Source organism: Cylas formicarius, unplaced genomic scaffold (assembly GCF_029955315.1).
Source record: "Cylas formicarius isolate icCylForm1 unplaced genomic scaffold, icCylForm1.1 PGA_scaffold_4__25_contigs__length_36172078, whole genome shotgun sequence".
NCBI lineage: Eukaryota > Metazoa > Arthropoda > Insecta > Coleoptera > Brentidae > Cylas > Cylas formicarius.
In genome coordinates, this window is record NW_026844334.1 from 4,153,945 (window position 1) to 4,298,123 (window position 144,179).

At 37.5% G+C, this 144,179-nt stretch overlaps 12 protein-coding genes across 15 annotated transcripts in view; 7 read left to right on the plus strand and 5 right to left on the minus strand.

The window, feature by feature from the left end:
• Positions 1-16,022: 16,022 nt before the first annotated feature.
• On the minus strand, positions 16,023-18,001 carry LOC132700363 (phospholipase A1 3-like). Of its 2 annotated transcripts, none has more exons than XM_060667616.1 (4): positions 17,405-18,001; positions 17,064-17,348; positions 16,605-16,991; positions 16,023-16,348 (listed from the first exon to the last, which is right to left on the minus strand). In XM_060667616.1, the coding sequence occupies exons 1-4, from the start codon at positions 17,454-17,456 to the stop codon at positions 16,122-16,124; spliced, it is 951 nt and encodes a 316-aa protein (XP_060523599.1). In that variant the 5' UTR covers positions 17,457-18,001; the 3' UTR covers positions 16,023-16,121. The 2 variants fall into 2 exon arrangements, with proteins under 2 accessions (XP_060523599.1, XP_060523598.1); XM_060667615.1 differs by having other exon boundaries at positions 16,482-16,991.
• A 141-nt stretch (positions 18,002-18,142) lies between these two features.
• LOC132700361 (phospholipase A1 3-like) lies at positions 18,143-37,315 on the minus strand. 2 transcript variants are annotated; one of them, XM_060667613.1, is made up of 6 exons: positions 36,950-37,315; positions 31,868-32,167; positions 25,579-25,878; positions 23,877-24,173; positions 20,901-21,113; positions 18,143-18,478 (listed from the first exon to the last, which is right to left on the minus strand). In XM_060667613.1, the coding sequence occupies exons 1-6, from the start codon at positions 37,014-37,016 to the stop codon at positions 18,231-18,233; spliced, it is 1,425 nt and encodes a 474-aa protein (XP_060523596.1). In that variant the 5' UTR covers positions 37,017-37,315; the 3' UTR covers positions 18,143-18,230. The 2 variants fall into 2 exon arrangements, with proteins under 2 accessions (XP_060523596.1, XP_060523597.1); XM_060667614.1 differs by lacking the exons at positions 31,868-32,167; positions 36,950-37,315 and adding an exon at positions 30,661-31,026.
• Positions 37,316-50,231: 12,916 nt separating this feature from the next.
• Positions 50,232-60,489, minus strand: LOC132700539 (dynamin-like). Its single transcript, XM_060667918.1, has 11 exons — positions 60,139-60,489; positions 56,450-56,523; positions 56,243-56,392; positions 55,768-55,971; positions 55,312-55,714; positions 54,905-55,112; positions 54,715-54,852; positions 51,744-51,901; positions 50,903-51,690; positions 50,617-50,848; positions 50,232-50,450 (listed from the first exon to the last, which is right to left on the minus strand). Exons 1-11 carry the CDS (start codon positions 60,300-60,302, stop codon positions 50,351-50,353), a joined length of 2,619 nt encoding a protein of 872 aa, XP_060523901.1. The 5' UTR covers positions 60,303-60,489; the 3' UTR covers positions 50,232-50,350.
• A 331-nt stretch (positions 60,490-60,820) lies between these two features.
• On the plus strand, positions 60,821-72,977 carry LOC132700542 (1-acyl-sn-glycerol-3-phosphate acyltransferase alpha). The gene is made up of 6 exons (XM_060667923.1): positions 60,821-60,974; positions 65,228-65,405; positions 65,471-65,604; positions 66,569-66,750; positions 69,706-69,868; positions 72,686-72,977. Exons 2-6 carry the CDS (start codon positions 65,230-65,232, stop codon positions 72,832-72,834), a joined length of 804 nt encoding a protein of 267 aa, XP_060523906.1. The 5' UTR covers positions 60,821-60,974; positions 65,228-65,229; the 3' UTR covers positions 72,835-72,977.
• Positions 72,978-77,829: 4,852 nt separating this feature from the next.
• On the minus strand, positions 77,830-91,446 carry LOC132700540 (zinc finger protein 260). The gene is made up of 6 exons (XM_060667921.1): positions 90,039-91,446; positions 89,194-89,409; positions 88,792-89,137; positions 87,197-87,380; positions 83,429-83,896; positions 77,830-78,385 (listed from the first exon to the last, which is right to left on the minus strand). The coding sequence occupies exons 1-6, from the start codon at positions 90,207-90,209 to the stop codon at positions 78,163-78,165; spliced, it is 1,608 nt and encodes a 535-aa protein (XP_060523904.1). The 5' UTR covers positions 90,210-91,446; the 3' UTR covers positions 77,830-78,162.
• On the plus strand, positions 89,403-96,559 carry LOC132700541 (uncharacterized). The gene is made up of 2 exons (XM_060667922.1): positions 89,403-89,962; positions 94,795-96,559. The coding sequence occupies exon 2, from the start codon at positions 94,798-94,800 to the stop codon at positions 96,361-96,363; it is 1,566 nt and encodes a 521-aa protein (XP_060523905.1). The 5' UTR covers positions 89,403-89,962; positions 94,795-94,797; the 3' UTR covers positions 96,364-96,559.
• A 3,639-nt stretch (positions 96,560-100,198) lies between these two features.
• LOC132700445 (mucin-12-like) lies at positions 100,199-115,485 on the plus strand. Its single transcript, XM_060667767.1, has 2 exons — positions 100,199-100,290; positions 102,792-115,485. The coding sequence occupies exons 1-2, from the start codon at positions 100,234-100,236 to the stop codon at positions 115,329-115,331; spliced, it is 12,597 nt and encodes a 4,198-aa protein (XP_060523750.1). The 5' UTR covers positions 100,199-100,233; the 3' UTR covers positions 115,332-115,485.
• Positions 115,486-115,762: 277 nt separating this feature from the next.
• Positions 115,763-118,161, plus strand: LOC132701268 (uncharacterized). The gene is made up of 2 exons (XM_060669065.1): positions 115,763-115,829; positions 117,650-118,161. The coding sequence occupies exons 1-2, from the start codon at positions 115,800-115,802 to the stop codon at positions 118,040-118,042; spliced, it is 423 nt and encodes a 140-aa protein (XP_060525048.1). The 5' UTR covers positions 115,763-115,799; the 3' UTR covers positions 118,043-118,161.
• Positions 118,162-125,316: 7,155 nt separating this feature from the next.
• Positions 125,317-129,532, plus strand: LOC132701270 (mucin-2-like). Its single transcript, XM_060669067.1, has 2 exons — positions 125,317-125,400; positions 126,778-129,532. The coding sequence occupies exons 1-2, from the start codon at positions 125,368-125,370 to the stop codon at positions 129,475-129,477; spliced, it is 2,733 nt and encodes a 910-aa protein (XP_060525050.1). The 5' UTR covers positions 125,317-125,367; the 3' UTR covers positions 129,478-129,532.
• Positions 129,533-133,121: 3,589 nt separating this feature from the next.
• LOC132701271 (uncharacterized) lies at positions 133,122-134,498 on the plus strand. Of its 2 annotated transcripts, XM_060669069.1 has the most exons (3): positions 133,122-133,242; positions 133,759-133,928; positions 133,987-134,498. In XM_060669069.1, the coding sequence occupies exons 1-3, from the start codon at positions 133,213-133,215 to the stop codon at positions 134,216-134,218; spliced, it is 432 nt and encodes a 143-aa protein (XP_060525052.1). In that variant the 5' UTR covers positions 133,122-133,212; the 3' UTR covers positions 134,219-134,498. The 2 variants fall into 2 exon arrangements, with proteins under 2 accessions (XP_060525052.1, XP_060525051.1); XM_060669068.1 differs by having other exon boundaries at positions 133,759-134,493.
• Positions 134,499-134,599: 101 nt separating this feature from the next.
• Positions 134,600-144,179, plus strand: part of LOC132701617 (tyrosine-protein phosphatase non-receptor type 13-like) — a 166,352-nt gene continuing 156,772 nt past the window's right edge. The window contains exon 1 of the mRNA XM_060669705.1: positions 134,600-135,113. The gene's annotated coding sequence lies outside the window, so the exon portion shown is untranslated. The remainder of the gene's footprint in view (positions 135,114-144,179) is intronic.
• Positions 135,103-139,578, minus strand: LOC132701620 (uncharacterized). Its single transcript, XM_060669713.1, has 3 exons — positions 139,457-139,578; positions 135,734-136,002; positions 135,103-135,681 (listed from the first exon to the last, which is right to left on the minus strand). The coding sequence occupies exons 2-3, from the start codon at positions 135,985-135,987 to the stop codon at positions 135,405-135,407; spliced, it is 531 nt and encodes a 176-aa protein (XP_060525696.1). The 5' UTR covers positions 135,988-136,002; positions 139,457-139,578; the 3' UTR covers positions 135,103-135,404.

Consider the following 144,179-nt stretch of genomic DNA (forward strand, 5'->3'; position numbering starts at 1 on the left):
ATGTATATGTCAATTGTTGATCTTACAGTCTGAAGTCCAGCTTGGTCTATATTCCGTGCCCCTGACGACAATCCGATACTAAATTTTAGCTCGCTAAATAGAGCCTAAAAGATTTAGTAACTGTACCAAATTTTACTTAAAAATATTTACGTGTTTCGAAAATATTTACAAAAAATCGTCATCACCTCTTCAAATTTAACGCCCTGTAAAAACTAAGACGTTTTGAACCCTAGTTTATATGAACTCCTATCCTTATTTTGGGTAATAGAATATGTAGTTAAAATATGGCGTCTAATTTCGTATAATTCTGTATAAGGGAAAAGCAATAAAATTAAATTTTTAATTTTAAAAATTACTCTGCGTAATCTTCGACAAAAGCGAAATTATTTAAATTCATTTAAATAAACATTAAATTAATTTTTTAACCGTTCCGAGCATTAAAGTTGCCCCTTTTCGTAAAAGTCCACCAAATCGCGTCGGAAAAAAAAGGGCCGGGGCGTTCCGCCCCCGTACCCCTCGCCGTGGGGGAAAAAATTTTCGCCTCAAACGGGCCGCTTCAGGTGGCGCGAAAACGCCGAGTTAATGAAACGGAAATAAATGAATGGCGGGGCGAGGGGGGGGGTGTTGCGGCGGCCCCCAAATTCGCGCAACGAAAACGGCAAATTACGGTTTAATTGCGAACGCGAATAATAAATGCGGAACAGCTGGTTCCAGCAACCCTCTCTCGCAACCCCCGACGCCGAAAGTAAAACGACGCGTCTGTCTCTATTTGCTTAATTGGTTTATATGGTTTCCCTTTCTGCGGTGTATTCTCGAAGATTAATGGTCGAGGGGCGGGGCGGAGGGGCGAGGTGTTTAAATTTGTTCGCCCACCCTCGCCGCTTCGAACAACAATAGAGATATTTAAAGTTTGAAAAATAGGAGAATCAAAAATCCCACTTCTGATGAGACGGTTACCTTTATTTTTTTAACGTCTTATTTCCTCTGTTACAGAACTTCTATAAATAAATTGTTTTGCTTCATGGCTATAAACATAATGTACATGACCGATGTATACAGAGTGCGCAGTATAAAATAATGTAGAGAGTTATTCATTATATTTTGACACCCATCTACAGGGCAAATTTTGAAAGATAGCAAAAAAGTGTAAATACAAAAGTTTGAAGATTATTGCTTTATGCAAATGTCAGAAAAAACAAACGACGATCGCAAGTTTCAGGTTCAAAATAATTACCATTCGATTTCTGGACAATAGCTATACCACAGATTTGCAGCGTAAGTTAAATAACTTATTTCAAATGGGTTATACTGAAGAAAAACGCCAAATAATAAAATTACATTATTCAAACGGACATAATGTTGCAGCGGTTTGAAGAATATCGACAAATATATCCGGGTAGAAGAGTTCCTTCAATAAATACAATTAAAAATGTAATTAAACAATTTGAGGACCGAAGTAGTGTCAACAAGAGCTCAATATATTACTTTACTTTCACGGTAAATTATTATATTATGCATAATAATATATTATATTATCGTAATACATCGGGTATTCCATTAAAAAAAAGATTTTGCTGTCATTTTGACAGCTTGCGCTAGTCCTTTGTTTTTTCTGACATTTGCATAGAATAATAGAGAAAAAATCTTCAAACTTTTGTATTTGCACTTTTCTTTCTATCTTTGAAAATTAACCCTGTAGGTAGATGTCCAAATATAATGAATAACTAAGTACATGGGGATATTATAAACTGTCAGAAATACAGCGTCGCTTAAATAGAAGAAAAGTAGATTATGCATATACTAGAAAATAATATACCTTTCTTTTATTTTAAATCAATACCAAGACGTAGATGCAAGGTGAAACAGGAAAATGTCCTTTTTTTGATGATAATAAAAATCACTTCAAAAAATATTTTAGGCTACTATGTTGCGTACTGCCGAAGTCAACTTTTGTCTTTCTCATGGGCACCATATTGAATTTCTACATTTTCCAAATTGTCTATAAATCTGCTTTTCGACCCTCGGCAACACCTTTATGTTGCGTCAAGATAAATCCGGAAATATTACAAAAATAAGATTTCAGGCTTTGATAAGGATTTATTTTCCATCAAGTTGGCCGTGCCAGCGTATCCTAGGTGATTTGTAATTATTGTATCCCTGTAATGGGTAAGATCGTCGAAATAATCTTAAAAGATCGTTTGCTGAAATATTTTGAAAAACACAAACTCTTGTGCAAAGAACAGTTCTGGTTTAGGGGCGGAAGGTCCACCACTCATGCTTTGCTAAGTCTTGTGGGGAGCATTGTATCGTTTCGAGTGCCGCAGGGCTCGGTGCTCGGGCCCCTGCTGTTCATAGTTTACATCAACGATTTGCGTTCCCACATACCATGTAAAACTACGCTCTACGCGGATGATACAATTCTTTTATCCCGAGCTAGGAACCCATATGAACTTAGTATTGATAGTGTGGCCAATAAGACTAGAGCGCGTGGATGGTTCGGGTCGAACTCCTTACAGTTAAACGAAAATAAAACAAACAATCTTATTTTCTCTTGTAGCAAGGTGCACAATTTAAACAATGCTCCGGTACTTGGAGTCTGGATCGATCGTACTCTTTCTTGGAAAGATCACGTTGAACACCTTTGCCACAAACTGTCAAGTCAATTGTTTCTAATTAGATACTTAAAGAAGTCACTCATTCCTATCATGTCAAGACTTGCTTATTTCGGATTCGTTCCATTCTCACTTAGCGTACGTTATTGTTTTGTGGGGTGGTTCCGTGCATGCCCGCAAGGCCTTCCTTATGCAAAAAAGAGCGATACGAATGCAAAACCTCGTGATCACTGCCGCCCGCTCTTCTCAAAGCTTAATATTTTGACCTAATTTATTTACTATACAGTCACTCGCATACATGAGCTAAAAAACGATATGCCTCAGCACTGTGATCGCCACAATCACTAGACCAGGGGACCTGAATTAATTGTCCAGGGTCATTCTTGGCTGCGCACATCCGAGTTAAATAAATTGTACATTAATTACTACAATGTTCTAAGAAACCGTTGTCAAGGATCTGCCATTCACTAAATTTTATAAGGTAATAAAACAATTTATATTGGAGAACGCATTCTATACTGCAGATGAGTACCTCCGTGTTGCTTCACGAGTGTCTCCATAATACTAACTGGGAATTTATTTATTTATTTATATAATTTTTGTTTCAATGTTCTATCTTATAATTATGTTGCTCTCTATGAATGTTATTAGAATGTGTTTGGTATTGTGTTAATTCATTTTCATTCACAGATGTGACTTGCAATTTGTTGTTCTTGTAATGTATTTAATGACCAATAAACTCTAAAGTCTATTATTATTATTATTCTGGTGGGTGTTCCGCCTTCCAGCCATTGCCGCCCAATATTCAAAAAATTGAAAATGCTTACGTTACCATGTATGTTTATTCTCCAAACTTGAGTTGAAATCCACTCAAATTTGTCTGTCGTTCCTCTAGCTGGCCATCACAGTTACATGACTCGAACACCTGACAATATCATAACATTAAGATCGAAGTTGTGTACTACACAAAAAAATAAACTTAATCTAGATTTGTATAATGCAAACACTCTTTTTCCATAAAAAAATTTAAACAATTCTCAAAAAAGTTTTTTGAAAAGCCTTGTTTTCATTCTATAAACTAATTTGTTACGCATCAGGCACAGTAGATCTAGTTTTGGTTAGTTACTTTCTGGTTACACTGCCTTAATTGTTTATAAGTAAAATGTTTATCTTGTTTGTACTCTTCCTGACTTCAAAAACACGTTTTTGTATTTATACGTCGTCAATAAACAATTATATTATTATTATTATTAGGAAAAGTGTGGTGGAAGAAAATCATTTTTCGGGTTTTCATTAGCGACCTACATCTTCATTTTGTAACGCTTCACACCCTGTAGAGGATGTTGTTTCGATGGCAAAGTTTCTCGTTTATTTCCGTCCTAGTAATTCTAAATTAACCGAAAAGTGCGCGGCGCCACTGTCAGATCTAACAGCGTTAATTAAACTTTGGAAAATAATAACAGACAGCCGGATTGAATTTCAAAAGTTTGTTCTTCCGACTTTGACGAGCTTGTAATTACAAAATCGAATCGGATTTTCTATACCTTTTTGTTTTTTTTTTTGCGCACGGGGAACTTTTTTTTCGCCATTTCCGCGCCAACTGAGACGCCGATGATAAACAAAAGAGGATCTCGTTTGACGTTTCCGAAGGAGGAGGTAAATGCCTGCTTCAATAACCAAATACGCTTTTTACAAATACGAGTTTAGTCAAAATTACTTATTTATAGCAAAGGATTTATTAGAATTGAAAATAATTTAAGAGAGAGGAGACAAAGCCACATTTTTTTTTAATTCATTTAGTAGTAAAAAGGTGGAGGCAAACGTAGTGACAGTTGTTAGTTAATGCTACACTTACTTCAAGTTTTAATTCTTTACAAATTTATTGTGAGTTATTTTTTTGTCATCTATTGACTTTAGATATATATTTATATAGTTACATTACGAGGTTAGCGCCAAAATTTCGAGGTTTTGACAAAAGAAGGGTTAGCACCTAAAATTATTAAAGAAAGGTTGGATGGTGTGTACAGCCAAAGTTCTCCGTCGTATTCTGTATTAAAAGAATAGGCAAAACGTTTTCGAATAGGGCAAGAGTCCCTTGAAGATGATTCAAGAACTGGTCGACCAGTGGAGATCATAACGGAAGACATTGTTGCGATTGTGGAAGAGGTGATATTGAGTGATCGACGTTTAAAGGTCAAGGAAATCTCAGAAATTACTAAGCTTTCTGATATAAGTGTTTGTCGAATCCTGCATGATCATTTAGGTATGCATAAGGTTAGTACAAGATGGGTTCCTAAAAACCTTTCGACTATTCAAAAATAACGCCATGTCGAGTGTGCGCGGTCTTTTTTGGAACTCTGTGGGTCGGAACCGAAGCCTTTGATAGAAACTATTGTGACGGGAGATGAAACTATGGTTCTCTATTATGATCCTCTGTCAAAAAAAGAATCAATGAAGTGGCGTCGTAAGGGTGAAGCACCTCCAAGAAAACTCAGAATCTGCCAGTCAACAGAAAAGGTGATGGCCACGACCTTTTGGGATTGTGAAGGAATTCTTTTGATAGATTTTAAAGAAACTAATACCACTGTCAATGGTAAATATTATGCAACATTATTATCTGTGCGGGCGCTGTAAAGACTTGCTTTACAGATTTAATTATGTTATCAAAAATTTAAATATATTAATAATAAAATTAATAAAAAAAAACAGTTTATCCACGTTATTGTTCGCTGGTGGAGAAAACGGGAGAATTCAACAATTATTTTCCCAAAAATGGGGGGGACGTTATTAATTATGACGGAAGCGTGCCTCCATTTTTGTTAGCCGATCACGTCGCCCGGAGTCGAAAGGCAACGCGGCTATTTATAAAAAAAAAAATAACCGAGATTTATGACGGCGTTTTTTGGGGGGCGCGGAAGGACGGGGGGTCCGCCACGTGTACGCTTTTTTTGCCGCTGCTATTTATTAGGCCCAAAATTTTGCGCAAAAAAAGATTGGGCGTCGGTGAGAAATGGATTGGGTGAATTTATCAATCGAAAGAAATCATTGCGAGAGAAATTCCTTAAGAGTAAACCACCTTATTTCAATAGAAAAATCTGGCATTATGGAATGTTTCAATCATCTATGGTATATTTTAATTGGAAGGTTTTATGTAAATTAGGATCTTCTAAAATGTGTAAGTATTTCAAGAATTTCGCTCCTTAAAATTTTAACAGTGTAATTAAAAAAATAGTAAAAACGTATCTCAAACGCCGTTGGATCAAGAAAACAACCATTTTTGTATTTTATTTACAATCTGCATTTTGAGGACAACAAAAACAACACCATCAATCCAATAAGTAGTAATATCAAGTGCAAACTCAACAACAAAACTCATATAATTTCTTTTGTAATACTTAAGGCAGATAAAATGACTAATCCATAAAAAATAACATCCTCCTCCTCCTCTTTCCATTATCCACAGGATGTAGTGACACCATTTCTATTTGATTCAGCAGGTGATTCCATGCTTCCCTATCTTGTGCAAGCCTGCCGGTATCATGCAGTTTTATTAAGGGTTTTGTTTGGGCTACCCATCTAGTTGGAGATCTGGCTCTTGGGCGTTTGCCTTCTACTTTCCCTTCTATGATTCGTTATTCCATTGTTCCTGATCTTCTAGCTATATTTTATTCTGGTAAGCAGCCTCGTACCACAGATACGTGGGTTCAATGCTCTGACCACGACACTTGTAAGAGTCGTCTATAAACCCACATTTCAAAAGGCTACATTCTACAACTAGGCGGGGTTCCGTTGTTTTGGTGATAGATTTGTTCTTCCATATTTTGTTTAGTAATTAAGGAACCAAGAAAGTTAAGCTTGTTTATCACTTCGTTGTTGTCTTCTCTACCAACAATCATTATTTTCTGTTATGGCTGCTATGGTTGACTATGATCAATCGTCATCGCCGTAGCGCAAATTGTTAATCTGCTTTCTGCCAATCTTGCCACTCATCTAGGACCTCTAAGTGCAGTCATTCTGAAGGTCCTAGAGTAAATCCCGTCGATTCTGGTTGCCGACCAGTTGAACAGAGTGTTTTGGCGTTTCTATTTGCTCCATTATGGTTCAAAGGTAGCTCCAGTTTGCTCTTTTGATAGTTTACAAAGCAGAGATACAGTATAATTTTAATTCTCCAGCCTTTCTAATAAGCTACCTAGTATTTAGTATTTGTCTCCCAGTACCTTTTCCTGCTACAAAACCTGCTTGCTCCTTTAGAACCTGGGATAAACGAAATAAATAAGACTGTTATGCGTGATAGGCAGGAAGATCTAGAGATATAAGAGGAACTATTCTGTAGTAGTTGCACTCCAAGGTGGAACCTTTTTTTAATATTGAAATAAACAGCGACTCTCCCCAGTCTTCCGGCCACTCTTTTTTTAAGGAGATATCCTACTTTGTTAAACAATTCCCGAGACTCAGCAATTTAACTAAATAATAATACAGTCTAACTGCCAAAATCTATCTCAGCCTCAAATGTGACCTTGAAAACCCATAACGGGCAAAATCTTTGTATTTCAATATCAAATTTTTTTAGTTATAAAAATATAAATGTTGTAGATAGGACCTAGACTAGGAAATGAGATTTTGTTATTTACAAATTTCGAAACTAATCCTACAAAAAAAGACACGCTCTATAACTCTGTTCATTTTATGTAAATAGTGGAAAAAATGCAAGCAAAGAATCCCAATATAAGAATATATGTATCGAAAAAAATGCACATATTCATTTTTATTAGATATTATTATAAATAAAGCCCGAACTATGTCTTTATAATTATAACCGTTTTTTAGATTTTTTTACCTATACCATAGACATAATTGAATAAATATAAATGAAATCTAAAAATATTGTAATTATTTTTTTTTATTCATGGATACACACATTAATACTTACAAAGCAAATTGCAAAACATAAAAATCATAGAATGACGAAATATTATTTGCGTTTATAAAAAAAAATATATTACAATTAATAATTCAATAATACCATTGATATATTCAGATAACAGCAACATACAACAACATGCAATTCTTAAACTAACCGAAACTGTTCTTTGCAGTTATAAAGACAATGAACGTTTTTCAAAATTGCCTATGAAAACTTTTAAAAAATATTTTTTTTCAATTACTTACAATTTATAACGGCAGCCCCAATAGTATCTGAAACTTTTTTGCAATCTAGCCCAAATTGATTTATTAAAGTCACTGAAACTGTCATAGAAACAGCGATAGCTTCCAAATGCCTTATATAAGTCCTCATTGAACAATGTTGTATTGTTTGCTGGTAGGGTTCCTGGTCGGGAATATATCGAGAAAAGTCAATTTTTATGGAATTGCAATAGATATTTATGGTTTCTAAAGAAATACATACGGTACACTCACAGGAAAGAGTTTCGACGAAAAAAAAGGATAGACGAGGATCAGAAAATCCACACTAAAACACCAATCGATGCTGTGAAAATATCTGACACATGAGTCATCAACCACGAGATAAAGAAAATCACCCACTTAAAAAGAAAACTAACCGAAAGTGAACAATAATAATAACAAAGAACTTTTGCATTTAAAATATCTTGATAACTATTACAGGTTTTGGGAAAAGAATATCAGTCACTTTACGTGAGGGGCCCGGTCACTAGACAGTAAATAAATGCCCAATGTGAGAAAACGATACACAAACATATATTTTAACTTTACTCTTCCACAGGCATATCAAGAAGTCAATTTTTATGGAATTGCACTTTTCCATTTGCAATACAATAGACTCTAGACAATACATATTACATATTTAAAAACTAATCTATCCATGTGCAACATATCTACAAGTTTCATCAACAGCAAGATAAAAAAAATCTCGCTTAAAAAAAAACTAAGCAAATATGAATAATAATAATAATAATAATAAAATAGAACTTTTGTATTTAAAATATCTTGACAGCTATTACAGGTTTTGAGAAAAGTGTATAAGTCACTTTATGTGAGACACCCGGTACAATGAACACGTCACTAGTCAGTAAATAAATTCCCAATGTCAAACTTTACTGTTTCACAGACATACCAAGAAAAGTCAATTTTTATGAAATTGCAAGTTTCCATTTAGATTGCAATAGACACTAGACAATAGATATTTATGACTTCTAAAGTGATACATACAACACACTCACAGCAAAGAATTTCGGCCAAAAAAAAAAAGAATACACGAAGAGGCAACACAATGATTATCCATAGATTATTGCTTTTACATTACTATTGGCAATGTGATGCTCGTGAACTGGGGCACATTACAATTTGCAATTATTGTTAGGTATTCAGGTTGCATACGCTCCATCAAAGTTACAGAGGTTGAGGTGCCTGGGAGTAGCAGGACGTAGCTGACAAATAAACTTTATGCACTTGAAGGATATGGACGGATTGAAAACCGAATGGTTGTCTGATTGACTACACTAAAACTAACCAAAGGGAGGTTAAAAACAATAACAATTCTCAGAAGTTTCGCGGGAATCTTGACAAAAGTTTTTCGAGTAAAAAGTTATCTCTCAAAGTACGAGAAACTTCATTTCGAAACTTTATTGCTTTTGATGGCCCTTGCGCGGTTGGTTTTCTGGTACACTTCGTCCGTTTCCGAATCAACGCACTATACGAGTCAGCGGCGTGCCAACTAAAAAAAAACGATCAGATACAGGTGCCACTTTTAGCGAAGCGACGGATAATGCAAATGCGTTTTTTAGGTTTCTACAAGTATGTGCAATCACAGGGCGTTTTGTCAATTTTTATGCTGTTTGTGTAATTTAGTCCGACGCGAATGACCTTCTGGTTGTTGCTAAGTATTTTTTATCGTCTAACCTTGGTATAGTCTTGATTATAACCTTTCTGACATGTATCCTAACCAACTAGCCCCATGTCTATATAGCGTAAAATGGAGCGAACAGATTTCGATCTTAAGAACGTTTTATGACGAATTTTGATTTCCGGCTAATAATTTAATTGCAAAAAGAACAATTTTCATAGACTTTTAGATTTTTGTCTATAATTGAAAAACCGTCTAGATAATCGAAAAAATGCCTGAAATAAAATTTTTAGTCCCAGATCTTCCCCGTTTCCCTATTCAAGAATTTTTCCGATTGGGTTAATCGTTTTGGAGAAAATAATATTTTTGTGGAAGCCAAAATAAAGCAAAAAATATTTTCAACATTTTTTAAGAAATACTTTGCGATGTTTGATTGCGCCCCACTTCTTAGGCTCGAGTGCGGGTATGGACTTCTACTTGCCTGCCAAATCTGAAGTCGATATTTAGGACACCTACCACATTTTTTAATGTAAAACAAAATACACCGAACACCCTGTGAAATTTGTGAAATATTAAATACAAAAATCACGACCAAAAAAATCGGCCCGAAAATCGATGGTTAATTTTGAAAGTTTTATATCTCGCCTATTTATAATTTTGAGAATTTAAAGTTTATATCTTATATACCTTGGCCCTTCCTCTATCCGACGATACCAAAAAGTCTCAAACAACTTGTAACGTTTATCGTGGGATATCTGTGGATAGACCTCATTGACCTCCATCTTCAGTAGAAATTTCAATCTTTTCGAAGCAACGTACTTATTTTGAAAAAATGAGAATTTTTGAGGAGTATCATAATACCCATGAAAATTAAAAATTGAGAATATTAACTAATGATGGAGAACGTTGGAGGCTTATTTTATAGTATTTGTGAATAGACCTCATTGACCTCTAACTTCGATACAAATTTTAATCTTTTCGGAGAAATGTAGATATTTTAAAAAATTAAAAATTTTAATTTATGAGGAAAAACATGATAATAATAAATCGAAAGTATTAACCGAAAATGGAGGTCTGGAAGACAATATAGTATATGCTGATGGATCACTTTGATGTGTGTAAATTTTAACCTTCTCGGATCAATATAAGTTGAGAAATAACTTTAACATCTCATTTTAAATGGAAAAACAGTTTCAAAAACAATGATCAATATTGAACGTATTATATATTGTCTATCGATAATTGTGGGAAATTCAAATTTATACGTTAAATACCCTGGTCCTTCCAGGGACGGTTTTTGTGTGAAGCTGTAAATTTATAAGAAGTAATTAATTATATTTAAATGGAGGGGGCTGGTGGGGAATGTAGAAAACTGGATAAGGAGCTATCGGGAGTTCCCTTGGGCTGGCGCAAATTTGTTTTGTACAGCTTGTTCGAAAATTGTAAGTATTTTCAATGTTTTTCTTTTCAGTATATAGTAAGAAAGTAAGACATGTGTTTCTTATTATACTAGGAAAATTGGGATATTATAAGTTACGTATTCAAGCACATTATTGGTAGATAACGTTAACAGTTGGTATAAGAAGATTGCTGGTGTTAATAAATGTTAATAAAATAATGAAAGTTTTCTACTCAAATATGTTAGAAATTGGAAAGATTTTTTAAATGTCGGTTTTTTAATGAATATACACCCAAATTAAATATTGATTTTTTGGATTTTACAGATTCATTCAGGAGAAAAACAAAAAACAGCGAAAAAGCTCACTTCAATGCGCACTAAAAAAACTGGGCAACCAGAATCCGACAACATTTTTGACAAAATATTGTAAATTTAACATACCGGACTAGTCAACTATTCAACCGGCTTCAAAATCCTAAAAAAAAATCAGAACTTATTTCGAATCCGTAAAAATTGGCAACACACTTAATTACAAAACTACAACGCTCTCCGATAACTTCTGAAGATTTTTCAATTTTCTTTTGGGCAATTTGGAAAAACATCTAGTTCTCAATTGTTGCATAGTTTACTAATAGTGTGTTGTGCAAGTTGCTATTATTTCAATGTGTCGATGGAATTGTTGAATTAAGAATTGTATTATAATTACTTTTTATAAAACTTCTGGGTTACTCTGCGTCGGTTTTTGGTGAGTCGAACTAGCTAACGTTTCGCCAATCATCCCCTTTGGCTTCTTCAGAGTTGTACCTGCTTTTACCTGATTCCCATATTGGTGGAGACCTGCAAGAATTTTAGTTTTAAATAAAATTTTATATCCGGTTTCGTGATTGTGTTCGGCAACTGCTGAAGAGTTTAGTTGATATTTTTCGTCCGGTCTCTCCAATGTATTCTTTGCCGCATATGCATGGAATGCTGTAAACTCCTGGCATCTCAAATGGAATGTTGTCTTTGACGGATCGAAGATGTTGAGAGATTTTTTGGACAAATGGTAAATCTGGTTTTGACATTATATTTCTTTAGAACATTTTTGATATGTGGTCAGTGATGTTTTGAATATAAGGAAGGACAACATTGCTATTGGAAGGTTGTGGTGAATTTTATTTTGTGATGGAACGCTTAATATCGTACATGTGGAAATTATTAGACAGAAGAGCAGTGGCAAGGTGTTTTAATTCTGGGCTCAATGACTCAGGCAGAGAAAATTTTATGGCTCTGTAAACAAGGGAGTGGATGACCGATGATTTTTGGGCCGGATGGTGATGTAACAATGCATTAAGGTATCGGTCTGTGTGCGTAGGTTTTCTGTAAACACAATGACCCAATGTTAGGTCTGATTTTCTATTGATAAGAATATCTAAGAATTCGAGGTTAAAACGTATGTTGGGGTGTATAGAGTTTAAATGTCTAAGAAAATCTACTAGGGATTCCTGACCATGATGCCAAATAACAAAAGTATCATCGACGTAGCCTTTCCATAATTCTAGTGTTAGATGGAAGGTGTCGAGAGCTTTCTTCCCAAATGTTTCCATAAATATATTCGCGATCACTGGTGATAGTGGAGAACCCATAGCTATTTCCCGACGTTTGTTCAAAAATTTCTAAAAGAGAGTAAAGAGAGATCCTACGTCGAAACTAACCAGAATATCTGGTGTATCTGGTGTAATGCTTTTTATTTGTTCAATGAAGTGAAAGGAATTAAGTACGAAACTGACAGAGAATATGTTGGAGAACCAATAGTGCTGACAATAGGTCGAAGGGGTAAGTCCGTCGAGACGAGGAATTTTAGAATCATGAGAGGTGGCAGATTTTTTCACGGAGTCTCATAGAGAAGAAGCCTTAATGACAGATTTAAGGTTGCGCTGCATAGATGACGAAGGATCTTTTTTAAGTTTACGATATGATCCGTCTGTAAGATTATCTTGAATATTTTTCTTTTGTGTCCATTTGTGTCCATGACCACCAAGCATTTCATTTCTCTGCTTTTAGAATTACGATGTCGGGATTAGATTTTAGATATTTTAGGGCAATTGCAGTCTTTGCAATGTGAGATTTCTTTTTTTAATAGAATTTCATTAGCTGTTTGAGATGGTTGTTTGTTTAGGATAGGCTCGACATTTGAAATGATTTCCTCTTTTGGGATAATCCGTGGGGTAACGACGAAGTTGGAACCTTTTAAAAGAACTAATTTCTCAGTGTTTGGTAGTTGCGAAGAGTTTGATGGTTTCCCTAGTGTTGACGTTAGTTTTTCAAATTTCTGAATGTGATTCTGGGTAGAAGATCGACTTGTGTATTGTAATTGTTTTTATAATCGCAAGTAACATTTTGTCGCTGTAAGATATTTATATTTAACATTTTAAGTTTTGCAATTTGCTATATATCTATGAATAAAACACTTTTGTTGCCATTTTTTTGTGTAATTTATATTTATTCAAATATAAGATAAAAGGTACAGATAGATCAAACATTGGACTGACTGTTTTTTAACAATTTTCCTATGTCATTTCCTTAATGGATGCTTAAAATACTGACGACCCTTGGTGGTGTTAATTTTTCACAAAAACTGGCACAGGTCACTGTCCAACTGTTGTTATCCTATTAGCTTCTTCGGAGATTACCTCAAACTGAATATTATTGATTTGGTCTATTTTTTACGGGTACGATGAAGTATTTCTCGCAGTAAAGCGAGGCTAGATTTAGGAAGAATTTTATAAGCAGATTAGCAAATGGGCATTTTCAATACACACATATTTTCCTTCTTCCGGGGAATGTTTTCTAACTGCAACTCGCTACCGCGGTCAAAGCTTGGCACCAAATGCCGCCTTTCGAAGGCGTTGTTAGAAAATACGGCACGCCACTGACTGCCAATCGAGAGACTGATATTCGCCGTATTTTGCCACTACGAAGGAGGGTTGGAACTTTCCCAAAGTCATCGAAGGGAATGGGTTGGTTACAGCAAATTATCGGCCCGCCTGTAGAGTAACGCCGAAATTACAAATTTTCGGGATTTATAACGCTCTGGCGATTTGTCCTCGTTTTTGGTAGTCCCGGTCGCGAATTGGTTTTTGTTTGTAGACGAGGATCGAACCAATTTAAACCAACCAAATCGGATTCCAGTTTATCGTTTGTTTGAAGCATGTAAAAGTTGTTGAGTTGTTAGTGCGGAAAGATCTGATTAGCTACGGGTACTCAAAACATCTCGTCATATGAATCAGGGAACAACACTGGTACAAGAGGAAGTTCTAGGAAGCAGTTTTTATCCACAGAGACAAAGAGGCCTTTAACAATCCACCAGCTATAGTAAACAGGCTACGGATACCACCAGTAGCAAGATTGCTTTCGAAAAATCGTCGCTGGGCGCTGCAAATTCGTCGCAAATAGTGCGAATCAGCTTCGCGGATGTAATTCGATTGTGAATACACCCTGTATAAAGTGTCCTTTACATCTCGTCGAACTTTAAAGTTACGGCAAAATTTTTACTTTTAATTGCAATTTCAAATGATATTTTTTCAAATATCTCGCGTCCCCTGTATTATAGACGAAGCCTTAAACTCTCTCTCGACACAGTTTACGATACTGTTTATATCAAATTGTCACATCTTTAAAAGTTTTTCATTTATCGCCAATAATTCACCCACAAAAGCGGAAATTTCTTGGATCTATTGGAATTTTTGGCCCACAAACGACGTACCCTATATATAATTCCAACAGTGCTCGATATGAGGCTATAGCCCTGGATGTTCTCAGTTTCCTGGTATCCGAATTTTTCCAATGGAGTAAATAGGTTTTCAGACACTACTTATTTTCTGAAACCATGCAGTAGGTGGTAATAGTAAATGACGTCATCGCGTCTAGTACCCTTTGATACAGCCTATAATACTGTTTAAACGGATTAGCTAGTTTTTGTACGAGTTTTGATTTAGGGTTAATAATTTACTCTCTAAAAGAAAAATTTTCAGGGTACTTTAGATTTTTGTCGATAACTAAAACACCTTGTATATAATGGAAAAAATGCGTAAAACAAAAGTTATAGCGCCGGGTCTCCCACGTATTACGGTTGTAAAATTTTTCCGATCGGATGAATGGTTTCGGATTAAAAGATGTTTTTATATATGGCAAAATAACCAAAAAAAAATCAAAAATAAAAAAAAAATACTTTGCGTTATTTTATTAAGCTCAATTTAAAGAGTCTAAATGCACAGGCGATTTTTAATTTTTTTTAGAATACTTGCCGACCCTCCAGCCCCCCCCCACCCCATTTTCAATAAGTTCCGTCACGAGACAAAACTACATATACCTGCCAAATATGAAGTCGATTGCTTCAAATTACTTATCATGTTTCATAGCAAAGTCCAAAAAACATTCAAAAATCACGAAAAAAGATTAATACCGGTGTCGGATCAGTGCCATTTCTTATAAGCTTATCTGCCTCGTGGAGGGTTAAAAAGGATGCAAATTTTAATTTTGTAGCTCCAACGGTTCGAAAGTTATTCAGGAAAAAGCAAAAGACGAAGACGGAGAACGGACAAACAGACAAACAAATATTTTTTTTTCGACGGTGATCATTTCTGTGGCAACGGCCATCCCATAGGACCCACCGTTATGAAAAATTATTACTGATTAATTTTTGTTGTTGAAATTTATGGCCGCAACTTGTATGTTTCCTCAAGATTTTGTATCAAAAGTTTCATGACTAAACTAAACCCTTAAAGATAGACAACCCAATGCAAGACGAAAAATAATAAAGAAAATGATTGAAGAAAACACTTCAGAATAAAGAGTCCTCCCACCTTACTTACAAGCAGATAAAACTTGCGTTTTGATATCAGCTCAAGTAAACAGCCATAAACGTGGTGGAAAGTGGCTTGTTTCAAAAGAAATGTTCTCAAAGTTGATATGGCCCTACGGATGACAGAAAGTTTCAAAACAGAAAAGAAAAGATCAGAAGAGTCGAGAACTAGTTCTAGAATTAAAAACTTGTTTTGCGGACAATTCGAATAAAAGTATATTAGGGTACCCCACAAGGCAAAAATCCATTGGGTTTTAATCCGGATCGTGCAGGTCATAAGTAAGGTCCAGCAACTTCCATATCTTAGTGTCAAAAATTTCAAACAAACGAACTTATATTTCCTTCTCTTTATTGAAAAATATACATCTACATTATAATTAGAATTATGATGCCACTGTACAAAAATGCCAAAGTGCGCAAGAACGCTTGTCCCCAAGCTGGCGCCTATTTCCCTTTCACGGGGAACTTAGGGTCGAGCTCGTCGTCAATGAGCACGAAAAATTGACCCTCGGCTTCTGTGGCATTACCATGCTCTCCCACGATCACCACTGGGTTCTTATTGCAGAGACCTATAAACGCCAATAGCGAACTGCTGCAAGCTCTTGCCAGGTACTGGTCGGAAGTGATGGTCCTGGTGTAAAACTCGTAGGCCTTTCCGTGGCTGCAAATAACTGCAACAAACGAGGCTTGAATTGACCCAGCAGGAACTAAGCACGAACCAGCTGGAATGGGTAGGAATAGGACTGGATTTTCAGTGATTGAAATGCAAAGTGTGAGAAGTTGATGGTTTGGTGAGTTACTTACAAGCGCCGATCAAGTCTATCCCTTCCAAACAACCCGGTTGGATGGGACCACCGAAAGACACGTAGTAATCGACGGTAGCGAATGGGCTCAAGAACCCGAGGAACCCCGCGTTGGTGTGGATACCTTCGACGTACTGGGCGTCGTCGGAAGTCAGTCTGTACACGCTCGGTATGGCCACGGGAATCTCGAATAGGGGCGCCGCCGCGTCGAGACCGCTGATTTTGGATATCTGGGTGCCGTTGGAGTAGCCCACGAGGTTCCTCCCGACGAAGCCCGCCACGTGAGCTCCCAAGGAATGCCCGATGACGTGCAAGTTATTGAAATAGTCAGTTTGAGCGGCGAAAATCTTTCCCCAAATTACCTCGGCGACGTGTTCGCCTACCTTCTTCGTGGCAGCAGCGGCCGATAGATAATTCTGTGCCGCCAGGCTCGACCAGTCGACAGCCAAAACGTTGGCGACCCCTATTTGCTGAAACGAGGTCGCCATGTCTCGTATCCACGAACTGTTACCTGCGAGAGGTATCCTATTCAATAAAACTTCTCGAGGAAGAAAACAATCTTTCCAGTGGAGTTTTACTTTACCTTGGGATCTCCAGCCGTGTATGATCACCTTAAGCTCCCCCGACAAGTCGGTGGGAATTTGATCGGAGTCAAGCGAGTAGTTCTTGTAAGAGCCGTCCTTTTCGTACCACAAGAGGTGGACGTATTTGGAGCAATCGTCATTAATGAAATCGAACGCTTTCGCAACCTTGTAGACGCTCTTGACGGTGACGTTCAGTAATTCCGAGAGGAAGCTTTCGGGGGTGGGCAGAGGGGGTAGGTTCTCACTTCTTACTTCTGTGAGGATTTCAGCGTTGGTTCGATCAACTGACGCGAGAAAATGTTTAGTTCCCAATTGCTTGAGTGATAACATTCCAGCTTACCAGGTTTAATCGATATCAAGACGACGGCGGCGATCAGGAGACGGGGCGCCATTTTGCTCGTTTAACCCCGGCGCCGATTGGCGATTGGGTATTTATACCAGCAAAATAAAAAAGGTTACTTTTTAATGCAAATGATAAACCGCTGGAAAGTAACATCGCTATATGCGGATTTTTTTTTTAAAGCTCGCGATTACAAACGGAAAATTTGTTTCAGCTACCGGGTGAAATTAACACATACTGAAAAGGGTTTCTAGTACGTTCGATGTTACTAATCAATTAGGATTTGTTTTGCGTGATCAACCTTGGGATGATCTATTGCTGAAGTATTCATTCCACCATCAGACTCAAACAAAAGTAGAAGGGAAGGAGGAAACTAGTTCTGGTCCTCAAGTATGAGAGTTTCGGCCCTCAGTTTTGAGTACCTGCCGTTTCCTCGTCTTCCAAGAACAACCAGCATTGATGATGCATCTGCTCCTTTCCTCCCTAGGAGTTTGACTTTTCTTTGCCAATATTACCTTCTTATGGTACCATAAGAGGGATGGATTTTTTGAACAAGCAGCATGCAGTAGATCTCCAGCGCATACACTTCAGCTTGGAATATGGTGTGCCATATACTAAGACCGAATGACAATTGAGTTGCATTCTGGCCCCCATAGTGATAGTTGCTATCCTGTTATAAAGAAATATTGCTGCCCCTTGCAGAAAAAAATTTTTTTTAAAAAGAAAAAAGAAAAGCTATTTAAATAATAGAGTTAAATGTATTTTTTCTCTTTAAAGTGTCTACAGGCTAATAACCATGCTAGGTGGGAATTAGGTAGATTACACATCATCCGAATATGTCGTCGAAAAGGTTCTTGGATTTGGGTTCGCCCGGTTCGTTGTCCTTGTCGACTAATAAAAAGTATTGCCCGTCGGACTCCGTGGAATTATTGTTTTCGCCCATGATCACCAACGGGTTCCTGTTGCACAGGTTGGCGAAAGCCAGTAGCGGACTGTCGCAGTACCTCGCCAGGTACTTATCCGAAGTGATGGTCTTGTTGAATATCTCGTGGGACCTGGAGTGACTGCACAGGACTGTAAGGGTAACAGAAAACGTCAACAAATGGAAAATAATATGTAAACGTTATACAAAAAAAAAAACAGTCTTCTTTGTATGACCATAGACCACTAAACAAAACACAATTGAAAGAAAGGCAGAGTTTGTGGATGGAATTGGGATCTTTCCAAGTAAACACGGTTGCTGGCTTTTTTTTTTTTCATTTTACACCCTTAATTAACTAAATAATAATTGTTTAGAAGAAATAAACTTGCGTATTCTACTGGCCTCGTCGGATCTCTGCTTGTTGAACTTCGAACAGCTGTTAACTCGACTATTTGACGTTAGATGGCGCAACTAGTCTCATGAAAGTGTAATACCCTACGGATTTATGAGATCAATGGGTTTTGCAATTAGCTATTAATTACATCTTGGGCTTTTTACTATTTTAATATATTGTTTATTTCTTGATAGTAGTGGACAATTTTTGCTAAATGTCTTGTGATTAGTGAATGGTCTGCAAAGTCGGTGGTTTTTCCGGCTGTGAAGCTAGACGTTGAATCAATAATGCATGCATCGTCAAATTGATTGGGTAAAAAAGCTTTATTACGCTTATCTGTGAAGAACAAATATGTTAAACGCTACAGTAACGAGATAAAACTTAATAAGCTGCGGGCGAAATTTCTAAATACACCAAATATAAGGACTTTGAATGAATACCAGAAAGATTTTCCTACCACTCGAGGATTAAATTGGACTGTATTAAATCAATTGAAAAACGCACTCGTGAGGAACGTCTTGTTAGCGTTTTATTCGACGAAATAAGTTTAGCTAGCGAAGTTCACTATGACATGTTCCACGGTTATGCTGATGATGGAGAAGACCGTACAAATGAAATAGCCCATTGTGCATTAGTTTGCAATGATAACTTGGATTAATAAACCAATGAAGCAAACGATTGGATATTGGTTGGTTCATCAGACGTGATCTCAAAAGGACTCATACTGTAACATCAAAAATAATAATCAACAGGAAATTGTCTAAATTCGCAAAACCAACTACTGAAAAAATACCAACGAAAAAAAGCAGAACAAAGTGGCAACCAAAGAGGAGAAATAGAGGACGAAGTACCATTAAAAAAAATCAAACCAAAGTGAGTACCAATAAAAAACAAATTAATGAAACAAATGAGTAAAATATATATATTTTAGTTATCTGCTGTAGTCATGTAAGCAAAAATATTTTTATATATATTATTTAATTATTAAACTCTTATATACGTTAAAGCATATATTCATATCTACATTTCATAATTAAAATATATTTTTTCATATTACTAAGTGCATTGGTAGATTTTTAGCTGTTTCAGCACTGATTAGTAAAGGAATACGTTTTTTGAACAATTTTATTATTATAACTAATAGGTGTCTTTTAAGAAAACTTTTATTATTATGAGATAACTTTATTTACACCACGTTTTATATTATCTTTTATTATTATGTTATGTTAAAATGAATTTTATAGTATTTACTAAAAAAACGCGTGAGTTTAGCTGATTTTTACAATATAATTATTGTTATTAACTTCATTAATTTAAGATTATCATAAATCATTTTTTTATTACAAAGTATTTCCAGATGTTTATTAATTTAATAAATTTCAATAATTTTCAACTATTTCGACATTTTTTTTTCACATTTTACCTTTTAAAATTTAAACTGAATTGAACCGTACGTCCCGCGCGTTTTCCGTTTTCATGACTGGACACAATCGCTAGAGGCGTGCGCTTTTTAACATTGCCACCAATGGGAGCCCTCCCCTGCAACTTAAACTCTTCGGTTATAACCAAGAAATACGTGCTACACTTCCACGCCCACTACCGGTGGCTTTCTGAGGCTGGCGTCTAAGTTTTCTGGATTAGATAATAGATGGCGCTATTCACAGCGTGCTTTATATGTCGCGTTTATGGAATGTAATTTAATAACAGTGGAGCGTGCAAAAACGTGGCCCGTAATTGGTCAATTAACAAAATGTTATAAACATAGAGGTATTTTTGAGCAAAATCACAAAAACGAATGCGGTCCCAATTAATTTATGTTAAACAAAATCCATTAATTTAACAGTTGCGTTTCCGTATCCAGACAACCTAAAAATGTTCACGCGGTAAGCCACCCAATTAATAGATCCTGATTATGATGAAATATTGGCCGAAAATAACAAATGAAAAGTGCTTTTGATGGAAATATATTTTTTAATTTCCAACAGCTCCAGCAAGGCTATCGTACGTGCGTATAAATATTGCCATAAAAATGACAGAAAATAAAAAAAATAGCAGCCACTTCTTTTTGTTTGTTTGGTCTCAACAGTCATTCTTCGAAGTTGCAGATCGTGTTTTTGAAAAAGGCAACTCAACTAGACGGTTTGGTGCAAACCCGCCTTTGGCTGACGAAAATCACTCACAAGCGTTAAAAATGTCGATCCCGTCCAAACAGCCGGGTTGCACGGGCCCCCCGAACGAGACGTAGTAGTCGTGGTTTGCGAAGGCGCTGAGAAAACCGAGGAATCCCGCATTCGTGTGGACGCTCTCCACAAATCGAGCATCCTCGGCACTTATCCTGTCCGTACTTGGCAAGTTTAAGGGATATTCGAAGAGAGGGGCAGCGGCGTCCAAAGCTGAAAAAAGAGGGTCGCTGGTGAAAAATTTAGGCAATGGGACGTCATTTCCCCGCATCGCAAAATCGATAACTCTCGCCCCCCTTAAAATTCCGGTGCTTATTAAAAAATCTGCTCTCCCTTCCCATCGCTTAATGAAGACAAACGGGGGGTTGTTTGTCTGGAAAGCCTGGAAAGGGAGGAGCGTCCGTCGGTCCCGTCTCTGACGCATCGCGGGTTGAATTTTTGGGTGAAATTATTAAGTTTCTAAGTGTATTGCTCCATGAAGTTGAAATAAAAGCTTTTTCTATTTTCTTTTATCTTAGCTAGACATTTTTCGAAACTGTCGTCAATATCACAGTAAATTTTAAATCATGTGCGCATTCTGTCAAATTTGGCGTTAGAGCTGATTGATTTAAATAGCTTTTGAAAAATTTATTTGCTCAAACAACTACATTTTCTTTTTTTCATCTTCTTCTTATGGTAGGACAGCGTCCTGTGTTTTCATCAAGAGTTTGCCAGGAGTATTGGCGATGTTGAGGACCAGTTTTCATACCATCTAATAGGAGGCCGGATTGTGTCTGATATCTTTTCCTTTGCAATTTTTGCTCATCGTTTATTTGTCATCCTGTCAACATGGTCTCTTCCTTCTCTTCTGCGACTCCTTACCCTTATTACATCTTCTTCTTCTTGTAGGTTGCTGATCATCACGAATACCTTCATTTTTGATAATGCTGATCTAAATAATTCAATTGACTATAGATCCAAGATTGTGCAACCAAGAGATTCTTCTGCTCCCTACACTTCGTCTACCTACAATTTTGCCCTCCATAATGAGTTTCAGCAGCTCATATCTTGTACCGCGTGATATATGTCCCAGGAACTCAAGTTGCGTTTTTTAATGGTAAAGGATATTTCGAGTTCTTTACCCATTCTTCCTAACGCTTCCTAGTTTGTAGTTCTACTCATCCAAGAAACTCTCAGCATGCGTCTATAAGTCCACATTTAAAAAGTTTCCAACCTCCTTGTGGTTTCTTTATTCAGCGTCCAGCCTTCCAAGCAATAAAGCAACACTTCATTAATTATGGTGCCAAGATAGTTATAGTGTCTTACTTGTTCAATTGTTTTCCCGTCTACGATAAGCTGACCTGCTGCTACTTTTTTGTTATCACCATCATTTTAATCTTGAGACCGAAATCTTTGATAGCTTTCACTACGCACACAAAACAGTGTCGTCAACGTACCTAATATTATAATGGATTTTCCTATTTATTACTATCCCAGCGGATTCGTCTTCCAATGCTTCTCTAAAAATATTCTCCGAGTATATGTTGAATAGTATTGGAGATAAGATACACCCCTGTCTTCGGTATGCTGACCTCTTCGGAGAGAGCGTTATCTATTCTGACCTTAGCGGCTTGACCCCAATACAGCTTTGATATAATCTGCATGTCGTGATAATCGATGTTCAGTTTTTGTAGGATTTCTATTAGTTTTTCATGCCTGACATTATCAAATGCTTTACTATAATCGACCAAGCACACATAAAGATCCTGATTGACGTCTAGGCATCTCTGGGCAAGAAGGCGAAAATGGCTTCCCGAGTTCCAAGCCCATTGCGGAATCTAAATTGCGTGTCAGAGGTTTCAGTCTCGCATATGTTGTGTATTCTAGCGTGCACGATTCTTAGGAGTATTTTCAGAATATGGCTCATTAGACTTATGAGTCGGTGGTCGCCACGTTTAGATGGTCCAGATTTTTGTGGGATTGGGACAAAAGTAGACAGAAGCCAATCATGGGGAATATTACCAGTCTTGTATACGTCGCTCAACAGATCTAAGAGTACCTGCATCGAATGTTCGTCAAGCAATTTCAAAAGCTCACAATGCACATCGTCTAGCTTATAGGGTGGCCAATTTCATCTCATGTTATTAGAAGTGGGTTCGCGGTTGTTGTTAGCTCGTAGTCAGTTGCTCGTTAGTAATTGAAAAGCTGCTTTATATAAGTTCTCCAAATCTCCAGTTTACTCTCCATGTCCAAACTTATTGAATTTTATTCGTTTCTTAAAACACCTGATTCTCTTTTCGATCCAATACCAACTATTTCCTTCATCTTTTGGGCATGTTAAAGCTATCGTATTTGCGTTTCAGGTCCTTTATTTCTCAGCACCCTTCCTTCATCGAGTTGTCCTTCGCTTCGCGGATTTTATTACCTACAGTTTTTTTAATGGACTTGTATTCTGCTTCATTATTGTTTTTATGTTTTCTTCTCTCTTCCATTAGTGATACAATTTCTTACACTTCTGTTTTGGCATCCTCCTGTCCTTAATTTTTTCCAATTTTGCGTTCTGATCCCAGGTAGTAAATCCTTCTTCATGTAACCTATGGAATTTTTCATTTAAAAAGTTGGTAGTAGCGTTTCTTATAATTGGCTCTTTTAAACTTTGAATATGTAGATGTTCTGTTTTGCTATTTTGTTTGACTCTTTTTAGTTTTTAGTTTTATGTTCATGTCCATAACTTTTATTTTTTATTCACCAAAATGTGGTCTATCTGGTTTCTAATTAAATGGTCTTTGTTATCTCCGGATGCTTTCCAGGTGTACAGCCTCCTTTCTCTCTACAGCTCATTTCTCTCTCCTAAACCGCATGCACCAACATAGTCTTCATATCTGCTAAAAAAAGTTTTTCCTCTATTATAAACGAAGAGGAAGATTATGCAGTGTTCAAAATTTGCACATCTTTTAGATTATTGTATCTTTTTTACTAAATAATGAGTTAATGCACCTGAAATCTTGTTAATCACTTCTCCCCCGGCCAAATTGCTGACGTGTTTCCCCAAGAATCCCGCAGTCTGCGCCCCCAGCGAGTGACCGATGACGTGGACGTTATTCAACTGAGACGTCTGGTTTTTCAGAATGCGATGCCAGATCATTTCGGCGACGTGCTGGCCGATTTTTCTCGTCGAAGACGCCGCCGTGACGTAATCTTTGCTGGCCAGACTCGACCATTCCACCGACAAAACTTGCCGCACGCCTATGTGGTGGTAGGCGAGCGCCATTTCCTTGATCCAAGTGCTGTTTCCTTGAAAACGGAAAGGTCGCAGTGCTTTGTTACGAGTTTGTAACGTAAAAATTACAGTAATTAATAGATAAGCGTTTGCCTATCCATTTGCCGTCGGATGCTTTTAGTTAAATGTATCTGGGTGTTAACACGATATTGTAGCACCACTTAAGAGTGGATAATGATATGCTATCGACTACTGTAACGACTCCTAAATGTTACATTTTATCTATTCGGAAGGCAAATGGTAATGGCGAAATAAGTAATAACAGTTTACAGACATTTTCCGACAGTTACTCCTCTACTCCTACCCCTTTAGCCTTATGCAGGGTAGCTCAGACAATTCAGTGAAATCAACAAATGCTCCCGTTTGATTGAGATTTACTCAAATCAAGAGTTTAACAGGTTTCGCCTCCCTTCTACAGCATTACTCACTCAACTAATTCAGTAGCTCTGTTTGGTGGGGAGAACACCCAACAGAAGCGATTGGTAAAAAACCTTCATGTTTCGTCATGGTACTCTTTGGTGTGAAGATCAGCAACAACAGGAAGTTGATACAAATGTTCAAGAGCTTTATTGCTACTAGAACCGGCTATTAGCGTTAAAGGAGAAACCACTAAGAATACCATATTTGGAGGGTATATAGATTTCATACTTCACACATTAAGGGTCTCTAAACAAGTCATGAAATGGACAACAGAAAGGGTTGCTGGAACATTTTTATTTTACCATGGTATTCTATGGCGTGAAGATCAGCAACAACATTCAGTTGATAAACAGGTGCAAGAACATTATCTAAAATCCGAACTAGCTACGGCTTGTAGAAGGACGATCGCTAAGAATGCCATTTCTTGGAAGATTTTTAAATTTCATATATCACCCAGGCAGGATACTACTTTAAGGTACTCCGGATTTAATAAGGCAAGCATGATATCTCAGCAGGGTCTGAGCACTATCATTGAGCCCAATAAATCTTAATATAGAAAGTATAGATCAACTTAGCAACTAAGGAATTCATTAACATGTTTTCGTAGGAAGCACACACAAAACAAAGGGTTGCTGAAACACATTTGATGTCGAAGAACTTTCATTGCGACCAGAAACACATATTAGCAAGAGAAACGAAAGCGCTAAGAATACCAGAATGTATTCTTTGGCGTGAAGTTCTCTAAAAAGATGGAGTCGCTAAACATACTCAAAAACTTTAATTAAGACTCGAACCAGTTACTAGCAGTAGAAGGAAGATCTCTAGGACTATCATTTCCTCACCTCGTCTCACTTCTACACTTTTGCTCTCTCAAGGAATTTTGTATGGAGCATATCCAACAGAACGGGTTAGTGAAACACCTTTGATTTGAAGATCCGACCCGAATCAGCTACTAGCAGTAGAAAGAAGGTCGCTAATAATACAATAGCAAACACCTACCTTCAGCGCGCCAACCATGAATAATGACTTTGAACGGCTCGGATGGATCGATGGGGATATCATTGCTGTCGCAGGAATAGTTGCGGTAGGCACCATCTTGCTGGTACTGCAGGATGCGTATTTTGTCGATCGAATTGGTGTCGATGAAGCCAAAAGTCTTAGCGGCGCTATAGACCCCGCTGACGGTCATGTTCAGCAGTTGGCACATGAAGTTGATGGGCGTCGGCAGGGGAGGCAGGTTGTTGAGGGAATTGGAGAACTTCGGGACCACGCTGGTTGGCGGAAACCCGCCGCACTGAGCTATAATTTAAATAATTAAATTAAATAACAAATTTAAATATTTGTTAAATGAGCCTTGAAAATTATGAAAATCCTGCGAACCACAACCAAAATTAAAATTATCGAAAGAGATGCTACGTCACCAAAGGAAAAGAAACTTCAATAAATGGGGATAAAAAGACTTCCTCGTTTTATTTTAAATAAAAAAAGAAAAACTTATCTTGGATGGAGTGTGTAGGTTTTAGAAACTGAAAACGGCATTTTCAAAAATCATCATCTTAATTTTGCGATATTACCTTTAATTTGGTAACACCGTTTAATAACATAACATATAAAATATCTAGCATAAAATGCATTAAGAAACAGAGTGATACTGTATATGAATTATGACGAAACTCCAAAAACCTGTGCATCACCAACCTTTGGGAAACTTTATTCACAATAGATGTCAAACATCACAAAATAAACAAGAGGCTGCCGAGGCTTTTTCCCAACGGCTAGTAAGTCCACATATTATTTGGGTATACAACAGAGGTAAGAAAATGCTGCTCTAAAAATCATCATCATCAAACCTGGTTTGACAATCATGACACTCAATCCACAGCATGGTCGGATTCTTTTTAACGGAGTAACAATTTTACATGCCAGATTAAAAAACCCTTTTTTTTTCAAAGTGCTTTGCAGCTTAGCTGTAAAAACATTAAGGTCTCATTCAACCCATAACCTTTTTGAGCAATGGTTCACGGTTCTCTTCTATCTATCATTCATCAGAATAGTGTTATAGTGATGGACAATGTGTCGTCAATTAATATCGTCTACTACTACCAATAGTTTCAGGAGCAAATAACACCAAGCTGCAAATTCAAAACTAATGAGGGGGAGCTTTTTGAAGTTTCAAAATAACATTGCTAAACCAATATCACAACAGTCACAGAATAATGTAAATCTGTACATCATAGCATATCAGTGTAGAATAGATACCAATTTGGCAAAAATAATATTTTGAAACGTGTTGTGCCAAGCTTTGGAATTTCTGAAGGGAAATCAGAAAGATGCTAGGAATTGTAAATTATTCTTTCGCCGCTGGTACTTTTCCTTCTTGTTTAAAAAAAGGCAACGATTCTTCCACTTCACAATAAGGGTGACATTAGGTTAGTTTCGAACTATAGCATTACTGTCACTATTTTGTAAACCTTTGAAAAAGTCTTTTTTCTACTCCCGTCTGAAAAATACCTAATTACCCACCGATCTAACGTGCGGGAAGCGTCACTTTACCACGTCAGTTTAGTTTATCATGAATCCGAGCCACTTCGGACATTTCCGGGATTTTACTGCACGGATTTGGGGCAATCGGATGTTTTCGGAGACATTTCCCACGCTTTGAATTTTGAAGTTTGTCAATTCTGACGGCCATGTCAGTAAATGTATTCGTGTATTGCGAAAATGTACACAAAAACTAACGGTCGTAGAAAAAGTATAGTATGCAACACGTTCGGTAAACTTTTTAACTCACTCGTTTATTAAAAACTCGCTCCGCTGCGTTCCGCTCGTGTCAAATAAACTCGTGAGTCAAATGCCGTTTGCCGCACTTGTTGCATAATATACTATTACAAGCGTCTTTTTCGAAGTAAATAATTATTGTTGAAATATGCATTTTCGGTGGTATGCCTGTGTATTTTTTGATTTTTATGGTGCATTCGACTTAATCAATATTAATATACTTCTCGATAAATGATTTGCTTATGATGTGAGTGAAAATGCAATTGAATGGTTAATATCTTTTTTGACTGTAAAGGCAAAGCATTTCACTTAGATATTTCGATTCCCATATAACCTGGACTAATCAAATGGCCATATTTCAAGAAACTTTCTACCTATTACTACGCAGTATGGAGAATAAAAATCTGGTTTCTATGGCTTTGTTACGTTTATCTTTCTAGGTTTAAATAACAATGTTATTTATACTTAGACTTTTTTAATTCGTGAAATGGGAATATCAGCTCTTGATGGTCTTTTTATAATTCTGCCTTAATTGTTTTACGTAATCCTAATAATTCTAGTAATTAATAAATTGGCAATAGTCCGGTTGTCTTGCCGATAAAACTTTTTAATCATTTTTCTATTTTAGAGAAACAAACACATAGCGCCGTTGAATTTAAATACGGGGTAAATCCAAATTTAGTTTGTCACTCCTTTTTTCGGGTCTATTGAAATAAATTTGGTTTAATTTGATATGTCAAAAAAGCTACTGAATTCAAGAAACATGTGCTTTTTTAGATCTGGCTAAAGCCTTTGACCGTGTCAGGCTGAGAGATGTGTTAAAACTGCCGAAAAAATAAACAAGTCAAGTTAAGTTAAAAAACCAAACATTTGAACATATAGAACAGAACCTTATTCTAAAGAAATAAAAACGAGAATTGAAAAGGGTAGAACATAATTCAGTAATATGAAAAAGCTTCTTACAAGTAGCCAATTCCAAAAAAAAAAAAAAACAAGGAACAAACACTTGAGGTTCATTCAAAATATTGTATATCACAATTACTGTTCAGCATAATAACGCATATTAATGTTCAGAATTTTATAAAAATAAAAAATACGGAACAGGCACACAACGCACCTGATAAAAATTGAATATTATGCAGAAGCCGCAAAGTTAATCTCAGAGTATGCGCTTATCCACAGCTAAAACCGAAGCGTTGTTTATCTCGGGGGAACCGAAAAGATGCAATATTGTAATAAACGAAGAAATAATTGAGTACGTGTCAAAGTTTGCTTATCTTGGGTTCTAAATTTTAAGTGGTTGTACGCAAACAATTCAGCTTATACTCGCATATCAAGAGCCGATGCGGCTGTAACGACGAGGATTTGAAAGACTGCAAAAACTTTAAGATCGATAGTAGGGAAAATATTGCTCGACAGAGTACCGAATGGTCAAGGGAGTTCTGTAAAACAGAGAAGAAAGGGCTGTAACCAGCATGGGCTCCCAAAAATTAGCCCGAATAGCGAGGGATTTAAAACAAACAGATAAAACACAATATATATAGGGTGGCCAAATATATCTCGTTAATATTAAATAGTAAAATTATAGATAAGAATAAAATAAACAGTTTCAAATTATTTTAAAATATACGAGATAGGTCTTCTATACTTAAAATCATAACGTAGGGTTGTTATGGTCTATACTGAGGGTTTCAGATTTAGGGCCATTTTTTCGTCAAAAATGCCCTTATACATTTGGCGCCGTTTTTGGCAGCTGTAATTTTATTATGCCGACAATTTTATAACGTGGTACAGTACACTTGGTAACTTGATGGATATATTTAGATTTGCATGGCTAATTTTCTAGTTCAATAATATTTTAGACCTTAAGAAAGGCAGAATTTCTAAATTAATGGGAGGAAAGCAGGCATTTTTCTTACAAAATAAAAAATTTATCTATTTATTTTTCTTTTTCTTTGCTTATTGCTGTATTTTCTCATAATTTGAAAAATTTCCGCGATACTGTTCGTAACGCTGTGTATTTCTCAAAAAAAGTTTAAGTGTAGGGAATGCTTAATAAAATATTCAGTTTTTCAAAAAAATGATTGAGAATAAACGGGAATATCTTTCAAAAAACATACGTTTGGTTTGGTAAAATAATTTTAAATTATCTATAACTTTCATATTAAACGTTTTATTCTAGGACAAATAGCAAAATGAGATACGAGGTGTGTTCAAAGAGTAAATATATATGTTTACAGATTCAGCCAGTGTGCAGGTTTTTTTTGTGAGAGAAGTGGCGCTGCACTCTTGCCTTTTCTTGTAATTTTTCTTGTCGAAATTACCTGAATAAAGTATATTATTATTATTATTATTATTATAGACAGACGCGTTAGATGTGTTTTGCGTGTTTTGCGTGCTGTCAAAAAGAAATGGATCAAAGAATTTGCATAAAATTTTGTATTTATACAGTGGTGCAAAACAGTTGAAATGTTGACAACGGCATATGGTGAATCTACCTTGAGCAAAAAAAATGTTTATAAGTGGTACAAGGTGTTCCAAGATGACCGAGAAGACGAACCTCGCTCTGGACGACCCAGCATGTCAATAAGCTTTGAAGAAGTGAAACAAATGGTGTTCAAAAATAGTCCAGCACTATTAGAGAAGTGGCTGAAGACGTCTGTATCTCTATTGGTTCTGTTATGCAGTTTAATTCCAAAGTTTTCTGTATGGAACGTGTAGCAACAAAATTTGTTCCGAAACTACTTAATTTTGAACACAAGGACCGTCCAAGAAGCATCGCTCGAGAGCTGGTAAACCACGTCAATGATGATCCTGGTCACAACTGGTGACGAATCATGAGTATATCATTATGACGACAAAACCAAAGCTCAGTCGTTCCAATGGAAGAACCCAGAATCGCCAATTTGCGAGAGGCAAACATCCGAAAATGTGGGAAAAAAATTCATGCTCCCTGCGCCCTGCTCACTCATCATTGCTCGTGTCTAACTTTTAGGACAAAAACAAAACCACAATCATGCCTAATGCCTACACCAGAAAGTGCTTCGAGGATTGGATTGGACAACATTCATTTTGATGAATAAACAAATATTTTTTGATAAAACTTAAATATCACCTTACTTTTTGAACACACCTCGAATTTAAATGCCCTGTATTAGAAGAACTATATCGTTTAATATTTCTCTACACAATTTGTGAAATCGCATTGCCAGGCAATTTCTTAAGTAACCTATTTTTAAAAGTTATTTTCCAAGTATAAATAAGCAAACGCGGCTTCTAGGAGCGCCCTTAATTCGTACTTACGCGCGTTGACGACGACAAATATGGCGGCGGCGGCACAAACCCCGCGTGCTACATCCCCGAGCGCCATTTTACTTCTTCGGCATTTTTCTTTGTTCCCGGGATATTGGACTTACCGATTACCGTTAATTGCCGGGCGATAAGGGCGTTTTAAAACTGTTAACCAATTTGCTCACATTTGTCGCGAATACGCTAGTCGGCAATTAAGCGCGAAACGTCGTCCCCTTCACCTCAAGACAAGTGCGCGATTTTTTCTTTACGCGGGGAAAAAAAATTGCGCCGTTATGGTGTGACCTTAACTAAGGAGTGCATAAACGCGTGTCGGCCAATTTACTTTAACCTTAATTAATTCTAATACGCAAAATCGAACTGCGAGTAGCGTTTTATAAGAAAAATGGATAAATATTATAAATATTTTTGGCACGTGCGCGGATTTTTATCGGCAACGAAAACCGCATTTTTGTGTGACGGCAATTTCCTATAAGGCTCCGGGAAAGATGAAAGGCACCGGAGTAAACAATAACCATTAATAATTTAAAAGCGGGGCGAGACAAAAACGACAGTTCTCGCCAACCTTTTTAGAGGCCACCTAAGCGGAGACTTTCATTTGATAGATTTGAATGATTTCGATCAACTTAGAAACATCTAGCTGGATCCAACCTCAAAACTGTGTAAGGAAACATGTTATGGTTTATAAAGAGAATATCAAAACACGACTTCCTAATGGGGGACCTTTGAAATACAGTACCCAATAAATCTTAATATAGAAAGTATAGATCAACTTAGCAACTAAGGAATTCATTAACATGTTTTCGTAGGAAGCACACACAAAACAAAGGGTTGCTGAAACACATTTGATGTCGAAGAACTTTCATTGCGACCAGAAACACATATTAGCAAGAGAAACGAAAGCGCTAAGAATACCAGAATGTATTCTTTGGCGTGAAGTTCTCTAAAAAGATGGAGTCGCTAAACATACTCAAAAACTTTAATTAAGACTCGAACCAGTTACTAGCAGTAGAAGGAAGATCTCTAGGACTATCATTTCCTCACCTCGTCTCACTTCTACACTTTTGCTCTCTCAAGGAATTTTGTATGGAGCATATCCAACAGAACGGGTTAGTGAAACACCTTTGATTTGAAGATCCGACCCGAATCAGCTACTAGCAGTAGAAAGAAGGTCGCTAATAATACAATAGCAAACACCTACCTTCAGCGCGCCAACCATGAATAATGACTTTGAACGGCTCGGATGGATCGATGGGGATATCATTGCTGTCGCAGGAATAGTTGCGGTAGGCACCATCTTGCTGGTACTGCAGGATGCGTATTTTGTCGATCGAATTGGTGTCGATGAAGCCAAAAGTCTTAGCGGCGCTATAGACCCCGCTGACGGTCATGTTCAGCAGTTGGCACATGAAGTTGATGGGCGTCGGCAGGGGAGGCAGGTTGTTGAGGGAATTGGAGAACTTCGGGACCACGCTGGTTGGCGGAAACCCGCCGCACTGAGCTATAATTTAAATAATTAAATTAAATAACAAATTTAAATATTTGTTAAATGAGCCTTGAAAATTATGAAAATCCTGCGAACCACAACCAAAATTAAAATTATCGAAAGAGATGCTACGTCACCAAAGGAAAAGAAACTTCAATAAATGGGGATAAAAAGACTTCCTCGTTTTATTTTAAATAAAAAAAGAAAAACTTATCTTGGATGGAGTGTGTAGGTTTTAGAAACTGAAAACGGCATTTTCAAAAATCATCATCTTAATTTTGCGATATTATCTTTAATTTGGTAACACCGTTTAATAACATAACATATAAAATATCTAGCATAAAATGCATTAAGAAACAGAGTGATACTGTATATGAATTATGACGAAACTCCAAAAACCTGTGCATCACCAACCTTTGGGAAACTTTATTCACAATAGATGTCAAACATCACAAAATAAACAAGAGGCTGCCGAGGCTTTTTCCCAACGGCTAGTAAGTCCACATATTATTTGGGTATACAACAGAGGTAAGAAAATGCTGCTCTAAAAATCATCATCATCAAACCTGGTTTGACAATCATGACACTCAATCCACAGCATGGTCGGATTCTTTTTAACGGAGTAACAATTTTACATGCCAGATTAAAAAACCCTTTTTTTTTCAAAGTGCTTTGCAGCTTAGCTGTAAAAACATTAAGGTCTCATTCAACCCATAACCTTTTTGAGCAATGGTTCACGGTTCTCTTCTATCTATCATTCATCAGAATAGTGTTATAGTGATGGACAATGTGTCGTCAATTAATATCGTCTACTACTACCAATAGTTTCAGGAGCAAATAACACCAAGCTGCAAATTCAAAACTAATGAGGGGGAGCTTTTTGAAGTTTCAAAATAACATTGCTAAACCAATATCACAACAGTCACAGAATAATGTAAATCTGTACATCATAGCATATCAGTGTAGAATAGATACCAAGTTGGCAAAAATAATATTTTGAAACGTGTTGTGCCAAGCTTTGGAATTTCTGAAGGGAAATCAGAAAGATGCTAGGAATTGTAAATTATTCTTTCGCCGCTGGTACTTTTCCTTCTTGTTTAAAAAAAGGCAACGATTCTTCCACTTCACAATAAGGGTGACATTAGGTTAGTTTCGAACTATAGCATTACTGTCACTATTTTGTAAACCTTTGAAAAAGTCTTTTTTCTACTCCCGTCTGAAAAATACCTAATTACCCACCGATCTAACGTGCGGGAAGCGTCACTTTACCACGTCAGTTTAGTTTATCATGAATCCGAGCCACTTCGGACATTTCCGGGATTTTACTGCACGGATTTGGGGCAATCGGATGTTTTCGGAGACATTTCCCACGCTTTGAATTTTGAAGTTTGTCAATTCTGACGGCCATGTCAGTAAATGTATTCGTGTATTGCGAAAATGTACACAAAAACTAACGGTCGTAGAAAAAGTATAGTATGCAACACGTTCGGTAAACTTTTTAACTCACTCGTTTATTAAAAACTCGCTCCGCTGCGTTCCGCTCGTGTCAAATAAACTCGTGAGTCAAATGCCGTTTGCCGCACTTGTTGCATAATATACTATTACAAGCGTCTTTTTCGAAGTAAATAATTATTGTTGAAATATGCATTTTCGGTGGTATGCCTGTGTATTTTTTGATTTTTATGGTGCATTCGACTTAATCAATATTAATATACTTCTCGATAAATGATTTGCTTATGATGTGAGTGAAAATGCAATTGAATGGTTAATATCTTTTTTGACTGTAAAGGCAAAGCATTTCACTTAGATATTTCGATTCCCATATAACCTGGACTAATCAAATGGCCATATTTCAAGAAACTTTCTACCTATTACTACGCAGTATGGAGAATAAAAATCTGGTTTCTATGGCTTTGTTACGTTTATCTTTCTAGGTTTAAATAACAATGTTATTTATACTTAGACTTTTTTAATTCGTGAAATGGGAATATCAGCTCTTGATGGTCTTTTTATAATTCTGCCTTAATTGTTTTACGTAATCCTAATAATTCTAGTAATTAATAAATTGGCAATAGTCCGGTTGTCTTGCCGATAAAACTTTTTAATCATTTTTCTATTTTAGAGAAACAAACACATAGCGCCGTTGAATTTAAATACGGGGTAAATCCAAATTTAGTTTGTCACTCCTTTTTTCGGGTCTATTGAAATAAATTTGGTTTAATTTGATATGTCAAAAAAGCTACTGAATTCAAGAAACATGTGCTTTTTTAGATCTGGCTAAAGCCTTTGACCGTGTCAGGCTGAGAGATGTGTTAAAACTGCCGAAAAAATAAACAAGTCAAGTTAAGTTAAAAAACCAAACATTTGAACATATAGAACAGAACCTTATTCTAAAGAAATAAAAACGAGAATTGAAAAGGGTAGAACATAATTCAGTAATATGAAAAAGCTTCTTACAAGTAGCCAATTCCAAAAAAAAAAAAAAACAAGGAACAAACACTTGAGGTTCATTCAAAATATTGTATATCACAATTACTGTTCAGCATAATAACGCATATTAATGTTCAGAATTTTATAAAAATAAAAAATACGGAACAGGCACACAACGCACCTGATAAAAATTGAATATTATGCAGAAGCCGCAAAGTTAATCTCAGAGTATGCGCTTATCCACAGCTAAAACCGAAGCGTTGTTTATCTCGGGGGAACCGAAAAGATGCAATATTGTAATAAACGAAGAAATAATTGAGTACGTGTCAAAGTTTGCTTATCTTGGGTTCTAAATTTTAAGTGGTTGTACGCAAACAATTCAGCTTATACTCGCATATCAAGAGCCGATGCGGCTGTAACGACGAGGATTTGAAAGACTGCAAAAACTTTAAGATCGATAGTAGGGAAAATATTGCTCGACAGAGTACCGAATGGTCAAGGGAGTTCTGTAAAACAGAGAAGAAAGGGCTGTAACCAGCATGGGCTCCCAAAAATTAGCCCGAATAGCGAGGGATTTAAAACAAACAGATAAAACACAATATATATAGGGTGGCCAAATATATCTCGTTAATATTAAATAGTAAAATTATAGATAAGAATAAAATAAACAGTTTCAAATTATTTTAAAATATACGAGATAGGTCTTCTATACTTAAAATCATAACGTAGGGTTGTTATGGTCTATACTGAGGGTTTCAGATTTAGGGCCATTTTTTCGTCAAAAATGCCCTTATACATTTGGCGCCGTTTTTGGCAGCTGTAATTTTATTATGCCGACAATTTTATAACGTGGTACAGTACACTTGGTAACTTGATGGATATATTTAGATTTGCATGGCTAATTTTCTAGTTCAATAATATTTTAGACCTTAAGAAAGGCAGAATTTCTAAATTAATGGGAGGAAAGCAGGCATTTTTCTTACAAAATAAAAAATTTATCTATTTATTTTTCTTTTTCTTTGCTTATTGCTGTATTTTCTCATAATTTGAAAAATTTCCGCGATACTGTTCGTAACGCTGTGTATTTCTCAAAAAAAGTTTAAGTGTAGGGAATGCTTAATAAAATATTCAGTTTTTCAAAAAAATGATTGAGAATAAACGGGAATATCTTTCAAAAAACATACGTTTGGTTTGGTAAAATAATTTTAAATTATCTATAACTTTCATATTAAACGTTTTATTCTAGGACAAATAGCAAAATGAGATACGAGGTGTGTTCAAAGAGTAAATATATATGTTTACAGATTCAGCCAGTGTGCAGGTTTTTTTTGTGAGAGAAGTGGCGCTGCACTCTTGCCTTTTCTTGTAATTTTTCTTGTCGAAATTACCTGAATAAAGTATATTATTATTATTATTATTATTATAGACAGACGCGTTAGATGTGTTTTGCGTGTTTTGCGTGCTGTCAAAAAGAAATGGATCAAAGAATTTGCATAAAATTTTGTATTTATACAGTGGTGCAAAACAGTTGAAATGTTGACAACGGCATATGGTGAATCTACCTTGAGCAAAAAAAATGTTTATAAGTGGTACAAGGTGTTCCAAGATGACCGAGAAGACGAACCTCGCTCTGGACGACCCAGCATGTCAATAAGCTTTGAAGAAGTGAAACAAATGGTGTTCAAAAATAGTCCAGCACTATTAGAGAAGTGGCTGAAGACGTCTGTATCTCTATTGGTTCTGTTATGCAGTTTAATTCCAAAGTTTTCTGTATGGAACGTGTAGCAACAAAATTTGTTCCGAAACTACTTAATTTTGAACACAAGGACCGTCCAAGAAGCATCGCTCGAGAGCTGGTAAACCACGTCAATGATGATCCTGGTCACAACTGGTGACGAATCATGAGTATATCATTATGACGACAAAACCAAAGCTCAGTCGTTCCAATGGAAGAACCCAGAATCGCCAATTTGCGAGAGGCAAACATCCGAAAATGTGGGAAAAAAATTCATGCTCCCTGCGCCCTGCTCACTCATCATTGCTCGTGTCTAACTTTTAGGACAAAAACAAAACCACAATCATGCCTAATGCCTACACCAGAAAGTGCTTCGAGGATTGGATTGGACAACATTCATTTTGATGAATAAACAAATATTTTTTGATAAAACTTAAATATCACCTTACTTTTTGAACACACCTCGAATTTAAATGCCCTGTATTAGAAGAACTATATCGTTTAATATTTCTCTACACAATTTGTGAAATCGCATTGCCAGGCAATTTCTTAAGTAACCTATTTTTAAAAGTTATTTTCCAAGTATAAATAAGCAAACGCGGCTTCTAGGAGCGCCCTTAATTCGTACTTACGCGCGTTGACGACGACAAATATGGCGGCGGCGGCACAAACCCCGCGTGCTACATCCCCGAGCGCCATTTTACTTCTTCGGCATTTTTCTTTGTTCCCGGGATATTGGACTTACCGATTACCGTTAATTGCCGGGCGATAAGGGCGTTTTAAAACTGTTAACCAATTTGCTCACATTTGTCGCGAATACGCTAGTCGGCAATTAAGCGCGAAACGTCGTCCCCTTCACCTCAAGACAAGTGCGCGATTTTTTCTTTACGCGGGGAAAAAAAATTGCGCCGTTATGGTGTGACCTTAACTAAGGAGTGCATAAACGCGTGTCGGCCAATTTACTTTAACCTTAATTAATTCTAATACGCAAAATCGAACTGCGAGTAGCGTTTTATAAGAAAAATGGATAAATATTATAAATATTTTTGGCACGTGCGCGGATTTTTATCGGCAACGAAAACCGCATTTTTGTGTGACGGCAATTTCCTATAAGGCTCCGGGAAAGATGAAAGGCACCGGAGTAAACAATAACCATTAATAATTTAAAAGCGGGGCGAGACAAAAACGACAGTTCTCGCCAACCTTTTTAGAGGCCACCTAAGCGGAGACTTTCATTTGATAGATTTGAATGATTTCGATCAACTTAGAAACATCTAGCTGGATCCAACCTCAAAACTGTGTAAGGAAACATGTTATGGTTTATAAAGAGAATATCAAAACACGACTTCCTAATGGGGGACCTTTGAAATACAGTACCACCTCAATAATCCGGATCTGCATTAAATCCGATTATTCGCATCGGGGTTTCAATTTGGTTGTGTACTACAAGCAGGCTTTGATAGTGCTCGATAATCCGAATCTGCGTTTTTAAAAGTCTACTTTATTCAAACTCCATGTTATACATATATACATATACATATATACAACTGAAAGTGGATTCCCCTTACTTCCTAAATTTAACTTTCCATTTCAAAATCTGCGTTTTTAAAAGTTTATTTTATTCAAACTCTGTGTTATACATATAGGAAAACTGAAATTTATAGCGAGGGATTCCCCTAACTTCCTAAACTTTACTTCCTTTCCATTCTAAAATCTACTTTTTTAAACGTTGACTTTATTCAAATCCTGTGTTATACATATAGGAAAACTGAAATTGATAGCGGGGGATTCCCCTAACTTCCTAAATTTTGCTTCCTTTCCTTCCTAAAATCTACGTTTTTAAACGTCTACTTTATTCAAACTGCGTTTTATACATATAGGAAAAATAAAATTGATAGCTAACTTCCTAAATTTTATTTCCTTTCCTTCCTAAAATCTGTGTTTTTAAATATCTGCCGTATTCAAACTCCGTGTTATACATTTAGGAAAACTGAAATTGATAGCAGGGGATTCCCCCAACTTCCTAAGTTTTACTTCCTTTCCTTCCTAAAATCTGCGTTTTTTAACGTCTACTTTATTTAAACTCCGTGTTATACATAAAATTGATTGCGGGGGATTCCCCTAACTTCCGAAATTTTCCTTCCTTTCCTTCCTAAAATCTACGTTTTTAAACGTCTACTTTATTCAAACTGCGTTTTATACATATAGGAAAAATAAAATTGATAGCTAACTTCCTAAATTTTATTTCCTTTCCTTCCTAAAATCTGTGTTTTTAAATATCTGCCGTATTCAAACTCCGTGTTATACATTTAGGAAAACTGAAATTGATAGCAGGGGATTCCCCCAACTTCCTAAGTTTTACTTCCTTTCCTTCCTAAAATCTGCGTTTTTTAACGTCTACTTTATTTAAACTCCGTGTTATACATAAAATTGATTGCGGGGGATTCCCCTTACTTCCGAAATTTTCCTTCCTTTCCTTCCTAAAATCTACGTTTTTAAACGTCTACTTTATTCAAACTCCGTTTCATACATATAGGAAAACTAAAATTGATCGCTAACTTCCTAAATTTTATTTCCTTTCCTTCCTAAAATCTGTGTTTTTAAATATCTGCCGTATTCAAACTCCGTGTTATACATTTAGGAAAACTGAAATTGATAGCAGGGGATTCCCCCAACTTCTCAAGTTTTACTTCCTTTCCTTCCTAAAATCTGCGTTTTTTAACGTCTACTTTATTTAAACTCCGTGTTATACATAAAATTGATTGTGGGGGATTCCCCTAACTTCCGAAATTTTCCTTCCTTTCCTTCCTAAAATCTACGTTTTTAAACGTCTACTTTATTCAAACTCCGTTTCATACATATAGGAAAACTAAAATTGATCGCTAACTTCCTAAATTTTATTTCCTTTCCTTCCTAAAATCTGTGTTTTTAAATATCTGCCGTATTCAAACTCCGTGTTATACATTTAGGAAAACTGAAATTGATAGCAGGGGATTCCCCCAACTTCTCAAGTTTTACTTCCTTTCCTTCCTAAAATCTGCGTTTTTTAACGTCTACTTTATTTAAACTCCGTGTTATACATAAAATTGATTGTGGGGGATTCCCCTAACTTCCGAAATTTTCCTTCCTTTCCTTCCTAAAATATACGTTTTTAAACGTCTACTTTATTGAAACTCGGTGTTGTACATATAGGAAAACTGAAATTGATAGCAGGGGATTCCTCTAATTTCCATAATTTTACTTCCCTGCCTTAATAAAGTTTTAAACGTTTGCTTTATTCATATTCATATATGTTATACATATAGGAAAACTAATATTGATAGCTAACTTCCTAAATTTTACTTCCTTTCTTTCCTAAAATCTGTGTCTTTAAACATCTGTTTTATTCAAACGCCCTGTTAGGAAAACTGAAGTTGATAGCACGGGATTCCCGTAATTTCCTAAATTTCTAAAATTTCTCAATTTTAAAAATCTATTTTGGGTCTAGCTTTAGGAAAAAACAGCTGCGACTATTCAAAAAAGCGGTAAAAATTCCACAGAATTACCGAACAACTTAAGAAAAGATAGTCCAGAATTTTAAATTAAAAAAAAAGGATCAGCTTAAAGAACAAGTCATTACTTTAGACTCCTCTAATTTTAAGAAAGGGTGAAATTTTCACTGCTCTTTTAAATGGAAGTAGCCAATTTTCTCCAAAGCTAGATACACAAAAAAATATTTGGCTTTTTTTTCAAACATGACAAAAGGACACTAGAAAGAAATGTAATCATGTTTTTAAATTTGACATTGGTTTTTGAATATTTTGTTAAAGCAAATTATTAACAGCAAAAATATTTGGTGGGCATGACTTTTGGCGGAGAGGAAGTTTGGGATGTTCCAGCTACATAACTACATACGTTTTCCATTCTTTCAGTTATATCCTTTCCCATTTGATTTTTATCAGTCTTTCTCTTTCGATTTTTTTTGCCAATTAGTACCCCCTTCTGTCACGATTTCCTTCCGAATATCCAAGAACACCAACTTCCACTTAAAATAAATTTTTTTCGTCTCCATTTTGCAAAAACGAACGTGTAAAAACCATTTTTGAATAAGCGATACAGTAAAATTTATTTAAATAATTGATAACAACCTTTAGAAACAATGAAAGGAGTCAAAATTTGTTTATAACAAATGAAGTTGTGGAAATTGGTGTTATTATTATTGCTTCTTCCGCTGAAATAAAATAATGTAAGGAAAATGGAGACTTAGTTCGCAACCACTCATAGCCATCTAGTTTCAAAAAGAAATTTGCTGCAAATTCGCCAATTCTTAATTTTAGGCTAATATTACATGATCCTTTTTTTGAATCTATCCCCGTTGACCGATTTTTTCTATCACGTCTACATTTTTCGATGTGATTTTTTTTTTTATATTTCAAAATTTTGTTTTTTTTTTCAATTTTTTCATTCGTCAACATTACAAAAAGTAAATATACATACAAAATGAGTTTCAGAGAGTTGTAAGAAAAAGGAGGGAAGTGCCGAAGGTGATTTTTATGGTAGTAAATAAATAATAAAATAGAAGATTGAAAGTTGTTTTAAAATTAATTTTATGTGATTTTAGGTTACAAAATGCCACGGACTTGTAAAAATTCCTCAGATTGTTTTTGCTACATTTGTGGGGAACATATACTAAAAACACAGCGTCATGACCGATCTGGTTAACACAGCTTATAAGCTATATTTTGGATTTTCTATCGATGAGCGAGATAAAAGTTGGTTGCCAAAAGTATGCTGCAATAGCTGCTCAACGTTGAAAGGTTGGCTTGAAGAAAGTCACAAATCCATGCCGTTTTCAATGCCAATGATTTGGAGTGAGTCTCAAAATCATGAGAATGATTGTTGTTTCTGCAGGACATCTATACGAGGATTCTCGAAAAAAAATTGAGATAAGATTCTTTATCCGAACGTCCTATCTGCAAAGAGACCAATTCCTCGTGATAAAGACACTCCACCTCCAGTTCCACCAGTTAATGAGGAGGCTGAAAATAAAAATATTTCAGGTCTACAATGTCAATCGAGTTTTGTTAATATAATTTAGGATTTTTTACTGTAAAACTCAAGCCGCCACATTTTTTTATTTCCTTATAATAATTTATACTTTAATAATATTGTTTTTTGATGAAATAAATATTAAATTAAAAACCTACGTGTGGTACTTATTTGTATATCAGATTCCTTGTTTAGAGCATAAAATAAGATAAATTCATGCATGAAAACAAGAAGGAGAGAAATTTTTTTTTTTGCAGACCAGTGTGATTTACAAATGTTAGACTGAAAATATACGAGGTGTTCCATTTAAACCGAGTACACTTTGTTCATCGTTTCGAAACCCCACGTTCATTTGTTTTTCTGTTTTCACCTTATTTAGCTTGGGTGTTGGTCGACTAATCAGGCTTGTATTCCATGTAACTTTCCTTAATATTATAAAATCAATTTTTTCAACCTAACCATCAGTGTCCAAACAATAAAAGATGGAAGATACCGTGATGTTTTTCGCCTTTAACAACCATTGATACGGCAGAGACGAAAAAAAGCTGAAACGAAACAAATGGTGTTGGAAATTTGGCGTGCTAGGTTGGTCGATCTACGCTCTACGAAAACAAAGACCTTATTTACCGGCAGTAGTCGGTCGGCCGCCCGATACCGGATTTATCCATTAATCATTTTTTTTCTCTCCCATTGAAAAAACGCCGCCGAAATTCATGAATAAATTTTCGCCAAACAAAACGATGTTCGGGGAGAATTCTTAGAAAGGGCCGTATAAATCTTAAACGTCCCGGTCTGTGTATAAACATTAATTATTCCTCGAACGGGGTTGTAGGAATACAATGGGTTTTCTGGGCGAATGCAGGCGTTTGTTATTTGATTTGTGCGTAATTGCTTCGGATAAGGCGCCGAAATACCCGAAAAATTTCAAATTTTTCCACCCTAAAAGATCGGATTATTAAAATCGGATTTTGTTCCCGACTTGTCTCTAGGAGGCTGAGGAAAAAATTGGAAACGAAACTTTTCTTTTATTTTGGAACTGGAGTTTTGTATTTATTTGAATTAAATAAGTTTGATTACATGAATTTCTGCATTTATTTTTTCCTGAAAATATTGTTAAAACGTAAAAAATTAAACTTTTGTTTCGTTTATTTTGAATTTTGGTTTCCTTCTGCAAATTAATAAAAGTTTAGAAAAAAAAACTTTTAAAACTGTGATTGTTTTGTATTACCGTTGAACCTGTTGGTAATGTGACGATTCTCTAATAAGAATTGTGTAGTGGAAGGTTGTGGCAGATAAAACTATTTTAAAAGCTTTTTTCTCTTTCGTTCTAGGGAAATTCTTTGATTGATTTTATTGCTTACCGCGTTCCCATCCTCGTTTACGTTCTCCAGGGAAATTAACAAACATCATAAATATATAATAATAATAATAATAATAATAATAAATAGCCTTTATTGAAATACAACAAAAAAAAGATACCACAATATAGTTGAACAAGTGGCGAGGTCTAACAGCCGTACTCCATCTAACCACCGATACTAATGTAGTAGAATAAAATATTAAAAGAAATTAAACAACCTAAATAGACACCGGAAAAATCAAGAGCAATATTCAAAAACGGCTAAAAGAAAGCAATAGGAAAACAATAAGCAAAAAATCAAAAAAAATGCGGCTCAGCTTCTCCTTATTCTTTTTAAATGTAGAAGTAGATGAAAAACTAATAATATGCAGTGGAAATGAATTGTAAGTTTTAATAGTGTAAGAGCTCTGAAACGCAGCCGTCCTATGCTTGGGAACATAGAACAGGTTACGGTGACGAATCGTCCTGTTATGTATATCACTACCCCTGACCAGTCTATCTATAGAGGTACCGAGTCTTTCCGTACCTAGTAATTTTATACACTAACGTAGACAGATGCACAATAGTAAATTATGCAACAAGTGCGGTAAACGGCATTTAACCCACGAGTTTTTTTGACACTAGCGGATCGAGTTTTTAATAAACGAGTGAGTTAAAAAGTTTACCGAACATGTTTACCGACCGTTAGTTTTTGGGTAAATTTTCGCAAAACAACAAGAATACAGTCACTGACATGACCGTCAGAATTGGCAAACGTCAAAATTCAAAGCGTGGGAAATATCACCGAAAACATCCGATCGCTCCCAAACCCGTGCAGTAAAATCCCGGAAATGTCCGAAGCGGCTCGGATTCATGGGAAGCGAAATTGACGTGGTAAAGTGACGAAATGTCTAACTGAAATGCCTTGGCTTTACAGTCAAAAAAGATATTAACCATTCAATTGCATTTCCACTCACATCATAAGCAAATCATTTATCGAGAAGTATATTAATATTGATTAAGTCGAATGCACCATAAAAATCAATAAATACACAGGCATACCACCGAAAATGCATATTTCAACAATAATTATTTACTTCGAAAAAGACGCTTGTAATAGTATATTATGCAACAAGTGCGGCAAACGGTATTTGACTCACGAGTTTATTTGACACGAGCGGAACGCAGCGGAGCGAGTTTTTAATAAACGACTGAGTTAAAAAGTTTACCGAACGTGTTGCATATTATACTTTTTCTACGACCGTTAGTTTTTGTGTACATTTTCGAAATACACGACTACATTTACTGACATGGCCGTCAGAATTGACAAACGTCAACATTTAAAGCGTGGGAAATATCTCCGAAAACATCCGATTGCTCCCAAATCCGTGCAGTAAAATCCCGGAAATGTCCGAAGTGGCTCGGATTCATTGGAAACTAAACTGACGTGGTAAAGAAAAAAATTTACGCAAACTATAGCTGTAATTCAGGCAGGCATATTGTAATTTTTGTAAGTTGTATTGGTCTTTCCGTCGTAGGGCCAGCGGGTATACAACGTCCTCATCCCAATAGAGAGAGTATAAGAGAGTCACACAAGTCTGATCTCTAATAAGTAGTCTTCATACATGTAAAGTGTTTTCAGTTTCCCTTAGGATTTCTGCAGTAAATAAGACAAGTGAGAATCAAAAAGCAGCTTACTATCAAGAAAGACTCCTAAGGTTTTACATTTGTCGACAAATTCAAGCGGAGTTCTATTCAAGGTCAAGTCGTTATACTGGTTCCTCTTTTTATTGTCAGAAAGAGCAACCTGGATCTGGGAATCATTTAATTTCAGACCATGGGCGTTAGAGATTCTAGAAATCACTTCAAGAGCCTCATTTACAACATTGAAAGATAAAGCTACATCTTTGACCGAGAATAATAAATATATCTGAATATCATCAGCATACTGATGAGAATAACATTTATTTAGGTGCCTGGAGAAGTCAGATGTGTAAATAGAGAACAATAAAGATCCTAAAATGCTGCCTCGCGGAACATCCCTTAAAATTGGCAGAAAGTCGGACACCGCTAATCCTAACGTCGGCGACCTCCTAAGTAACTTTTCACAAGTAATAGCGGTGTCGGCTAAATAAGAAGACTATAATCCAACAAAATCAAACAAGTATTTCTCGACACATCCTGAGGCCTAAAGAGATCATCACTGACATTAAGGAGTGCTGTACCCGTGCCTAAACGGAAATTGGGAGGCAGGCAAAATATTCGAATCAGCAACATTAATATTAAGTTGATCATATTTCCAATAGTTTAGAGATTACACAGAGCAAGCTAATAGAGTGAAAATGTGAGTTTTCAGATGGTGAAATTATCTTATGAACTTCTGCTTATGCTTCTACAATGAGCGAAATTTGCTGGTAATATATTGGTTAATAAGTAAAAGTTAAACCGATTAGCAATTTCGTCATACAACTCAGAAATCATATCCTTATTAGCCTGTTCTTTACCAGCAGGAGGCGAAACACTCTCTTAAAAAAACTAATTAAATGTGGGACAAATCATTGTTTTCCAGAAGCATTTGGAATCTGAGCGAAATTTATAACTTAGATATGCTTTTTTTTCATTTCTGAGAGCCATAGTAAATATGTTGCGCAAAGATCTACATTCGTTTTTTGCTGTCTCAGTCTTTAATTTTTTGTACTTAGACAAGGCCTTATTTCTCAGTCGCTTCATAAGTATCAAATTATTAGTAAACCAAGGTGCCGGAGCTTTGGTTATCTTTGATGTTTTCAGGGGACCATTTTCGTTAAAGAAAAAAAGCATCTCATCAACATCAGTCACACTATAAACATATAATAGTATATACATATATATAGTACAAGTGCGGTAAACGGCAGTTGACTCACGAATTATTTGAGACGAGCGGAGCGCAGCGGAGCCAGTTTTTAATAAACGAGTTTACCGAACGTGTTGCATACTATACTTTTTGTACGACCGTTAGTTTTTGGTACATTTTCGCAAAACAACAAGAATACATTCACTGACATGACCGTCAGAATTGACAAACGTCAAAATTCATAGCGTGGGAAATATATCCGAAAACATCCCGGAAATGTCCGAAGCGGCTCGGATTCATGGGAAACGAAACTGACTTCCCGCACGCTAGATCCATGGGTAATTAGGTATCTTACAGATGGAAGTAGAAAAACAATATTCCAAGGAACAACGAACAAATCAGAGAGAAACTGCTCGTAATTAAAATTAGTATAGTCTCGGTAAGTTCGATATGACGTTTGAGGCTTGCTCCTCACCAGCCCCAAATCACAGCCAACTAGCGAACGGTCAGACATGTTACTGATATCAATTACACGAACATTACCAGAAAGATCTCTAGAGGACGTTAACAACATATCGATTAAAGTTTGCGGCGTAGTAGTTATTCTGGTGGGCTGTGTTACTAATTGATGGAGGTTGCATTTCTCCGAAAAAAGGCTAAGACACATATCTATTACTAACCGTATTAATAAAATCAACATTAAAGTATTCCCCAAAACACAAACAATCAAACTGCGAATTTAAAATTGCCCAAATACTTCTGTCGTTCACCCTACCACCAATCCAAAGCTGCTCCAATTCGCTATTACTCTGCTGTACGTGTATCATTCTAATAAATCCTTAGATAAAATGCAAAATACACCCTCCCCTGCTCTCACGGTCTTTTCTAAGTAGAAGCTAGCCAGGAACAGTCACACTGCAATCAGTAGTATTTGTATTTAGCCACGTCTCAGATAGCCCCAGCACATCAATGTGTGCATCTATTCAAAAATCACTAAATGACACAAAGTCCGAACCATACGAACGAATATTAAGATGAGAGCAGCTGAACGGCCTAAATTGACTCTGCATTTTGTATATTTTAGAATAAAACAAAAATAACTCTTATATTAAGATGTGTATGTATGTATGTATGTGTGTATGCATTCAAACACCACAAGCATCGGATGCCGCTCCCAATGACCAAATCAAATAGTATTTACATTTAGATAGCTATAGTTGTTCATGTGCTTAAGGCTCAGTTCATTGTAATAGAAGATTAATATTGACAATGTAGAAATTATAGGTTAAAGTTGGCAAAAGGGCCGAAAATTGCATAACGCACTTGAAAATTGAAATGGGATTTCTTTTAGGGGCACCAATTCTGTCAATTGCGATTTTAAGTGGTACTTAATATAATAGCAAAAAAAATTTTAATTCCTTCCTTTGTATTTCTGCTATTTAACTAATTATTGTAATTCTTAAATTTTGTTAAAACGTATTTCCAAAAATTAATTAATATTTTAATTAATTTAAACCCCTGGCCCGCTAGGCACTGCGCGTCACATTCGCCACATTTATTTCGTCCTCAACAAACGTCAAATTTCCCTTTAACCGATTTTCGAAACAGTGACGGCCGTTAGGCCAAACTTTCGGAAGCGCCACGACAAAAACAATAAGCCCCCCGCCCCTCCCGCGGCGACTTTTCGTTTAGCAACCGGGGCGTTCGGTTTCCCTCCCAAAATTTGATCAAACTTCGGCCGTAGCCGTAAATTTGAGCCATTGTTGGCCCGCGCGCCAGAGATCCCAACTTTGGATTGATCGAAATGAGTTACAAATTGTTTTATGGAACCTCTCTGCCGAGTACGAGAACAGGCGTGTACTTCCCGTATTATGCTCTACCTGCCGGACAACTTTGGCCAACGCTAACTATAGCGGACAAACTTGCAACGTTCGCCGCTAATTTATTACGCGGCTGGATATGTCTTGAACTTCCTCCTCCCGCAAAACTCCCGAACTATCCCGATGTTGAAAGCGATGATTAGCTGCATCTACTGCAATACTGCGACTCTCGTTTAAGAAGACATTAAATAAAAATTAACATTAACCTCAAAAGCGTCGTCATTGTTTCTGGAAAAGTTTAGGGATCATTGGCCAGAGCCAGTGCATACATTTTTTACCGAAGTGTCTAAGGATCTCTTTAATAGTGTGGGGTGTGGTCTTCACTGTCCTAAAATGGATTTAAGAGTAGCATCGCGTCTTCTGAGAGACTTTTGTATTGCCCCGTCGGAAGTGTACGCCATTAAATTAGCTTTAGAGTTAATTAAATTTTATGATTGTCTCGATGTGGTTATTATGTCAATCTATTACGCGTTCTGGGTTGGACTTATGAAGGAGCCACCTTGAACTTGAGACTAGACAACGATTGTCATACATTTTGGTCATATCCCCAGTATCCCCAGTAACATGGTTTTCGACGACAATGTCCTTGATGATCCCTTTTCTATTGTGGAAGCGTTTGCTCCCTTTTTTGATAGTGTATTTCTCCCTTCTGGTCCTAAGCGCACTCTTTGTAACGTAGTGGATTTAAACTCAAGCATCTATGAATTACTATCCAATTTTTTTTCTTTTTTAGTAAAAGATTGTATTAGTGTCTTTTCCGAGCCTTTACTTAAAATATTTAACCTTGCCCTCTCCTCCAAAAATAACCGCAATGTTGGAAGAAATCCAGGGTCTGTCCAATTTTTAAAAGTGGCGAAAGGAATCACGTAACCAACTATATATATATATATATATATATATATATATATATATATATATATATATATATATATATATATATATATATATATATATATATATATATATATAGTTGGTTACGTGATTCCTTTCGCCACTTTTAAAAATTGGACAGACCCTGGATTTCTTCCAACATTGCGGTTATTTTTGGATATATATATATATATATATATATATATATATATATATATATATAGTTATATATATATATATATATATATATATATATATATATATATATATATATATATATATATATATATATATATATATATATATATATATATACATATATAGTGTTCGAAGTGTTTTCGGAGCGCGAGCATTGAAGATGCCAAGTGAGATTTTGGCGAAACGTCTGCAGGATTCCAGTCGGATGCAGGATTCCAGTCGGATGGAGTTCGGCGAGCGAACGGATGATGTCCCGGAATATAGTGTCATCATATATATATATATATATATATATATATATATATATATATACTATATACTATCACAATCTTATGCAATTTTGCTAAAATACTACTAATTTGTTACAGGTTACTGAGTATGCAGCAAGGGTGTTTGACAGTCAAGGACAAGTAGATGTTGTATATACCGATTTCGATATATACGCATTCGATAAAATCAGTCATGCTGGTTTGCTTCAGAAACTTAAGCGTTTGCCGATGGTGCGGTGATGTTTCTCAGAAACTACTTAAGTGACAGGACGCAGCGCATACCTCATAATGAGTATACATCTAAAAGATAATTTACAACATCAGGGCTGCCACAGGGTTGACAATTTTAATAAAGATAAAAACAATTATCTTGTCGGACTGGCAAGCAGACTATCAATTCATTCAAAGAAAAAGACTTGTAACTTAAATTAGTTAGCAGCCCATTAGTTCAGGGGGATTGTTTGGTGGTCTCCTATTAAAAAAAGAAAACCCTGATACTGTGGGATGCCAATATAACCTCCAAGTCTTTTTTCGCTTTTATCTTGAGCGGATCTGGAATGGACATTCTAACAGCTTATTAAAGGCAGCATTTTGAATATAATTTTATTATTATTTTATTGTTGTTTAGAATTTTTTTTTGTTTTTTCTGCTACTAATTTAAACTCGGAATACATCGAACAACTATGTTATAGACTATTGGCCCACACCTGAAGTTACATGAGTAAATGCGAATATTGAGGCATGACACTATGACCTACAAGTCTTTTTTTCCACTATAATTGAGCAGATTTTAAACAGACATCAAATGCCCTCTTATTTGCTTTAACAAGCGTTTCCACAATTAATCGTTTTTCTCTTTCATTTATGATTAAAGGAACGTAATTTTGATATATTTTTATTATCATGGTTGTTCATTAGTTTTTATGTTTTCATGTTTTCTGCTAATAACTAAAAGTCAGAAAATGCGGGCACAAATGTCAGATATTTAGGCTGGCTTAAAAAAACTATAACCTACAAGTCTATATTCCTGTGTACCTAAGCTGATTTTAAACAGACATCCCAACGGCTCATTAAATGCAGCATTTTGAATATATTTTTGTTATTGTTATTATTGATATTGTCATTGTATAGAATTTTTGTTTTTGTCCTTGCCTTTTTATTGTCTCTGCTATCTGGTGTGTTTGTCTGTTTTGTTGTTTTTAAATGCTTGATAATTTTATTTTTATTAATCGTTTTTAACAATAACTAGTTTTGTTTGTGAGTCTGTTCTTTTCTGTATTTTATTAGGAAAGGTGTCGAAAGAGAGAGAATAAAGTATAGGAAAAAAAAGACAAAAGCTCATTATTATTATTTGATGTATTCAATATATATTTATTTATTTCCAAATATTCTTATTATTTTATTATTGTAATTATTGATTGCATATATTTATAAATAGCATGTTTATGAGTAACACAAATAATTGAGACACGCCTGTAAAATTAAATAGTGAATTGGGGGGTAAAGAAATAAACCAATCACACTTCAGTTATTTTTAATGTATTACAAAATAATTTACACGTTGACGATCGAAGAAAACTAAACTGCGGCGCCCTCTTCGGGCGTATCAGCGAGTATTACGTACACAATTTACTCCCACGGGACGGCGTCGCGACACCGGCCGCCAGATGGCGTCTCCGCGTCGAAATCGATATCGCTAACCGGCGCTGTAGCTCTCTGTAAACCGTTATTGCCGCAAAAATTAAACACAAATCGCGCGATATACAGGGTGTTTTCGAAATAACGAAAACGAAATATGTCGCTGCGACTAATACGAAAACACCCTGTATTTCGAGGACGACTCATCGAAACACCACCCCCGACGAACACGACAGACGCTTACCCCCTCTCTAAGGAATCGACAAAATAAAAAAATCTGGCACTAAGTGTTTCATACTTTGAAACTTTCGTTGACCTAAAAACGAAAAATATACCGGACGATCCGAAGAACTCACCCACCCTCCCCCTTCTCCTGCTAAAGTGAAATAACAGACCCTTACCTTCGGTCGACGCCCCCGGCGGAGGAGGTGGAGCCGGTCTCGACGCAATCGGCGGCGGCGTCGACATCCTGTAAGCTGAAACGTCGCCAAACTGTAACCCAATTCCGACCCACAACTCACCAGGTATACCTCGCTTCAATTCTGAAGACGCGAAATGCGGGTTGGAGTCTTTCCTCAGCAGCGGCACGCTGGCAAAGTTCATCGAACACTCTCCTATGATGTTCAGCGCTTCCTTGCACGCCTGGTACATCTGCATCTTCTCTTCCCGCCTCTGAACTTCCTCGACCGATTCCTCCATCAGCGAGCCCTGATTCTCCGACGAGTACACGTGTATGAGCAACTCCTCGCAAATGAACCTCTTGGTCGCGTTCAGCACCATGTGCGTGATGGTCTTCGGCACGAGGTCCTTGGTACTCTTGTTCACGATACCCATGTAACTGTCCACCAGGTTCCTGATCACTTCCACCTGCCTCTTGAGCTGGGGATCCGTTTCCGGAATCTCCTCCTCGTCGGACTCCTGGTCGTGCTTGTGCTTCTCCGGGTAGACACCCGCGCGTAGCAGCGACGCCTTCCACGAATCCTCCTCGTCCAACGAGTCGCAGCTGAGCTCCAGCTGCTTGTAGTCCTTGTAGATGTTCCGGCCGCTGGGGTAGAACAGGCCGAACGTGTGCCGCCTCGATATGAACTTGGACTCCAGATCCTTGACCTTGACGCCGTTCAAGGGCAAGATGTACTGGACCTCGCGTTCCGTCTCGTCCTTGTACCAAGACAGGTTCTCCGACGCCAACACGAACCAGAAGTCCTTCGAGCCCTTGATGAAGCTCGGGTTGTGGATGCACATGTAACCTTTGCGGATCACCTGGTTCCCCGGAGTGTTCCGGGACCTTGAACTCGACTTTTCCGCCTGGTTTTCGGCGCTGAAATGAAGCCCGTTCAAGCGAGTGTCGCGCGAAAGAAGACCGTCACTAACTTCGCGAACCCTATGAAGTCCTCGTGGTTCGTGTTCATGTAAGACAGCTGACACTCGATGTAAAGCAGCAACTGTTCCTTGCAGGCGTGTTCCTGGGTCCTGATTTGGCGCGAGATCACCCGCTCCACAACGTCTCTGAGACGCGGATAACGCGACATCTGTTGCCAAGAAGAGAGCACTGATCATATTCGGTTACTCTGATGTAGTAGTGGTTCTAGTGTGGTTCAGTGGCGCTATTTTGTAGCTACTGTGCTTATCTAACAGTGGGCGGCCCTGTTTGGACGGCATGGCAACGTAATGATAAAGTAAAACAGCTAGGCGGGCGTATTCATATCTGGAAGAAAATGCCTGAAGGACACGAAGGTTCCGTGGTGGGTTCTATTGCTGAATACAATAAGGGCAAATGAGGCAAGAGCGTTTGGAGCAATATTTAGAAGCTAAGGAACATGATTTTGGTTGGTAAAAATGCCCACAAAAGATTTTAAAGCTTCGAAGAAGATTCAAGACGTCGATGGTTTATACGAATTGGGAACAAGGCAAGCACTTGCAGATCTGGAAATAACTTGATGAAATTTGGAAGAACAGGTTTGTGTTTATGTGGCCATAAATAATAAATAAAGAAGCAGCAGCTGAATCAACAACTTGCAGAAAAGATTGTTCTAGAAAAATTTATTAAGATGGGGGAGTGAGTAATGCCAAGAGAAACGCACAGAACAAGACAGGTAACAAGTTGCGTCAAGGTTGTATGAGGGACCAGTTAAAACGCAGGCAAAACGTGTCCTAATTTTGTGATTGTGAAGTAGTCGACCTCTGAGTCAGGTCAGAGTCTGACAGTTCAGAAGAGAGTTTCAATTTCATTGTTGTGTATACGTTGAAAAGTAAGCAAGATATTGTATCTGCATCACGAGTTAATGTGACCACTTATGACCAACTTTTAATAATAGAAAACAAAAATTTAATTGTTATTTGGGAAAAACCTCAGTTAGGCTTGGATGGTAGTATTATTAAACCTCATTATTGGGGAGGGATTTGATAAAATTGATTTTTCCAAACATGTAAATGCACTGCAAAATCATCCAATGGATTCTTTAGACTTGGGAAATATCTTAAAAAATTTATTTACTTACGAACTAGGTTGCTATAGATATGGAAAAAGTGAATTAAAATTAAAGCCTTATCTGTTTATTGAAAAAATGAATACTGAATTGGATAAATTGGAAATTCAAAGTAGATAGCTCAGAGTGGGGTACTCTATTGGTATCTGTTTTGAAAGAGGGAGTAGATATAAGATTATGTTTGGGCGATATATAATCCCTTCTAACGCATATAAAAAAAATCTTAAAGCTTGGAGTGCTCATCTCGGAATTTATAAAATAAATAGACTGCCACATGATACTGAGCTCGCTTGTTCTATTTTTCAAAAAATAGTGGAAATAGTTTTACATTGAGCAATATAGACTATATTGTAGCAAGCAGCAAAAATCGACAGTTCAGATAGATTGAACTTTTCTAAGTGAAAATTCTTTAAATCAAGGGACCTATAATTAAAAAAGGAAATCTATATACAGATCTCGACAAAATAAAAACAATTACAAATGCACCGCGTCCGGCTGATGAAACTGAAATGAAAGCTTGAACTGAGGTCATCATTTGATAAAGACACGGTGTTGTCGAAACAATTGTCATGTCATAATATATAATTTCGTAAAAATCTGAACTTTTAGTTCTTATTTAGTTTGTGAAATGAAAGCTTTCATCGGTGTGATAGATTATTGTGGCAAGTCATTTATCATCAATGTTAGATCCACTCTACGAATTATTATGGTCAAATTCTTGTAACGCTGCATTTAGTATATTTCGATCCTAAGCTACCTTTAAAATTAGCTTGTGATGCTTCCAAAACCAGATTAGGGACAGTACGTTTACACATAATGTCCTGATCACTAAGCTCTTGTTGACCCTGATATTTGAACCCTTTCTGATCTTTTCTCGCAAAGTAGACCATTTTAGAGATTTTCGGCTAGATGTAGCTTTTACCCCGTCAGCTTTCGCTATCCAATGTCATCTGTTTTAACCAACACCGCTTACGTTATTTTGGAATTGTTTTAAAATATCCATTTCTTGTTCAATATTTAAAGTTTACTGACGAATTGGTCAACAATGGCGAGACCTTTAACTCTCGTCGTCGTCGGAAACGTGAATTGCGTGCACAGACGATCAATTTATCACGTATCAATCGTTTTAATGTATTTTTTATTTTCTGAATAAATGCCGGAAACTTTTTGACCAAGGTGGTACAGCGCGTTCAACTTTTTTGTTTTTAGAGATATCAAGGTAAACAATGGTAATGGAACATTACCTTGTCTCTTAACTGATTGATTGCCTCTGAAGTCCTTCGCCGAAGTTCCGCAACATTATTACAAGAAGTTCTGTGTACGTCAATTTTTTACGTGTCCCCAAAAAAACCATTAAACTTAAGTCGGGGCTGTTCGCCGGCCAATCTATAATTTCGCCGTTGCCTATCCAACCTCTGAGATATTCCATGTTCCATAGGGAACGGCGAAACTATGGATTGGCCGGCGAACAGCCCTGACCTAACTTTAATGGATTTTTTCTTTTGGGGACACGTAAAAAATCCAAAGAACTCCTTGTAATAATGTCGTGGAACTTCGGCAAAGGATTTCAGAGGCAATCAATCAGTTAATAGACAATGCTATATCAAAATTTTCATATTTTTGCCTAGTGGACTAAAATAAAAAGTTTGTTACATCATTGCGATCTGAATAAGATATTGTATTAAACACGTATATAATATACATGGTGTTCCATTAAAAAAAAAAGGTAGTGTTTTGTTTTATACGTCAAAAAACTTGGCTATTAACCCTACATTTTGTTTTTTGTTTACCTTGATATCTGTAAAAACAAAAAAGTTACAGTCAATTAAAATGTTATCAACATAAATTGAACGCACCCTCTCGGTGCAAAAGTGAACCACGTGGAGGAGTTCGGCGACGACGAGGTCGACGCACTTGAGGCACGGCTCCTTCAGCCTATCGATTTGCTTCTTGACGATCGCGTCGAACGCCAGATCAGGCGTGAAGAGGCCGATCTGAAAGCAACCGATGGCCACCAGTTTCACTACCGCAGGTTCCCGGACGTACCCTGATACCGTGGATGTTGCAGATAGCGATGGCGATTTCCTTGCGCAGTTCCGCCTCGTCGAACTCCATCTTGACGATTTCGAAGGGGAACCGCTCGTGGAACAGCGAATTGATCTTGGCGCCGCCGCACAGCTCGCTGGTGTTAATCTCGCTCGACCGGGAACCCTCGAGGGCTTTCTCGAATTCCAGCGAAAAGTTCTGCACCAGCCTGCAACAAAACCGACGTGAGGATCACGAATCGGCGACCACCAGCGAGGCCGGACGATCATGTTCACCGAACCACCATTTTCACGTCCTCGCTGCTGTGGCGGTCACTCCGCGACATTTTTTTACATCTCCAAATGACATCGACTGACAACTGAACGTCAAAAGTCTCGCTCAGCAGAGTCAAAACCGTTCCAACTCACTGCAAGAGCGCCTTGGTCTTCCGCGTCGGATCGTCCCGTTTGAAATTCTTGAAATCCCCCAGCTCCTTCTCCAACGACCACAGCTGCTTCTGGAGGTTGTCCCTCAACGAGGGCAACGTGTTCCTGATGTGGTTGGTCAGTTGAATGTTCAACGTTTTCTGCAAGTACGGGGTGCCCATCCTATCGGCCATCCCCCTGTAAGCGGGATGGCTCATGAAGAACTTGCGTTCATCGGCAATGGCGAGTTTGATGTCCTTCCGACCATCCAGGTCCCTTTGGGATCTGTTGATGACGCCCACGTAGCCCCGTCTCAAAGGCAGCAGTCTGTTTTCCAAGATGTCTTTGGCGTTGGTGCCTACGTCCATGAGGTCCAGCTTCGTGATCACGCCGATCGTTCGGAAGCCTACGTTAAAGGCGAAAGTCACTCCAGGCCTATCGAAATGCGGTAACGGTCACCTTGGGGGTCGACTTCCCTGGCAATTTGGAGAGCGTCGGAATTGGCGAGGTCGGTGTTCGCCGGGGTGACGGCCAGAATGAGGCAAGAGCCTCTCTTAATGTATTCCAAGATCATGTTCCTTATCTGGAGCTCAATGTCCATCGGCTGGTCTCCTATCGGGATCTTGGTCATGCCCGGCAGGTCTATGAGGGTCAGGTTCAGCACTAAAACCAAGCAGATTCTACTCCAACCGCATTCTTAGGCACGTCAATGGGTTGGAATTTTATTTTTAAGAAGTTGTTATTATAGTCGCGTAAATATTTGGGCAATTACCGCGTTCCCAACAATTATTTTCGGTAATTGGTCGTTAAATTGGCAAACTAATTAAATTTGACAAACAAGCGCGGATTTGGCGATACCGACAAAACAGGAAGCGTCTGTAAACAAATGCGACGGGAAAATCTAAAGCGTCAGGAGTGGGATTTTTTTACTTGCCGTTGGGGGAATACACCCTTAGGTTGATGGGTAGACTGGAGATGCCCTTGTTGGTGCCGGTGACCCTATTGGTTTCGGCCTCGATTTCTTTCCGTACCTCGTCGAAATCGGAAAACTTTTCGCCCTTTCTGTGAAGAAATTCCGCATATTCTGGAACGGGGCGTCAATGAGCGACTAGGATCTCGTTAGGGATACGCAAGTGTTTACCGTATTCGAAGTTCACTAGTTGTAAGATCAATGGTCGTCTGGTGACGATGCCGGTGCCTCTGGGTAGAAAATCTCTAGAATTAAGAAAGGGACATGGGAAGTTTTAAATATAAAGTGCTTTCACAAATAAATAGTTTTGGCCTAGTGCTAGAGGTACGGGCGAAAATTTACATTGCCCCTGGTGCAGATTAAAATAATTATTTGAAAAGGTATTGAGGATGATTTTGCGCGAAGTGAAGAACAACAGCCAAGTGGTATTTAAAAACTTAAAAAAGCGATATACATGTAATCTTATCAGACAAATTTAAAAACAGCTGTGAACAATGCCTATTTTGTGTATTATTCGGTGGTTGACACCATGGAATATGATTGATTGCTTTGGTGGGATGTTGTTTTTAAAGGTGTCTTTTTTATTGTTGACGATTATTAACATATTAATTTAATTGGATGCCTACACCGACGGCGAAAATTTAACCAAAAATGTATTTCCCGAATATAGTAATAATACTAAAAGAAATTCATCCTGGATTACGTTAATCTCGATATTTACAGGCGCATCTGGGTATAATTTCGGTACACTGGAATAAAGTTTTTTTAAACCAATACTTTATTGGCATTTTTTATCGTAATATTGGAGAGAAGACCACTACACTTGGGATGAAGAACTGAGCAGTTTATCTACGAAAAGGCTCAATTGCTGTGAATCACGCTGCTTTTTTCACTTAAAGAACAATACCTACTTAATATTAAAATGATCTAATAAACCATTCAATTTTTTGCGTGATTATTGTAATTTTATCCCTCCCTCGCCCCAGTTGCTTCAGTCCATTTAGATCTTTCCTATGATATTTTATAGTATACCATAGTAATGAAAAGGTGAAACTTAAACAGGGTGGACAACTTAAAGGTTGTATCGTAAAGGTCAGATAAATTGCAAAACCTGCACACCTTGAATCGCTGTTAAATTAGAAAAACAAATTTGGCGAATTAAAGTATAATGTGACAGTCCCGTTACTACAGGTAATTTTATACCTTTCCTCCTATAAATTATATATTGCCTCTTTTCTGTCTTCACTTCCACCAATTCGTTAAGCCATAACAATTTGGTCATCTGAGAAGAAAATGGTGTGTATTTAGCAGCATTGTGCTGTACTTTCTACTTCTCTGCTTCCTGTTGAAAGGGTTCATAGCTCTGGTCTACGATTTTTACTATCGTCCTGGTTTTCTCTGTAGAACGTCTTAATTTCATTTATATATGATTTGTTAACGTCTGCCTCTTGCAGGGTAATTCATAACACGTGAATATGTTATCTGTGCATGATCATTCCAGTCTTAAACCTCTTTGTTCCTCAATCTCCTCAATTTCTCTTTCCATTCGGACTTTTAGCTTCTTCATGCTGACGTCGTTATGCTACTAATTTCTCTATAATTTCCACATTTACGTATCTTCCAATTTGTTGGTATGTTTTCTCCGTCTAAGCATTTATTAAATATAATGTTGTTGTTCCCAGCCTCTCTCTCGACCTAGATCCTCCTATCAATGAGTTGATCTGTCCCATACCCAGTTTTTCGCCTTTTCTATTTTATTTTGACGGTGTATCTAAAACGGTTATACGGTTGGAAGAAATCATTTAATATTTTCAATGAATGCTATTCGTAGAGTTCAATTCATCTTGCTTGTTTCTTGCCTATATATATTCCCATATATTTCATATATCTCTTTATTTTGGTGTTAGTTTTGGTTAGTCAACATTCTTCTTCTTTTGTCTTCTTTTGAGTTGAATTATTTATATTTTTTACCAGATTTTTCTTTATTGCTACAATCACACCAGATTTTGCTCTTCTTGCTTTGTCCTCTCTCCCTATCCGTTCTTTTCGGTTTTGCTGAGTACTGCAATATATATTTAGTGTTTGTGGAGTTCTTTGAAAACTAGTTCTTTTTTGGTACTTAAGCCCTCAGCAATGTTTTTTGTATATGTAGATTAGAGAGCAAGTATATTCTTCATTTACCCAAGTTTCATCCAGATAATAGATATTCGTGTTTTTAGTTCCTAACAAAGTAATATCTTATTTTACGTTATTTTAAACACTTAGGCAGAGGTAGGTCAACTACCTGTCTGTCTATATAATACGACCAAAAATATAGCGCATTTATTGCTTTGAAGTTTTAAGTTTTTTGCAGTACCTTAACCGCAGAACTTCGCAGGACCGTGGTAAAACCCATCCCAACAGATGTTTATTCTGCATTAAGTAGGTCTTGCCTGAGATGGACCGTAACGAATATATGTAGAAATTTCAAATTTTTATTGATTGATTGTTGCTGCGAGGTATTTTCGAATAAGAAGAAACGTTTATTTCAACATCAGGTGATATGTATCCTTCTGAAGAGTTTAATTTAAATTGGTTCGTACATATTACGCAGGTATTTGACTGCGACCCTTTCAGTATGTACGAATTTATGTACCTGATTCTCGAGCTCTGACCCTGTGAGGCTGTTTTCACTGGATAGTTCAAAGGGTAATGGTGAGTACCTCTACTCTATTTATCTTAAAGGCAAGTTTGAAAATAATCATTTTTGTCTTGTGTGCCTGTCGATTAACAAAATTCTTCTTCTTGTATTCTTGAGTCTTCTACATAGTTCTTCGATTTGTAAACAACAGTCTTTTTTATTCGCGGGAAAAACTTCAAAAATAAAAAAAAATACCCTGCGGTACTTAATTGCGCTCAACTAAGAGGTCACATGTGGCTCTGAACTTCTACTTCTCTGCCAAATCTGAAGTGGGTAGCTGCAAATTTAGGGCACCTATTACTGTTATTAATATGGCACGGAATATCGCGAACACCTTGTAATATAGGTGAAAACCTTAAATACAAAAGTTTTAGTTATGTAGCTTTGTTGCCATGTAAAAGACACTGATATCAGTTATCGCCGATTTTCAATAATAGGGGGACCTATTTTTCAGTATTTTTTGTAATTTGCGGCGCACCCTGTACACTTTTGAAAAATTGTCAAGAATAGAAGTTTATGCAGCCAAATCTTCTGCGTCATTGAATTCCAGAATTTTTTCGGTAGCGTACACCGTTTTCGCTAAATGATTTATTCCTTAGACCCTTGCATTCGCGATTGTTAATTATTTTAAAATACTTCCCGACCCCCCAGCCCCTCCCCCCCCCAATTTCAATAGGTTCCGTCAGGAGACCAAATGCTATGCTTCAACTTTGGGACACTTATCGTGTTTCATAGCGATGCCAAAAAAACCGGCGTGTTATTGCGGCCATTTTTAATAGGCCTCTATGCCTCGCCAAGGGTTAAATTCGAAATTCTCCAGTCAATTCAACAAAATTAATTTAAAAATTAAGACGCGTTTTGACGTAAACGCCGCGATAAACGGCTCACACCATATCAATTGCAATATTCTACGTTTTCCGGGAAAAAAACGACCGATGACTTTTATAATTCGCAAAGCACCTTCACCTTGGCGGAACACGCGCTCTCAATTTGCGAAAACGATTTCCTGAACAAATCAAAAACGCAATAATACCGACTGACATTGACGATTTCCCCACGGCTATTTCCCAAGAGCCGCGAAACCAAATTTCCTACGATTTCTATTTCGCAAGCGCGCGCGCGCTGTTATCAAATATACCGACGACAAAAATATCCGATTTCAAATCGCTGTGATCCTTACCTGCCCACGAAATTCTCCAAAACGGAACTTTTGCCCGCCGATTGGCCGCCCACCACAGCGATTTGCGGCAAATCGAGGGTGAGCTGAACTCCCAACCGCGTGAACGCGTCTTGCAACTGATTCACCACCGATATCAACTGTTCCATGCCTAAGTTGCCCGACATTTCCACTCACCAAACCGACCAACGAACTCCGCTGCTTTCGACTGTTTTTTGTTTCGCGCAAATCGAACAAAAACATCCGCGGGCTGGGCGTTTGTTAGTAATAAACGAAGCTCACTATGATTCAGTGCCGGTTTTAATTATTTGTTCATAAACATACGCTGGCGGCGACGGCTGCGTTTCGAAATCGACACCGAAGAATCTCGAGATAAGCAATCCGCGGCGATAATCAAATCGCTATTTGCTTTTAGGAAATGCATTATCGTAATGTGAGCACAGCTTACGCGAATTAGGTTAATTGTAAGGACAATTCGTTAGCGATAGATACGCGTCGTCGCGCGTCGTGTTGGTTGCCTACCCTTCCGCTGGGCCCGCTCTGCCGTTTCGCGATAGATGGCGGCAGGGCGTTTGACGTTTGATGAGTTTTAGACCGTTAAAAAATCCTTTCAGTTTCGGTACGATGTCCGCGAGTGGTTTGCGCTTTATCTTTGAATTTATTCACGTGCTCTCGACGCCGGCGATTAGATATAACGCTATGGGCGGACGAAGCGCGAATTCAAATTCAGTCGCCAGGGGTTCCGCGTTGTAGCGACAAGTGATGCAATCACTATTACGATCGGTGATTCCGGTGAAACTCGCGATATCTGTGGTTTCGAACTGAAACATTCGTAACAGGTACGTTTATTTTTTATACCGTGTCAATTAAGTTTGTGACAAAAAGTTTCGACAATCGTTTTTGTTTTATTTTTGTGAAAAAAGAATCTGATATTTTGTTTTTTTTTTAAATTTTAGTACCACTATATTTTGTAGAGGGCGTCATTGGTACTCTATTGAGGACTCCTACGGCCATTTGATATTTCTATTTAGAAAAAGTAGATTTTTCCATTTGTTGCTTACATGAATGTGGATTTTGGTTCGTTTAAATAAAACTAAAACCAAATTCTAAAACACATCGTATGAGATAAGTCGTCTTAACAGACTTCCATTAAATTTTGACTTTGCTTATTCGAGTCTATGCTCTTCTATTCCATAGTTTAAAGAAAAAAAAAAGGGAAAAATTAAAGAATATTTAATAATATTGCTCAATTACTCATATATAACGCGCATAAAAGTTCATATTCTTTGCGATTAATTTAATCCATGGTTGGAGTGTCCGATGGAACTGGAACTCAATTTGCTGATTTTAACCAAATGCAGCGATAAGATAAGCGCGACGAGAGTGCAGCCGGTCTCGTGGAAAGCGTCCTCAGCGAGATTGCGTCGTCGCTTAACCCCTTGGTCCCATGGTGACCTTTCCGCGAGTCGCGTTATTAAAATGTGTTTGACATTGAAAATCGTCTAAGATTGCGCTTACGCACCATCTTTTCGGAGTCGATAACAAAGGAAATATTTAATTACGCATTTTTTAGGCTCGACTTATTATTTAACTTCCAAGTAGCGCGTATCAAATCGCGCGATCGAAATAAATTTTACTCGTTTCGAAACGAAGGAAATAAAACCGCAAGAATTATGGCATTGAAGCCTTTAAGCAAGTTCGAGTGATCGATGACCAATCCAATCCCCAGAACGTCTTTTACTGGAAAATCATGTCAAACAGCACCTTCGGGTAGTACCCAATTGAAAAATCTCAAGTACTTTCATCTTAAGAAGTCGCTCGCTATCTGAATCTGCTTAAGTTTTATTCTATTTACTATTTTTCGTTTTCCTTATAATAACATTCCTCCAAAACACCCAATAATGTTATAAAACACTTTGGATTCCTCTTTTGCAGAATAATATTCCGAAATTCAATGCAATTTCCCCAAAATTAACATTGAATTGAAATGAATTGCTTTCGTACGACGTTTATTATTAAATAATATTAAATAACTGTAAACAAAAGACGACAAACAATACCCTCCCAGAAAAAAATAAATTAGAGCAACTGCTGGAAATGATTAGGGACTGGCGAACTCTTTCTAAAATACACTTTGGGCTGGTGTTGTGTATACTAAGGTTTTTACGTGTCCCCAGAGAAAGAAATCTATTGGATTTAAATCAGGTGACCTGGATGGCCCAAAATGTGGTCCAGTACGCCCAATCCAGCGATCATTATAATTTTCATCTAAACTGAAGTGCGGCGGAGCTCCATCATGCATAAACCACATAGAACGTCTTTGCTCTGGCTTAGATTTTTTGCCTATGAACGACACACCCTGTACATGATTCAAACAATGTTCGAAGTACAGGTTATAGCCCCTGATATTCCACGTTTCCTAGTCCAAGAATTTTTTGAAAATAGAAAATAGTTTTCGAGAAAATAAGTTTTTTCTGAAACCATGCAGTGCGCCATAATAATCAATGACGTGATCGTATCTTGGCAGCACCCGAAATGACGATTTCAATATGGATTTTTTCAAATATCTCGAGCAGCTTATGTGATTGACGAAAACCGCAAATACAAAAATTGTAGCTCTTGATGCGGCCTGTTCGAACCGATTAGCCATAATTTACTCTGTAGAAGCACAATTTGCTAAGTCTTTTGGATTTTTGCCTATTATTTTGAAAACCCTCTATATAATCCAAAAAATGCCTGAAATAAATGTTATTGCACTGGATCTTCCGCGTCTGCTGGTTTTCTAGAAGCTAAAATTACCAAAAAAAAAAGAATTTCTAAATTTTTTTAAAAATACTTGGTAAAATTTGATTGCACCCAATTTCTACCGTTTAAATGTGGACACGGACTTTTACTTCTCTGGCAAATTTGAAGTTGATATCTTCAAATTTAGAACACATTTCTCATTTAGCACGGACTCTCGGGAACACCCTGTACAATAGGTGAAAAACTTAAAAACAAAAGTGAGATCTGAATCATAGTCTTTCAGTTATAACCAATAATAGGGAGACCCATTTTTCAGTTTTTTTGAATTTGCGACGCACCCTGTATATTATTGCAAAATTGTCAAGAATAAAAGTTTATGCAGCCGTATCTTCTGCGTCTTCTGGTTCAAGAATTTTTTTGGTCTCTTAAACGGTTTTTGAAAAATGATGTTTTTTGTAGACCCTTGCACACGCAATTTTTATTTTTTTATTATACTTCCAGACCCCCCAGTCCCCCCATTTGCAATAGGTTCCGTCACGGGGTAAAGCTGCATATATGTGCCAAATATGAAGTCGATTGCTTCAAATTTTGGACACTTATCGTGTTACCGGCGTCGGATCAGGGCCATTTCTTATAAGCTTATGTGCCTCGTGGAGGGTTAAAAAGGACGCAAATTTTAATTTTGTAGCTTCAAGGGTTCGAAACTTATTCAGGGAAAAACCAAAAGACGAGAACGGAGAACGGACAAACACACAAAAAAAATATTTTTCGACGGTGATCTTTTCTGTACCAATGGTGATCCCATAGGATTTACCGTTACCGAGATATACAATTTTTATACTAACGTAGATACTTTAGAAAAATTCGATTTCATCGATTTTTGAAAGTAACAAGAGTGGCGAGAGAATACATCCTTGCCTCACCCCCTGACTTATTTTTACTCCCTCTGATCTTTCTTGTCCAATTTTTAATTCTGCTAATTGGTTCCAGTATAGATTTTTGGTTATGGTAGGTCTCTTTTATCTATGTTAGTTGATTTGAGGATTTCCATTAATTTATTATGTCTTGGGTTATAGTAGATGCGTTTAAATGGTTATTTTAAGTGAAAACCGTGCGTCGTACGAAAGCAAGTTCATGCACCGAATTGAATGCAGATTTTTGTTCTCAGAAAAAGCAGTGGCGTGCCATTTTTTTCTTTAAAAATATTCAGTCCAAACCCCGCACGGACGCCACTGGTAAAAAGAAAAATAAAGCTTTTGTGTCAAAAACCGCCGCTCAATGATTAAAAGATGTTCACCAAATTTGATAAAAATATTGAAAGTGATATAAAAGTTATAAAATAAATACAAATTTTTTAGAAAATATGCATTTTTGGACCTATGTTTATATGAACTTTTCGTCTTAAAGTCACTCAAGGAATCGTTTCTTAATGTTTGGCAGCGTACTTTCTTAACACCCTGTAAATGTCTAAATCTGTTCTATTTCACTATCAGAGTCGTCATTGAGATAAATTATAATTTATGTTGTTTTGTATCGAAATGTAAGAGTGCCCAATTTTTATCATCTGCTGTACTGAATTTTTTCAGTTCTCAATTGGTATGTTATTAATTACATATTTTGTCAAATTTATAACACTCGGACCTAAAGTAGGAATAACATTTTTTGCTCTGATCCTTGATTTTACTTGGTTCGACAAATGCTCTATGGGGTTAAACATGCAATCATATGGAGGAAGACGTTAATCAGTATGGCCAGCCTATCCAGCCAAATTATCGCATACCCAAAAGATGCGCCTTTTTGTAACTGAATTCAAAATAAATTCGCGCAAATATTTCTGTTCTATATTCTATATTCTATATTCTATATTCCAGTTCTACAGAATTTTAGCAATTAAAGATAAAAAATGGTCCATTATAGAGCAATGTTACAAAATAGGCATACGATGTGTTTGTATTGAAATATTAATAAAACATAACCGAAATATAGAGTGGATTAATATATAAGCAATAATATTTATTTCTAAATTGTTTAAAACAAGTTCAAGAAGCATGATTTTGATGGAATTTTATAAAATTTGTGTTCTAATTGAGATACTAATAAAATGCATTATCAGATCGCCTTATTTTATCAAAAGGAACCGTCAAGCCAAGTCGAAACCAAAATTTGCTTCTTTGAAATTCAATTTTCAATGAAATTCAAATTTGCGTAGGCACAAACAAAGTCCCAAAATTTCAGACATTGACAACTCACGTCAGTCGTACTCCAAATAACTTCGTAATTCGCGCCATTTTTTTTGAGTATAAACGTCTAATTTGAGGTTAAGTCGCATTCACGATCTGGCTTCCAGGAATGGCGGTATTAGTGTGGCCGCTGGCCGTGGTAGCGTTCCTGGCGCTGCTGTGGACGGTCAGTTCCGTAGCGAGATGTCTGATAAAATGGACGGTATTCGTGGTGGTATCATTGATATCCGCATGCGTGCCAATTCCCTTGATGCTGCTGAGACCTAGGGACAGTAGGAATGCCCTGTGAGTAGCCGAATCTCGTCGCAGGGAGCTTGGTGCTTACGCAGGGGCCTGAAATATTGTTGCAGGATACCGTCGGCGGGATTCAGAGCTTGCAGCAGGATTTTGGGGATATCGCTGAAGGTAGAAGGGAAGGAGAACGTCGTAAAAGGTTCGGGAACAGTGGTTGTGATCAATCATCAGAGCTTCTTGGATCTGATAGGTAATAACCAACGGTTTGATGGACGTTAACGTTTAATGTTCATTTGACTTTGTTCCGTTGGTGCCGTTTCTATTTATACACTGATTTTCCCTTTTTTTAAAAAAATCCTCGAAATTTCTCAGATTTTTTGAAATAATCCCATACATACCACTAATTTTTCAAACTAATTCCCTAAATTCCCCTGCGTATAACCGAAATTCCTTGAAATTCCCCGAAACACCTTATAATCTAATAAAATACCTTGGAATTCTATTTTTGGAAAATAATATGTCTTAGAATTAACCAGACACTTTAAAATACCATTGATTTTCCTATAAATTTGCTCGCAGATCACTCCTCATGGATTTTTAAGCACGCCAATGGATTATACGAACTGATTTCGCATATTATTTTTTACATATAATATATTTATCTATAAAAACATGAAACATATCTCGAGATATTGGCTTTGTAGTTCGTTTTAAGGAAAAATTAGTTTCTTTTTTTTTAATTTTATGTAGGTACCACGAGAACGAAACAAGAGAAAGATTGCTGTAATAAAACAACGAAGAGTGATCATAAATAAGTACTAATATTTCGTGTGGTTGTTTTAAACAAATAATCATTAACAAAGCAGTAGGTACCGACGCACACTCTTAGCAAATGTGTAAACAAAGATGGCACATAAAGATAAGCATCGTATATCGCTAATTGCGATTGCAAAATTTATCAAAGGTGATTTGAGGGCAGAGTCCTGTTTGATATAGAATGTCAAAATAAACTTAACCAAACTTAACGTGTGTCTATCTCATAGCTAACATCTCCATTCGACAGATCAAAACAATTAACAAAAAAGAAAAGTGTAAAGGTAACAATGGCAACACCGTAAATAGCTGCGATAGGTTCGGGAACAGTGGCGTATCGTCTACGTCAAACGCGACGTTGCCAAATATTGCTAATAGGTAAAGGTGTTTCCGTTTCGCAGTCTTGGCGTGCGTTTGGCCCGTTATGGACAACTGCACGGTCATTTCCAAGAAGGAAATCTTCTATCTTCAACCGTTCGGATTGGCGTCGTGGCTGTGGGGCACCATTTTTATCGACAGAGTGAACGCGAAGGACGCCCAAGGACGCGTCAACCAAACCGCAGAAATAATCAGGAAGCGAAAGGTCGGTGGCCATTAGAAAAAATGTCTAAATCTAATGCTTATCTCATTTTGATTTGATCATATTTCAGGCTTAGTTTTAACCAAAAAAATATTATATATACTTATTTTACTCGAAGATCACATCAGTTAATACTCGTCATAAGGCAACTTTACCTATAACGCCTCGTTAACTACTTTTAAGCCAAAACTTAGGCAACTCATGTTTGACAACAAGGGCTGAACTCTACCGAAATAGGAACACTTATTCTATTTAGAATTTTTCTTTTCAAATTTGCTTGTTTGTACATATTTCTTTATATAGGGTGTTTTCTAATTGAATGTCGAATTCAATGTCAAAAAGGACGTTTCACATGAACACATGTCCAAACTTTTGAGATACAGGGTGGTAAAGTTTTTAAAAATAAAATGTATTTCTTTCAGATCTGCAATACCACTTTAAGAGGCATTGTTTAGTCTACCACGTTTTTTTTAAACATGCACCAGAGGCGGACGTACAGAATTAATAATAATAATAATAATATTTATTTAAATCAAAACTTATTGTAATGTAAACATTAAATAAATATTAATACAAAAAAAAACACTTATATTCAAGGTATACTAAGTTAAATATTTGCCAGCCATCCTTGAACATAACGCAGATTAATTGAACTATCTATTTTATAATATGAAAAGAAAAAAAAAACATAATATTATACCAAAAAAAAGGGAAACGATTTTATATAATTACAATATATTATTGAATCTGCGAATTTCACTTAGAATAAATATACACTTAGAAACTTAGACCAGTACAAAAGTAATTTTTTTTTCCAACAGATAAATGCGTTTTTTGTAAAGTTAAATTTTCTCCGAGTTTGTTTCATACTTTTTGAACCAGTAAGTTATTTTTTATTAAGAACCAAAGGGATGATTTATAATATGATTTTTTTATGTGAAGTATTTGAAATTAAGTAAAAATTAACTCGCAGATTCAAATGAAATATAATTTTCAAAATTCTTTTCTGCATTACGTAAAGAGACTGAAGAGTTGTGTGATAGGCAGCACCCCAACCAATTATTCCGTAAGATATAAGTGATTATACCAGTGAAAAATGAGTAGAAATAAGTAATTTCCAAGAAGTAATTTCCACCTGTCTATTTTGGCAGAAATTATTATTATATTATATTATATTATTATATTATTCTTAAAATCGGCAATCGTTCCTAAAGAAATTTAACTTCTTGATTTTTTTCAAGGTTTTCGCTTGAAAAAATAAAAACCTCCCCTTTAATGACAACATGCAGAGAAATTAGTTTTTATTTTTAAGCGACCGAACAAAAAAAAATAAAAGATCAAATCTGCTCACTGGTTAAATCGGGAACTTTTTTTTGTAAGACGAGATATCTAGTTTCCAGTTACCAACTAGTATCCTCCACGAAAAAAAACTATTAGTTTTCTTTTACTAGTTCTTTTTCCTTTACGATTCTTATTTAAAAAAAAAAAAAACACTACCTACTATTAATAATTTTGAACAAAATTGTCTGTTAATCAATTAATAAGTATTAAGTATTAAGTATACCTTCAGTGTTTCTTATTAAATCGCAGGAAGCTCTTATAGAATCATTCAGCTCTACCGCGATGTTAATTGGGGTGCAATAAACCAAACTTTTACGATGCCATCATAAGAAGAAGTCCAAAATATTTAAACATTCTCTTCCTGCAACACTAAAGTGAGCAGGTACTTCCTCTAGCAATATTGGCAAATCTTCATCTAAAAAAAAAGTAATTTCCAATAATTCCAGCCCAAACATTTACGAAAAACTGTTCTTGATGTTTAAATTCTACAACTGCATGGCGGTTTTCATCGGCCCAAATATGGTTATTGTACACACCGGTCTAGCGGGCGTGAAGCGTCACTTCACCACGTCAGATTTTACCGCACGGGTTTGGGATCAATCGGATGTTTTCGGAGATAGTTCCCACGTTTTGAGTTTTGACGTTTGTCAATTCTGACGGTTGTGTCAGTGAATGTATTCCTGATGTTTTGCGAAAATCTACCCAAAAACTAACGGTCGTGGAAAAAGTGTAGTGTGCAACTCGTGAGTCAAATGCCGTTTTCCGCACTTGTTGCATAATATACTTTTTTCTACTCTCGCTTGTAAAATACCTAATTACGCACGGATCAAGTGTGCGGGAAGCGTCACTTTACCACGTCAGTTACGTTTCTCACGAATCCTAGCCACTTCGGACATTTCCGGGATTTTACCGCTCGGGCTTGGGAGCAGTCGGATGTTTTCGGAGATATTTCCCACGCTTTGAATTTTGACGTTTGTCAATTTTGACAATCATGTCAGTGAATGTATTCGTGTTGTTTTGCGAAAATGGACTAATGGTCGTAGAGAATACTATATTATGCAACAATTGCGGTAAACGACATTTGACTCACGAGTTTATTTGGCACTAGCGGAACGCAGCGGAGCGAGTGTTCAATAAATGAGTGATTTAAAAAGTTTACCCAACGTGTTGCATACTATACTTTTTCTAGTACCGTTAGTTTTTGGGTACATTTTCGCAAATCAAGACGAATACATACCACTGACATGGCCGTCAGAATTCAAAGCGTGAGAAGCGTGGGAAATAGCTCCGAAAACCCTTTTAGACACTCACAATCTAGGTATTAATAAGAACAACCGATTAACTCTATTATTTCGGAATCCCTAATATTTAGGTCTAGGAATATGACATACAATTTGAATGGGGTTTTAACGTTCTTTCGGAATAGTTTGCAAAATATTGAAAAAAGTTTTTTTTTTTTACTTTTGTTGCCACCGGCATAATAGGACATTTTGAGCGCCACTGTATATTACGGCACGAAACCTTCGTAAACCACAGCCAAAATTCCAGCGCCCTATATTAATCAATATATATTTTAAATTTGAAAACGCCCAAAGTCAAATCCGATTCGTTCCATAGGCGCGCGTCCTGATGTTTCCCGAAGGGACAAGGAACTTGGGCAACAAAAAGCTGTTGCCCTTCAAGAAGGGCGCTTTTCATTTGGCCGTGAGCAGCGGGTGCCCCATTCAGCCGGTCGCGGTGTCCAGGTACCGGTTTTTGGGCCCCCTGAGATTCGACAGCGGTGAGTTTTTTCGAAAACGTCCATTTATTTTTCCCCACTTTTTCCTATACTTACTATGCGAGAAAATTATTTTCATAATTCGATGATTATCGGTCGTATAGGAAAATTAGCGCTGGGCAATTTAGTGTTGTTTATGAATATTTTGCAGACATTTTTTTACTGCGTTATTAATTAATCAGTCAATTATCAAAGTTGCGAAATTACAAACAGAAACATATTACTTACTATTGCGTTACTATTTTTTTAGCCACCAAAAGTTACGTAGTTTTACACTGACAATAAATTAATTATTGATTAATTTCGACATTTTATCATACATTTTTTCAGTTCGGTCAACTCGGTATTTCGAGGTTATGTTTGACTCTTTTTAACGGCTTTTATTCAAAGTAGTATTTGGTTTAAACCCCAGTCACTCATCATCGAAAGACGGTAAGGAAAATAGAGATAAAGGGGGGTTAAAATTGATAAAAAGGGAGTTTAGGAAGTGCTCTGAACGGTTTCAACTGTTTTTATAAGGATGTCGAAAGAAAGTTTTGATAAAATAATATATATATATATATATATATATATATATATATATATATATATATATATATATATATATATATATATATATATATGTATATTGGGACAGACTATATGAAGAAAAAGTGCTCTGTCCATTTTTCCGTGTTTACTTTTTGGTGGCGATAAAGCTTGGATTAAAATAGAGGTCGCCGATCTGGAGCATTTAAGTCTGGATATGAAAAGACATAAAATTTCATAAATATACTGAAACAACGAAAGCGTGTCAAAGATATATTTTATCAAAAATTATTAATTGTATTAAATTTTGGGGAGCTTTTGAACTGGCTCTTCGGGGACGTAATGAGAGCGAAACTCTGAGTGAGTACCTACACAATTCTTCTAGTTCAGAATAATCTGTTACAGTGCATGCTTTAAGTTTGTCATAAATAAATAGTTGAGTTGAGTTCAGTTGATTTTATTTGTTTTGCTTTGATTATTTTCAATTAATTTACCCAAAGAGTTATTAGTTTTAAAAGCTATTTCTAAATTTTATTTCACTTGGAAGTTGGACGGACACTTTTTCACTGGAGTTTCAAAAATATATATTTAGGGAACAGTTTTTTGATTATTAAGAAGATTATTTTTAAAAAAGGTCTTCTTCTTTTTTCCTCCAATATAAAGGAAAATGTTGCCCCAAGTTGCATTCCAAGAACTAATGCTAAACAGTTGTGTACCCTTTTGTTCTTTTTCTTGCAATTTGTAGTTCTAAACTGCATTGAATATCTCGCTTTGTTGTGGAAGTCTTTTATATAAAAACCACACTTTTAAGACTCATAAAAAATAAAGTTTAATTTTCAAGTTTTAAAATCCTAGCAGGTAAAATAGAGCTACTATGAAAATTACCTGTGATTTTTTATGTGTTGTATTGTTTGTTCCCACTGCTGATTCATTATTATTAATCTAATGATGACATGTTTGTATCCATTAGAAGATCATCATATTTTTTATATAAAAACTTAATTTACCTCATAAATTCTCATTTATATAATCAAATTAAACAAAATCGACACTTCTTTGGTTAATGTTTTAATTTGAATTTATATGACTCGAGCGCCATCTACCTCAAGATTTATGAAATATGTGGTGACGCATTTTGAAAGTGTCTCATCTGTGAGCACTGTTTACAAACGTGGAGTTGATGAAATAGCGCAAAAAGTTTATGTGATTTTAGAACTCAAATTTATCTTATGTTAGTACCATGGACAAATGAGTCACTACCGTGGAACGGAAAATTTGAAATTTGTTTCTCGTTCTTGACGCTTTGAAGCCGTTTTAAAATTCATTCAAGCTTTTATTTTTACAGTAAAATAGATGAGGAGTAGGCATAAATAAATATAAATGTAAAATGTATTTTATAATGTAACTACTGTATGTTTAACCCCATAGGGCATTTGTGGAACCAAGTAAAATAAAAGGCAGGGTTATAAAATTGATAAAAAAATATAATTAATAACATACCAATTGAGAATTGCAATAATTCAGTATAGCCTATTAAAAATATTGAGGACGTTTACATTTCGGTGCAAAACAACATAAATCGTATTGTAATTAATCTCAATGATTTAATTTATTAATTTAATAAGATTATATCCATTTATATAAGGAAAAAAATATATATTATTACCAAAGCCTTCGAGAGCCCGTCGCTAATGTTCTGTCCTTTAAGACCTACCGGACTCTAACTTCCATAATTGCGGACAAAAGCCAGCACGATGAAAACGGAGACAGACTATACTTTCTTTCTCATTTGGCGACATTTTGCCATAAAATAGTAAGTTAAGGTTATGAACTTTCTTGGTCAACGTCGACTTATACAACAAAATGGAATCCTACGACTCGTTTCTACGCACACAAAATTTTCGTACAAACAAAAAGGTCAATTCGTTTGACCCCGCGGAATTTGGTCCATAGAGATAAAGCGAGATATCGCGGACAAAGGTTAAGTGGGCTTAATAGATTCCGGCTATATCTTTTTGATCGACTTGCGCGTATCGTGATTTAATTTACGAGTGATGTTTCCGAAGTTCTGGAGCTATAATTTTTATTATTTTTTAAAATTTTAGTCAATAATTTGGTTCTACACAGTCTCCATTTTTGTAAGACGTCGCCAAAAAACTTTTTCGGTTCAGTTAAACTTTAAACTGCATCTTCCATGCCACGAAAACGCTTCTTTATCAGTCAAACTCCTAGATTAGACAATTACGAGAACTTTTGAAACATCCCTCGTAATTCGGTTGTTGTTTGATGCAGGATCTATTAAAATCAAGATTCTGCCGTCCATCGACACCAAAGGCCTTACCAAAGACGACATTCCCAAGTTGATAGATGAAACGTACGCTGCACTGTCCGAAAGCGTTGATCTATTGTCCGCCGATGACGCTGCGAGCGCTACCACTTAAAACGGGACAAAGATTGACTAGTTTCAGACTGATCGGTTAAATTATTGTTACCCCTATATATTATTTATTCTTTATTTCTAAATAATAAACGCTTTTTGTTTTTTTTTTTTTCACATTTTCTTACTTAAAAAAATATTCTACGCAACTTATCTTGTTTTAGCTCTTTCTGAAATAAACTCTGAAGAAATCATTAACAAATAATGATTGAATAATTGATTTCTACATTGATATTTCAATACATTAAACTAAATAAGGTAAGTATTAAAATATGAACTTTAGAGGATAGAAAAAGAATTTATTGGTGTATTCAATACACTCAGATTTTTATTTATACATTTATGTCCACTTAATATTAAATTCGATGTAATATGGACGTCCAACTAACAAAATGGACATCTAAAAAGAACTCGTATTAAGTCCAGAAAAGATCCTTAATCAGCATATTCCGCACACATGCATGTATACAAGTACATAGAGGATAGAAGGTTTTCAATTTCTTAATGTAATATGATATTAATATTATTAATAATTTATTTTGTTTTAGCTCTTTTTGAAATAACCTGCAGAAATCATTAACAAATATTGATTGAACATTTGATATCTCTATTGAAATTTAAATTTATTAAACTAATTGAAGGTTTTGTTTTTTTTATATGGAAAGTTATTTTTTTTCTTTTTTTTTCTGTTCATTTGCTTAACTCTAAAGTACCTCTTTCTCATTCATATAAGTAGTGAAAGATTAACTTTATAGGATAGAAAAGGAACTTCTTGGTGTATTCAATACACTCAGATTTTTATTTATACATTTATGTTCACTTAAAATTAAATTTAACATAATATGGTTGTCCAACTAACAAGATGGACATCAAAAAAGCGTCCATATTAAGTCCGCAGATAATTGATAGCAATCAAGGTACGTTTCTTCTCTTGCCATATGCCGCCATAATATGGACGTCCACCTAACAAAATGGACATCCAAAAAACGTCCGTGTTAAGTCCACGGATGTCCACATCCATAGCGTATTCCGTACACAATCATGGACATACATATGCGCAGGTACAATACATACCATGTATATGTTGAATCTCTATGAATGGCCAAGGATCAATACTATATGCTGTGTTAATGAACAAATGTCGATGTAATTGTACAGTAATAAAAGTTAATTTAATTTTTTTAATTTGTATCACTTATTTCATATGTTTACATCTGGAAAATTAGTTAAATGGTTTGTTTTTATCGTCAGTGGCATTGGTTGCGGATTGGACGTTGGAAGTTGGTACGCGTAAGAAGCTTATATAAAAACATTAATTTCTTCTGTAATGCTAATGCTGTAATGGCTCTGAAGAAGCCAACAGGATGATTGGCGAAAAGTCAGCAAATTCGACTCAGCAAAAACCGACGCAGGGGGAATCCAGAAGTTTGATAAAAATATATTGCTTATTAAATCAACAATAGAAATAAAAAAAAAAAACACATTGTACTTTGGGTATCGGGGATATAGCAACGAATATAAAGATTAGATAAGGGCGAATTATCAAGCCGACCTCTGATGGCGTGAGTGTAATTTTTGTGGCATATAAGCTTCAATTTGGACTATATGAACTTATCAAATTAAGAATGTTACTATGAGCTGTTTTAACCCAGTTTTCAACCCTGTCAACCAAATAGGCTGAAAGTTTATCGGCATTTAGTCATCTACGAACCGCCATGTTTTCCATAACCTCACTAAAAATAACTAAATATTGAAGTGTCAAAACGGCAAGTTACCGGAGAAAATTAGGCAATGTTAAATAAGCCAAAACTACTACTCTCAAAACAATTGTTTCTAAAGTTTCATAAACTCTTATAATTTTATAAGACAGTTCGAAATAAAAACACTTTTAATTGGATTGGAGGGTTTATAAAACTCCAGGGAATCCTTCAAAGAAATGCAAATTTTGATACTCACAAGAGTAATAAACATAAGTTTATACCGCCGTCTAAAAAGGTGTCAAAATATTCCCGAGTAGTCAATAAAACTTTTTAAAGTTCTTCCGGAAGATATTAAAACCTTGGAAGTTCAACAATTTAAACAAACTCTAAAAATGCTCATAACTGATAAAACAGTTTACAGCATTAATGAATTTTTGCAGTGTGATTTCTAATGTTTGTTATTAAAATTGTAAAGGTACGTATTCTAATGTAATGTAAACTCCAATTGATTATTACCTTTTTCTCATTGACGTATGTAAATGCTTTTCTATACCATGACATGAATAAATCGATTGATTGAACTAGGTGGGAGCTACACATTTGACATTTTTAAATAAGTGGGATCGAGTGGGCGGCGTCTCAGCACATTGCCGTTGACAGACGATTACGTCACTGAAGTTTTCGCTTACGCTTTGTTTTCTTTTTAGGGAAATTTTAAACGGGTGCCACAAAGGTCTTAAATCTTACATAGCATAAGCAGAACATTTAAGTGGCGCAGCCGGAACGGATTTGCGGTAGCGGTGGTCAATTAGCTGAAGTTTCTATAAAATCGGCAATTGTAGAAAATTGTTTTTTGGAAACATCGACACGTGGATTGTCAAATCCTTATTCAGCACACAGAACCATCAAAAGAAGAAACTCCACAATGAAAGTTTCGATCTCTTTTAAAAGTCAATTTCAACGAAATCTATCAATGAAGGGACTTAAGAGGAATTATAGGTCCATGGTACTAGGTAATGAAGAAACGAACACATTCCGGATAATTGTTGTTTTTTAAAAAATCACTTTTCTAATTTTAGTTTTCATTAAAAAGGGAGAAGCTCTTCTTTATATAAAAAAAGACGAAAATCGATAGATAACTTAAGACGCTCTTAATTATTCCAACATTTGTGTCAGCTAGTTGAATAAAAACTTAATTCCGCTTTGCTTTGAAAATAAGTGTGTTTAAACTCGCTTTTCTTCAATCGGAACGTTGAAGTGGCGCAGTCGGAATGGATTTCTAATTGCGGGAGCGGTGGTACAATTAATGAATCGTCAATTCACGGGAGTTTCAAATCTTTTGGACACTTCTCTACGTTGATTTTCAGATGCTTATTTAGCATACAGAACTCTAAGCAATTTACTTTTGCAAAGAAGCAGCTTATACCCGCGATTTGTTGCGTACAAAACATATTCGACCACATTGGGATAGAAAATGTTCCAATCACAAAGGTAATTGAGTAGAAGTAACGAAGATAATATTTATTAACATAAAAAAAATAAGTTCAACGCAAATGGAAAACTAATACCAGCATAAATTGATGTATCTAGTAAAACAAAATTGAAAATAAAAATTATAAAAAGAAACGGGGTAAGTGCCTTTGAATATATCAACAATATGTTTTAACAAAATGATGTTAAAAATTATGTATTTTAGAGCTTGTTAACAATAAAAATTAGGCTTACCACAAACGTGAAACAAAATACACGATATAGCTTTGGAAAATTACATGTTTAAAAATAATTACCTATATTTAAAAAAAAATCTCTTTATAACCTTTGCTTGTAGCCGATTCTTGTTACAGATATTTTGTTTTCTGATTGAAGTGTAAGTGGTTCAGCATTCAGCAAATCTCTTACAGTTTTATCCTTCTTCAGAGCATTGCTTTCAGATCATTTTTGCGATTCTGAAATTACAGTTTTTTTTTTCACATTTGTAGGATTATGATTATGACTATTCTGCTAATTTTAAACTTTGTAGTTTTTAGAACTAGGCGGTCTTATATCCAAAAATTCAAAATTGGCCATAGTGATCACGAATGGTGGGTTGTACCTTGCTGATTGAATGATGATGGTCAGATCATCTGGTATAAAGAATGTCATGACTCTTTTGCGTTTTTCTATTAACGCAAAAGCTATTAATTAAATGCGAATCGAATAACCAGTATTGATCGAGATATGAGAAAACTGCGAAACATAAATGAACGAAGAATTTTTCAAAAGATCAATCTGGACAACCCCAGTTAAGGGACGCACATCTAGCCCTTCAAGAATCAATTTCAACGAAATCTACCAGGGATTTAAGGGGAAAGAATAGTTCCTATGGTACCAGTGTAACAATCACTGTCCCAATTTTAGTTTTCATTCTCTTTGTGATGAAAATCCAAAAAAAAAAAAAACGCCACCGAACCAGAGGAAAACCGCCCAGTAGACGAGTCTGAAGTTACGTTCTTAATTTTATTATTCCACACCATAAAGAAAATAAAAAAAGGGAGCTGTCAAACCTCATTCATATAGGACCGGTACAGGTTTCTGGATTATCGACAGTTCAGTGGGGGCAATTTTGAATATAAAATTTGCAGATGCAAAGCTGCATTATTGTACATATCATTTTTCTATTGCAAAATGGAAAGTAGCAACAAAGGTAAATAAGCTTTGGAATATTTAGAATTTTTATATTAAAAATTCCACAATTATGTAAAAAAACAAAATATACTTATAAACAAAAATTCTTATGCAACTTGTATATTTTCCGGATATGGAAGTAGGAAAGAAATGTGACCGCCAACTTGAAGTTAAATCCCTCTGGTTTGCTTGTTTTATCTAAAATTATTTTTAATTATGACTAAGTATATAGAAACACGTAATTAAACTATCACGCTATAACATATTCTAGTATTTTTATTTGAACCTTTCCTCGTTCTTCTTGTTAATTTCTTGATAGGAAAACAATGTTTAATCCAGGTTATTCATAGTTGTTTTAATTTGCTACAACTGCCAACGATGCGATATAAGACATAAAACTTGAATATAATGCAAAATTCAATATTATATGTGCTTGTGCTTGGAAATATCAATAAAAACTAAATATAGCATTCTCTAATAGAGTATTGTTTTGATAGTTTTTATTTTGGATTAGTTTCTTCAGCTTGACACTGTGTGGCGCCAACAATCAATTTTTCTAATCTTCTCTATGTTCCACGCCATTTTTTGGGATTTAAAAAACAAACAAAAAATTTCAAAATATACTTTATTGTGTATTAAAGGACTCCGCGTCATACTCAATAAATACTATTAAATCCATACGAAACTTAATCATATAAGGCAACGTTACAAAACGATAAATACTACAGATAAACCGGTGTGGATAACAAACTATTAAAAAACCCTCTACGTTAACAACTAAGCGAATATTATTACAATCCGGACCGGAATTTAAGAAAAACAAAAAGTGGTCGCTGGTCCTATCGCCCCCCCACCCCCCGTACCCTAAAAAACTTATTTTCCCGGCCGCTAGGGGCGCCAGGGATTCCATCATTCTTTGGTTAAAAATTTGACCCCGAAATACAAGAAATTCGTTTTTCACCATCGCGCTACTTTGACGCGAACGTCTTCCTCGCGGTGAAGCTGTCGCCACGTCTGTCGTGTATTCTCGCGTGTCTCACCAGCTTGTCCTTACGTCCGAAACTCTTGTGACACTTCGGACACTTGAAAGGCTTCACGCCGGTATGGGTCGCGACGTGTCTGTCCAACTCGCGTTTCCGTATGAACGACTTGTTGCATATGTGACAGCCGAAAGGACGGACGCCGGTGTGCCTTCATTGAAACAAATTCGTTTTTGGGGAACTCGTACTATACCAGATATCAAAACCGACAATCGGTTTGAGGGCAACAATAGGATGCCACTTGGTGCATCCAATGTTTCGTTTTGAACCTTGGGCGACAATTAAGAGATTGTCGGACTTCCATTGCCTTTAATTTATTGTGAAACAGATAACGTTTCGTGTAGGATCTGCCTGCCTGCAGCTTTGCATCTGCTTATTAGTAAATCTAAAGTCTGCCAATAGTCGTTCTTGTCGTGTCCAAATAATGGGTAGGATATCTCATTTATTCTTTCGAGCATTTTAAGCATATTTTCATTTTAAGATAAGATAATTTAGATTTTAAAAAAATCCTAAGATCAGGACTTCCACCAACGATTAAAAGGGAAGAGAAGGAGTTTCTGTGGGTGGCTTTGCTCGTGACAGGTCGATTCTTGTATGCTGCCCACAGAATCCGGGTTTTTCGATATTTAAATTATGTTTTCGGCCGACTTCGGTGGATGGTGTCTCGATATTATCCTCTAATCATCCCGGGGTGTCACTATTTTCCCCACACACGCCGGTAACTACTCCGGAGTTCCGTGAGGAACGTGAAATTGGTCAGTTGGTGACCAACACGAATCATTAACCTTATTTGCATCAAAGTTTTAACATGGTTGCAAGCTGACTGATTTGCCTTATGTGGCAGTGCAAATGAAGATAGTTATAGAAAAAAACACAGCATTAGTTATGAGTTAAAAACTGTTGTTCAACTTTCGAAACCATACATTTTACGAGTTTAGCGCCAAAATTTCCCGGCCTGACATAGATGCAGCTCCAGTATGTATCACGATAAAACTTTCTCTTGTTTTAAACATATATCTTAGTAGGCTGCGAAAAAAAAATGAAGTCTTGCGTCAAATAGTTTTTTATTGACAGCATTTTAAACAAGACGTGTCCGAAAAAATGTCGCAAATAACGCAAATTGAGTATAGGGCAGTCATAAAGTTTTTGACAAAAGAAGGGTTAGCACCTAAAATAATTAAAGAAAGGCTGAATGCTGTGTACGGCCAAAGTTCTCCTTCGTATTCTCTGGTGAAAGAATGAGCAAAACGTTTTCGAATGGGGCAGGAGTCCCTTGAAGATGATTCAAAAACTGATCGACCAGTGGAGGTCACAACGGAAGATATTGTTGCGATTGCGGAAGAGGTGGTATTGAGTAATCGACGTTTAAAGGTCAAGGAAATCTCAGAAACTACTCGAATTACGGCGAATCCTGCAGGATCATTTAGGAATGCATAAGGTTAGTGCAAGATGGGTTCCTAAAAACCTTTCGGCTATTCAAAAACAACGCAGTGTCGAGTGCGCGCGGTCTTTTTTGGAACTCTGTGGGTCGGAACTGAAGCCTGTGATAGAGACTATTGTGACGGGAGATGATACTATGGTTCTCTATTATGCCCCTTTATCGAAAAAATAATCAATTAAGTGGCGTCGTAAGGTTGAAGCACCTCCAAGAAAATTCAGAGTCTGCCAGTCGACAAAAAAGGTAATGGCCACGACCTTTTGGGATTGTGAAGGAATTCTTTTGATAAATTTTAAAGAAACTGATACCACTGTCAATGGTAAATATTATGCAACATTATTACATAAATTGCGAGACTGCATACGTGTAAAACGTCGAGGAAACTGACCAGAGGTGTGCGTCTTTTGCACGGTAGTTGGTGTTGCACAAGCTGCCACTTTAGAGTGTGGGTTCCAACAGATAGATCATCTTCCCTATAGTCCAGATATGGCCCCCAACGACTATTATTTGTTTGGATATTTGAAAAAGGACTTACGTGGACGGCGGTTTAACGACGAAGTTGAGTTAAAAGAGGCTGTTTTAGCTCATTTTGCAGACCAACCGAAAGAATATTTTTTTAAAGGGATTGAGTTGTTAATAAAGAGATGTAATAAGCGTATTGGTGTTAAGGGGGATTATATTGAAAATTATAATAAAAAATTGTTACTCTACTTTGTTTCTTTCATATTCAGGCCCGGAAATTTTGACGCTGCCCTCGTATACCGATTCGTTCTTACCGTTGTGTTGCCCTCAAACCTGAACGTTCACATTATGTCATGAAATTGTTTTTGCACATAAAACGCAGAACACTTTTTAATTCAACACCGAAGAATTAATTTTTTTATTAAACTTTAACTGTTGTACTTCTTGGTTTTCTTATAAAGCTCTAAAAGGTATGGCTTCTTATAAACCCCTGATAACTATCCGTTACCTTGTCCAGTCAGAGCAATGGTGTAGCTACGTCATAGCAAAATGCTTAATTTAACGGATAAAAAATTCCAGGAACACGCTTTTAACCTTAAACGCCGTACACAAGTATTTACTCTCTTCATACTGGAAACCATCTCAATTTTATGAACAAGCAATTATGTATAAGTATTCATCGAATGAATTTCATTTAAAATATGGTTTAAGCAACAAGGAAGCTTCAAGGATCGACTATAAATTTGACCGACAAGTCTTTAATTATAACAAAACTACGGCTACAAAACTTGGCTATAAAGAAACATTATTAAAAAAAAAACATTTTTAGAGTTGCTTAGTTGATAGTGTGAAATCATGTCATGTGACCTAGGTGGCCAAAGGCCAAATATTCGTGAAGGAAGTATGTTTTCAATTATTCTTTTTTTTCTATTTTTCAATTGTAATTTTTGTTTGTACCACCATTATTATTATTATTATTTGTTACAGTACCCCAAATTGTCTACCCTCAATTGTACCCCAATGGGTTTCACTTTGTTATATACAATTGAGGAAAAAAAAATCACCCCCACGGAAAATATAAGTAAATAATAATTTCTTATTGTGTGATTCAATGATATTTTTCTTGTATTATTAGACGAAAAAAAAAAGGTTTCAATTTTATATAATCAGTTCTTCTAAAAGCGAAAAATCCGAGAGTCTATAGAAATCTATAAACAACCTAACAATCTTAACCGCGACTCAGGTCTCTACCTGTCACCAATTTGGGAATCAGTCACCCGAGACGGTGTTTACAGAGCAAAATACGAGCCAGTTTCAGTCAAGCTCTGAAGAAGCCAACTGAATGATTGGCGAAACGTCTGCAATTTCGACTCAGCAAAAACTGACGCAGGAGGAACCCAGAAGTTTTGTAAAACGTGAGCAGAGGCTTCTTGGGCATTGAGAGGTATTGGCTCTTTTTGCTCATACAACGCTTTCTTTATTTTTGTTGCTCTTTCAGGACACTTTGTGGATTCCTTTAATACTACGGAGAGATCTTTTTTACCCGTACGTTTTGCAGCAATACCAGCTGCATGAATAATTAGCTTGGAGTGGTGTTTGTTCGATTTAGCTAAGTTTAGAGCATCTCTTCTTAGGTTTTATTCAAAAGGTAAATACTTTCGACCGGATGAAGAATTTGGAAAAATATTATTGAACTTTTAGAAGTCTGCGGCTTTTCAAATTGTGTACATTTTTCAATCCAATTCTTGTATTGAACAGAAAAGATTGTTTTGCATCTGGACGAAAATACTAGTACTTTTTTTCTCAAGTACGATTTTGACACATCAGGAAAGTCAAATTTACTTTAAAAAAAAATTCATAATTTTAGTAGGTTTCGCTAAAATACTTTTTTTTTTCGGAGAACCATACTTCAAAAATTTGTTCATTTTGCAGTCGATACTCGACTAAAACAAACCACGTTTTATTAGCAAAGTCGAGGCAGATTTGGAACTCTTGATTTTTCACAAGGTTTGTCCTTTTAAAAATGACTTAATTTAACTGACCTGTGAAGCTTAGTAAATAAACGGTTCATGCTTTATACTACGTGATACTGGAGCTAAAGGTGAGAATTTCAAAGTCGGCCGCCATCTTAAGGTCTTAAATCGCGGCTACTTTTTAAACTTGTTTCGCCACTATTCACCGGCCTTGATTTATTTTTATTATAAAATTTAAAAGAATTTAATTTGCACCAACAAATTCGTGGAACTGGATCGAAAAACGGTATCTCAATAAATTGAAATATATTTACTAAATACTGCGTTGGACTTGTTAAGAACCGTGGTTTATTAAAATTTACAAATAACCTGACATTTTTCTTAAAAGCATAAACATTACCACCACCGACGCCATCTTGAAATTCATAATGGCGTTCGTTTTTTTTTTACCAAGTGGGGGGGCTTAGTCATTCAGTGTTTGATTTATAAAAATCGGTCAAAAAATAAAAGTTATTAAAAAAAATATTTTTTTGGTTTTTATGGTCCACTCGGCATCGGTAGTAAAAATACGCCTAAAACGTGTTTATGCAAGTTTAAGCAAAAATATACTGCATGCTGTTTAGGGTCATGCTCCAATTCACCGTAAAATGTTACTTAAATATCAATGAATTGCAATCATTTTTTTATAGTTCTAACTGAAAAGAAATATCGAAGATTTTAAACCCTGTTTAGTTTTTTTAGCTATAAATGGGTAGATACCTAATTATTTTGAACGATGTGTGGCATATTTTGTGTAACTTACCCTGAGTATTGTTATCCATTGCAAAAAGGCTTCACTTCAAAAAGTATTTAATCACGCCGCTTAATTAAAATGACGCTAAATTGTCACGAAAAACAAGTGTTTTCTTTGACAGGCAAAGTTGAGTTTAGGCCAATGCCACGCATGGCCTGCTGGATTATTTCGTCTGTTTTAAAAACTAAACGATTAAATGGGTACTTGACAATGTGTATGTATTGTTTTAATGGCCAAAATACCACCTTGAAAATTTCCTTTAATGGCCAAAATTAATTAAATCCATCCTAAAGTGCGCTGATTTACATGATGACTTACGGCCTTGCAAAACAGACTTATTTTGCATACCCGATCGTATCTACTTCAAAACTAATGAATTAATTAAAATCGGAAGGTAGCAATATAGCTAAGACATACGAATCAATATTGATTGCGTCGCTGTATGTGACGTCACTGCACGACTGCTCCGACTAGAGTTTAATAGAACCTTCACGTCGGTCGGGTTAAAGCCTAACTCGGCTGGCTTACCTCGCCTGGTGGTACTTCAGGTTGTCCGGCGTAGAAAACTTTTTCGGGCACTGCGCGCATTTGTACGGCCTGGGGTCCCGGTTGACGTGCGCGCCATCTTCGGGGTTCTCCTCGCCGGTTACGTGACGTCTCTCGCCCTCCTCGAAACTCGACTCCTCGACGGACAGCTCGTCCTTGACGTAGTCGTCGATGATGTGCTTGGGCTCGTGCTCGATGGACCGGTGCTCGGCGCCGTAGTCGTTGTGGTGGAACGGGTCCAGATCGATCACCATGTTCTCCTCGGTTTTGCGGTCGTCGTCGCCGTTGTTGGCCGGCGTAGCGGCGTAGTTATACTCTCCGAGGTCGAGGTTTTCGCGCATCATCTGGAGTTCGCGCGACTTGTCCTCCGCGTTCTGCTGCGGCCAGTGGCGTTTCTCGTGACGCAGCAGTTTGTCTTTGCGACCGAACGACAGGTGGCAGTAGTTGCACCTTGATTACAAAAATGTTGTTTTGCACAGCGGTTCATAATTTTGCGCGAAAAAAAAAAATACGACACCGATCGAACACAAAACGCACTTGCTTCGCCGTCGTGTCACTTTCGAAAAACCGATGAAGTCGAATTTTTCGAAAGTATACGCGCTTGGCAACGAAACATATCTTGGCAACAGGAGGTCCTAGGGGACGGAAATGATCAGCGTCGAAAAAAAAACTTGTTTTTTGTCTGTTGTCTGGGGTCGTAAAGTATTAAAAAAAAAATAAAAATCGCGCTTGCAAGGGTTTAAGAAAAAAATTATTTCTCGAAAACGGTTAACGCGACGGAAAAAATTCTGGAATTCAAAGACGCAGAAGATTTGGATGCATAAACTTTTATTCTTGACAATTTTTCAAAAATGTACAATGCAAATTGTAAATTAAAAAAAAAACTGGTCCCCCTATTATTGAAAATTGTTTATAACTAAAGGACTGTCTTTCAAATATCAGCTAAAAAACAGCTAAAACTTTTGAATTTAAGGTTTTCACCTATTGTACAGGGTGTTCGCAATATTAAGAAACGTAATAGGTGCCCTAAACTTGCAGCTAACGACTTCAGATTTGGCAGAGAAGTAGAAGTTCAGTCCCATATTAAAAAAAAAAATTGTTTTTTTTTTGTTATTTTGGCTTTCAGAAAAACATGTTTTTCTCCATAACCATTCACCCGATCGGCAAAATTCTTCAACTGGCAGACGCGGAGGATCCAGTGCTATAACATTTATTTGAAGCATTTTTTCGATTATATACAGGGTTTTTCAATTATAGGCAAAAATTGAAAAGACTTTGAAAATTGTAAATTATTAATCGCAAATCAAAAATCATAAAAAAATATGGCTAATCAGTTCAAACAGTGTTATAGGCCGCATCGCGCTGCTCAAGAAAATTGAAAAAATCCATATAAAAATCCCTATTTCGAAGGCTGTCAAGACGATCCAGGGCTATAATCTCCATTTCCGGATTTTTTAAAATTATGTTCAGGATGTGCCCATTATGGGTAAAAATATCTAAAAGACCCTGAAAATTGCCATCTTCGTTTGTAAATTACTATAAAATTTGTAAAAATTTGGTAGAAACAGTTTCGTAAATTGTGAGGAGAGAGAGTTTCAGGTTTCGTCTATCATACAGGGTGCGCGAGATACTTGGAATATTATAATTGGAAATCGTTATTTCTTGTACAATCTTTTATATTTATCAAAGTTTGTCGTTATTTTGAAATTCAGCGATAAGTAAAAGACGCTTTATACAGGGTGTGTAATGCACGACAGAGACAGACCACGGAAAAGGAATTGTTATAATTATTCTATTGTATTAAGTTACGACATCGATCGGTAGATTTGCTTATACCTTGAATTGAGTATTGAATGAAATATCTCGCATTCAAATCAAATTTATGTATTACTCGTACAACCCGATATGTAGCACCTATAGCTAAATATTATACTAACTAAAACAAAAAACAGAACATATTATAGACACAACAAAAATTCCGTTTATGGTTTACGACTTGCAATTGGCAACAAAAAGCATTGAAATGATTCGGTCCTTTTCGAAATCGGTCACTGATTGATTCGGTTCTCGTAAAATGAACGATTGACACAATACTAGTTCCGAGCTTCCGACCAATCGGAATGGACCGTTCCGTCTGACAGTTCGACGAATCAGAACGATTCACACATACAGCGTACATTGTAAAAAAGTGAAATGTGCATCAGTTACCTTTTTTAATTTTGAAATTTTATTGAACAATAATAATAATGGCTTTATTCAGCTAAGAGATCAGCGGTATTCAACATAGTTGCTTATGCAACTACCCGATACATCGGAGTTATGAGAAAAAAAAACGAACAAAAATATGTATACATATTACAGGGCTGAAAATTGTCACATACCTTACTATAGATAACTTTTTTATTTCAAAAATAACTGTCAGCCTTTTATATGGCGCTTATCAACATGGAAAAGGCGCAAAAAATTCTATCCAATACATGTTATAAAATGATAATGATATAAGAATATTTCATAAAAAACAGTTTTTTAATAGAGCTGTAAATTGGGTCACGGTTCTTTGACAATACCATAAGATAATTTTATAACAGCATTGAATACGTTTCATTTAAAAACAATCTGTGATGTATGGGACTTTAAAAACTTAGCAATGACATTTTCATTTTGTAAGAATAACGAAAAAAAGTATTTGTATTTCAATACGATAATGATGTCGACAAAAATGATTTGCTAAATGCTCTTGTGATGCTTCCCTGAGTGACTTGCTTGAGGAAGTTCACAGGCTTTTGCTTAATTATACGCATATATTTGTAACTTAAACTTTAATGCCCTTTGAATTTTGCCTATTTTTACAAAATTTGAAAATAAATGTATACTATTTAAAAAAAAAATGTTTCTAATAAAATTAAAAAATATCAAATCCAATGTTAAACACTCGAGACTTTTAATAGACTTCATTGATATTGTGATTTTTCCCATTTATGACAATACGGTTGCCTCAAATCTGACGTTCATTTCGATTTCAACAATTATTTTAATACAGTCATGATACTTTTATTAAAGTGGTCTTGAACGCCAAAAAGTCGCAATATGCAAATTGTTTTAAAGGTAAATCTCCAGAACAACTATAAAATTTTGTTATAAAGCTCATACAAAAAATGAATTTTTATTTTTATAAATTCATTTTAAGACAATTATAAAATAAGTTTAGCTCAAGCATAAATAGTTTTATTCATCTACCACCATCTTTAAACACATTTGATTTTAACTTGAATTTCGAATTCATTTCAATTTCAGTATTTTGATTAGATTTTTCTTTTGTTGAACTGAGGTGGCTTTATTTTATCAAAATAAATAAGAATTAAAAGTTCAGATTTTCACGAAATTATATATTATGACATTTGATAAAGACACGGTGTTGTCGAAACAATTGTCATGTCATAATATATAATTTCGTGAAAATCTGAACGTTTAGTTCTTATTTATTTTGATTTTTCTTTTGGTTTACTTTGAGTTAGATTTTTGTTGAAATATTGATTCAGCTAGCAGTGAATAAAAGGATTAAAGATTTTCTAAAATATTTTCATTGACTACCAAAATCAATCTATCAATAAAAAAAACTAACCAGAAAATAACCAATCAAAAGTCAAGCAAGCCTATATACAAATCTAGTGCACAGACAAATCACGCGAAGGGGATAGTTGCGTTGTTTTTATTCAATGGTTGTGACAATTAGCTGATTGGCAAACTCACCTAAAAGGTTTCTGCCCTGTGTGGATCATAGCGTGCCGATTGAGGTCACCCTTTGACGTAAAAGTCCTCGGACATTTTTGACAGACGAATGGTTTGGTTCCTGAATGAATCCGCATGTGCTTGGACAGATTCGTGTTTCGCGAAAACGATTTGAAACATACTGAACACGTGTAAGGTTTGACACCTGAAACGAAGTGTTATTTACAAAATTTCTCGAAATAAACTACCTGAAAATTATATCTAAAATGTCGGGGAAAAGTTTAATTAATACCAAAATTGTTGGGTTTATTGTGCAGATATAATATTGCATATTTAGTGACCAGGCAAAAAGGAATAGTACATCAAACGTCCTCTCATGCTAAAAAAAACAACACATTATAGTTGTTTTTTTTTACATTAAAATCAGAATAAGCCATAGATTAAATTGTCACTTAGTTGGCCATGCATCATCATGGAGTCACGTCAACGCCACTTCTTTAATTGAATATTATTGTTCAAAATTCGATGTTTTCACTGGACCGAATATACAGAGAAATAACCAAAATAACTTTCAAGAGCATTTATACATTATTTTTAAGAAACATAACTTTGCGGAGACAAGCTAGGCGGTGCGTTTTAAATCCTGATGAAGAAATAAATACTTTTATATTACTTACGTAGGTTTGTTAAACAGCTTGTATAGGCGAATGGAAATAAGTCGGCGTTTATATCTTTCTATATTTATCTTTTTTTTTTAATACAAGGATCTCGGACCTTATAGCAGATATGAAAAAGTGTAAATGGAATGGCGGGTTTGTAAGTTTTACTCAAAACAAGTTTAAGTTTTTCAAAAAAAATTGTCAACAGTGAGTTGATATTAGAAAAAATGATCATACACCCTTGTAAAATATGGCAATGACGGCTGACGACGGTCTTATTTTCGGCTACAATTAACATTTGAGCAGCAAAATTACAATTCTTTGTCCATTTAAAGTCTTTCATGTATTATAGTTTCCAAGATCCCACAACATAACAAAAAGAATTCACCCTGTATACAAGGTTAATATTTTCAACATTTCGTAAAGTGAAATTTTTACACAACTGTCATAATTGAACACAAGATATGGTCTTGGCCAGAATGATTCATGGTCAACTAAGTAATGAGTTTATTTGTGGCTATACTGTCCAAGATTCCAGGACTAGACATAACAAAAAGAAATCACTCTGTATACAAGGTTACTATTTCGTCAAGTGAAAATGTTATTCTTGTATGGAATTTTGAACAATAATATTCAAGATAGGCCACAACTGTCACAATTAAACAAAAGACATGGCCTTTACCTAGATAATGACTTTATTTGTGGCTATACTTTCCAAGATCCCTGGACTAAACATAACAAAAAAATTCACCTTGTATGCAAGGATAATAGTTGGAATATTTCGTCCAGTAACATTCAAAACAACTGGTCATAATGACACATGGCAAGCAAAGTGACGAGTTTATTTGTGGCTAATTCTAGCCTTAACGTAAAAAATTGGAGCTGTGAATTTAAGAAAATATAACTTTATAAATATAAAGGTTAAATAAGCAATTTGGAGGAGGTAGCACTACTAACCGGTATGTACGATGGTATGTTTTCTCAAATCCGACCTCCTGGCGAATGTCCTGTCGCACTGAGGGCAATTATAAGGCTTGTCGTTCTTGTGGACGCTCTTCATGTGGGCAGAATACAGCAAACGGTCAGCGAAATCCATGCTGCAGCTTGAGCAATTGTACGGTTGGTCCGAATTGTGGGCGTTGCTCTCGTGCTCCATGCACTCCAGCTTATCCGTAAAGGCGTGATCGCAAAACTTGCACATGCACACGTTCTTGCCATCGAGTTCGTTCGTTTCGTTATCACTTTGCCTGTCGTTATCCGATTCATAATCCGATTCGTAATCCAAAGTATTGGGATCCACCACCTAAAAACACCAGTATAATAATAACCGAAACGCATAGCGCAAATAATGCCAGGGACCATAATAACATTGTCGTCAGCTCCGTTAGAGAGATGTTCGTAAAGCGGCAAATGTGGCTGCGGCGGCGTCTCAGATCCGTTGTCTTTGTCGATACCGTTGAGCTGACGCAACGTGGCGTCCGATATGAAACACAGCTGACGAAACTCCAAGCAAAACTCGATTTTGAACAGGCATCTGTGGCATATAACGTTAGGAAGCCCGTCGCCCTGATGGACCTACAAACGTTTAGATTTCGAATTTAGCGCCGCGCATTGACAAACGTCACATGTCGTTCAATTGTTACGAGTCGGTTCCCAACCGTTTAAAGGGTCCCGAAATTTCCCTGCACTTATTTTCGTTCGGCTGCGTTTTTTCGATTTTTCTTTTACGCGAAATTAATTGCTGCAGCTAATATGCGGATTAAAATTAGAGCGGCCGCGATCACATGGCTAATTTCGCTGTGACAGCGTGCGGCGTTGTCGCGCGCGCGATGAAATGCGATTTTTTACAAACGACTTCGGCGTGTGGCCATCGCCAAAACATCTGGCGAATTTGTAGTTTGATAAGCAAAATTATCGTGGTCGAAACAGCGACCACATGGTTTGAACGTCGAAGAAATTCGAGACCCGACCCAGCCGACTCGGCAACGTCGCGGCACCACGGCGGACGAAAATATCAAACATGGCCGCCCAGGCCGCGAATCCAAATAAAAATAAGCAGAAAATATTATGTGTTGTCGCGACAAAGTGGCAGTAAAACGAACATGGGCTACTAAACCGAAATACCGAAGTAAGTCCATAACATCCCGTTTTAGCGTACGTCGCGGCTGCCCGTGTAAATTAACAAACGTCAAAATACGTCTTACCGACAAAGCCGTGCAGTCTATAATTTTCTTCGAAATGCTCTTGTCCTTTCCCTGGATATTGTTGAAAATGCCGAGCATGAAGCCATCTTTCTGCAGGCACAGTCGGCACGTGGTTGCGTAACTCCTCCAGGCGTCGTTAATAACCGATCCTCCGTCGTTTGCTGCTTCCATATTTTTATATTATTTATTCCCAAACGGATCACTAAATAGGCGCGTCTGATCACGTACAAGTTATCCGCTCCCCGGCAACGTGTGCTAGAAGCGTGTGTTTGTGTGTGGGGCGCCGTCTCGATGGCGTAAATGGGACTGAGGCCGGACGAAGGGCGGTTATTTAGACTTGCGCGTGGCCCCCTTCAGTTGGAGGCTCCCGACCGAACGACACCAACGTGTACAGCTGTCGATTTGGCGGTCCGTTTAAATTTCTACCTGCGGGGCCATAAGCTCGCCGGCGTTTAATGACAACGAGCGTTGACATTGTTGTCCCGTTTTAATTCGATCTACCATTTTGATTTCAATGTACAATCGCATATGGCTGATGCGGCTTTTAATTCGCGGTGTAATACGTTTGTGAGGGTCGTCGATTTCGCATCAGATTCGTGCGATTTTACCGTTGAAAGTTGCTTTTAAAATTTACCATTCCGTCGGAACGTCGAAATAGTAGCCTTAAGAATGCGTATCGCGATCTTTTTCGCAATTAAAACGTTTCGAACACCATTAAAATTCCATAGGCGTAGAGAGCTTTTTTTCGGAACCCCGAGTTTTCGGAGTTTTTTTTTTTTTTGGTTCGATTCCCAAAACGTAATTTGCTTGGAAATATGGGGACTTTCGTAACGCAGCTAAAATACAGTGCGTCTGACTTTATTTAAAACATAATGTTTTTATTTATAACTATGTTGTGTAGTTTTGATGCGCATTGTAGTAAATATTGTACATTTAATGTATGTAAATTAAAAGAAAAACAAGTAAATTACATATTTTTCCTTTTAATTGACAGTAATAAAAAATTGTAAGTATACAGATTAGATACTGTACTAGTAATTTAACAAAAAATTTGTTTATTCACGTAGACGCCCTCTTAATAGATAAAAAAAAATGTAGGGCACCAATGACCAGCATGTTCACCGGACTTTAGTCATCTGGATTTCTTTTTTTTGGAGTTTATGAAAGATTTGGTTTATGCGGTTCCTTGCGAATCATTTGAGATAGCGTATTTGGGACGCTTGTGTAGAATTTAAATAAAAATCCAATATTTTTCAAAAATTTCTTATTTCAGTTATTAAAATTGAAGAAGGCGCCTGGACATTTCATGTAAATTTGTTACGTATTATTAAAGTACCTAATTTTTATATTTACGGATTTCTTTGTTGTTTTCAATTAAAATAAAAAATGTACTATTTGCGAGTGGCCATTTTTTATTTAGGAATTAATTAATGCACATAATATCTCAATAAATAGAATTGTCATCAGAAATGCACCTTAGAAAAAAAAAAAACGATTATTAAACGAAATAAGTTTTAAATCATAGGCGCACGTCTATAAAATTTTAGGTACAAAACTGCCCATTTTTCTGCTAGTGTGCAGTTTTTCTCTACAAAATTATAACCCAAAATACGTGCAAGATTTGTACCCAAAAATATTGTTTTTTAAATAAACTTCAACGTCCTGAAACCGGTCGGGTTAGTGAATATTTTCACGCCTTAGCGGGTTGACCCATCTTTTCGATTCGCCCTGTATTATAAAGGAAATTTTATTTAATTCTTTACTGTGATGTGCCCCACCAGATGAGTTACAACTGGTTACATTTTGAGCGTAGAGCTGTGTTTTCATCTGACATCTAACTGGGATTTAAGTAAGTTTGGGGGAACACTGTTGTACGTATCAAAATAATTAATTAGTTGTGTCTAAAATTCTAGAAGTAGTCCATCTCCCAAAGTAGAGTACGGGTTGTTTCTTTTGCCTTTCGTTATGCCCGCATATGTCTCAATAATTTATTATTTGAAGATATTAATAATTAGCCGATCATTTTAAGTAACTTAAATCGTTTTGTTTGGCGGCGAGAACAAATACGAAATTGTTGGATTGCATTACTTGCGTCGAAAATAATCCTTTCCCGCGAGAGCGGTCTAAAAAATAAAGCACCAAAACATAGATAACCTCTGACGCAGATACAGACGAGCTGGTCAGATTGTTTGCTCGAAAACAGGGCGGGTTTGGAGAAACGCGAGAAAAGAAACAATCCGTTTAGTGGAACTGCATCGTAAAAGCATTAGGCGTATTAAAGACGGCGATAAAAATATTTGCCGATCCTATTGTTTTACCGTAACTTTGTATGCGTTGGTACCGCATTTTATTTTATATTTATATCCCCCGCAACACCGAATCGACGCGTGCCTCTATTGAAACGTTTTGAAGAATCGCTTATTATTTTGTGCGAGAATGACAAAAGTTTTATTTTGTCTTTTGCTATTCTCATTCTGCTGGAATTAAAACTGTTTCATAAGCTGTCCTTTTAACTTGTTCACCACCACAGATATCGTCGATCAAGTTTCGCTTCTTCTGTTACTCGTTATCCATCACCCAGAAATATGTATTTTTACATTCAAAAGTTCGCCACCAATGTAGCGAATAATTCTTCTACTATAGTCTGCAGCTCTGTAGTTTTTGCTGGTCCTTACACCATTTTTGCTCTTGGAGTTGACCCTTAGGTCGTCCTGTCCTGTCGGCACCACCACAGATATCGGCGGTCTCTTTCTATGCTTTTATTACAGGTTGTGTATTGCCCAGAAATATTGTGATCTCTTTTACTAGAGTCTAAAGCTTTGTGTTTGAAATTCATTAAAACTTTTTTGTTTTTCGGACGATAAAAAAAAATTGACTCATAGGTTGCCCTTTCAGGTGGTTCGCCACCACAGATCAGATTCCCGTCTTCAGTTACCAGAAATATATACTGTTTGCGTGATAAAGACTGGCTCGTTGTTCTACTATAGGCTACAATTCTATATTTGCAAGTCGATTCTCTGGTATTGCTCATTTACTCTGCCAATTTTATTATACTGGATAACGTAATTGCCCTAGGGGATAGAGTTTTTATGGGCAGTTTTGAAGTTATCACTAATATTAAACAAACGAACTAACTGCTGGCGTTAAAATTGACTTACTGACTTCCGCTTTATGTGGTTCATCACCACAGATATAAACTTGCGTGCATAGAAATCGGCCCACTGTAAATTTTTGACTTTTTTTTTTCTAGAAACTGTTCATCTGGCCCAAAAAATAAACATGCTAATTGGAAGACAATTTCTAAGAGTTTAAATTTGTCAAGAGTGCTGATCTTTTATATGCGCAGCTGCGGTTAAAGAAATGAAACATGTTCATACAGTAGTTACAGTGATAGTAACAAACTTGTTATAGACTTAAATTAATTGCCTTTGCAACTGAAATTTTCATATTATTCGTTCTTCGCTTTAATCTAAAGTGGACTTCGCCAGCGAGCTGTTGTTCGACAACTGGATGTGACACTCGCAGCAGTTCGGTGAGTGTACCACCGGTATGACTAGACTGGATTCTTTGCTAGGCGCTAGGCGAATTACCATGGCTCGTCACCTTAACACGGTTCAAGTTCAACAACAGCTCCATGAAGTTCGAAGAGTGGCTATTAGTCACTGGACAGTGAGAAGAAGACTGAAGGAAAATAACCTGTCCCCAAAAACAACTGAAATTGGTACAAAACTTACTCCAGCTCATCGACGCTTTGCATGGGATCATCTGAATTGCAAATTGAACCAGTGGGGGTCTGTTCTGTTCTCAGATGAGACCACAATATGCCTTTTTGGTAGTGATCGACGAAAAGAAGTATACCGAAGACCAGGAAGATTTGCAGAATGCCACAATGAAGAGCAGAGCCCTTATGGAGGTGGATCCTGCATGATATGGGGTGCAATTTCTATGGACGCACGAACCGACCCTGTTTTCATCCGTAGGGGCGGCCGTGGTCAAGGGACAGGAGGTTTAACAGGTTGCTAGGTACATCGAGGATATTTTATGAGATCATGCGGTACCATATGTCTACTACATTGGAGAAGCATTCATTTTTCGAGTTATGGAGTGACCAGCATGCAGTCCTGACCTCCATCCGATCGAACATTTATGGGATGAACTACAACCGGGAATTCGAGTTAGACTTCGTACCCCAACCTCCATCACAGAGCTAATTGTTGCAGTAGAGGAAGAGTGACTTAACATTCCACAAGAAACAATAGCGAACTTGATTAGATCTATGCCTAATCGAGTAAGAGATGTTATAACCCTAATTGTTTTTAGTAATAAAAAGAAGCCAATTTGACTCCTGCAGTTATTTTACTATGCTAAACTTGAAAAGCATAAATAAATTTAAATTAATTTAAACTCGTATTAAAGCATATTAAATTGTCTTTCAAACAACATCTTTTTTTGATCTGATCAGTAGTTTCTAAAAAAGAAAATGAAATCGAAGTCAAAAGTTCACAATTGGCCGATTTCTATGCACGCAACTTTATGTATTCTGTGCATCCGAAGACTTAAGTAGCGAACTCTTCTACTACAGTCTGCAGGAGGGACGGAAATGATCATGCTCACATGTTGCTCTAGTTAAAATTGACTCATAGGCCGTCTTATAATATAGTTCATCACCACAGGTCGATCTCTTCCCTTAGCTAGTTCCAGATGATGATTACGATATGATATTTCAATTTATGTCTGACGGCACGTTTCTTTGCAGGTGATGCCGAAATACCGAGATGTCCAATCGTTGAAGAGTCTATCGCTGAAGGGCGTCGGCTCTTTGGTGGTCTTCATGGCGCCGCGTATCGTCGCGAAACTGAAACAGCACAGCGACGCCGCCCTTATCAAATCCGACCTGCAACGAATCATAGACTCGCTCAAACGCGAACTAGTCTCGTACGTTCCCGACTATTTGTACGACTCGATGGCTGTGGAAGTGTTAAAGTCCGTCAAAGCTCTGATCGAAAAAACGAAAAAGACGTACTACCCGCACATATCGATGTCTCATTTCCTGACCGAAATGAACGTCGTGGTCAGCTTGGCGGAAGTAGTGCTCGACGCCCAGCTGCGCAACATCGATTTCTCCGAATGGCCGAAAATCATGCGCTACGTCCTCTACAAAAACCTAGACAAGCTCACGGGGTTGGAGAACCTCAACCTCGGCTCGTGCACGGCGAGTTGGAAAACCAGCGAGCACGACAACAACATCCTGAGCGGGATAAGGGTGATGAAACACCTGCGCTCTCTATGTCTCTGTTTCGATTGTACGGACCTGGTGATCCAGGCGGTCGGCGAGAATTGCCCACATATCAAATTCCTCGACGTCACTTGCTCCAGGTCGGTGACCGATAGGAGTATACCGCATCTGCTCAAATGCAGGGAGCTGACGGTACTCCAGCTCCATCAGACGTCGGTCACGAAGACAGGGATCGCTCAGCTCATCGCCGGCCTGCCTAAACTCGAAGACGTCGGCCGTTGCGATGAACTGGGACATATCATCAAACACCTGTATCAGAATTTCGGCAGCTGCGGCCCTTTCACGCTGCGCAAGATCCAAACCAGGGACTTGTCGACCGAGAACCTGCGGCTCGCGGTCGACATGTTCCCGAACGTCGAACAGGTGTCGCTGTTTCACGACGAGCAAATCTCCGATCTGACCGTGCTCATTTCTTTGGATCGCCTGCGCGACTTGAAGCTCCTCTCTTGCGCGTTCTACTCCGACTATCTGAAGCAGCTGCTCGAGATACGTGGCTCCAATTTGACTAGCCTCCATTTGGAGCACGCGGAAGAGATGAACTTCAACGCGCTGCTCGACATCAGCCAGTGTTGTCCGCAGATCAAGAGTTTGGTGTTTTACAATTGCGACTTTACGTTCAGCTCGAACCAGACGCCGCGAAAGCTGAAAGTGGCGCCGTTCCAGAAGCTCGAGAAGTTGTTTTGGGTGGTGGACAGCGCCACCAATAACTTGGAGTTTATTTTATCCCAGGCGGTAAACATCAAGAGGATCCATCTGGGCTCGTCCACGGGGATAACGCATTCGAGCATCGTGAGCATCTTGAACGTGAACCCCATGAAGCAGCTCGAGGAGTTTAGGGTGTTGTACAGCAGCGACATGAACATGAGGACGGTCGAGTTGTTGCTGGCGAGCTGTACCAACCTGAGGGTGCTCTCGGAGCTGGAAAGCTGGCAGGGTATCAGCGTCGAGGAGCTAAAGCAATTTAAGAAGTGCGTCTGCGCAAGTAATTTCGATCTGGACGTCAGACCTACGTTGTCGTTCTCGAACTGACGTCGTTGTGATATTAATCCGTTTCCTTTTTAGGCGTGTTTGGTTTGTTTTTTTTATTATTGTCGTTATATTTAGGCCCCACTACTTGTTTGTTCATAGTGATACTAGTTTTTACGGCCGGTCGATATTCCTGGAGGATCTGTATGGCGTGTACACGCGAAATATATTTTTACCGAAGATGTCTGGTTAGTTTCAATTGTTTTTAACGTCTCTGGGTATTTCAGAGGCTTTTTATGATCTTTGGGTGAAAGACGTTACTTTTATTGCCCTTTATTGATAAAGAGTGAAGATATAAAATAAGTATAAAAGTGCCCTAGAGACACACTCGAAACTAAACCTGTAGTATAATATCAATCATTAAGTTTTCTCTGCATTCCATTCAAAACATTGTTAAGACCTAGGTTCACTAGCGAATTTTAATCTGGCAAATAGTCAAAAGTGGACGTGTTTCCCTGAAATGTTAAATTCTAAATTTATATTAAAAACGGAAAATTGGTATTCTCCAGGGCGTGACTATTGATGGAATGGTGAAAAAGGCGTGATGAGGAGATAAAGGTTTGATTTTTTTTTTGGTAATATCTAACCAATAATTATGGAGGACATTAACCAACTAATTGCGAATATTATTAAAGCTGATAGTTGGTAATATATATCTTTCAACTAATTGAAATCAATAGTCTGTCTCCATCTTCATCGAGCTGACTTTTACCCACATAAATAAAATAAAACTCGGGTCCGGTAGGTAGCAAAGGGCAGAACATCAGGGACGGACTCTCATGTTTTGGTAGTAATACAATTTTGTCCATTTGTTTAGGTGAGTTTAACCTTATTAAGTTATTTAAAACAGTATGCCCAGCCTGATCAGTCAAATTATCGTATACATACTGTTTTTTAATTGCATATGAATTTAGAACTTCCATAAGTTCCGCTTGTTGTAACTAAATTCAAAATAAATATCACTTTCTAACAAATATTCCTGGATTTCAGTTTTTGAACTTGAATATTGAATATCCTTGTATCCTCACGATAATCGAAGCTGGAACCTTTAATATTCTTTGCAGACAACAGCAAACAGTTTGGGACAAATCAGTCTTCTGACCCAGCTTGTATTATGTTTATGCGTTTTTTCTTCATTTGAAGGTGATTTTTCGTCTGACAGTTTTGAGTGGAATCAACCCATCCATCATTTCATATCTTTTAATTTCTTGAAGATAATTAAATCTCCAAATGCCTAATGTGTGTGATTCCATGACTACTTGTCTTTTACATATTTTGCGGTACTTAAATCCCATTTTACAAAAAACTCTATGGAGGGTGATTTCATCTTCTAGCTTCTTTTCCATTTTTTCCAGATTTTTCTTATATTTTTGTCAAGATTGTCAAGATCGAGAGAGACTATGATGATGAGCAAATAGGTCATTAGCAAGACCTATATTTTTTCTGCGCAGTTATTCTATTCTCCACTTCCTTGTAAGTTGTAAGTTAAATTCTGGGCTTTAGTAGTGCCCAGCTCGCATTACTAGACGTCTGAATTTGAGAGCTCTTTGATGCTTATAACTAACATTGATTTGATTTATTTTTATATCTTTCTCAGCATGTATTTTTATGTAAATGCTATAAGCAATAAATTTAATATTATTTTATATTTTCGAGGTTAAATGTTTGATGTTTTCAAGGATAAGTTGGAAAAGTATTTTGTACAGTAACAGTAAAAAGTTTATATATACCTAAACACGTTTCCGAATATGTGATATATGTGATTTTTAGGTCTAGTTTCAATAGTAAAATAGGAGAATCAATTACGTAATCAATAATCAATTTATGGAGCAGCTGAAACATGTTGAATAATTATTGTAGTGTAATATATATATATATATATATATATATATATATATATATATATATATATATATATATATATATATATATATATATATATATATATATATATATATATATATATATATATATATATATATATATATATATATATATATATATTCTCACGTATTGATTCACGGATGGAAAAATGTGATGACACTATATTCCGGGATATCATCCGTTCGCTCGTTGAACTCCGACTGGAATCCTGCATCCGACTGGAATCCTGCAGACGTTTCGCCAAAATCTCACTTGGCATCTTCAATGCTCGCGCTCCGAAAACACTTCGAGTGTTCGGATGCAGGATTCCAGTCGGAGTTCAACGAGCGAACGGATGATATCCCGGAATATAGTGTCATATATATATATATATATATATATATATATATATATATATATATATATATATATATATATATATATATATATATATATATATATATATATATATATATATATATATATATATATATATATATATATATATTCACGTATTGATTCACGGATGGAAAAATGTGATGACACTATATTCTGGGATATCATCCGTTCGCTTGTTGAACTCTGGCTGGAATCCTGCAGACGTTTCGCCAAAATCTCACTTGGCATCTTCAATGCTCGCGCTCCGAACACTGGTCGGATGCAGGATTCCAGTCGGAGTTCAACAAGCGAACGGATGATATCCCGGAATATAGTGTCATCATATATATATATATATATATATATATATATATATATATATATATATATATATATATATATATATATATATATATATATATATATATATATATATGTATATATATATATATATATATATATATATATATATATATATATATATATATATATATATATATATATATATATATATATATATATAAAAGTTGTAGGGCCAATAAGAATTTAAAAATACATAGAAAAATTTCCAAGGAGTGAATTTCGGAAATCTGGTAAGTATATTATGGCAATGGTGAACAAAATAAATGATAAGCAATATAGTCTTGAAAACTGACAGCAAAGAAAACAAAAGTTCAAGTGATAATGGTAATTAAAAATTTTAAAAATATTGCTGAAATCAAGAAAACTAATACAGTTTTGAAAAGTGACTAGAACGAACAAAATAAATTACTTCATATAAAAAAATGATCAATCAATGACGTTCACCAAAGGATTGAAATGAGAAAAGCCATGTTTACCTCACTTATTGGACATTTCTGAAAGTTTAACATGAAAACACTATTTTCCTTTTAATAAGTATATATTAATAAAATATATAAATAAACAAAAAAAATTACAGTTCTTGTTATTTCTAGAATAGATCAGAATCTATTAAGATATAAAAATATTAAAACAGTATTAGCGACTCACAAAAATATAAAATATATTTTTGTATTGTTTAAAATTGTAGACGTACATAAAATCGTTCTTATTACAATAACAATTGAAATTCGCCCGACAGATGTATTTTGTTCGTTTACTTTAAACTCATAAGTTGAAAAATCAAGTAGGATATGCAAGGAAAGGACAAATTTAATTATTGTGACAAAATAGTCGATAAAAATAAAATTTCAACACTCTGTCTAAATATTGAAGAAGCTTCCTAAAATATTGTTACCGAAATTTTCCTATTAACGATGGTATAATTGTCAGACTTATCACGTGTTTCATCCCACAACAATATGTGTTCGACTCTTTTGCCTTTCTGCGCCATGTTACTCGTACTGCGCAGCTTAACGTTCCACGAACGTGCACGTACTGAATTTCCCAAATAGCTAGCTTAAAGACGGATAGTGTTCGGCAGTCGAACAATAGTGGTTCAACAACAATTTCTGCGATCTTATCTCGGACGCCTTTTTGAGAATCGCTGATTATTTCGTATGTTTAAGTTTTTATTAACGAAACAATGAAAATGAACCCGCGTGGGTAAATATATTTTGTCCGCTACCTTCGTCGATCAGTATCAAGTGAGATGTGCCATCCGAAGGCGACATGCGTTTGATGCTTTTGAGTGCTTGTATACTGGTACTCCTCGTGCCCGTGACTAAGGTAAATCGACCACGGTGACCCCCAACTAACCAATACTAAACCCACATTAAAGGAAAACTATAATACGACTAAAGGGTAGGCTTTAAAATTTTTGAAAAATGTGACATATACGTATATAATCTATAATTTCTAATAAGTAAGCAAATTTGAATTTCGCAAAAATACGATTGACATTTTACATTCGCAATCAATGATCGTTGAATACCAAGTAAATATTGTTGCGAAGTAGCAAAAGATTCCTGCAATGCAGTTCCGATGCTAAAGGCATCATTATTAAATTACAATTACAGTTTAAAGATATTGTGAAAATGCTATATGCATTCGTAGTAATACTATATTCGTTAGTTGTTGCTGCGAGACTTCTATTTGTTCAATAATTACAGTTTGAATTTATTAAAATTAATGAAATTAATTAAAAAATAAGTATATTACAGCAAATGTGGTGAGATTATAAGAGACATAAATATTGCTGTTTGATTTCGCAATATTTCAAATTAAAATTTAAATTCGCAATCGCAATTGCTATAGATGATTTTTAAATTATTAAAAAAATGCTTTATGAACAGTCAATTTTTAATTGTATCTGTAGTAATAACTCACAATGATCGTTGGATATTTAGTAAAATGTCTTTGCGCACTGGAAAAACCACCAGCATGATATGCAATGCAGTTCTCGCTGCTGGAAACATTATTTGCTCAATAATGCCGAATACAGAAAAATCTTCTATCCTGTCGTCTGTCTTTCCAGAGAAGTATATTCATTAAAATATAACAATATTATTGCATGTTTGGTGATTAATGTTCTTATGCAATTTCTGTTAAATTAAGAGAATACAATAAGTAATAAAATTACATTTTACGGTCGCAATGAAACTCGCAATCGTTCATGTCGCAAAAAATTTCATTCAATTTTTAATTGGATTTGTAATAATATTTTTGCTTATCATCTGCAAAATGGTGCTACGCATAGCTTTTGCATTCAGTTTCCGCTGCTGCGAACATTCGTCTTGAGAACTAAATTTAATTGAAGAAATATAATTTTCAATTTGATACAACCGAACTATGATTACATGCGGAGATTCTTATTTAGGGGCTCTTATCAGAAGGAACATTATGCACTCGAAATTTTGATAAACAGGCCGATAGGAATTTTCTTCGAAATCCAAAATTAAGTTAAAAGTGCAGATATTGACTTAAGTTATAGCGCCATTGTTTTCTACGTAATCGGGGCCGACCTGATCCTCGAGTCAACAAACTATTTGTGGTGGTTTAATGGAAAACAATGGGCCCACATGGGGGATTTTATTAAAACGTGACGATCCGCTACCGATCTTGGTTCGTTCTGGTATTGTTTTAATTATAGTGCTCATTCCCATCAAGCCCATAATTGGTATATAATTTTGCTTGGTTTTTACACCGAACTATTTGGGAACCATATTAATTTTCAGTTAATACTTCAACGAATAAAATTAGTAGCTGAAGAGCCTTGCGAGTGACTGAAATAGTATAACAACTGAAAAGCCTTGCGAATGAAATCATTTATTAACTGAAAAACCTTGCGAATGAAATAATTTACCTAAAAAGTCTTCCAAATTTTTTCATTACTTGATTGCTAAGTGATAATTGAATTTTCCTAATAATCTGACAATCAATTGCGAGTGCATGATTAATTTAATAACTGACAGGACTTAAAACCGATCTATGAACTGAATATGCTGCCGACTGAATGAACTCTTCAATAACTGAAAAGCATTAGGAATGAATGAAATGGTGGAATGAAAAGCCTTTGAAATAAAGTAATGTGTTGATTGCTTATTTTACCTAATTATTCGTGGCGAGTGAACAATTTATTTAATAAATGAAAAGCATTTCAAATAAATGAATTCGCTGCTTGCATACTTAAAAGAGTTCCCAATAAATTGAAATATTTAAAAATTAAATTTGAATAATATCTGAGACTCCATTGGGAGTGAATGATTTATTCAATACCTGATAGATCTGACAATTCACAAAGTTACTTAATAAATGAAAAAAGAATAAATTAATTGATCTATCCAATATGTAAATTCAATAAATTGAACTGTTTCAAAACTGAAATACCTTGCGACCGAACAGAATCATTTAATAAATGAAAAGCCTTTCAAATAAATGAATTTGCTGCTTGCATACTTTACCTAATATCTTAAAAGAGTTGCGACTAAGTTTAGTTAAATTCTTAATAATTAAATTTGCCTAATAGTTGAGAATCCATGGCGAGTTAATTTATTTAATAATACACATGCCTTGCGAATTCGCTATTTAATTTAATAAATAAAATATGAATTTGACTTAGCCGAAAATGCTTGCAGCCGTTTCAGTCTCGACAGTTAGTTGCATATTCCAGATCTAAGTTTCAGTTTTGCGAATCACTTGGTGAAAGTAAGCAACCTTGGCGGCGTGGAGAATTAAAAACTCGGTATTTATTCTTTATATTAATTTATCGGATTTATTTTGTGTTTCAGGCATGTGGACAGTGTGAAAGGAGCACATACAGAATCATCGACTGCTACGGAAAGTACTTTCACTGTATCAACGAAACGTTCTTTTACCAATGCGCAAATTATGGTCCGGTAACTTTGGCGATAACTAACCAGCAACAACAGGAATGCCCTCCCGGTTTGGTGTGCAGCGACGGCAACGATTTCGAATGCGTCGAACCGGACGAGGTCATCCCGACCACGGAATGTCCGACAACCGCACCTCAGGGCGGAATTTCATCCCGCTCGACGGATATACCGATAGAAACGACCCAACCTTCGGGCGCGGCGACAAGAAACAACTCGGCATCTGCTCAAACTACCCCCGAAACTACGACGCGAAACATAGATACGACAACCAGTGTGGTCGTCATTACGACTGGAAGCAGTTTTGGCACGGAAACCACAATCGAAATAACTACACCCGGTACGACTCCAGGACCCGTTTCCGGTGAAACGACCATCGGAGTTCAATCTACGACCGGCGCTGCTCCGATAACAACCACCGAAGAAGCAAGACCAACAACCCCCGAAGAGTCGCTTCCAAATGAAACCACTTCACCTGCGGAACCGACAACCACTGAAGGATCGTCCTCCAGCGAAATTACTATTGGTGAAACCACCCACACCGTGGAAAAGATATCTACACAAGAATCTTCAAAGCAAACTACTTCTGGTGGTGAAACAACGACAAATGCGACACCAGCAAAAACAACTCACGACGAAGAACCAACAACAATCGAAGCCAGTTCAGAACTCATCACTACCGAAGGGTCCGCTTCAAGTGATACAACTCCTACTAGTGAAATCACGACAACCGCCGCACCCACAAAAACAACCCAGAGCGAACAACCAACAACAACCGAAGCGGGCTCAGAGGCTACAACTATCGAAGGGTCCGCTTCAAGTGATACCACTCCAACTCAAAGCGAAGAATCAACAACAATCGAAGCTAACTCAGAAGCTACAACTACCGAAGAATCCGCTTCAAGTGATACCACTCCAGCTAGGGAAGTCACGTCAACTGCGGCACCAACACAAACAACACAAGGCGAAGAATCAACAACAACCGAAACGGGCTCAGAGGCTACAACTACCGAAGGGTCCGCTTCAAGTGGTACCACTCCAGCTGGTGAAGTCACGTCAACGACGGTACCAACACAATCAACCCGGGGCGAAGAATCAACAACAACTGAAGCCAGTTCAGAAGCGACAACCACTGATTGGTCTGCTTCAAGTGATACCACTACGGCTAGTGCAGTCACGACAACCGCAGTACCAACAAAAACAACTCAGGGTGAAGAATCAACAACAACCGAAGCCAACTCCGAAGCTACAGCTACTGAAGGATCAGCTTCAAGTGATACCACTGCTGCTAGTGAAGTCACGTCAACTGCGACACAAACAACCCAAGGCGAAAAATCAACAACAACTGAAGTCAACTCAGAAGCTACAACTACCGAAAGCCCCACTTCAAGTGGTACCACTCCAGCCAGTGAAGTTACGTCAACTGCGGAACCAACACAAACAACCCAAGGCGAAGAATCAACAACAACCGAAACGGGCTCAGAGGCTACAACTAGCGAAGGGGCCGCTTCAAGTGATACAACTCCAGCTGGAGAAGTCACGTCAACTGCGGCACCAACACAAACAACCCAAGGCGAAGAATCAACAACTGAAGTCAACTCAGAAGCTACAACTATCGAAGGGTCAACTTCAAATGGTACCACTCTAGCCAGTGAAGTCACGTCAACTGCGGCACCAACACAAACAACCCAAGGCGAAGAAACAACAACAACCGAAACGGGCTCAGAGGCTACAACTAGAGAAGGGGCCGCTTCAAGTGGTACCACTCCAGCTGGTGAAGTCACGTCAACGACGGTACCAACACAGACAACCCAGGGCCAAGAATCAACAACAACTGAAGCCAGTTCAGAAGCGACAACCACTGATTGGTCCGCTTCAAGTGATACCACTACGGCTAGTGCAGTCACGACAACCGCAGTACCAACAAAAACAACCCAGGGTGAAGAATCAACGACAACCGAAGCCAACTCACAAGCTACAACTACCGAAGGATCAGCTTCTAGTAATACCACTCCTGTTAGTGAAGTCACGTCAACTGCGACACCAACACAAACAACCCAAGGCGAAGAATCAACAACAACTGAAGTCAACTCAGAAGCTACAACTACCGAAGGGCCCACTTCAAGTGGTACCACTCCAGTCAGTGAAGTCACGTCAACGGCGGCACCAACACAAACAACCCAAGGCGAAGAATCAACAACAACCGAAACGGGCTCAGAGGCTACAACTAGCGAAGGGGCCACTTCAAGTGATACCACTCCAGCTGGTGAAGTCACGTCAACGACGGTACCAACACAGACAACCCAGGGCGAAGAATCAACAACAACTGAAGCCAGTTCAGAAGCGACAACCACTGATTGGTCCGCTTCAAGTGATACCACTACGGCTAGTGCAGTCACGACAACCGCAGTACCAACAAAAACAACCCAGGGTGAAGAATCAACGACAACCGAAGCCAACTCACAAGCTACAACTACCGAAGGATCAGCTTCAAGTAATACCACTCCTGTTAGTGAAGTCACGTCAACTGCGACACCAACACAAACAACCCAAGGCGAAGAATCAACAACAACTGAAGTCAACTCAGAAGCTACAACTACCGAAGGGCCCACTTCAAGTGGTACCACTCCAGTCAGTGAAGTCACGTCAACGGCGGCACCAACACAAACAACCCAAGGCGAAGAATCAACAACAACCGAAACGGGCTCAGAGGCTACAACTAGCGAAGGGGCCGCTTCAAGTGTTACCACTCCAGCTGGTGAAGTCACGTCAACGACGGTACCAACACAGACAACCCAGGGCGAAGAATCAACAACAACTGAAGCCAGTTCAGAAGCGACAACCACTGATTGGTCCGCTTCAAGTGATACCACTACGGCTAGTGCAGTCACGACAACCGCAGTACCAACAAAAACAACCCAGGGTGAAGAATCAACGACAACCGAAGCCAACTCACAAGCTACAACTACCGAAGGATCAGCTTCAAGTAATACCACTCCTGTTAGTGAAGTCACGTCAACTGCGACACCAACACAAACAACCCAAGGCGAAGAATCAACAACAACTGAAGTCAACTCAGAAGCTACAACTACTGAAGGGCCCACTTCAAGTGGTACCACTCCAGTCAGTGAAGTCACGTCAACGGCGGCACCAACACAAACAACCCAAGGCGAAGAATCAACAACAACCGAAGCGAGCTCAGAGGCTACAACTACCGAAGGGTCCGATTCAAGTGTTACCACTCCAGCTGGTGGAGTCACGTCAACTGCGGCACCAACACAAACAACCCAAGGCGAAGAATCAACAACAAGCGAAGCGGGCTCAGAGGCCTCAACTACCGAAGGGGCCGCTTCAAGTGATACTACTCCAGCTAGTGAAGTCACGTCAACCACGGTACCAACACAAACAACCCAGGGCGAAGAATCAACAACAACTGAAGCCAGTTCAGAAGCGACAACCACTGATTGGTCCGCTTCAAGTGATACCACTACGGCTAGTGCAGTCACGACAACCGCAGTACCAACAAAAACAACCCAGGGTGGAGAATCAACAACAACCGAAGCCAACTCAGAAGCTACAACTACCGAAGGATCAGCTTCAAGTGATACCACCCCTGTTAGTGAAGTCACGTCAACTGCGACACCAACACAAACAACCCAAGGCGAAGAATCAACAACAACTGAAGTCAACTCAGAAGCTACAACTACCGAAGGGCCCACTTCAAGTGGTACCACTCCAGCCAGTGAAGTCACGTCAACTGCGGCACCAACACAAACAACCCAAGGCGAAGAATCAACAACAACCGAAGCGGGCTCAGGGGCCTCAACTACCGAAGGGGCTGCTTCAAGTGATACCACTCCAGCTGGTGAAGTCACGTCAACCACGGTACCAACACAAACAACCCAGGGCGAAGGATCAACAACAACTGAAGCCAGTTCAGAAGCGACAACTACTGATGGGTCCGCTTCAAGTGATACCACTACGGCTAGTGCAGTCACGACAACCGCAGTACCAACAAAAACAACCCAGGGTGAAGAATCAACGACAACCGAAGCCAACTCACAAGCTACAACTACCGAAGGATCAGCTTCAAGTGATACCACTCCTGCTAGTGAAGTCACGTCAACTGCGACACCAACACAAACCACCCAAGGCGAAGAATCAACAACAACCGAAGCGGGCTCAGAAGCCTCAACTACCGAAGGGCCCACTTCAAGTGGTACCACTCCAGCCAGTGAAGTCACGTCAACTGCGGCACCAACACAAACAACCCAGGGCGAAGAATCAACAACAGCTGAAGCCAGTTCAGAAGCGACAACTACTGATGGGTCCGCTTCAAGTGATACCACTACGGCTAGTGCAGTCACGACAACCGCAGTACCAACAAAAACAACCCAGGGTGAAGAATCAACGACAACCGAAGCCAACTCACAAGCTACAACTACTGAAGGATCAGCTTCAAGTGATACCACTCCTGCTAGTGAAGTCACGTCAACTGCGACACCAACACAAACAACCCAAGGCGAAGAATCAACAACAACTGAAGTCAACTCAGAAGCTACAACTACTGAAGTGCCCACTTCAAGTGGTACCACTCCAGTCAGTGAAGTCACGTCAACGGCGGCACCAACACAGACAACCCAGGCCGAAGAATCAACAAAAACTGAAGCCAGTTCAGAAGCGACAACCACTGATTGGTCCGCTTCAAGTGATACCACTACGGCTAGTGCAGTCACGACAACCGCAGTACCAACAAAAACAACCCAGGGTGAAGAATCAACAACAACCGAAGCCAACTCAGAAGCTACAACTACCGAAGGATCAGCTTCAAGTGATACCACTCCAGCTGGTGAAGTCACGTCAACTGCGGCACCAACACAAACCACCCAAGGCGAAGAATCAACAACAACCGAAACGGGCTCAGAGGCTACAACTAGCGAATGGGCCGCTTCAAGTGATACCACTCCAGCTGGTGAAGTCACGTCAACCACGGTACCAACACAAACAACCCAGGGCGAAGAATCAACAACAACCGAAACGGGCTCAGAGGCTACAACTAGCGAAGGGGCCGCTTCAAGTGATACCACTCCAGCTGGTGAAGTCACGTCAACCACGGTACCAACACAAACAACCCAGGGCGAAGAATCAACAACAACTGAAGCCAGTTCAGAAGCGACAACCACTGATTGGTCTGCTTCAAGTGATACCACTACGGCTAGTGCAGTCACGACAACCGCAGTACCAACAAAAACAACCCAGGGTGAAGAATCAACAACAACCGAAGCCAACTCAGAAGCTACAACTACCGAAGGATCAGCTTCAAGTGACACCACCCCTGTTAGTGAAGTCACGTCAACTGCGACACCAACACAAACAACCCAAGGCGAAGAATCAACAACAACTGAAGTCAACTCAGAAGCTACAACTACCGAAGGGCCCACTTCAAGTGGTACCACTCTAGCCAGTGAAGTCACGTCAACTGCCGCACCAACACAGACAACCCAGGGCGAAGAATCAACAACAACTGAAGCCAGTTCAGAAGGGACAACCACTGGTTGGTCCGCTTCAAGTGATACCACTACGGCTAGTGCAGTCACGACAACCGCAGTACCAACAAAAACAACCCAGGGTGAAGAATCAACGACAACCGAAGCCAACTCACAAGCTACAACTACTGAAGGATCAGCTTCAAGTGATACCACTCCTGCTAGTGAAGTCACGTCAACTGCGACACCAACACAAACAACCCAAGGCGAAGAATCAACAACAACTGAAGTCAACTCAGAAGCTACAACTACTGAAGGGCCCACTTCAAGTGGTACCACTCCAGTCAGTGAAGTCACGTCAACGGCGGCACCAACACAGACAACCCAGGGCGAAGAATCAACAAAAACTGAAGCCAGTTCAGAAGCGACAACCACTGATTGGTCCGCTTCAAGTGATACCACTCCAGCTGGTGAAGTCACGTCAACGACGGTACCAACACAGACAACCCAGAGCGAAGAATCAACAACAACTGAAGCCAGTTCAGAAGCGTCAACCCCTGATTGGTCCGCTTCAAGTGATACCACTACGGCTAGTGCAGTCACGACAACCGCAGTACCAACAAAAACAACCCAGGGTGAAGAATCAACAACAACCGAAGCCAACTCAGAAGCTACAACTATCGAAGGATCAGCTTCAAGTGATACCACTCCAGCTGGTGAAGTCACGTCAACTGTGGCACCAACAAAAACCACCCAAGGCGAAGAATCAACAACAACCGAAACGGGCTCAGAGGCTACAACTAGCGAAGGGGCTGCTTCAAGTGATACCACTCCAGCTGGTGAAGTCACGTCAACCACGGTACCAACACAAACAACCCAGGGCGAAGAATCAACAACAACTGAAGCCAGTTCAGAAGCGACAACCACTGATTGGTCTGCTTCAAGTGATACCACTACGGCTAGTGCAGTCACGACAACCGCAGTACCAACAAAAACAACCCAGGGTGAAGAATCAACAACAACCGAAGCCAACTCAGAAGCTACAACTACCGAAGGATCAGCTTCAAGTGATACCACCCCTGTTAGTGAAGTCACGTCAACTGCGACCCCAACACAAACAACCCAAGGCGAAGAATCAACAACAACTGAAGTCAACTCAGAAGCTACAACTACCGAAGGGCCCACTTCAAGTGGTACCACTCCAGCCAGTGAAGTCACGTCAACTGCCGCACCAACACAAACAACCCAAGGCGAAGAATCAACAACAACCGAAGCGGGCTCAGAGGCCTCAACTACCGAAGGAGCTGCTTCAAGTGATACCACTCCAGCTGGTGAAGTCACGTCAACGAAGGTACCAACACAAACAACCCAGGGCGAAGAATCAACAACTGAAGTCAGTTCAGAAGCGACAACTACTGATGGGTCCGCTTCAAGTGATACCACTACGGCTAGTGCGGTCACGACAACCGCAGTATCAACAAAAACAACCCAGGGTGAAGAATCAACGACAACCGAAGCCAACTCACAAGCTACAACTACCGAAGGATCAGCTTCAAGTGATACCACTCCTGCTAGTGAAGTCACGTCAACTGCGACACCAACACAAACAACCCAAGACGAAGAATCAACAACAACTGAAATCAACTCAGAAGCTACAACTACTGAAGGGCCCACATCAATTGGTACCACTCCAGTCAGTGAAGTCACGTCAACTGCGGCACCAACACAAACAACCCAAGGCGAAGAATCAACAACAACCGAAGCGAGCTCAGAGGCTACATCTACCGAAGGGTCCGATTCAAGTGATACCACTCCAGCTGGTGGAGCCACGTCAACTGCGGCACCAACACAAACAACCCAAGGCGAAGAATCAACAACAAGCGAAGCGGGCTCAGAGGCCTCAACTACCGAAGGGGCCGCTTCAAGTGATACCACTCCAGCTGGTGAAGTCACGTCAACCACGGTACCAACACAAACAACCCAGGGCGAAGAATCAACAACTGAAGTCAGTTCAGAAGCGACAACCACTGATTGGTCCGCTTCAAGTGATACCGCTACGGCTAGTGCAGTCACGACAACCGCAGTACCAACAAAAACAACCCAGGGTGAAGAATCAACGACAACCGAAGCCAACTCACAAGCTACAACTACCGAAGGATCAGCTTCAAGTGATACCACTCCTGCTAGTGAAGTCACGTCAACTGCGACACCAACACAAACAACCCAAGGCGAAGAATCAACAACAACTGAAATCAACTCAGAAGCTACAACTACTGAAGGGCCCACTTCAATTGGTACCACTCCAGTCAGTGAAGTCACGTCAACTGCGGCACCAACACAATCAACCCAAGGCGAAGAATCAACAACAACTGAAGTCAACTCAGAAGCTACAACTACCGAAGGGCCCACTTCAAGTGGTACCACTCCAGCCAGTGAAGTCACGTCAACTGCGGCACCACCACAAACAACCCAAGGCGAAGAATCAACAACAACCGAAGCGGGCTCAGAAGCCTCAACTACCGAAGGGGCCGCTTCAAGTGATACCACTCCAGCTGGTGAAGTCACGTCAACTGCGGCACCAACACAAACAACCCAAGGCGAAGAATCAACAACAACCGAAGCGGGCTCAGAGGCCTCAACTACCGAAGGGGCTGCTTCAAGTGATACCACTCCAGCTGGTGAAGTCACGTCAACGACGGTACCAACACAAACAACCCAGGGCGAAGAATCAACGACTGAAGTCAGTTCAGAAGCGACAACTACTGATGGGTCTGCTTCAAGTGATACCACTACGGCTAATGCAGTCACGACAACCGCAGTACCAACAAAAACAACCCAGGGTGAAGAATCAACGACAACCGAAGCCAACTCACAAGCTACAACTACCGAAGGATCAGCTTCAAGTGATACCACTCCAGCCAGTGAAGTCACGTCAACTGCGGCACCAACACAAACAACCCAAGGCGAAGAATCAACAACAACCGAAGCGGGCTCAGAAGCCTCAACTACCGAAGGGGCCGCTTCAAGTGATACCACTCCAGCTGGTGAAGTCACGTCAACTGCGGCACCAACACAAACAACCCAAGGCGAAGAATCAACAACAACCGAAGCGGGCTCAGAGGCCTCAACTACCGAAGGGGCTGCTTCAAGTGATACCACTCCAGCTGGTGAAGTCACGTCAACGACGGTACCAACACAAACAACCCAGGGCGAAGAATCAACAACTGAAGTCAGTTCAGAAGCGACAACTACTGATGGGTCTGCTTCAAGTGATACCACTACGGCTAATGCAGTCACGACAACCGCAGTACCAACAAAAACAACCCAGGGTGAAGAATCAACGACAACCGAAGCCAACTCACAAGCTACAACTACCGAAGGATCAGCTTCAAGTGATACCACTCCTGCTAGTGAAGTCACGTCAACTGCGACACCAACACAAACAACCCAAGGCGAAGAATCAACAACAACTGAAATCAACTCAGAAGCTACAACTACTGAAGGGCCCACTTCAATTGGTACCACTCCAGTCAGTGAAGTCACGTCAACTGCGGCACCAACACAATCAACCCAAGGCGAAGAATCAACAACAACTGAAGTCAACTCAGAAGCTACAACTACCGAAGGGCCCACTTCAAGTGGTACCTCTCCAGCCAGTGAAGTCACGTCAACTGCGGCACCAACACAAACAACCCAAGGCGAAGAATCAACAACAACCGAAGCGGGCTCAGAAGCCTCAACTACCGAAGGGGCCGCTTCAAGTGATACCACTCCAGCTGGTGAAGTCACGTCAACTGCGGCACCAACACAAACAACCCAAGGGGAAGAATCAACAACAACCGAAGCCAACTCAGAAGCTACAACTACCGAAGGATCAGCTTCAAGTGATACCACTCCAGCAGGTGAAGTCACGTCAACTGCGGCACCAACACAAACAACCCAAGGCGAAGAAACAACAACAAGCGAAGCGGGCTCAGAGGTCTCAACTACCGAAGGGGCCGCTTCAAGTGACACCACTCCAGCTCTTGAAGTCACGTCAACGACGGTACCAACACAAACAACCCAGGGCGAAGAATCAACAACAACTGAAGCCAGTTCAGAAGCGACAACCACTGATTGGTCTGCTTCAAGTGATACCACTACGGCTAATGCAGTCACGACAACCGCAGTACCAACAAAAACAACCCAGGGTGAAGAATCAACGACAACCGAAGCCAACTCACAAGCTACAACTACCGAAGGATCAGCTTCAAGTGATACCACTCCTGCTAGTGAAGTCACGTCAACTGCGACACCAACACAAACAACCCAAGGCGAAGAATCAACAACAACTGAAATCAACTCAGAAGCTACAACTACTGAAGGGCCCACTTCAATTGGTACCACTCCAGTCAGTGAAGTCACGTCAACTGCGGCACCAACACAATCAACCCAAGGCGAAGAATCAACAACAACTGAAGTCAACTCAGAAGCTACAACTACCGAAGGGCCCACTTCAAGTGGTACCTCTCCAGCCAGTGAAGTCACGTCAACTGCGGCACCAACACAAACAACCCAAGGCGAAGAATCAACAACAACCGAAGCGGGCTCAGAAGCCTCAACTACCGAAGGGGCCGCTTCAAGTGATACCACTCCAGCTGGTGAAGTCACGTCAACTGCGGCACCAACACAAACAACCCAAGGGGAAGAATCAACAACAACCGAAGCCAACTCAGAAGCTACAACTACCGAAGGATCAGCTTCAAGTGATACCACTCCAGCAGGTGAAGTCACGTCAACTGCGGCACCAACACAAACAACCCAAGGCGAAGAAACAACAACAAGCGAAGCGGGCTCAGAGGTCTCAACTACCGAAGGGGCCGCTTCAAGTGACACCACTCCAGCTCTTGAAGTCACGTCAACGACGGTACCAACACAAACAACCCAGGGCGAAGAATCAACAACAACTGAAGCCAGTTCAGAAGCGACAACCACTGATTGGTCTGCTTCAAGTGATACCACTACGGCTAGTGCAGTCACGACAACCGCAGTACCAACAAAAACAACCCAGGGTGAAGAATCAACGACAACCGAAGCCAACTCACAAGCTACAACTACCGAAGGATCAGCTTCAAGTGATACCACTCCTGCTAGTGAAGTCACGTCAACTGTGACACCAACACAAACAACCCAAGGCGAAGAATCAACAACAACTGAAGTCAACTCAGAAGCTACAACTACTGAAGGGCCCACTTCAAGTGGTACCACTCCAGTCAGTGAAGTCACGTCAACGGCGGAACCAACACAAACAACCCAAGGCGAAGAATCAACAACAACCGAAACGGGCTCAGAGGCTACAACTAGCGAAGGGGCCGCTTCAAGTGATACCACTCCAGCTGGTGAAGTCACGTCAACGGCGGCACCAACACAAACAACCCAAGGCGAAGAATCAACAACATTCGAAGCGGGCACAGAGGCTACAACTACCGAAGAGTCCGCTACAAGTAATACCAGTCCAGCTGGTGAAGTCACGTCAACTGCGGCACCAACTCAAACAACCCAAGGGGAAGAATCAACGACAACCGAAGCGGGCTCAGAGGCTACAACTACCGAAGGTTCCGCTTCAAGTGATATCACTCCAGCTGGTGAGGTCACGTCAACTGCGGCACCAACACAAACAACCCAAGGCGAAGAATCAACAACATTCGAAGCGGGCACAGAGGCTACAACTACCGAAGAGTCCGCTTCAAATAATACCGGTCCAGCTGGTGAAGTCACGTCAACTGCGGCACCAACTCAAACAACCCAAGGGGAAGAATCAACAACAACTGAAGCCAACTCAGAAGCTACAACTACCGAAGGGCCCGCTTCAAGTGATACCACTCCAGCTGGTGAAGTCACGTCAACTGCGGCACCAACACAAACAACCCAAGGCGAAGAATCAACAACATCCGAAGCCAGCTCAGAACCAACAACTACCGCGGAATCTGCTTCAAGTGACACCACTCCAGCTAGTGAAGTCACCTCAAGTGCAGTACCAACACAAACAACCCAAGGCGAAGGATCAACAACAACCGAAGCCAGCTCAGAACCCACTACTACCGCAGAACCCACTTCAAATGACAGCACGTCATCTAGTGGAGTCACGTCAACTTCGATACCAACAGAAACAACCCAGGACGAACAACCAACAACCGAAACTAGTTCAGAACCCACAACTACAGAAGGTTCCGTTTCAAGTGACACTCCTCCCGCTAGTGAAATCACGTCAACTCCGGTACCAACACAAACGACCCAGAGTGAAGAACCAGCCACAACCGAAATATCCACATCCAGCGACACTACGGAGCTTTCTACGGATAGCACAACTTCGGAATCGTCGACCGTACTTCCACCTTTCGTCTGCGCCAAGCCCGGAAAGTTTCCGGATACGCAGGATTGCGCAAAATATCACCTGTGCTTGGATCTCGTGGACGAAATATACGACCTTACCTCCGAGTGCCCTCAGGGCACCCTCTACGACTCCTACAATGGTCACTGTACCACCTCACCGGTTCAATGTCCCGGCGATATCGAACTGTCCTGTACCATTAACGGAACTTTCGTCCATCCAGACCAGTGCAATCGTTATTACACTTGCAGTTATAATTTCATTTACGAGCGGTTCGAATTGAAGCAATACCTTTGTCCGGTGAACCAAGTGTACGACGAGGACCAGGGAACCTGCGTAGATTCAGATTCATGCAGCATCGATTTATCACTTCCTGGTGCCCAGTTCGTTTGCACCCAGCCTGGTCTCTACCCTGTCGAGTACAACTGCAAGAACTTCTACCAGTGCGAATACGTAGGAGTGGAATTGGTCAAGACGATAAAATCTTGCGGATTGTTCGCGCTGTTCGACAGAGAGAAGGAAAAGTGCCGCAAAGAATGTCTTGTCACCAACTGCCCGTTCAACAACGCTGACGTGGAGTAGAACCAGAGTTAATACGTTTACTGTCTATTTGTTGTTATTAAATTATTAGCTGTATATACAGTCCGTGTTTAGTTATTGTTGTGCATATTATAAATAGTTAGTTTCCCTGAGACTGTGAAGGGCCGGAAAGTAAATAAACTTTTGAAAATTGTTACCAATGGTTTGGTTACCCCAGTATGTCATTAAAATCTCCCACGTTTATCATTTCCTGGAAGGGGTCGACTATAAGGTAATCAGGATGTTCATATTGGGTTTTTGTCATTGGGTTTGAGGAGTCGTCAAGGACCTTTGCAATTTGCGAATCTCGAAAGATAATATTTGACGCCGGATTTTGAAAACAATATAACAATAAAAATTGTTTAAACGTATCTAGGAAGGTAAATATTGATTTATTGTGTTTTATATGTGCTGCAACCGCAGTCGATATCAATGCAGTTTTGTTGTAAATTATAAGCAATTCGCAGCGGGATGTCGCCGCTACTGTTAAAGCTTTTGATGGTAAGTGCAACTATGTGTAGGAAGAGTTTCTACTTTAAAGGACTTTAAATCTATTTTTGAAATCCCCACCTTTCCTTTACTGAGCTTTCAAAGCCTCCCAGCTCTTATCGAAGTCTCTCTCTCTCTCTCTCTTTATCACGACATCCACTCCTGGATATAGGCCTGCCCTCATCTTTTCCACCCTTCTCTGTCTCTAGCGATCCAGTTCCGACCGACTGCCTTTCTAATATCGTCCATCCATCTTATGTAGGGTCGCCCGACACTTCTTTTATACAATCTCGGTCTCCACTGTTAAAATCCTTGGACTTGAGATTGATGGGGACCTTAAGGTTTTTAAGGGCGAAATCAAGCTTGTCAGTAGCGGGCCAAGTCATATGGACTCTTCTTTGAATTTCGGCTTGCTGGTTATCTATCCCTAGCTTTATTTGGTGACCCAGGTAGACGTATTCTTCAACCTTCTCAGTCATCTCACCAACTATCTATCATTCCCGAAGCAGTTTTGAGTGCCTAGAGCATTCCCTGCAACTCACCCAAGTCATTGCTGATAAATAAGCACAATATCATCCGCAAAATGGAGATGGTTTAATATCACCCATCAATTCCAAGGCTTTTGTGGTTCCAGTTGAGTTGCTTGAAAACATCCTACAGTGCCAGTGTGAAAAGCTTCGAGGAAATAGTGTCTTACCCGGCAGAAATCAACACAGTTGATGAGTTTTCTCTGATTTTTACTTCTAACGTATCCTTTTCATATATATTTTTCAATCTACCTGGCTTTGTCCATTGCTCAAAATATAGACCATAACTCAATGGAGTCGAAAGCTTTGTTATAGTCGATAAAATCCAGATGGATATTTATGTTGTATTCGTTGCACTTTTCGATTAGTGTTCTAATATGATTATTTTTGTGAGTAATGTGTAAGGATGTGGGAGAAGATTTATAGGTCTATAGTTCTCAATATTGATTTTATCGCCCTTTTTAAACAGAAGAACGACCTGGGCGCTTAGTAGACACTTATTAACGAGAATACTATTGGAATTAAGAGTTGTGAGAGGGCAAGATTGATTTCGTCGTTGGAGATTGTCGGTATATCTTTTGAGCCGACATTTGTAATCTTAATGGGATGTAAGTCGATTGGTTTTTGAGTTATTGAGGAATATAAGCTCTTCTAAAATATCTCAACTATTTGGGTGAGTTCGCTGCTTTCTTGTACAATATCTCAATTTTCGTTTCATAGTTGGTGCATTCGCTTTGTCCCAACTGAGCTGATGATTCACAACGACTGCATGGCTCAAAGACTTGAAGTTCTGCTACTGCTGTTTTACCTTGTTTGGATTAGCCCTGTACTCTCAAGGGAGTACAATGGGGAGTTTGGACAGTGGTGCGCATCTAGTTAGCACAGTCTACACGTGCTGTCGTCTTCCTCTCCCAAGATATATAATGGCCCTCGTGACAATGTCCTGTTATAAAATCTTAGAGGACCCTACTCACCACTGCCTCAATCCGGGTAAACTCTCTCAATGTAAAGAGAAGTACCTCTGGGGCCATTTATAAATCTCGCTCTTCCTTGCTTGTAGTTTTAGAGGTTTACCAGTGACCTACAAGAAATCCTCTACAACTTTCATGTGTTGAGCTTTCGTAACTCCGGGAGTTTTTCGCACATATCTCCAAAACTGTAGTTCTGATCCAGTACTATAACAATCACTTTGTAAAGCTGGGAATTCTTTCGTACATTCAATTTCTTCTCTCTCTCTCTCTCTCTCTCTCTCTCTCTCTCTCTCCTCTAACCAATAAGGTGTCACGCCTAAATACTACGTTTCAGATTGCGATCGTGTTACCACTAGTGCATCTTCAAACGTACGAGTGCACCGCAGCTGGAAAATTCCGCTACCAAGACGCCACCTGCCGGTCGTTTTACATGTGCGTATTTTACAACGGCGCTTACGTCAGAAGCGACTACACGTGCCCTTCGAACTCGGTGTTCGACGGGTCGAGTCAGACATGCTCTAACACGGCGATTTGTATCGACAATTTGTGCGACAACGTGCCTCTGACACCTCTGCTGCAGAGATTGGCCGACCCTAATGCGGTCAACTGTACGACTTATATCATGTGCGCGGGGTTATTTCCAAAGTATCCCGTCTTGGTCAGTTGTCCGAACGGGTACTATTATAACCAGGCGTTGGAGGATTGCTGGATTACACCCGATTGCTAACTTCTAAGTAAAAGATTTTCATCCAGCAGAATGCGGTGAACACACATGATGATGAACACACAAATGAATCTCCATTAGCACCTTGTACCTAATACATTGGTTATCAATTGTCAATAAATCCAGGGAAAAACAATATTTAGAGGGGTTTTTATTGTTATTACTACCAAACAATGGAGTTGACGAAATGTTGTTGGTTAATTAAATCCTCATAGAACCTTTACGAACTCGTACTGTGAGGGTAACATTAGTTGCGGAAATGTTTATATTTCCTTCTTCTCTTAATGCCGAACTCTTTAACTCTTCTCAACTACCAGACATTGGAAAAAAAGCCACCTTCGTTATTGCCGCACGTATTGTCCTAAACGAGGAAATAATTTCAAACGTCGAGTCTATCGTTAATAAACTGTTATCTTAAACACCTAATGATATTCGATTTGAAGCTGCAAAAATCCTTGAAACATCTAATCCCAAAATCGTAATTCTAAAGCAGATAACGGAATGCTACGATGGTCATGAAGACAAATTGAAATCAGGAAAAAATTTAAGATACTCTTAGGCACGGATCCTATCGTCAACTTAAAAAAGATCTCACGTCATCTAGGGAACGCAACCTTAATAAGGCTTTTTCCCTATGAGAAGCTGTGATTAGGTTTCTAAAATTCCTCTTTTCCACAGACTCGCCAAGATGACCCCTCCGAAATATTGTCAGCACCATTGGTTCTCGAACATATTTTCTAGCTTCTATATTAAAGCCATTGCATTAGATACGAACGATATTATGGTTAGTCCCAATTCCCGAAACTCCCAAGATTATTTCATATATATTAAAATCCCAGATTCTGGAAGCAAACATTTTTCTCCCAATTGAAAAATGGTTGTCTGAAACTATGAATAAGCGTAGACAACAGCTATGGTTCTCCCGGGTTCTCCATTATCACCAGTCACTGCGAAATTAACCAAAATTAGGGAAACGCTACGTTGATGATCCTTTTGCTATTTGGCCTCATGGCCAGGAATCCTTCCGAGATCTTCTAGTCCGTTTAAACTCTATACATCCTAACATAAATATTACTATTTATCTAAGGACTTGTAAAATTAGTGATCTAACCTATTTGAATTGCCAATGCCACTTGGCGAAAAAACCTGACGTCAGTTGGTCCAACCAATCAACTGGTAAATTAGTGATCAAGCAACATTGAAGAACAAACCACAAATTGCAGATATTTCAGCAAACAGAGGGAGACATAAAAGTGAATAACAAATTCATCAGCAAATTGCTCGAGCAGTAGCCGACTCAATGGGCTACCTAGACAGCTAACGGCTGTGATCGTAGGAAGAACTCTAAATTTCTTGTTTACTTTTACTCATAACTCCTTCGCATTGTCACAGCTACACCATTTGGTTCCAGATTTTGGTCTGGGTTTCTACAAGCCAATCCCAATACTCCATAAACATCTGCAACTCAACCGGCAACTTCCGATACATCGACGCCAACTGTCTTCGATACTACTCCTGCTCCTACTCCACTCTAATGGGATGGTACCGGACACCTGCGGCGTGCACGCCGCCCGCCATCTTTAATCCGACGTCGCAGGGTTGCGACGCCGCCGCATTTTGCATAGACACGGTGTGTCGGAATAGGGCGATAGACGCGAAGTTGATAGACCCAAATGCTTTGAACTCCACACGACCGGTTACTTATATTCAGTGCATGGGAGTTATCAATCAGCACCCGGTCGTGGTCAGTTGCACCACCGTAGCGGGTGCTTCCGCGTATTACAATTTTGTCACTCAGACATGCACTGTGGTGTAGAACTAATGCAGAACATAAAGGAATCACAAGTAAAAGTAAAGGCAGCTTTTAGGATAATACATAATCCACAGGTCTAAAAAGGTGAAGACGAAGCAAGGAGCCCATTCAATCGAAATAAATTAATCTTGTATAATATTGATAATTAGTTGCAGATACTCTGATATAACTATACAGGGTGTTTTCTAATTGAATGTCAATAAGTAAGAGGCGATTTAAAAAGAATACTTCATATGAACATATGTGCTAAGCGTCTCAAGTTTTGAGATACAGAGTGGTCAAGTTTTCAAAAATAAGATATATTTTTTTAATATCTGTTATACCATTTTAGATATTTTGATAAATTTTGAATTGTCTAGTGCACCACAGTTTTTCAAAAATACACCAGTGGCGGGCGTACGGAATTTCACCTGTCTCTTTTGGCAGACATTTGGTACGCCACTGGTTTATCTTAAAATAAAAATTATTCTTACAATTTTCAATCATTTATAAAGAAATTTAATTTCTCAGATTTTTTCAAATAAAATATAAATTTAAAACAAAATTTTTAGATACTATACTTCAGAAAAAAGTATTAGAAAACTGTTTTAATGATGATGACTATTAATAATTTTTAACAAAATTTTCTGTTTATTAATTAATAATAACCTTTTTCAAAAAAAGGTAGAACATAGAAACTAGATAAGTTGTTGAAAGTGTCCTTCAACTTGAAGGAATCACGCTTCAGCTCTTTCACTCATATTGCAGTATTAACGGTGAATAAGAGACTTTTAAGATGCCCCCATAAGAAAAAGAGGCTGAGGTCAACGGAGTCCTATTCATGGGTTATTAAATATGTGCTTCAAATTTTCTCGAACTGCCGTCATACATGACCCACATTGTATTTCTGATTAAATATGGTACTTCTAGCAATATTTTCAAGTCCTCTTCTAAAAACCGGCGATAATTATGGTCATTTAACCTTTCTGGAAGGAAACAGGGTCCAATTAAGTAATTTCCAACAATTCCAGAGCAAATATTTACCGGAATATGGTTATTATGGAAATTTCTGATTGCATTTCTGGAAAAGTTAACTTCATCTGTAAATATTATTTCTTGGTCAAACAATTGATAATCCGAAATTTTGTCCAAAAGCCATTCACAAAAGGAAGTAACGTTTGGACTCGTTGAATATGATACGGGTACAATAGAAAAATTTTTCAAACCAAAGCGTGCGAGTTATTCATATTATTTCCTAGTACTGGTTCTGGGATTCAGGATTTCAGGATTTTCATCAATTCATGCTTCTTTAATTTCTGTAGTTCTCACAGTCCGATGGGCCCCTTTTAAATGATTATTTGCCCTCAAAGTACCTGTTTCAAATTCAAGAAATTAAATTTCTTTAGAACCGATTGGAGATTATAAGAATATTTTTTTGTTTTAAGCGAAATCAGTGGCGTACCATCAATGTCTGCCAAAAAGGACATGTGAAATTTCGTACTGAAACCAATGGTGTATTTAAAAAAATAATGTGGTACACTAAATAATGTCTCTTAATACATGGTACATATGTGCCAAATTTCATTAAAATATGGTGGTGTTACATACATTAAAGAAATATAATTTATTTTTCAAAATTTTACCATCCGGTATCTCAAAAGTTAAGACGTTTAGGACATATGCGAATATGAAGTTTTCTTTTTAAAATGGACCCATACATACAATATACGATTAGAAAATACCCTGTATAGATAATAAAAAATAGAAAGAATTCTATGTGTCAATTTTTTTTGAGGTACAGGGAGAAAAAAAATCGGTGTTGTATTTTAAACACGCTGTATCGCATTGATATAATAAAATAGAAATCTTATAGATCCTTTTTTTTTGTAAAATCCAGTGACGCACTCAGATTTTTTTTATATTATAAATTTTTAATATACCAATTGCTTTTTTTATATCTCTACCTTATTGTTAGTAAACTTGAAAACAATTAATCAATTATTTTTTTATAAACTTTAAGATACAAGCGATAGGTATATGCTTCAAATGAAATGCCAAAATTTGAAATGAATTTTTTATACGCCTTCTCAAAATCGATATTACGGAATAATAGGGACTATTTTTCAAAAATAAGTAGAAATATTTACACTCATTGATTTGGTTGAATTAAATTCTACGATATGCTAAAAAATGGGTTGCTTTCCGATTAAAGATATTTCCAACATTTTCATAGTCTATTCTAATTTTTTTTTAACAAATTAATTCAACAAACTATTTTCTGTATTCTGCAGTGTGATTTTATTTATGTGATAAAATAGGGATAGAAAAGTCCATTTAGACAATTATGTATTTTTGAGAAGCGCTATGAAATTTTTCACTCGAAACAACATAACTTTGGATCTTATCTTAGAAATGATGTCTTTTACACAAATTCTGATTACGTTACTGGATTCGAAGGAAAAAAGATCTGCAAGATATAATTTTCATCATCCGGTTATGACACAGGGTGTCAAAAATACAAATGGTAACTTGAATGGTCAAATTGGGTTTTAAAACAAAGCAAGCTAGGATAGCTAGCTAGAGTGTTCCGAATTGTTAGAACAAAATATAGTTAGTGGGCAAGCTAGGATAGCTAGCTAGAGCAGATAGCTAGATAGCTAATAATAGATCGGATGCCCCGCAATAACAACGAAAATTGGACACATTGTACATAATACAATAGCTATCTTCACTGATTACAAATAGTTGTTATTATAAATATTGTATCCAAGTAGTAACAAAAATACGTATAGGCCCTATAAATTAATCAAACAGTAAAAAATGTTGTTATCTTCCAAAAATATTCCGAATTGTTCGAACATAATATAATAAAATATAGCTAGTGGGCAAAAATATTCAAGGGTTGATAGAGTGAATCCAAGAAATACGTTTCCCGGTATGGACGATCGACATCGAAATAATGAATGACGATGTTATTTGCGTTGGTCGTCATTAATTGCAATAATTACGCAAATTTTATCATTTTACAATTGGGCTAAATATAAAAATGATTACCTTTACCATATATATTACAAATCACACGTTGATTTACTGCTGCGGCGGATATGAATTTTTCTCTCCTAGGACTTACCTGCTCACATACAAGGTGGTATCGAACTAAAATAAGATGCAACGTTGTCGCTTTTAACCACAATCTTACCTTAAAACGGCAAGCCCTATATTTTATAACATTTTTGGATTCATTCCCATAACTGTATAGTGCGGTTTTCATAATATTAATTATTTTTCTTTTTGAACACGCAGTGGTTTAAAATTAATGATTGTCCACGTAATACACAGAAATTATCAATACCATTTGGTGCCGAATTTTACTAACTTTTGGGAAATAACCCCGAAAACGCATTTTGGGTTGAAAAACCGGCTCAAAAATCGATGGTCAATTTTAAAAGTTTTATAACCCCTTTACTTATAATTTTGAGAAAGTAAAATTTATACATTATATACCTTAGTCTATCCAACGATATCGAAAAGTCTTACACAAGTTGTATCGGCTACCGTCGGGAACGAAGAAAAAATTAAAAATTTAAATTTTTGGGAAAAATCAAGACCAAACCCCCATGAAAATTTTGGATCGAGCTCGATATTCACCGATCCGACTGAAATTTGGCATGACGGTAGTGGGTCGAGAGTGGGGGGTTATTAAAAAAAATTAGTCGGTTGTTTAATTGGAAGTTTCTGAGCTCTTTTGGGGCGCAAAATGTAGGGAAACAAGGGGTTTTCTCGATAAAATGTCGATAGTTTATCGACATTTTCAAAAAATAATTAATATTGGAATTTTTGGTCCTCGAAAACCCCTCTACGCAGAATCTTGCCTACTTTTGGGAAATTACCTTGAAATCGCAATTTAGTGTCCCTTAAATTGGTTACAGAATAGTGTATACCTAGGTAGTAAGGATTTTTAAATAATTGCGATGATTGCAATGAAGTGTTTCACTGGTAGCAAATTTTATTCCCACATCATGAGCTGTTTTATTCATGGTGAACACAAGTGAAATTTGGAATGGCCCTAAGTTTTGAGCGGAGGGCAATTTTGTATCGGCACAAACTTACTTTCATTCATTTGTTTTTCATCTCGCACAAATACTTTTTCATATTTCTCCCTTTTACTAGAATTTCATTAATAATTTCTAACATTCTTTAATATTTAACAATACTTTCGCGTAAATTCTTACATATTTTAATATATTTTCGAATATTTTCTCATATTTCCTTTGAATTTGCAACTAGGTTCAACTATTTCCTAATATTTTATAGCCTTTCCTTAATTTTTCTCATATTTTCAACTATTTCCTCCTATTTTCTCGTATTTATTTGCTTAATACTTATATGTTCTCCTTTTCCTTTAATATTTGTTCATTTCATTTCTACTCATATTTTCTCGCATTTATTTAATGTTCCCTCTTGATTCCTTCATAATTTCTACATATTCGCGATATATTTTTTAATAATTTTAATTTTCTAATTATTTATAATTCATTTCACGTTTTACTATTTCCTAATATTTTAATTAGCCATGCAAAGTCATGTTTAACTCAATTTTGTATTGAACGAATTTACTGCCATTAATTTGTTTTTCATTCCGTTTCATTGTTTTAAATTCCAATTAGATTCTCGAAAGCATTTGAAACAATTGAAAAATGCAATCATTATTTCAAAACAATAAATGATAGACAAAGAGATTCATCAAAACTTCCTTTGAATAACTATTCTCGTCCAATTTAATTTGTATTGAATTAAATCTTGAAAGAGCAATCGACTAATTTCCTGAAACGGCATGGCGTTCCGTGATTAATTAATAAAAATAAGTCAAGTTAAAGTGATTTTTAATTTAATTTTTAATGATATACATTTTTGTATTTGTATTATGGAATAAATTTATCTGCACTATTCTAAGATGGGGAACTTCCGCAGGCTGCACGAACATTTTCTTCCTTCTGTGGCTTCAAATGGCACCTAAGTTAACGTTTTAGTTTTGCTTCCATCCATCCATCCATCTGTCTGCCACATGTTGTTGTTAGAGGTGGCAACGCTGCGTAGCACAAAATTTCAAACCACTGGAATTTCGGTTTGTGTTAAAAAAACTGTATAAGCCTTATTAAATACTCCAGCCAATATGACGTCACTTATAGATACCATTCGATAAACAAATCTCAGCAGTGTGTTTCCCAGATCAATACGGATTTTCTTTGTAAGCGTGGTTCCCGAAACGTAGACGATTTTGGTTCGGGATAAAAAAAGACTGTGACTAAACTTTATTGGAGGCAATTCTAGCCGCATGGGAGGCCGGCGATATCTATCTGAACGGTACCGTCAGGGCGCAATTTTATTTGGGACAATAAAACGTGGCAATTAAATTTATTGTCGCCGTCGCTACATTAGATATATTTCCCGATGTCGCCCTTCGACGATCAGTGATTATCCACATTTAGTCGCGATCGCAATTAAAAAAAAAATTGCCCATGCGCTTAACGCGACCATGAATTGGATACGCATTTTGCCATACCTTTTTGTAAGTACCTCCCAGTATTTTCGAAAATAGCTTTTCATATTCCCCTCACCCCCCCCCCCCCTTCAACGTTAACATTTACTCGAAGTGCATTCATAACTTCTCACATCGTTAAATATTTCCTTCAACTTTTGCGCTTGTGTGAAATATTCACTTAATATTTTTGGTTATTTTCTCCTATTTCTTTAATATTTGCTACTACATTCCATTATTTCCTATTATTTTCCAGCATTTCCTTAATATTTCCGTATATTCTCGCATAATTTTTCATATTTCGTCATATTTTATAGTATTTCCTTCATTTTTCCCATATTTTGTCTAGTTCCTCATATTTTTCATGTTTACTTAATATTTCTTTGTTTTCTGCTTTTTCTTTAACATTTGCTACTACGTTCCATCATTTACTTAATACATTTTCATATTTTGACCTATTTATTTCCTCTTATTCTCCGCTATTTCCTTCTATTTTTTAGTATTTCCTTTATTTCCTTATACTTCAATAACTTCTTATATTTCGTTTGTTTTCAAATATGTTTCATTATTTCGTCATCTTTAATAATTTTTCTCATATTTTCTCGAATTTATTGAATATTCCCTCTCCATTGAATATCTGCTCATATTTCCTTATGTTTTTTATATTTGCTACTAATTTCAACTATTTCCACCTGTTTTCTCGTACTTCCCAAATAATTCATCATATTTAATCAGTTCCACTATTTTGCCATAATTTATAAAATTTCCTTAATTTTTCTCACATTTTGCACTTTTTCCTCATATTTTATAGTATTTCGTTAATACATTCTCATATTTTGCGGCTATTTTTTTATATTCTCTCGTATTTATTTAACATTTTCTCATACTTTCAATTGCTTTCCCCTATTTTCTAGTATTTCCCATATTTTGCGCTATATCCACAATTGTTCTTGTATTCTCTTAAAATATTATCATATTTTGTGCTATTTTATCATATTTACTCTTATTTATTTAATAATTTCTTTATTAATATTATTATTTTTGCTACTACGGTCCATTATTGCTTATTTTTTTTTAGTGTTTTCTTAATATTTTCTCATATTTCGACACTATTTTCTCATATTTTCCCTTGTTTATTTAAAACTCCCCTTAACTCCACATTATTTCCTAATTTTTTCGAGTATTTTGAAATATTCTTCGTATTTCAATATTTGCCACTACGTTTATTTTCAAGAACCTATATCGTTAATCTTTCGTTTTATGTTCCGCTGTTTCCTCATTTCAAACATATCTCATTATTCTTAGGTTCCCTACTTCTTGATTCTTTCTAGTTCATTAATATTTTCTCATATTTTGCAATACTTCCTCTTATTTTTTGTGTTTCGATCATCTAACTGCATCCAACAGGTTTGGAACTGCCCTCCATTGATATTTGGCGGCGAGCCTGTGCCGAGATCGATAAAGTGTTTATCTACCGGTACATTTTCGTGCTTGACCAACGGACGCTTCGAGGATCCGTTCGATCCGACATGCTCGAAGTATTACCTCTGCGCCACGTACGAGGTCGAATTGGTGACCGTTCGCCTCGCTTGTCCCGAAGGCATGTTCTACGATCCTACAGAGGAACGCTGCTCATCACAGTACGCCTGCATTTGCGATTCTAACGCTACCGTCACCACGAAAGCTCCACCGACCACGAACCCGTGGTGTTCCGAATGCTCGAAGTGTCTAACTACGGAAGAGAGCCAGTCTACCGTGGTGTCTCTGTCTACCAGTAGCCCGGGGTATCCAACAACCGGTGACACTACTCTGGTTACTGGAGGAGGCAACTTAACAACACCTGGACCAACCTGGCAGCCGACTATCAGTGATACAACTGTCGCTACTAAAGGAGACAATTTCACAAGCACAATTCCACCAAATAGCGACACCACTATTGCTACTCAGGAAAATACGTCCACAAGAACAGTTACACCCACAGGGCAGCCGACAAATAGCGATAGGACTTCTGTTTCGCAAGGAGGCGACCTTACAACACTGGGACCAAGCTGGCAACCGACATACAGTGACACCACACCTGTTACTCAAGAAGATACGTCCTCAAGTACAGTTACATCCAGCGGGCAGCCGACAAATAGCGATAGGACTTCTGTTTCGCAAGGAGACAACCTTACAACACTCGGACCAAGTTGGCACCCTACAAACAGTGACACCACACCTGTTACTCAAGAAAATCCGTCTTCAAGTACAGTTACACCCAGCGGGCATTCGACAAATAGCGATAGGACTTCTGTTTCGCAAGAAGGCAACCTTACAACACTCGGACCAAGTTGGCACCCTACAAACAGTGACACCACACCTGTTACTCAAGAAGATACGTCTTCAAGTACAGTTACACCCAGCGGGCAGCCGACATCTAGCGATAGGACTTCTGTTTCGCAAGGGGGCAACCTTACAACACTCGGACCAAGTTGGCACCCTACAAACAGTGACACCACACCTGTTCCTCAAGAAGATACGTCTTCAAGTACAGTTACACCCAGTGGGCAGTCGACAAATAGCGATACGACTGCTGTTTCGCATGGAGAAAACTTTACCACATCTATACCAACCAATAACACTTCTATTCCTACTCAAGGTGATAACTCCACGAGCACAGTTTCACCCAGCGGGCAACCAACAACCAGTGACGCCACCATTTTTACCCAAGGAACTGACTCAACGACTCAACCTGCAACTTCCACTACAGCACATATTACCCCAACCACGTTGACTTCCGATCCCTGTGGTACCCAAGAAACATTCACGTGCTCAGAAAACGGCAGGTTTACGAATCCCGCAGACCGAAGTTGTTCCAGCTACTATTACTGCATCAAACTAAGAGACGGCAACTTCACTTCGGCCTTTTACGTGTGCCCTCCCGACTCCTATTTCAATCCCGTAAGCCAAGGATGCGATACAGGCTACGTGTGCCCCTGTCAAACTGTTCCCACGACTACGTCGCTAAGTCAATCATCTACTGCGGTACCGACAACATCACAACCATCGGAAGGAACCACTGGGTTACCACCACCAGCCTATTGTGACTCGGTGGGCAGCAACTCATTCACCTGCTTTGCTAACGGCAGGTTTATCAACCCCAACGACGCGTCCTGTTTGAGCTATTACTATTGCTACGAATTGAGTAGCTCGTGGTACAAGTCGGTACTCTACGAGTGCGCCGCAGGATCCTTATTCAACAACGCCACTGGCGCGTGCGAAGCTGGATACCAGTGTCCCTGCAACGACCTGCTCACAACTGAAACCACCGTCGCGCCTACTAGCGAAGCACCCACCATAACTCCATCGGCTTGCCCGGTAAATGAGGCGCTAACACCCTTCAACTGCACCGAAAACGGAAGGTTCTCCAACCCGAACGATTCTAGTTGCTCCAGCTACTATTACTGCTACAAGCTGCGCAGCGGTTCGTTCAGTCAAATGCTGTACACTTGTCCCTCTGGGTCGCTTTTCAACCCAGAAAGCCAGGGTTGCGACACGCAATACAGCTGTCCGTGCGGTACCACCACCGAAGTGACCTCGACGCCGACGACCATCGAACCGTGCGACTACAGCCCATCTAACCCAACATTTGTTTGCGAACAAAATGGAAGGTATCCGAGTCCCAACGACACCAGCTGCGCGAGCTACTACTTCTGCTACAAGCTCTCGAGCGGTAGCTTCAGTCAGACCCTTTACACCTGCCCTACGGGATCTCTTTTCAACCCCGACTTGGGAGGTTGCGATGCCCAATTCCGTTGTCCATGTTCGAGCTCCGCAACCACGACAACAGCTGCAGCGCCAACCGAAACCTCGACATCTTCTGCCCTCGAGACGACGACCACCACGTCTACTTGCACAGCAGACGTTTCGACAGTGACGTTCACTTGCTCGGAAAATGGCCGGTTTTTAAACCCAGCCGATCTATATTGCGAATCGTACATCTACTGCTACAAGCTGAGCAGCGGGAGCTTCGTGCAGCAGACCTACACTTGTCCGTCGGGTACTTTCTTCAGCCCCGCTTCCCAAGGTTGTTCCAGCGACAATACGTGCAGATGTCAACAGTCATGATGTCCTCTACTTCAAGCTCGCTACGTTTTTATTTATAGATTTATATTTTTGTATGTTGGGCATCACGGTACTTAATAAAAAGTGATGATCCGTCGTGTTCTTTCGATCGATCGGTCAGCATCGAAGGTACGCCAAGAAATTCGGTTACCACGGTGCACGTTTCTCTCAGAAAATATCGTAAAACGGCAACGACCAATAAACATAAAAGGATTAAGCGATTAGGATCGAGTTGTTTAATCCTCGTGGTGCTGTTTATTGCATCAGATGCAGGCTCGCGAATACGCGATACGAAATTGCCAAAATGTTCGACAGTTTCTGACGTTTCGCCAATCATTGTGTTGGCTTCTTCAGAGCTAGACTGAAACTGCTCCAGTTTCAGTCAATTTCGGCCAGCAAAAATCGACGCAGGAAGAATCCAGAAGTTTTATAAAAAGTACGGCAAATACAACGTTTTTATACGAAAAATAAATAAATAAAACAAAATAAGCCATAATCCAAAACAACATACAGTATTCCATAAACCAGAAAGGAAAAAGACTAAAGCACTCTTTTACTGGGTACAGGCATTTACTCACAAGATGTTCCTTTTGATCCCTTTAAATGCACATAAATTATCATTTTTATTTCTAACGGTAAAAGGTTAAAAAATTGCACATAACTTTGCATAAGGAACCCTAAAGTCGTCTTTAGTTCTTTTATTCACTTAGTGAAAATTCCTGTTCAACACAAAACCTGATTTATTTTGAAACACATAATCACACATTTCCAACGCATATAAACCATACAATGTTAAGATATTAAATTTTTTAAAATAGGTTTTACAACAAGTAGACATCTTACGGCCTTTTCTGAACCACGAACACATTTGTCGAATAAGTCGACCATCCCCACAAAATTATACCATACCTAATTCTACTCTCAATATGAGCGTAATAAATACTTAATATTTGTGATTCCGTTAAGATATTCTTCAGATTATGTAACAAATAGATGTTTGCTCCCAACTTCGATACCAAAATTCATATTTTTATCTATGAACATTCCATGAAACCTTACTTCATGTATCGATCTCAAATCTTCAGTATTTATGTGAAGCGGAAGGTCTCTACATGGCTTTTGACTATGATGGAATCTTAAAATAGATGTTTTTAGAGGATTAAGATATAAGTTATTATTGTTAAACCAAGAGTTCACGTCGTTCAAAACCACGTTACATGTTTCTTTCAGACATCGATAGTACTCGCCCTCCTCAGGAGGTGATCGATCATTTCCATTTAGAGATAATAACAATCTATTCTGATCTTTAAAAATTTTCTCATCACATATCAGCAAAATCTTTAACCTCCTCTGATCATTAAAATGAGTGAAGGGTGACTATAACAATAATAATAATAATAATAATAATAATCTTTTTTTCTAAATCGACAAATACAATGTTTGTATAGAAAATTGTCAATAAAATAAATAAAATAGAAAACTACAAATAGCAATCTATAATCTATAATAATAATAATAATAATAATAATAATAATAATCTATATCTATAAGTAAGAAAAGAGACTAACTAAAGTACTCTTCCACTGAGCACAGGCATTTGAACACAAGATATTCCCTTTTATTCCTTTAAATGCACATAAATTATCACACGTCTTTAGATCTTGTGTTCACTGAGTGAAAACTACTGTTCAACACAAAACTTGACTTATTTTGAAACACATAAACACACATTTCGAACACATATAGACCATACAATGTTAAAATATTCAACTATTTAAAATAGGTTTGTTAGGTTGTTATACCATACCTAATTCTACACTCAACATTATCAACGAGTTTTCAAATTCATGTTTTTATCTATGAACATTCCAAGAAACCTTACACCATGTACCAATCGCAAATCTTCAGTATTTATTTGAAGCAAATGTTCTCTACATGGCTTTTGACTAAGATGGAATCTTATAAAGATGTTTTTAGTACATTACGATGTAAGTTATTATCATTGAACCTCACTCTAATCCACGTGGCATTTGTCATCCAGAAACGAATCACACCTACCCGTCATAGATATCGTAAAGTTATCAGCAAACTTTTTAAATGGTCTCAATATACAAGAGGAAAAGTACCGGTCCTAATACAGAGCCCTGAGGGACGCCCATTTTTACCACCATCTGTTTTATACATTAGGCTAACATATTGTTTCTTAGATTCTGCAAATTTCAATGGAGGACCGCTGATACCACTGCAAGACATTTTCGAATGCCCTGCTGAGGTCACAGAATACCCCAACAGGACAATCACCGGACTTTAACTGGTCTGTAATTATTAATATTTGTTTTACTACCTTTTTTATGTAATGGAATAATTTTTCTAATTTTTTGGCTTGAATTTATAAATGTACTAGATGGGTAAATGGCTTTATAATGAATATTAAGAACGTTTATTTTAAGCTTTTTAATAAGTATACGCCTCTCTGAAAAACTCATGTCTGACATAGCTCGACTATCTTCAATTTTTTTATTAATACGCTCCAGTTGAATATTATTGAACTTCTCTTTCTATGAGTTACTTTTGTTAGCACGTTCCAACTGGATTTTGTTATAATTTCAGAATTTACAATTCTATGCTGGCAAAAGCTTTTCTTTCCATTCCTTACTAGCCTGTTATGCGCGATTTTAGCCAACCTATACCTGCCTCGTAAATTTTCATATATTTTTTGTTGTTGAAAGAAATATTTAAGTTCCCTACTTGATTTTTTTACATCATAGCATATCCACGGGTTTTTATTGTTACACATACAAAATGGACGTTTAGGAAAACACATGTTAAAATTTGACAAAAATTCCAAATAAAAGTAGTCAAACGCAGAATCAAGGCTTCACGCGCTATACATATTAGACCAATTTTTATGAAATAGTGCTTGTTGAAATGGCTTTATTTTGAATTGCATTTACATTATCGACAAAGCTTATTGAAGATAAAATTGATCTATGGTCTGATATTGTATTTTCAATAACAGGTATTACGTGAAAAACTCGAAAATACACGATCAATTGTTGAAGCCATTGAACTCTACTTGCTAAACCAAATGTAACTTTCCAATTCGGTAATTGATTATAAACAATGTTTAATTTATCACTAGGATAATGATAAACTGAAATTAATACCAAGCTTTCATCCTTATTATTCCTTTTTATTTACATATGACACACCACAAACTTCAAAATCTATAACAAGAGGAAATTATTAAAATGGTTGGTATTTTCATGAGGAGGTGGTCCAAAGCTTTTAGTACTTTCACTATTTCCTCATCATTGGAATTGTTTAGAATGAAAATCTTGCACAAGGGCCTTCTCTTGCATGTTCTAAATTTTCAATAATTTCGAGTATTCCATTACCATCAAAACACCACCTCCTTTTTTATAAGTAGTGAAGAGGATGCCAGAAACTGGAGATAAATAAAATGGTTTTCGATTTCACTATAGGAGATTATCCTCTACAACTAATTTAAAACGACGCAATCAGCCTTAAAAATTCGGCGATATTAAAACAAACCTGCCAGGATCCGGATTAACATAATCCCAGTACAAACCTATTAAGTGATTTACGTTTTATTTTGAGAAAGGTAGATGCGACGATTAGCTGGCATTTTTCTCATCCACATATAAAATAGTTACGTCCCAGGCGCATCGTTAAAGTCGTATCGCGTGTCAAGAGAAGAAAAACGGGTCAACCATTATGAAGAGCTCGGCCTTAGCTGTCATTTTGGTAAGTTGCACTTCCAAGCGGCAACCTTTAAACAAATTTGGTATTTTCCGCGTTTGTTATTGAATTTTCAAAATCAAATTTTGGCAGAGTCTGCATTGCGTAGGCTTAGCCACGCAATTTTAAATTGACAGTTGCAATTATAGGGTATATCAGAACAGTGTAGAAGTAATGCGATGGGATAATTGCCACTTTTGACCACTTTCATTCAAACATACATGGTAACACTTATATATATATATATATATATATATATATATATATATATATATATATATATATATATATATATATATATATATATATATATATGTATATATATTTCCGTAGCATTCACACGATTATAAGAGTATTAAAAAAATCGGGGCATTCACTCCTATAAAAAAAGATAATATCAACCCCAGATAAGATTTTAATGGAGCTTTAAAAGTCCACATTAACCAAAAAGCAGTTTTACTGAAAAGATAATAGACTTTAGAACGAGTTGCGGTATCAGTACTCATAGTGACGCATCTACAGGTGTCATTCATCGCGTCTACCACCATAGCATTCGGCTGTGCTTACGAATCAAACCCGGACTACTTCAACTGCACCGAAGTCGGTCACTTTCCCAACTTAAACGATCCTACCTGCACGACATACTTTTGCTGCTCAGAGAGGGACGACCAGTTCATCAAGGAACTCAAGACGTGCGTAGTCGATACATACTTCAACGAAGATACCGGAGGGTGCGATTATCTTTACCAGTGTCCATGCAGAGAAGCGGAGACGAAGAAGTCGACCGACTGCGTCGTCGACAGCAGCGCCCAGTTCACCTGCACCGAGCCGGGATGTTTCCCCAATCCCGCCGATCCCTATTGCAAGAGCTACATCTCCTGTTACGCCGCTAAAAGCGGGAAGATTTATAAATCGACTTATTCTTGTCCTTACGGTACTTTTTTTGATAGCGCTGGGGGCGCTGGCGGGTGTTCTATCGTGAACAATTGTCCGTGTCAAGAGAACGCCTAAGTGGTCTGTGAACGACACCATCGCCCTTGAGGGCCACTCTTCGAATACTGTGCTGAGAAATATTCGATTTGTTTTTAAATCTTATATATTTTATATACTTATCTTTCTCTGTGAATACGTTGCTATTTTTGTAATTAAATGTATTCCAACAAGACGATTAAATGTAGTTTTGTTTAAATTGGAAAGGAAGGAAAACTAACCAAAACATCAGGAAAGGTATTGCTGGTTGCCGAAACACAGTTCGTCCTATACATTGAAGATAATAATAAAGCTCATTTATTTCTGATTAGCCTATGGAATTATGTTGGAACTTAAGTAAATAAAAAAAGAAAAACATAGGCATGCAGCCGTTAACTCATAAATATTTTTATTAACGCAATACGTGTGACACGAAGTGTTACAAATATTGGTTAAAACTTACAATGGTTGGTTTTCCAAAGAAAACACTATTTTACATCTATATTATCCGTTTTTAATTTTGGGGCCTCGGAGCGAAATATCGTTCGAGTTTATGTGCCGCCCTCTGGAGACAACTGTTAAAACCTACTGAAGCACATTTCTATAGGGCGTTTAACGCGGTATCGCCAGGTGGCGCTCGCGGGTGCGATTCCATACGGCACCGGGTGGTCGATTTAAAAGGAATGTTGTGGTAGAGCAACGGAAATTTGTTTATAACCTACAATTCCGAGACGTTGCAACAACAGTGTGGGTTCGCGAGTGCCGGTGTGATATTTCGAAAACAAAATGCGTCCCTGTGTGTTAAGTGTTAATAATTGAAATCGTTCGGGTTGCTCCCTGAATGCCCGTAATTCCAAACGGCAATTAACGGTTTTTAACCTCTGTTGTTGGCGCTGCCTGCTGGTCAGGTAAGAGAAACACGAATCGCGTAGGAGCTTTAATATCTTTCGTACTGCGGATGAATCACCAATAACAAATTAACTTGACGCTGCTTATACCGAAACCAGAGTGAATATTAATCTATTCATGGTAAATAATAATTACTGGCAGTCAAATGTTAATTTGTTTTCGTAGTTTGGCGCTGCGAATGTACTGAGACGTATTTATAAAACTTTTAATTCAACTTTAAAGCTTATTACTAGCGTGTCTATGCATAAATAGTTGGGAAAATTAATTAAATAAACTTGTTTTGCCTTACGTTAGCTACAGCCGAAGCTGTAGCACCTAAACGAGACGAGACTTCGATAGTACCCATCTGCAGTGCACATGTTTAAACTTGCAGGTTCGCGTTTCGAATTTACAGCTGCCGATTTACGTGCTTCTTCCAAAAATTTGCCCAGCTCTTCGGGCTGCTTAAATTTATTGTTTTTATACTCGTTTTCGAGGTAATTTCGGAACCTGTCCCGGAAAAAATCGTCAACTAGTTTAAAAACTCCCAAACTGTACAAAACCATAACCGTCAGACACAGGAACCACCTGAAAATGGCGCCCAACATGTTATTTCCTTTGGTTCGCGTAGTCCAAGTACAGATAGTAGGCGGCGTCGAGACCTTGCTTGATCTGCGGCCACGACATTAAAAGGAAGACGATCAGGGAGTTGCCTATGACGAACAGTTTCAGGTTTTCCACACCCTCTTCCGATTTTAGCCACTTCGAGAACCCTTCTTCTTGATCGGAATCGAAGCCGCTGTCTTTCGGTGGGTTTTTGTCCTCCGCCGCGTCAGACGTTATTTTTTTATTGCCTTGCCAGTTGGATTTTTGTTTACCGCCCCGTGGTTTCATGCTCGTCGGTCATGCCTGAAGAAAAAAAAAGACAGTTTGGCAACGCTGCATTCGGGTTGCGTTTTATCGACAATAGGTGTCAGGTTCGGCGGGAAACGGAGTAATGGACGGTATAGTGCTTTCACAAATAAATGGATTTGCTATGCAATTAAAAAAAAGGTAATAATTAGAGAAGTTCCTTTTACAAATCATATTAGGTGCAAAGGAGTTAAAAACAATTTGGAAAACACAAATATTGAAAAGTAAGAGTACCTTCGTAAGCAAAGTAATAGGAAATAATATCAACAGTTTATATACCAAACTGTAACGGGTGACTATTATGAAGATGCAGGGTCGGCAAGTTAAATTTTCTAAAATGCCAATACGTGATTAAATGATTACATTTTCAAGTTATTTATAGAGTAGTTATAAGGGATAAGGGATAAGTTAGTCATAAAATATTTTCATTAATAAGAAATCTATTTTTCTATTTTTCACTATTGGTTGTATTTTATCCACCTATAATAACAATTATTGAAATTCCCAACTACGTACCCCTTTCTATGAAAAAATTGTTTCATTAACAGTTGAACAGAAAAAAAAATTAAAAATATAATTTTTACTCCTGTTTTAAAAATCCGTCGATTTTATATTTACATTTATTCATTTAAAACTAAATAGCTACCTTTTGAAAAGAGGATTTTGGCTCGGCCTATTTATTGGTTGAATAGTTTTTTATTGATTTTTTTATTATTTTTTAAAATGGCAGAAATCTGTAAAATCATTTAGAAATCTGCAATCCGCGAAATCTGTGAAGTCCCATGATTGTGTGCAATTTGGGATACGATACTTTTTGAGAAGAACTTTTTCATTTCTTTTCGATATACATCACAGATTTTCACATGATGTATTTATCATCATTCTTAGGGTTACAAAATCAAAAGACTTTTGGAAAAACAAAAATTTTGGCAGTATAATGAAACAAATAAATAAATAAATATAAATATAAAAATAAGTGCCCATATTGAAAGTTTAACTTCGGTAACATTACAGAAATTAATTCGGTTTTAATTTATTGAAAAATGTAAATGGAAAATTTTACTTTTGGGAATAAGTGAGTGAGCCATGATCGCTCTCAACAGACATTTAGGAAAACAAAAGTTTTGACAGTCAAATTATTGCGATAATCATATGGAAGATTACTGGTTGCATTTTTTCTATTACGATTAATTTCCAAACTCCAAAACATTTTAAAGAAATTTCACTTGACTTTTCAATTTTGAATAAACAATAAATTGGGACTTGGGGCTCGCGACATTTTGGTTTGTGTGGGTGCCGTAAATAAATCTCAAGCAAGGCTTTTGTATCATTACTATTTTATTAAACACGGACCACACATTAGACATAATCATGGTTAAAATGATTTAATATTCCGAATTTTTACCTTAAATGAATTTTCAATGTCATACGGACGATGGTCCTAAAATAGATCTCTGAGGAACACCACCGAGCGAATTCCCTACACTAACGATTTGATCAAAATTAAATGTGATGAAATGATGTGAAGCTATATGAATATATAATGTCTTCTTGAAACTAACATGTGCGTGCGGCACAAAGCGCTTCAGAATAACTTGGTACTTCGTCCTGTTGAACATCATCGTCGCTTTCTTTACCAGAGCTTTAAGGATCATTTGGCTGTAAAACTTAAATTATTTAGGGGAAGTCAGTCGTCTTCGTCCTTAATCAAACTCATCTTCCGATTTTATCAGACCTGCATGTCGAAAGCAGTTTGAAATCATTCCGACATTGTGCAAGTAATTTTAGGATAGTCATGTTGAAAGGTTCCTTATTTTCAAATGACTGGATCAAACGATACAAAAAATATCTGCGGTAATATGTCTTAGGAAATTTTATTACGCCTTGATCGATTGGTTGAACGACTGAGGTGCTATTTGGAGGCAACAACTTTAATCTGATATTTGAAAGGATTGGATTTCTTGGGTGAGCTGCACAATTGTCAACCAGGAGCAATATTTTCCTATTGTAAAAAATTGGTTTGACTTATCAATGACAGGTAGATTTTCAACACTTCTGATAATCTCTATCTTTTTTTTTACAGTTAAAGACTTGCGCCGATCCGCCATTTTGACCATAAACTCAAAAAATCGTGCTATGGCCAGAACGATAGCGAAAATATTGTACTCTATAACCGCAGTTAGAAGTTATATATGATACGCAATATCCGATGAAAAATTGAGAGTATTTTGGCCGGACCAGTAAAATATGTACGTATACCCGGAAATAAGTTATACCCATGTACGGTATAAACTGTATTTTTATTGGAATTAAATTTAATTAAAAAATAATATTAAGAATGTTTAGGTGTGAGCAAGTAATAATTTGTTTTCAACATAATTCCGTTTAAAATAAATACGCAATACATTAAAAATAGGAAAAAAGAAAAACGTTGATGTTTTAAAGTAACTAAACTAATAATTAACAAACAAATCAATATCGACATAAAATTTTATATTTTGATTAGTTAAATTGCAGAAAACAGGTGATTTTATGTGCATTTTAAAACACATTTTTTTCTGATTTTACAAATGTTACACCATTGTTGTGATAACAACTGATATGATATGCAAAAAGAGAAGCTTAAATGAAGGATTTTATATTTTATTTCATTACTTAAGTACCTAATTATGGGTCATTTTACATTTTCGCGCTTGTTTTTGCAATATAAAAAATATCAAAATCGAAAACTCGCCCAGTGGAAACTTTAGATTTATCGCGGCGGTTTTATGTACTAATTCAACCCTCGTTGAAATGTGTCAAGGCAGAAATAAATTGCGCCCCTCGAGCAATAAGAACGGCTAATTTATCGAAAAGCCGAACTAATGACCCGCAAAAATCTGTATTGCCAAAGGATTGATTTAAGGGACCTCGAAAGAGGGGGGTGAGCTTTTTAATGCCTAATTAAAAGTAGATTAGATAAACACAGGAGAAGCGAACGTAAGGAAGAACATCATTTGACAGGCGAGCATTCGTTGGGGCGAAAATTAGTTTTGTTCCAACATTAACGCCCAGAATAGTAAATTAAAAATGTTCCAAAAACATGACATGAGGATTTTTTAATTAAGTTTCGCAGTGTCCGTTTGCCATGTTTGAATAAAAGCCAAACATTTTTTTCTGGGTCTAGCTTTGGATAAAATTGGGTACTTCCACCTAACAATCTTAATCGCCACTCAGGTCTCTATCTGTCACCCCCCTCAAACAATATATAAGCACATCCACGTAGTTGTTCTACGTAATTCCCCCAAATTTTGCAAATTGGTTCAATTATTTGCGGCCCTTCCACACGGGGGGACTGCAGTTCGTTTCGCTTTAACATTATTCGCCCTAACGATGTTATCTACAGCTTGGAAGCTCCGGGATCCGGTCCGATATTTAATCTGTCGCGACCAACTTAAACAACTAGACTTACTCCGACTTGTGGGATGGTAACGCCTCCGTTTTTGTCGTCTCCCAAGTTCGTCGTCGCCGTGTTTTGTTTATCGCTTAACCCTCGGGATGTTTTTGATGGCAAATGCAACACCGAAGGAGCCGCTAACGCGATATAGCTAACCGAATATAAATCTCGCACTATGTAGGTTTTCGAGGCAGGACGGTATCTAGCACCTGCGGTGCTTTTACGGAAAAGTTTTGTCAATGTAATTGTAAAAACTGTTCATAGTTAATTTTTCAAAGAAGGTTCCACAATAATATCTGCAAATCTTCCTGTTGATAATTGCTTTATCGGACTTTGTCCAATCGTCTTGTTGGTTTCTTCAAAGCCAAGTTCAAAGCTTAACTGCGTTTAATTTATCTTGATAACATTTTAACTGGCTGTAACTTTTTTGTTTTTAGATATATCAAGATAACCAAAAATGTGACGTATAAAACAAAACACTATCAATTTTCTGATATATTAGCCTACATCATATTTTCTTAAATGTGTATTATATGTGTTTAATAGGATATCTTATTCCGATTACAATGATGTAACACGCTTTATATTTTAGTCGTTTTTTGAAAAATCGGCAAAAATAGGAAATTTTTATTTAATTTTCAATCTTTCATTTAGTAACGTTTCCGGATTGTCTCTTGATTGATTACCTCTGAAATCATTTGCCGAAGTTCCACGGCATTATTACAAGGAGTTCTGTGCACGTAATTTTTTGTGTCCCCAAAAGAAAAAATCCATTACAGTTAAGTAGGGACTGTTGGCTGGCCAATCCATAGTTTTGGTTAGTTCCCTATCCAATCCCTGGGATATTCCATGTTAGGAAAATTTTTGACTTGCACAACATTGTGAGGAGGGGCACCGTCTTGCTGCCACATAATCAGTGCTGATATATTTAGGGATAAATCTTCTATGATGCTCTAAGAGTTGCAAATAATGATCTCCAGTTCACTTTTGATCTATAAATATCTGACCCAAAATATGCCCATCTATGACACCACACCATACATTAATTGATTGGTACCCCTGGGTTTTTATTTCAAGTATTTGTTATTGTTATTCTCATTACGTCTATTTCAAAAATCCAAACAAAACTACATCCTCCTGTGACATTGTGTGGCATTTAGTTTTTGAGTTTTACGAAATTTAAATTTATATTCTTTCAAAACTGAGTCGATTCATCCCCGATAAATACCTGTCTCTTCATATACCCTAGCAGTAGAGGAAACTGGATGTGCTTCATGGAATGTTTGCCTTATTTTCTTCATTTAAAATATTATGATTGCGGCCTACCTTTTTAGCATTTAATACGTCACCATTTTCTGCAAATATGTCAAGCATAAACATATTTTTATTTGTCAGGCAGGGCACTATTTGACATTATATATTTTTGTCAAAAACGAGTGAACTAAAATGTAAAGTGTGTTACATCATTGTAATCAGAATAAAATATTCTATTAAACGCATATGTAATAAACAGTATGTTCCTTTAAAAAATATTATGTAGGCTTATATGTTAGAAAATTGATAGTGTTTTGTTTTATTTATTTTATATTTTTATTTATTTATTAAAAACAAAAAAGTTACAGCCAATTAAAATCAATCACCAACCACAATTTCAAATTAATTATAAAGTTACCAAAACTAACTAACCAATATTGGTATACGTGATTTCACACAACCATAGGATTTCACAGATTTCACGGATTTTTTCACAGTTTTGTGATTTTTCAAAACCTCAAAATTATTAAAATCGAAACTATTTTTAAACAAATACGCTATTTCAAAACACCATGAGTTGTCTATACACTCAAATATTGTCGCCTCAGACACAGTATGTCTCAACTAATTTAGCAACTAGAACTTACATAAACTTGAGAATTTGAGGTTATTTTTTTTAGACAATTTGGCCAACTTACAAATATTGGTAAATATAATTCAAAATTCCTAAAAGATGCCTTCGCAAAGGAAGGGTCTGGGTTGATAAAATATTCATATAGTGGAATAAGCTTCTAAATAATTTCTCAAAATGACGACCGATCCATCCAAAATATATCTTACGGTACCAAAAGAAGGACAATGGGGAAGCCAGACGTACACTGAAGTGACGTGTATTAAAGCTCCAATTAGGTATACATAGTTAAAGTGTGATCCTCTTGTAATCTATGCGCTCTCGACGGTATGGTCCTGTTCAGCCCCTGTGTTTGGTTAATTTACCTGGCTTGACCGTCGATATGCATTCATTGGCGCTTGGCTTTATTTTAATACCATCCGGACGTCGTATCAAACACGCAATTTAGACAGAAGTGCTATGAAGTATATGGATATATATTTTTATATAAACGGTAGATACGGTCGTTATACTCCTGACCACGGAATCTTTACAATGGAGGACACTTCCTGTGTCTTGCCTCTTGTTGCTTTCCAGCGGCAATGGTGTTGATAAAATATGTGTTTTTAGTTTCAGCAGGTCTGGAGATTTTTCTTACTATATGAATTATGAACATGGTTCCTTCAAAATCGATCGAAGAACAAGCAAGAGTCCACGTGACCCTCCACAATCATCATAAAGAGTTTGTAACGAACACGCATAGTAGGCCTAGACCGCTGTGTCAGTACTTCGATGACAGTAAAGACAGTAGTGTGCAAACGTATCCGATGCCAATGCGTTACGTGGGTTTTCTATGTTGTTAGATGGTTTCGCAGCTACCTGATGGCAAGGTGTGGAGGACAGGATCCATACTTGGGATGAAGTTATCGATTTGTCACGAACCACCTTCGGTCCAAAGAAACCTCCATATAAAATATAACAGAAGATGTTAAGACAAACAGTGATGTTTTTATTTGCAACGCACGCGCAGTACTGACGCGAGTGTCAGTCGGCAAATGAATTGATACAGAGATTTTACCGCGTATAACCGTTTAAATTCTGTTTTCATCCCAACAAACTGTTCCTACCCGCTTTTATATTAATAAATACCGTTTGCTTGAGTGCGGGTTGTTACTCTAAGTTTCTTTAACCGATTCTAATTGATGTCGTTTTCGAAAAACAATTTTCATCGAATACGAGCCTGTTTAAGACAGACCTAAATCCCGTTAGTCTAAGTATTCGGTAAGGGGGGAGGAAATGAAGCCCCAGCAGTTGGCAAATTAGGTTAATGGGAAATTACTGCGTAAAATTCCTCTTCGACACGGCACAGGAAATGACAATTTGAAGGCAGACATTTCGTTTAGCGAACTGATTTCGACCCGTTCTAAATATAAATCTGGCGTTGGTATTTAATTAGGAGTGACGTCGATAATAATAATGCACGTTTCGTTCCAAAAAACCATCTCTAAACTATGACGTGCCGGTTTTGTGTTAGTGCTCTCGGTTCCCTTCAAAACAACCGGTCCGTTCAAATCGTATTCAGAACTGAATTACCTCCGTTCGGCAGTTAGTCTCCGAGGACCTCCGATGTTAATTACTTTACGATAAACGTACAATTTCGGACTTTGTGCGAGCAGTTAATATTAGAATTGGCTAATTAGTCCTATTCATTCGTTTATTATCTGCCAACTTGCAGCGGATCTGTCCGCGCCTCGATATAAATTTACGATGCGAACGTTTGTTCCCAGAGTAGATTCCATTTGCTCAATTTCAGCCTGAAAGCGGGTGTTTGTGATGATTAGAACTAGCGGGAGGTGTAGCGAACCCATGGTTGTTATGGTAGGTTGTAAGATCTCGTGTGGATGCCTATAGCAGCAATACTAATGCTATCATGGTATGGTCTGTTCATAGATATAAGAAAGTGACAAGAATATTACCTATAGTTTCGTAATTTAAATTCTTTAGTTTAAGTTTATTAGTAATCATTCTTATTTCGTGTGTAATACAGCGTGTGTTGAATCGTGTGCGAATTATGCAAAATATGTGCGAGTCTAGTGTATCTCAGGAGATGCTCCCGCCCAAATGTAGAAAACACTATTCTATTGAGACTAAGGAAGTTATAAACATAGTTTATTTAACTCTCATTGAACGTGGTGCCAGCGAGCAAGCATCTTTAGAAGAAACGGTCACATTGACGAAAATTCCAACATCAACTGTATGGAAAATTATGAATAATAAAGAAGCGATGCTGACATTTTCTCGAGTGTATATGAAAGTGATCAAGATATAATACGGCGTAAAATTTACCAGTTATACAAGGAACAAAGCGTGCCTATATTAGATATCTTAATTAGGAGGCTTGAAAAAGTCGAAACCGGTGTTAAATGTGGCAGAACCACCTTACGGAAGTATATTCAACACATGGGTTTTAGATAAAAAAAAAATGACAAAAGGTAAGTTTTAATGGAATCTTTTAGAAATCCGAAATGGCTACTGGAATATCTAGAAAAAATTAGGATTTACAGAGAACAACAAAGGCCAATTATTTACTTGGATGAAACCTGGTTCGACGCTTATGATACCCCGGAAAAGGGTAGGGCTGACTCAACTGATAAGTGTAAAACAATCGCGCCATCAAAAAGAGGTAAAAGAATAACTATTTTGCATGCTGGCTCTAAAGATGGTTAGGTTCCAATTGGACTTTCTCTGTCTGCCAAAAATATTAAAGATTCTTCTCTGGATTACCATAAAGACGCTGATTTATTTGAAAGTTAAGAACAAACTAGTTCCAAACGTTAATCCTAATAGCGCAATTGTAATGGAAAATGCCAGTTA

What these genes read in the sequence shown, in the direction of transcription:
- LOC132700363 (XM_060667615.1), bottom strand. Translation starts at nt 17,456, where the DNA reads ATGGCGCCCCGTCTCCTGATCGCCGCCGTCGTCTTGATATCGATTAAA. An exon ending in CTTGATATCGATTAAACCTG is followed by an intron (nt 17,349 to 17,404) that starts GTAAGCTGGAAT and finishes TTCTCGCGTCAG; the next exon opens with TTGATCGAACCAACGCTGAA. An exon ending in ACACGGCTGGAGATCCCAAG is followed by an intron (nt 16,992 to 17,063) that starts GTAAAGTAAAAC and finishes TACCTCTCGCAG; the next exon opens with GTAACAGTTCGTGGATACGA.
- LOC132700361 (XM_060667613.1), bottom strand. Translation starts at nt 37,016, where the DNA reads ATGGCGCTCGGGGATGTAGCACGCGGGGTTTGTGCCGCCGCCGCCATA. An exon ending in ATTTGTCGTCGTCAACGCGC is followed by an intron (nt 32,168 to 36,949) that starts GTAAGTACGAAT and finishes TTTAAATTATAG; the next exon opens with CTCAGTGCGGCGGGTTTCCG. An exon ending in AGTGATTAACAAGATTTCAG is followed by an intron (nt 21,114 to 23,876) that starts GTGCATTAACTC and finishes CTCTTTTTTCAG; the next exon opens with CTTTGGACGCCGCTGCCCCT.
- LOC132700539 (XM_060667918.1), bottom strand. Translation starts at nt 60,302, where the DNA reads ATGTCGGGCAACTTAGGCATGGAACAGTTGATATCGGTGGTGAATCAG. An exon ending in AAGGGTGTATTCCCCCAACG is followed by an intron (nt 55,972 to 56,242) that starts GCAAGTAAAAAA and finishes GCTTGGTTTTAG; the next exon opens with TGCTGAACCTGACCCTCATA. An exon ending in AAGACCAAGGCGCTCTTGCA is followed by an intron (nt 55,113 to 55,311) that starts GTGAGTTGGAAC and finishes GTTTTGTTGCAG; the next exon opens with GCTGGTGCAGAACTTTTCGC.
- LOC132700542 (XM_060667923.1), top strand. Translation starts at nt 65,230, where the DNA reads ATGGCGGTATTAGTGTGGCCGCTGGCCGTGGTAGCGTTCCTGGCGCTG. An exon ending in AGGGACAGTAGGAATGCCCT is followed by an intron (nt 65,406 to 65,470) that starts GTGAGTAGCCGA and finishes ATATTGTTGCAG; the next exon opens with GATACCGTCGGCGGGATTCA. An exon ending in AAATAATCAGGAAGCGAAAG is followed by an intron (nt 66,751 to 69,705) that starts GTCGGTGGCCAT and finishes TTCGTTCCATAG; the next exon opens with GCGCGCGTCCTGATGTTTCC.
- LOC132700540 (XM_060667921.1), bottom strand. Translation starts at nt 90,209, where the DNA reads ATGGAAGCAGCAAACGACGGAGGATCGGTTATTAACGACGCCTGGAGG. An exon ending in CTGACGACAATGTTATTATG is followed by an intron (nt 89,138 to 89,193) that starts GTCCCTGGCATT and finishes TGGTGTTTTTAG; the next exon opens with GTGGTGGATCCCAATACTTT. An exon ending in CTGAAGTACCACCAGGCGAG is followed by an intron (nt 78,386 to 83,428) that starts GTAAGCCAGCCG and finishes GTTTCAATGAAG; the next exon opens with GCACACCGGCGTCCGTCCTT.
- LOC132700541 (XM_060667922.1), top strand. Translation starts at nt 94,798, where the DNA reads ATGCCGAAATACCGAGATGTCCAATCGTTGAAGAGTCTATCGCTGAAG.
- LOC132700445 (XM_060667767.1), top strand. Translation starts at nt 100,234, where the DNA reads ATGCGTTTGATGCTTTTGAGTGCTTGTATACTGGTACTCCTCGTGCCC. An exon ending in TCCTCGTGCCCGTGACTAAG is followed by an intron (nt 100,291 to 102,791) that starts GTAAATCGACCA and finishes TTTGTGTTTCAG; the next exon opens with GCATGTGGACAGTGTGAAAG.
- LOC132701268 (XM_060669065.1), top strand. Translation starts at nt 115,800, where the DNA reads ATGTCGCCGCTACTGTTAAAGCTTTTGATG. An exon ending in TACTGTTAAAGCTTTTGATG is followed by an intron (nt 115,830 to 117,649) that starts GTAAGTGCAACT and finishes ACTACGTTTCAG; the next exon opens with ATTGCGATCGTGTTACCACT.
- LOC132701270 (XM_060669067.1), top strand. Translation starts at nt 125,368, where the DNA reads ATGAATTGGATACGCATTTTGCCATACCTTTTT. An exon ending in GCATTTTGCCATACCTTTTT is followed by an intron (nt 125,401 to 126,777) that starts GTAAGTACCTCC and finishes TGCATCCAACAG; the next exon opens with GTTTGGAACTGCCCTCCATT.
- LOC132701271 (XM_060669068.1), top strand. Translation starts at nt 133,213, where the DNA reads ATGAAGAGCTCGGCCTTAGCTGTCATTTTG. An exon ending in CGGCCTTAGCTGTCATTTTG is followed by an intron (nt 133,243 to 133,758) that starts GTAAGTTGCACT and finishes ACGCATCTACAG; the next exon opens with GTGTCATTCATCGCGTCTAC.
- LOC132701620 (XM_060669713.1), bottom strand. Translation starts at nt 135,987, where the DNA reads ATGAAACCACGGGGCGGTAAACAAAAATCCAACTGGCAAGGCAATAAA. An exon ending in CTCGACGCCGCCTACTATCT is followed by an intron (nt 135,682 to 135,733) that starts GTACTTGGACTA and finishes CGCCATTTTCAG; the next exon opens with GTGGTTCCTGTGTCTGACGG.